This window comes from Hetaerina americana, unplaced genomic scaffold (genome assembly GCF_022747635.1).
Source record: "Hetaerina americana unplaced genomic scaffold, ioHetAmer1.1.p SCAF_1, whole genome shotgun sequence".
Classification (NCBI taxonomy): Eukaryota; Metazoa; Arthropoda; class Insecta; order Odonata; family Calopterygidae; genus Hetaerina; species Hetaerina americana.
Genome location: NW_027286069.1, coordinates 13,131,679 through 13,262,161, shown reverse-complemented (window position 1 = coordinate 13,262,161; position 130,483 = coordinate 13,131,679). Strand labels below are relative to the sequence as shown.

The following is a 130,483-nucleotide window of genomic DNA, read 5'->3' as shown; positions in this document are numbered from 1 at the left end:
AAGGCTGGGTCATAGATAAGAGTTCTAGGATACTCTGCATGAATTGAATTTGGCAAATGCACAGTTTTTAAGGTTATCCCAATGGACAAGGTTCATAATCATTTCATTCCCTAAGTAATGAAATACCAAATAAATGAATTCCAAAGAAACTGCGGGAGATGCCGCAACAGTAACTTTCAACGGAGTCATCCGCTAATGTGCATTTCAATGCAACAATTTCAGAGCGTAAAAATCATTCGCCTTGACTGGGACTCGAACCCAGTCCGTAGTTCGAGTCCCAGTCAAGGCGAATGATTTTTACGCTCTGAAATTGTTGCAACCAAATAAATGCTTTGGAAATGTGTAAAGAAGAAGTAAAAGTTTTTTTTACCCAAGTACCAGCGACAAATGATCCTGAAAACTCAGGATCATAAAAATACTTCATTACAAAAAATGCAATATATTTCTATGAACTGCTCATTTACCGACCGCTGATTAACTCCTTAAACTACATTCATCTGTGGAAGCTTCACTAAATCTAAAGGAATTCAAGATTGACTGACCAAATTTAGTTGCAATATCAAACAACATCAGCTGTAATATTCTTAAATATTTGAGCAACATCAACAAATTATACTTGTGAATATATTTCATCGGTGGAATGTAACATTTGTGTTCCTACGTTAGAGAACATGGAGTCTTTATCGCTCAAATTTTATAGAAGAAAACCAGGGTCATTTTCCAGAGGTCTTTTATGTAAATATTAACTTGATCAATTAATCATCATAATAATGTCATAATAAATAATAAATTGATCAAATAAATGGAATAATACCACTGACTATACATTGCCATTGTTTTGTTTGAGGGTACTTATGAATTACTATATACTTCATTTTTGCAGAAACTCAGTGATATATATTGTATTTAAATAATTGTATTTCATATTTAAATAGGTTCTTCATGACTTTTATGCTCTAATACTAATTATAAGTCATCAAAAGTTGTTGGTCAATAGTGCACAAGGATGTAGGAGAAAAATTCCAATGGGATTATGTGTTTCAAAACCCTGGATAATTATGATTTCCCATAATTTAGACAACCCCCAGCCTGTGTTAGTTAGGGTTAGTAATTGGGAGAGATATGGGTTGTGAGTTAAGGGAAGGGTTTAACCCCTTAACAGGTGATTGGGTTGTTTGGGATGAAGGAGAGGGGAAGGGGAAAGGAAGTGGCATTTTGTAGGGGTCAGGTTCTTCAAAACTGACACCCATGTGTTTTTTCACCCTGAGGAGAGGGGAGTGTGAGGTAAACACAATGTCATTTACAAACAGATTATTTCTACCACACTTTTTAAGAATCCCTCACTGCTGAAGAATGTCCAGCCTTGCGCATTTTCTTTTGAAGTGTAGAATATGAGGGGTGAAATCGCTGATGTGCTGGTCAGTGAGCTGTGAAACCAAGGTTGCATTAAAGTTTATTTTATAAGTGAAATACCAAAGTTTTACTCTGACGTTTTATATACCATATCTGAGTTTACTAATGAGCTTGCTATTTTGTTACTGATTCTGGATTTCATAGATGGTCATTTAATAGGTAATATTAAAGTAATATAAAAAGAGTAATATTTAAAGGCAATGAAATAATTTATTGGAACTGTAAGCATTTCATCCATTATTTTTTAGGGAATGCATAAGAATTTAATTACATTAAAGGATAAGAGCCGAAGCTTTAAGCGCTTCTATAACTGTGTTGCTGCAATTATGACGTTTTTACTGCAGACTCTCTGTTTATCATCACTTGCTGATTATATGGAATTCATAAGAAATTTGGAGGTAAATATGCTTCTGATGTATGTTTGTTATTAAAATGTTATTTGATTCAAATAATTTCATTATTAAAAACATTATCCAGACAATTTTGGAAGAAAGACACTTTGAAATTATTGGTGCTTTGAACTTCATAATCATTGTGTACCACTAGCCAGTGGAGATGATATAACATCCATTTTTGGTTGATAAGTTGAAAATTTAATGTAAATTAAGGAAAAATTTTAAATGTTGAGTAATCTGTGTAATTATATAAGGGTGATCACAAAAATTGGAGTACACGAAACTAGTCATTTTACTGAGCAGAGTGATATATATGTGGAGTAATTTTGGGGAGAAATTTTGCCAGGAAATTTCATTTTATCAATTTTTCTCCTAATCCTGAAAAAGGATAAAGTGACAGCATGTGATAATTATTGAATGTTATGTTGAATTTCACATGCAGCAAAGGTAGTCATGAGAATCATCAATGTGAACTTGCAAAATAGTTCCAACAACTATCTAGGTGAACATCATTTTGGGTTAAGAAATGAGAGCAAACGCATGATGCCATAGCAGTGAAAAGAATACAAATTCCATGCATTCTTCAGAATTTGTCCTATTTTTTATCTTAAATTGTTTACTTTGTAATCATGTTCTAATAACATTGTTATTACGGCTCTCATGAAACATTATGTATGGTTTTAAAGAACTAGATTAAGGATATATTGATGTATTTATGAAATGCCTTACCTATCATAATTTTATTTTTTTCTAGAATATGAGAGCTGGATTCCTTGTAAACCTTGTATATAAAAACAAAATTATAGCTTTTGAACCAACATTCAGTCGATTTCAAGATGCTCTACAAATAGTTGTTGATGGTATTGTTAAGGGAGTTACTTCAATACCTCGTCTTGAATACAAGCTTCAATATGAAATTGATGATGATGATGATGACATTCCTCTCTTAAAGGTAAACTGATTTATGTTCTGCTATCAGCACGCGCTTATGCTTAGTATTGTTGTAAAAAATAATTATATGTTATAGTGGGTGTTTTTTCTATTGTGCTTTCTGAAATTATTGATTGAATTCAAATGTAATGTGCAATAAATCTAATGAATAAAATCTTCATGATGAAATCGAATGAAGAAATTGTGACAGAAAAAACTAATAATATCCAGCCATAAGATGATTCTTCCCTCCTATTCTTTTTCTTCTTCTGCCACTTTGAATCAACATTTTCTCTTTTATTGTGACCTTCAACATCCCAATACTACTAGGTACCTCCACCATTTACAAAAAATGTTTGTACTTTATCAGAATTTTGTCAAGCAATTTGTTATTATGTCCCATTTTATGTATAATTTCATTTTTTCTTCCTCACTTTCCAAACATATACTCCATTATTATTGGTCGGAAGTGAAAGAAAAGAAGGATCTGTATCAGAAATGGTTAATCTCGAGGAATTTTGAAGATTTAAACAGGTATAAGGCATGCAATAAGAAGGTCAAAAAATTGTTAAAATGAGAGGACACTTGGGAATGAATACAAAATTCACTGGGAAATAGATGATATGTAGCATCCTGGAGAATGATAAGAAAAATTACAATTATGGAGAATCCTGCTCTACAACCTGTGTCTATGGTATAATGGAAACAGCATTTTGAAAAACTGTCAGTTGAGAAAAGACAACAAATTAAAAGAAAATTGTAGGAATAGTGCTGGAACTCAGCTAATGGAGCCGATTTTAGAGAGAGAAGTTAAACAGGAACTAAGGAAAGCAAGGAATGGAAATGTGAGTGGGCCAGGGGAATCGAGATAGAATTACGGAAATACCTCTACAGTTGATAATGTATCTCTATAAAATATTCAACCAGATTCTTGAAGGAGATGACATGCTGGAAGAATGGTACTACTTTTATACAGTACCTGTTTACCTGTATATCTACATTTTTGAAAAAAAGAAATAAGAAAGACCCAAATTTTTAGCAGTATTCTAAACAATAGGTTAGAATTTGAGATCAAAGTGAAAATCAGGCAGGATTTACTGTGGGATGATCCTGTATGGATCATATTTTTAGCCCCAGGCAGATAAGGGAGAAGATACACGCTTAGGGTCAGGAAGTTCATATTATATATGTGGATCTTGAAAATGCCTAGCACTCTGTACCTATTATTCAACTTTGGACAGCAATGGAATGCATTGTTATTGGATCTCAACTAACATCATTTATTATACTTGTACACCAACACTCTCAAACTACTCTTAAGATGGGAAATATGCTCTCTACTTTGTTCTAAAAATCTAAAAGGCTTGAGCAAGTCTGTTACATGTCTCCAACCCTTTTAAAAGCATTTGCAGAATGTTTGAACGATGGAATTGGTCCCTTGGAGGTTTGGGTGTCCCTTTTTGGCATGGGATAATAAACTCTCCATTGTTTGTAGATAACTAAATATTGATTGCTCAAAGCCAGTAGGATGCTAAGTTTATGATAAGAAAGTCATTGGAAGAATTTGAGGGAGGAGCACTTTGAGCAAACATGGAGAAAATTGAATGTCTGGTAGGGGGTGGAGATGGAAAAGATATTAATCTGCGCCAAGAAACCATCAATGCTAAAAAACTGTGTAATTATTTAGGTTCGGTGTTCATGAGCCCTCAAGGTGTGAATAAGATGTAGAAGACAGAGTACTTTAGACTTGAGGTGCAATTAAGATCTAAAATGGAGTTATATGGAACAGATTTATATTTAAGGAAATAAGTAAAGAAGGGAATCCTGCAAACATTAGTAGAGAGTATTCTGACTTATAGACCTGAGAGGTGGATGAGTGAACGCTTAAAAAGTAAAATAAAAGCTGGGAAATGCAGGGAATAAGAAGAGGAACTAGGATGCAACAATTGCAGAGTGTAAAAATCATTCACCTTGACTGGGATTCGAACCCAGATCCCTTGATAGCTTAATTGGCTATAGCACTCGACCGGATATTGAGGGATCTGGGTTCGAATCCCAGTCAAGGCGAATGATTTTTACACTCTGAAATTGTTGCATTGAAGTACACATTAGCGGATGACTCCGTTAAAAGTTACTGTTGTGGCATCTACCGCAGTTTCTTTGGAAAGGAACTAGGATATATATTTTAGAAAGGAAAAAAATATTACATTAAACAGGTAATGAACATGAAAGAATCTGTGGTGCAAAGAATCAAGAGATGAGCTCCTCAATGGTACGACCATGTTCAAAGAATGGAAAAGGAAAGATGGCTAAGAATTCTGTTAGAATGGTCACAACCAGGAAGAAGGAACTTTGGCAGCCTAGGAAAACTTGGAGAGCAGAAATAGCCTCAATGATGGCTTCTAAGTGGAAGAAGGCAACAACCAAAAAGACCTGAGAATGGGAAAATAGGGTAACCACTGAAAGATTGATAGGCCCTATAAAGTAAAAGTAAATATTATTGGTATCTGTGTATTTTGTTTTGCTTATAGTTTGCAAAAAATATTTGCACAACTTAAGCACATTTTCATGGATTATCATTTAAATGAAGTGCTGGCACATTAATCTAAATTGTGGAAAATGTATTCTTAACAATGAAGTTCTTTTTATGAAGTCCCATGAGTTTATGCAACTGAGAAAGTCTGGTGTTTGCTAAATATTTTTTTGGTATTTTTTTGGTATTTTTTGTTTTAATATTGTGATATCAAGATTTTGAGAAATAGGAATATGTTGACAACCTCAGAAAAAGTTGGAAATTCTGTGTGAAGTAGACTTATAATGTAAGGAGTAGAATTTGCTTGTGGATTATGTGTATTAAATTGAAGTTCAGGATTGAGTACAATAGAAAATAACTCACAATATAGTATTATTTTATTGAAACAAGGAAATGATCTATAATTCAAAAATATATAGTTGAATCTTATCACTTACGTACAACTCATCACCTGCCAATTTATCAAATGAATGATTTAAAGTTCTACATTTCCTTGAAAATTTTCATAAGGGGACTTGTACATTTACTAGTAGCTTTGAGGAACATGCCCCAGATTAGGAATGGAAAATTCCCAACCTCAAAAAATTCCATATATGTAACTGTGAAATATACATATTTCAATTAAGCACCAACAAATGTTGCTGATAAATGGTCAGTGGATAGGTTTCACAAGCCTGCATGTTGGAGCTAATATTAATTATTACTATTGTTAGGTAATTTAGATCTAATAAGTCAAATCATAAAGATTTTTTTGCAAACGTTTCTTTGTGTTTTAGCCTGTCATTTTGCAAGAAACCATCAATGATGCCCACAATGAAGTAACTCAAGTTGCAGAAGAAATAAGAATTGGTCCTGAACTTCGTGTCCAAGATTTCGATCCTTACATTGGCTTAATTAATGGTCAGGTAGAGTAAAGATTTTTGTGCATATGTTTTTACTAATAAAATAAACAGCCAATTTAAATCAATTTGATATGGATGAGTTATAAATTTGTAGAAACTGAAGCTGGATATGTGGTGAAATCCCTCATTAGGATCCCAAGTTTGGTAAAGCTTACTAAAAACTAATAGCATGTGAGTTCACGCGAGCATATGATATGTGTCAAATACTTTAATATGAAATCTTCATGTCTTAACTTTAAGGTTCACTCTGAGGTGGATGAATTTTTGGATACAGTGCCTGGATTTGAAGAATGTGCAAATTATGTTCTTCACTTTGATGAGCTCAGAAAACAAATCCCATGTGATGTAGCTCATGTGGTAAGAATTGGAGCTTATGACATGAACCGAGAAAATATAATTCAAGCACTAATATCTCATGCAGAATCCTTTCGGAATACTATTTTAAATTACATGACCAAGGATTACCAAAAAAAATGTAAAATGTGAGTTATTAAGAATGTAAAAGTGTGTTTTTATAAAAGAGTTTGCCAATCTTAATGCATTATTAGCAACACAAAGTAACTTTTTGTTATTATTGGCATTTTCCTAAAAATATTTTCATGAAACTGCCCTTGTTGTCACCCACATTTCCATCTCCCATTCTCTTGATCTTGAACTTTATCTGCAGTAAAACATCTACTCTTCCAGAACTCTTTCTTTTGAAATTTAAACTGCATAAATCTAATGACAGACTACCCTACATACATTGGACATAGTCTTAATTTTTATTGACTGGCACATTTATGAGCCCAAGGCATTATTTTAGATAAGTAAAAATATGCCTTCAAATTATAGACAATCCAATATGTGGTGTGTAAAAATGTATCCTTGGTTTGATTTTAATTCAAAGGGTAGTGTTAGTATGGAAAACTTTGGCTCCCACAGATTACTGGTATGTTGTAGTGTGATTACATTCTATCAAAATGAAACCTGATTTTCATCTCAGGTGATGATGATGCCCAGCATCAAAACCATGGTCATGAAATATTAAATCTTTATGGTGGAAATGTTAAGTTTCTTTTTACCTTCAGGTGATGATGATGCACAGCATTAAAACCATGGTTGTGAAATATTAAGTCTTTATGTTGGAAATGTTAAGTTTCTTTTTACCCTCATAATGAAGGAATTCCACAAAGTTTAACCTGAAACTGCTTGCAATGTTTGCAATTCTTCAATTCATTTTGAGTGCAAACTTTGAATATTTTAGGTATATTCCCATTAAAAGAAAGGTTTCTAAATGTTTGTAACTTATTGTCTTTTACATTGTATTTGAAACTTCCTTCCCTTTTTGCCTAACAGGTCTTGATTGATTTTGCATAGAATTTACCAGAAACATTTTTTATTTTCTTTTGCATCTTTATCTTTCTTTTTTTTCATTCAAGGCAGCAATAATATCATTGTCAGGAAACAAATTTCTTCAAATGTGATACCCTTCCCACTTTTCTGACTGAAAATCCCATTCTTAGCAGAAAATCTGTGGTATATTTGTAATTATTATTAGGTATATAAGAAATGGATTGAATGATTGACATTGAAGAAAAATTTACAAAATATCCTCACCAGAGACTTTGGACTTATCTATCTTAAAGATCAAATTGGAGACATTTTTAGAGATGCATTTTCTGTTGTGTATCAGGCCATGGAGTACCTTTAATTGAGGTCCTTATCTTTGGTAGTTTCTTCCTCATCATCAGAAGAATTCTCCATAACTCAGGGAAGCAGTGCCCTTATTATATTCCAAATGTCAACGCTTACAACTTAGAAAATGATGACCTTGCATTGGTGAGAATTGGAGCCTGTTGCTTCAAAATATGTATGGCCAAATTAGAAACCCATTGTTCATTCTCACTACTATTCCTTGCCAATATCTCCAGTTTTGCTTTTTGAAATAAGAGTTTTATTTGGCATTTTTGCTAGTTATCGAAACATGTGAGGTATAGTATCACAAATGAAGGAACATCATGAACTAGACTAATCGAAAATGCATAATGCAGATTGTTGTACTGGAATGCATGGACGACAGGGAAAATTTGGCAACAATGGATGAAAAGAGCAGTTCTCGGGTATGTAGTACTTAGCTGCTGTATAAGAAGGTTTTCCAGAGTTCCTTCTCTAAAGTCACCATATTGCCACATTCTTCACATGAAGTCACCACTTTGCGATAAAATAATAAACATGTTTTATGATATCATGTAATATATAACTAGGTCATGATTTTTGTTTTATCAATTTAAATTTTTTTGTATTTACCTATTACAATTGCTGCTCATCCTATGATAAAAGGGCCATTTAAAAAGGAATTACTCTGATTTTTTCCTCAGGCTTGGAGATGAATACCAGGAAATTTCTGATAAGCTTCTTACCATTCCTGAAAACACTGCCGAATTAATGGAACACATTGATTATGCATTATCTGTTGAGACTAATGTTTTATTTGAAATGGAAAGTAGGTTAAAAGAGGTAAAATCATATAAATTGGAAAATATATATTTAATGACAAAATATGTTTTTCACTGGATCATAAAAAAGTTACTATATATTCTGATGTGAAACAAACATTTTTCTAACAGGTTTGCCAAAATTTGTTGTTTTTAGCTGACCATACAACATTTCCTCCTACTCATCTCCGGCAAAATTCAACCACATTTCAGTGGCATGGTCGTATGCCAAGTATACTGGATGAGCAGCATAAAATGGTGGAGGAGAAAATGATCGAGTTTCAAGATTTGCTTAAGGTTGTCCAAGATTTAGGAATATTCTCTTGCAATTGTCTTCTAACTATGATGTGCGTTATTCAGTGAAATGATGAATTTTATATCTAGCAATCTTTTCAATCCACAGGTTAGGATACAAAAATTTTCAGAAGAATTGTTATTATATGACAAGCAAGTGGAAGAATTTAAGGAATTTGGCGATCTGGAAGAACTTCCCCAATATCTAAAGAAAGCTCAAGCATTAGATAACAAGCTTCAGTTAGGTTTGGAGAGAATTGACGAATTTAATGCTGATGAAAGGGCATTTCAGTGGGAGCAGTCTGATTATCCACTGCGAAAACAGGTAGGATTTATGATTTTTTTAAAATTTTCTATTTCAAATGGATGAATGTAGAATTTGTTTGTCAAAAATTTAAAAAATATATTATCTGTAAACTTTGATGTCACTAAAACTCCATTGATATAAGATGAACTTGGAATCAGATTATTGCTAAGTGTTATATTATTTATGACTTTTACGAAGAGCCGTTTCATATTTTTGACTGCTAAAACTATTTTGGTTTAATCTATATTTGGAGGATAAAAAAATGATTTGAAGTCTCCTGCTGATATTTTGTAAGTATAAAATATCAGCTGAAAATATTAAGTATGTTTTTATCACCTTGGGATGATTCCATATGAGTAGTATTTTCAAGTTATATGAGAGTTCTTGTAATATTGTGTTACAACTATGCATAAAATTGTAATTAACCCCTTGTACAGCATTTCTGTTACAGTACATATTCTTCGAATCTTGACTGGAATGATCTTGATTTTGATTAATTAATAAATGTTTTATGAATGTGTACTTTTAGGTTGCTGATAAATTGAGTCCATTCCTCAAATTGTATGAAAATTCATGGACTTTCATTACCAAACATGAAAAATGGATGAGTAGTGAAGTTGGATCCCATGAACCAGAAGACATTGAAGCAGATGTTGGTTATTATTACAGAACCGTTCATAAGTTAGAAAAAAGTTTTGCTGATCTCCCTCTGGTGAAGAATCTTTCTGAAAAGGTATTTTTATGATCACTTTCTTATATTTTCATTCTTGTATACAGTGAACCATCTATTAATCATGTACAAGAAAAATAAAATGAAAAAGGAAATAATGAAATTGGGGACGGAGATAAACATTAAAAAAAGCAATTAGATGCAATAATAAGTGTAACCTGAAATCTATTGATTGGTTCTTATCCAAGATATCAAATTTAGAAGGCATTATCTAAGCTGTGCCAGAAGGTAATTTTTTCTGAAACTCATTTAGTATAGGGTGAATAGAAAAATACCTGAAAAAATTGACTGTAGCAGAGAAATATGCAAAATGCTTCATTCCGGGTACTGTTTCTGTATTTGAATAGAAGTTTTGTTATCAATGGATTAGAAAGAAAGATTATAATGACCATGTTTTGCAATAGTTTCCTAAATTAAAAAAAAAATGATTTTAAGTTTGGATAATGGATGGTTTGGATAATTAAGGTTCCATTGATGGGACAAGCCTTCCCTTCATACATAAATTCAAGACTTGTGAACAGTCAAAAATACCATATGATCATTAACAATAAAAAAAACATGTTTCATGCATTGAACTCGAGAGTCAGACAGGTTCTATAATCCATTAATCCATTTGTTGTTTTTGGTACCATTCCAAGAATCATACGTTAGAATTTCTTCATGCCGTTGTTTGTACGATTGAAGATTTAAATAAAACAGAAAATTTTATGGGTTAATTTTATTGTTGATTATCATTGGGAACTAGGTATCATTTAAAGGCGTATTTTTGCAGCCTGCTCAGTAAGCACTTTAATCTCTTTGTTACTTTCTACATTGGAATCTCTCATCATCTTTATATGCACAGTAGAGCCTTGGTTATGTTGTAATGTTAGGTACGGCAGGATAGGATAAATGAAAATAATAGATTATCATTATATGTACGTATGTATATAAGGTGTGGGCTATTGTGACCACATTTTCATGTATCTTTTGGACAAGTGTTGATCTATTTTTTCTTTATTTCTTTGTTCCAATTGTTCATTTTATTCACTATTTCAAGGAATTTAAGATGGTGATATATACTGGTTGTTGAGTAACTGCTTTTCCCCCACCTAATGGCTACGCAGCAAAATTGCAGCGCATATGTACTAAATATCATTAGTCATAAAATTCGTTCATTACTGTTTTCTTTTAACTTAAGTGAGGTAGTAAATATTTTAAATTATTTATGATAAATTATTGCACTCATTGCCCAGGATTATAAATTAATCAATCAGGAAAAGCAACCCCACTGATTTGCCACCCCACTGATTTTGAATTATGACTTGCATCCAAGACTAATTACTGCTTTCTGTTCAACATACTGTAGTCTTGATACTATGTGCCAGGGCCCACAACCATTAACTGATCATATTAAAAAAATGGTTAGCATTGACAGGATTCATGATTCTATTGTAAAATCACTACGCTAAACACTCGGCTTAATTCATGTACCTGTGGTAATTAACATTTTGATATGAGTATAGAATGAGATGCAATTAATTTGTTTTTATTTCATCTAGGTTGTAGATCAAATTAAAGGCTTTAAGGAGCACATGCCTATAGTTCAAACTTTAGGGAATCCTGGTATGAAAGCAAGGCATTGGGAGCAAGTTTCAGAAATAGTTGGCTTCCCCATCAAACCTGGCCCAGAACTCACTTTGGCTAAAATTATTGACTATAGTCTCAATGACTACTTACCACGTTTTGAAGTCATAAGTGAATCAGCATCTAGAGAGAACCAACTGGAGAAAGCTTTCATAAAGATGACTAATGAGTGGGAATTACTTGAGTTTGTTGTTATACCATACAGGTAAGTCAATTGAAACAAGAAATTAATATTTATACAATTCTACAAAAATCCATGGCCTTATTTATCTACGCTAATTAGTTAAGACACTTTTCCATTGCTCAGCATGTCATTATAAATATGTTAAAACAAAAAATCAAAACTATCCATAAAGTCATACCTCATTTATTGGAAGGGATGTTTTCCAAAGAGTCTTTGATTTTGACACATGCAAATTTGTGTAGAATGAGAGAATTTTAAACTTACAGAAGAAAGGAATTAGCTCTATGGACCAAAAATATTCATCACTTATAGTATTAGAAACTAAACATATTCTATTTAAAAGTTTTGGGAATGCTTTTTTGTAACAATATTTTCAATTATTTTATCTAAAGATAATATGCATGTATAAGTAACTGTGTTTTGTGATAAATATTTTTTATGTCAAGTTTTGTCTTGAAAGGAAAGCACATAACAGAATACGAAGCAGTTTTTTTGTGTGTAAGCAATGAGCAACTAAAACTCTGTATGATGCAAAAATCCCATTGCAGTACTTACACACGATATCCATGTCCTAAAATCTGAAAGTGAATTTTGCTGGCATATATCCAATGGCTCAAAATTGGGCCTACTTGGATAAAAATTTCCTGTTACAGCTAGTTAACTTTGTACTTTTTATTTTAGGGACAGTGGCACTCATATCATTACTCAGGTGGATGATATTCAAACTCTTCTAGATGAGCACTTGATGAAAACCCAGACAATGAGAGGATCACCATTCATCAAACCATTTCAAAAAAGCATTGCGTAGGTATAACCTATTTAAAATAGTGTATATTTTCACAGTTTAGTAAAGGGTTACTACGAAGGTTAAAATGTTACTACTAAGTGGAAATACCTGATGGTATGGTTAGTTGATTGGATAACAAACGAGTCATTAGATTTGAACCCCCTGGCTGGTTTTAATTTTGTGCTATTTACTTATGATTTTAATTGATGAAATCAATATGTTTTATATATTAAAAAAGATATACTAAAAATTACCTTATGTTTTGTAAGTCTTATTTAGCTGTTTTTCTTCATTTGCTGAAACACCTACAAATCTTTTGATTGCGGGATACCCTTTGTTAATAACTTCTTTATTTGGAATAGAATAACGAAATAAAGAAATTTTAATTCCTCCCTATGTCTATGCACTGAAGTACACTAAGTCAAGGTGTTGCGATGAATACACACACCAATGTGACAATTCCACTGGAAACTATTTTCAATAAGAAACTCTTTAACAGAGTAATTTTCTGGAATATGTAATTGTAATTTCTTTCTAAATTAAGAAATATCACTGTTTACTTACAAGTTCAGAGGCAGTTAATCAAACAATCTTTTTCTCATATTTTTCGTTCATCAGCTGCACATTGATTGTATGTAATTATAAATCAAATCAGAATGCATTTAATGAAATATAAATTAAGAATTAGAAAAACTGTTATAATTTGCATTGTTCTTAGGCTGTTATAAGGAGCAAGCCTTCAACTTTTTGAAAAAAATTGCAGTGCTGGCTATAAATGAATGTTCTTGCATTTTATATTAGTCAATATTTATATTTGATTGTGTACCTATACATATTCTTCTCAGTTAATAAATTGTTTGATTTTTATAATCTTAGAGACTGGGAAGACAAACTTATGATGTTGCAAGAAATTCTGGATTCTTGGACTAAAGTTCAGTCTACATGGCTGTATTTAGAACCAATATTTTCATCCCCAGATATTCAGTCACAGATGCCAGAGGAAGGAAGGCGCTTTAGTGCAATAGACAAGGTAAATAAGAATTGCATGCAAAAGACACAAATGTAGGTTGTTAAATGAAGACATTCCTTTAAAAAATATTGATTCCTCTTTTCAGACATGGCGAGAAGTGATGAGGACTGTCGTGAGTGACCCCAAAGTTTTGTCAGTGGTATCTATTGATAAGATGTTGGAAAGACTTAAAAAATGTGATGATCTGCTGGAAGCTATACAAAGGGGTTTAAATGAATATCTTGAAAAGAAAAGATTGTTCTTTCCTCGATTCTTCTTCCTTTCCAATGATGAGCTACTGGAGATTCTCTCTGAAACAAAAGATCCTACTAGGTATTGGTGGTCATTTATAATTGGTTAAAATAATTCTCAGTAATAAATTCTATGCTATGAATGAAACAAACTTTGATTTGAAAAAAATAACACCAATGATAATCATGGCTGATGAATGAGGTTTTATGGACAAAATGGAAATTTTGTCCCTGTCAATGGACTTTTTGTCATAATTAATATGTTAAAGGTAATATGTAAATAAAAAGGGAAAGATAGGCTAGTGGGTGGAGTATTTGGCTAATGACTAGGGGGCCCAGGTGACTTTGGAGGTCTCCAGTTTTACTCAATCTGCATGATATTTTGGGCATCATGTTTTCCTGAGAAACCACTGGCAACACTGGGAAAGGAACTTTTGCCCCTACCCTGTTGTGTGAATTTCGCATGTCTTGAAATAAGGAGCTTTACCCTCATCCATCTAACCAACCTTCAGGTTAATTAATACCATTGGTTTATGAATAAAATAAAATTTCCTCCATAGAGATAAAAACTTGGTATTTACATGATGTGTAATGTCTACTTCTCATCCTTTGTATGGGTCCAGAAATTGATCTCAAATTACAGTGCCTTTTATGAATTTATAAATTTTACAAGAGTATTTTCTGAATTACTTGTTTTAAAAATTGAAAAATGTGAATTGCACTCCATTAAGGTAAATTATCGGTGAAGTTAAGCATTTAGTGAAGTCTTAACATAAATGGCTCTTCCAGAGTTCAGCCACATCTCAAGAAATGTTTTGAGGGAATAGCAAAACTTACCTTCACTGAAGAGTTGGAGGTCACTCATATGCTGTCAAGTGAGGGAGAAGTGATTGAACTAGTGGACATCATTGCAACTGTTGCTGCTCGTGGTCAGGTTGAGAAGTGGCTCCTTGATTTGGAAGCTGATATGAAGAAAAGTGTTCATAAGGTGTCTATTTATACTTGATTGTGATAATTTTATTTGTTGTATTAATCTGAATATCTGGATGTTCAGAGTTTATGAAAATCGCAAGTATACTACACAGATAGCTATACTTCTTATGAGATTATAGGTCATTCAAAAACATTCTAAATCAATTTTTTATGATTCACTATTAAAGCTGAACCAATCTAAATTAACACCATATCTTTTTCATGAAGGAAGTGTGATTTTATCTTTCTAGATGGTTCATAGTGCTCTTGAGGCATACCCCATCAAAGATCGTGATGCTTGGGTTCTTGATTGGCCTGGGCAAACAGTATTGTGTGTCTCACAAACTTATTGGACATCTGAAATGCATGAGGCTATCAATGAGGGTGCTGAAAAAGGTTTTCCAAGATATCTTGACCAATGTAATACTCAAATTGAAGCTGTTATTGAATTAGTCCGTGGAAAACTGAGCTTACAAAATCGTATCACTCTTGGTAAGTTATAATTGAAAAAAAAATGTTAGCTTCAGTTGATGATAGATACACTACAACTACTGGCAAATAATGAAATATTATTAATTACTGGCCAATAGTTATGGAAAGTACTTTTTCCAAAACTTTCAAGGCCATGTATCTCATCATATCTTGAATGAGATGGTCGACTTTCCAATGCTAAGTATGGATTCAGATGTGGTAAATCAGCCAAAACTGCCATGTATCAAGTAATTCATTATATATTAAGATTCATGTATTACAAGTATGAAGCACTAAGGTTATTTTTGATTTGTTACATCTTTTGACAGTGTTAATCATGACCAACTCCTTATGCAATTGGAAAATATAGGAATTAATCCTATTCAATGACTGAAGTTTCATCTTAGCATTTACTCTCAGTAGTAAAATTAGCAGTAGATGGGCTTTAACTTGTTGAGACTGTCACTGTAGCATCATATTACAGTGTAGTGTAACTATTTTACAGTAAAAATTCTATTATGTGGGAATACAAAGTTGTTGATCCTTCCTTGTGCTCTTCATTTCACATAATATATTCATGGCAATATGGCCATAGATAATTTTCTCCCTTATTTTGCAAAAAAAAATTAAACTTTATCAGGCGACAATTTTGATTTAGATGCAAAATTATATCATTCACGATATTTCTGGAACAAATAAACAAGGAAAACTGCTCCTGTAAGCCACTTACTATATGTCACTATAGAGAGACAACAGTCTCACCAGAATCTACAGACAAAATAAGAAATTCGATATAACAATTATCTATGGTATTAGTGAAATTAGAAAGTGCTCAAGTCCATATTACATGAATTCATATTGGTAACTGCTATTTTTTGTTGTAAAAATTGTGTTCTAATAATAACCAAAGTAGCTCTAAGATTGCTATGGACTGCTTTCATAGAAATCAACAAAGACTGCATGAAAGAAAGTCATTTGTAAGGGTTGATTGCTGTTCAAGTTTTCAGTTTTTTGTCATAAGAGAAAAATTTAATTTGACTCAGTTTACCCTATTAATGATGAACCTATATGAATTATATCACTTGTTCTGATACAACTTCAGGATTAAAAAAATATGTATGTATCATGGTTTTCTCAGATTGATGATTGGTCTGAAACCAATATTTAAACTAAATTCTTTTACATTTTTAGAAGCTACATACAGTACCTTTTTCATGCCTTTTTCTTTCATAACAAAAATTATCCATGCATGTTCAATAACAATTTGAATGTATTCACCATTTCAGGTTTAGGTGCCTAGATCTTTTTCGTGCACACTCATTAAATGTTTGTGGCAAGACCATCAGTTGACCTCCTTCATTAGGATTTAAAGAAGGGTCAACATTAGCAAATATTGTGAAAAATTCATCTTGCATGTTTATGGGACCTTTTGTGTAACTTTATGCCATTAATTCTAAGTACTCTCAATGTTACTTCTTTGTCTATCTTTCATTACACTCTTAATTTTAATTGACAGACTTTTGATACCAAAATGAAAAGTTTTGACATTCTGTAGAACAAAATAATATCATTTCTCTTGATTAAATTCTCTTAATTAAATATGCATCTATTTATAGTACTATGTACCTGTTCTCTGGGCGCAGGAATTTTTGTGATGCATCATTTCCAATTATGAAATCAGCCAATCAATAGCCTCCATGGTTGTTATAGAGTGTTAAATATATGGAATACTTTTATCTTCTCTTCAGGTGCCTTAGTTGTCCTTGATGTTCATGCAAGGGATGTATTATCATTGCTCATAGAAAAAAATGTGAAGAGGGAAGATGATTTTCAGTGGCTGTGCCAATTGCGCTATTATTGGGGTGTAAGTAACAAGAAAAATATAATATTTTGGTTTCTGTAATATTTAATTAAAATAAGTTTTGCATTTCAAATTTTAATGAAGTTGTAGAGATTTTAAGGCATAATTAATAATGAGGCAGCTTTTTCTTCCACTCTATTTGGACACATATTAATCCTTGAAAGCTGAAAACAAAATGATGTACATATTGAAATTCATGAATATGAAATCAGGTGACTAATTTTTAGTTTCATATGAGAAATTTCATTATAACGAATGCTTAATATATTTCAGGATGATAAACTGGATACTAGGATGATTACTGCTTCCCTTTTATATGGGTTTGAGTATCTTGGAAATTCTCCACGTCTTGTCATAACTCCACTAACTGATCGATGTTACAGAACACTTTTTGGAGCTCTGCAATTACATTTGGGTATTCCAATTATATACTATTTCATCATGTAATTTTGGATTTAGATTTAGATCTGTTTACAGCTAATTTATCACAATTCTTTCTTGTCAGTAATAAATTCATTTGACAGTCTTGTTTTTCATTCTGCTTAGGTGGGGCTCCAGAAGGGCCAGCTGGAACTGGAAAGACAGAAACCACCAAGGATCTGGCCAAAGCTGTTGCCAAGCAATGTGTAGTGTTTAATTGCTCAGATGGGCTGGATTATATTGCCTTAGGGAAATTTTTCAAGGTAATCTATTGATGAGTTTCCCATGAAATCAATATGTAAGAACATCTCTCTTAAATGAATGAATTTGTTTTTATGGAAATTGGTTTTGAAGAGTTTGAATATTAGTTTTGGCCTTGAGAAGTTTGTTTAAGGATAAATGATTTTTTTTAGCAAGAGTTGACCTTACTGAAGTGGATATTACCTGCATTTTAAAATTACCCATAATTAGCCAACTTGCTGGTATCTCTATCCTCTCCATCCACTTCCATTTAATGTTTTCCTCACCTATTATCCCTAAGGTGAATAAGTGCGAGGACTTGGAGAAAAATCCATTGACACTCTAAGAGATGCAACAGGTAAAATATAAACTGAAAAAGAGAGATGTTGACTATTATTTAGAGGAACTATGAATAAATAGGGAGAATATATTGTGAAGATTGTAGGTCCATAAGTTTGGATTTACGAGGTTGGCCCCATAAGTACCCGGCCTGACCTAGATATGGCGGTAATTGTTTGAAAAATATCACTGTATTTGAAAGTATGCAATCTATAAAGCATATGTTTCAAGTTTGAAGACACTGCGTTGTTTATTAACTCTTTGGCAGCCATCGACAATGAACGCTTTCAGTGACTTTGTGAAAATGGAGAAAATTGGTCATTGTTATGCGATACAATACTTTTATTTTAAAGGCCTCAGCCCAACAAATATCAAAGCTGAACTGGATTCTACTCTGGGTGAGTCTGCTCCTTCATTTACAACAGTAAAATATAGGATAGCAGAGTTCAAGCAATAGCAGAGCATGAGCTGTCAAGACAAGCAACGCATTGGTTGACCATATGAGGTGACGACTCCAGAAACGGTGAAGAAAATGCACAAAGTGATACTGGATGATTGTCAAGTGAAAGTGCGCAAGCTAACAGACATAGTAGGCATTTCAAAAAGTGTGGTACATCGCATATTAACTAAAAAATTTGGACAGCTTGGAGAAAGCTGTGTGCAAGATGGGTACTCAGCTCTGCTAGGTTTGCTCACACTCGAGCAAAACCAGTGTCGTGAAGATACTTCAATTGAGTGTTTAGGAAAGTTGCACAGCAACAAAGCAGAATTTTTGCACCGTTTCATAACCACGAATTAAATATGGGTCCATTACTTCACACCCGAGACAAAAGAACAATCAAAACAATGAATTCAAAAGGGAGAACCAGCTCTAACAAAGGCAAAGACTGTTTCATCTGCAGGCAAGGTCATGGTGTGGGTTTTTTGGGATGTGCATGAGATAATTTTCATTGACTCTCTTGAAAAAGGAAAAACTATCAACAGTGAGTATGATGTGAGTAGTACTTATTACAATGTTTGAGCAAAATAATCAAGCAAATGTGGCCACATTTGCCTAAGAAGAAAGTGTTGTTTCATCAAGACAATGCACCCGCTCACAAATCCATTATTGCAATGGCCAAAATTCATGAATTAAAGTTTGAATTACTACCTCATGCACCCTATTCGCCAGATGTAGCTCCCCTCAGATTATTTTCTGTTCGCAAACTTGAAAAAATGGCTTGGTGGTCAAAGATTTTACAATAATGAAGAAGTGATGTCGGCAGTTAATGGCTATTTTGAGGAGCAAGAAAGTTCTTGTTATTAAAAGGGTATTGAACTTATTGAACATCACTGGGAAGAGTGTATAGAGCTGAAAGGAGATTATGTTGAAATATAAATGCATTTTTTTCCAAAATTTTTGTGTTTTCTTTGTTGGGTCGGGTACTTCTAGAATTTCCCTTGTAGTAAGGGAATATGATAGTGATAAGAATAGCATAGGACTAGGAATGTGAGACTGCAAGGTAAAAGAGGAATTAAATGAAATTGAATCAAAAAAGGCTGTGAGAATAATATCCCTGTAGAAATAATCAAGATTTCAGGAAAACAGGAAAGGGAAAGTTTGTATGAGCTCTTTCATTGCATTTATGAGGGGGAATTTGGCTGGAAAACTTTGTTGGATCAGTATCGATACCTATTCCAAAAAAGTTAAAATTGGTAGTGTGTGACGACTAGTAAGTTTGATTTCACATGTGGCAAAAGTGGTATTCACTTAGGATCATCAACGAGAGAGCAAATGTGCACTTATGTGTAACTGTGGAGGAGTTAAGTTTGGGTTTAGAATGGGGAGAGTAGAAAGGAGTGTAGAGGAACATTGAGTATAACCAGGGTGTGTATGGATGCATAATGGATTTTAGGATGTTTGAAAGAGCAAACTGGGCACAATTAATGGGAATTTTGTGGAAGATAGGAGTCCCTTGAAGAGAGAGACCAATTATCTGGAACCTGTGCATGTCTCAGACAGTGTGTTGCTCCAGGGCCCCTCAAAACCTTATGATATCCTGTTAGACTACTGGTAATAATAATTAAACTTAGAGATTTGGTAGTAACTGTGATAGTTTTATGAAATTGCTATTGAAAAAAATTCCCCTAAACTAGTAATTGAGTTACAGAGCTCTCATTTTCTTGTTAAATATACGGCACAGTGCTAGCCATTGTGAAGTTCTAAATAAAAATCAAGGTTAATGTATTTTTGTTTGGATGTTTGAGATTTTATTTAAAATTGATTTATAATTTTGACATCTTTTATAATCTGTTAGGTTTCTACCTGCTATGTGAAAAATTACTTGATTAACTTTATTATAGGGACTAGCTTCTTGTGGAGCATGGTCATGCTTTGATGAGTTTAATCGCATTGACCTGGAAGTGTTGTCTGTGGTAGCGCAGCAGATTCTTACAATTCAGCAAGGGATTAATAGTGGGCTGCCCGCTATTGTATTTGAAGGAACAGAAATAAGACTTGATCCTACATGTGCAGTGTTCATTACAATGAATCCAGGATATGCTGGTCGTTCAGAACTTCCTGATAATTTAAAGGTATAGTACTTCACCCTTTCAGTAAGATTTGAAATTGTGGTGAACCCTCAATGGGATTATGTGGTGAGAAAGTGTCTGCCAGTTGGCAAAATGGCCACATATCCTTTATACATAATCTAAGTGCTTAAGTTCCATTTCACATTCCTTTGACTACTTTCACTTTGTGCCATGCGCCTCAACACAAAATATGTATTATTGGTTGATTTTATCAAGAATGCCTGAGAGGAGTGCTTGAATGCCAAATAACCTATTATGGGTAGTGAATGTGCGTTGATTTTTAAAAAGTCTGTGATAAATATTTCTCACCCTCCACCAATTAGTATAGATCAAACTAAACTCTGTATTTACTGATCTAGGTATGAAAACATTGTCCTCGAGTTTATGCTGTCTTTTTAAATAATGTTGCATTATTGAGAATTCAGACACTTGACAGACTGAGGACTTGTGGCAAAACTTATAAAATCATTTTCAATTGAAAAAGTCTCTTTGAGTTTTATTTGAATTTATTTTAAAAGTTAGTTCAGTCTTCTATTTATTGGCTTTGAATATTGATTTTGGTGAGCATTTTTGGTATGATTTGTAATTCTATTAAATGAGTTATTCTTGACCACATGTCAACTGAAATTGTTGTAGGGGAAATATGATTGCATGGAGTTGCTAATTAAAAAGAAATTAATGAACTGATAGATAACAAATGTTTTAAAACATTCAGATGCTAGTATTAATTTCTGTAATAAGTTTTCTCTTATAAAACAGTTTCAAATGTTCGAAATTGGTATTCATCTGTGATTTGAATTGCTATGATATGATGGTTCAAAAAAAAGTTAATGCTCTGTGGTTTAGAGTATGATAAATGATAAAATTATGAGTTCAGAGAGTTATGCAGTTAAATAACTAAAGCATCATAATATGTATGCTTACATATAAACATTTTTGACTGGTTTCTAAAATTTCAGGCCCTCTTTCGTTCAGTAGCCATGATGGTACCAGACTATGCATTGATTTCAGAGATAGTTCTTTACTCATATGGATTCATTAATGCAAGACCATTAGCTGTGAAGATTGTTGCCACCTATCGACTGTGTTCTGAACAATTGTCCTCTCAGCCGCATTATGACTATGGTAATTTTATGTCAAGTAATACCATTATTTCTTAATAAATAGAGGGTAAGTGAAAGGAGGAGGATAATATGATGATAAATATGAAATTTTAGATTTTGGCATATGTTTCATAGAAATGAAATGATAGTATCACAAAAAGCTTTAGTTCTGTAAAAAATGAGTGTATGTTTGTAGTTAATCAAAAGGCCATTTGATCAGGAATCTGTGCATTAATTGAAGTAATGATTGAGGCTGGTGATGTATTGACTGCTCTAGTGTGCCATTGCTACCAAAATGGGGCTGTAATTCTAGAGTTGTTGTCATAGTTACTTTTCTTGTTGTATCAGGAAGTCCATTATTAGGAGAACACTTTCTTCATCAGGTTTCTCATCTGATCTTAAATAGGTCAAGGTTTGTCCAAGAATGCTCATACACAAATTATCTGGTATTGTCCAATTATTTTCAAGGGGAATTTTAGGGGACCACCTCATTTTGAAACCTGGACGGAAATAAGGGGCAAAAATGATTTTAAAATATTTGCTCGTGAGAGCACATAAAATTTAGATGGTTATTTAGATGGATGCTTCTCCATAAATATTGCTCACCTCTTGTTGAAAAATTTGAAAATGTTACTTGATAGTTTTTAAGGGTATACAAATATGCTCATACATTACTAGATGTATCCTTCATCTTCTTAGGAATGATATGTCGTCATTGACCTTATAAAGATAGAAAGTGTTTTGCATTTTTGTTCTACCATTATGAAGTTTTTGCTCATCTGTTTAGGTATGAGAGCTGTGAAATCCGTGCTAACTGCCGCTGGTAACTTAAAACTTAAATATCCTGAAGAATCTGAGGATATACTCATGCTACGCTCCATTATAGATGTCAATCTCCCAAAGTTTTTAACGCATGATCTCCCCCTTTTTGAGGTAAACCCTAGATGTTATGATATTATGTCATGAGTAGTGAATTAATATTTTAATTTTACATGAAATTTAAGGAAAATAGAAAAATTGGAGGTCTAGTCTTCTAAAATAATAATTTCCATGCATGTACTGCTTGCAGGGAATAGCATCAGATCTTTTTCCAGGAGTTGTTCTTCCTACACCAGACTACACTTACTTAAATGCAGCAGTAGAGCGAGTGTGTGAAAAGGAAAATTTGAGCTGCACACCTTCCTTTCTTGTTAAAATTCAGCAGATATATGAAATGATGATAGTGCGACATGGATTTATGATAGTTGGTCCACCATTTGGAGGAAAAACTACTGCTTATCGTACTTTGGCTGGAGCTCTTGCTGATGTGGAGGAGAGAGTGAGTAATTAGTTATAAAAGACTTGGTCATTTTGATTTCTCCAAATTGTGGGTGAAGGACATGGAAAAATGGTTTCAATCTAGGTGCTTTAATAAACTGGATTTTTACACTTTTCTAACATGTTAACTCTCAATGTTGTTCATGTAATCGCAGACTCCACAAGTTTTAAAATCCATCCTATGTAGTATGCAGCACATACTACTGCTTTGTAATGTAAATTTTATGCAATGTAGGATCTGGTTATTACTCTTCTTTCTCTGGGGTGATCAGGAGGGGAGGAAGACTGGAAAATTTCTTTATTATTACTTCTGAAAATTATAATTTAATGAGTGAGAATTCAGAAAAATGCTACTTAATTTTTTTGTTTAGGGTGAAATGGATGAGCATCGAGTTCAAATTATTGTTATAAATCCTAAAGCCATTACAATGGGGCAGTTGTATGGCCAGTTTGATCCTGTTTCTCATGAATGGTCGGATGGAGTTCTCGCTGTCAGCTATCGTCAATTTGCCACTTCACAAACACCTGACAGGTAACATTTAATTTATTATGTATATTTTAAAAGAAGATTTTTTATTGACTGAAATTTAGGGTGAAAAATTCAGAATTTTCTCATGAAGTCTTAATTTGTTATGTCCTATCCACACACCTTAAAACCTTATCAAGCGATTGAAGCTAAATTTTATTTCTGAAAGCAGTTTCAATTTATGTTGAAGATGTATGCTGAAAAATGCTGTTTATAGAAACAAATATTTATTGAAACGAATTTTTGCAACAACTCTAAATCCATGTGGATACTAATGAGCTAAATCCTAAATAGATGAATATTATTCAAAATAATGTTTCATTAAACAATGGAAATGCTATTCTTATGTAAATGAATATTGATGAAGATTAAGCTTAGATAACCTACCCAGTAGAGGTGTGATTTGTTCTGCCCTGTATGTACTCTCTCCCATTAATTATGGCCTTAATATCCTGCTACCTCTCGATATTTACCCACTCACTTTCTCTGCCTATTTTGAACTTCACCTAATTATATATTATATGCCTAATAATTTGCAGAAAATCCTTGGTTTATCATAATGCAATTGGTATGTCTAATGACCAACGTATTCTGAAAGTGTCAGCTTTGATGACTTTTTTAAGAAATTCCCTAAGATTGAGTGAATGGCTACACTTTTTCAAATGCTTGCAAAAGTAGACAGGTGAATTAAATTGTGCGAATTTCTTAATTGTAAGATGCTCTATTACCTATATAGATTTTATAATTGAGAAATTTGAGGGTGGTTTTCTATTGGGACCCATGAGGCATATAAATAAATTAAATTTGTCTTAAAAAGTTTCATAAATTGAAATGGAATTGCAAATTTTTTTAATATTTGTAATTTATATATATTTCCAGGAAGTGGTTAGTGTTTGATGGACCAGTAGATGCCATTTGGATTGAGAATATGAATACTGTTCTGGATGATAATAAGAAATTATGCTTAATGTCTGGTGAGATAATTCAATTGTCACCAACCACCAACCTTATATTTGAGCCAATGGACTTGGAAGTTGCATCTCCAGCCACAGTAAGTTGGTGCCCATTGGGTCTGTAATTTGTACGTTTTTTTTACCCTTTAATGGGCTCCCCTTGAAAATTTTCATAAATAAATGATAAATTAGAATATTGCCAATATTTACTTGGACCTCAGGAGAAAGACACATATGTAGGGTGCACAGTAAGGTGGCGAAAACGTAACATTCAAGTTTTAATGTATTGACCTCTCATTTGGTGCATTTTGGAAAGAAATAATGTGTTTAAGATGAAAATGAAATAAATAATATTTGTAGATCACTAATTAGCCTTAAATTTTATAAATTTCATATTTCATGCATCATTTTCTGGTATTTACAACCTCATAGATAATGTGAGCTCCAAAAATTTTAAAGGATAAATTTTGTTTGACATCAAGAGGCTAGTAGTTGATTTATAACCCATTAATTGTATCAAAACATTATTTAGTCTTTTTTAAAACCTTATCACACATTACTACAAAGATTTCTGCAGGATTGAATTGCTTGTCTCTGTACTTCTGAGTTCTCCATCTGCATAATTTGTCTTTGGGTGATGGTAGTTTCCTATCCTGAAGATGCAGGCAGGATGGCCAGCTAAACTGTCATCACCTGAGGACAATTAACGCAGATGTAGATCCCAGAAGTGCAGAGACAAGCCTTACAACTAAAGTCTGTATTGAACAATAATATGTAAAATATAATGTGTTTGCTCATCACTTCAAATATAGTTGTTCAACTTTGAATGAGATAGCTTGCTCATCCTGCACTGTCATTCTCTACTTCAATATTTGCCTTTTCCAAATACATCCTGATTGTACTTAATTTATGTTCTACTACTGCGATGGTGCTATGTTTTCTCCTACTCTTTTTAAACCCAAATTGATTGTTACCTTGTTAGTTTTTCAGATATTATGTAACCTGGAGTTGATAAATCTCAGTAGTATCTTTGTTGCATGTGTAATTAAACTTATGGTTCAGTAGCTTTGTCATGGCATCTCTTTACTCATTTGGGATGAGAGTCTGTATTGTCTAATAAAGTGTTCTGGCCAAATTTCTGCCTCGTCAATGTACTAGTCCAAATATCTCTTACTTAAGTTTTTCTCAAAACTATTTATCAAATCAACAATGATACTTGTATTATCATTTATGTTTAAGCAAAATTAAATGTTGCTACTTGTATCAAATTTTTTTCCAAGAGTTATTTATTTTCAAGCCAAATTACTCTACTCAGCCTATTAAAGTTATGAACAATGATATTAATTATGCATTTAATTTTTACAGTTGACCAATATATGTATAAAAGTAAAGACATTTTAGTAAAGTATGGCTAAATATGTATGTAGTAAATACAACTGCTAAGTGAGTAATATAATTTTAGCAAAGTTTACCCTTTTATTGAATATGGCCAATGAGAACATGAGTGAAACACATATGTATGAAAATTTGTTGTCCTGAATTCTTAAAAACTGAAGTAAAAGTAATTAGTTTTTCATTTTTTGTAGTTTTTTCGAGTGAATAATATATAAAGGAGATCCTTAGTCATGTCCCACTTGTCCCTTGCAATTATTTTTTAATACATTGTCTAATTTTGTCTATTTCCTGTTACGCTAAGGTCAAACATCATCTAAAAGAGATGAGATTGGGCCTAAGCATAAAATCTCTTTCTAATAAAAAGTGCTAAATGACTAAATCATGCAATGTCATATTTTTTACTTTAAATATAATTGCGTTTTAGTTTTACCATGAATATTCCTGCTGATCCTTCTTCCTCTCCATCAGTGCTAGGATAAGATTTTATTTGATATTGACCCTATTAATTTAATTAATCTAGCTTTTCAAGTTTATTCGGCTGAAAAATCTTATAAATACACTTTTCACGCAGGTCTCTCGTTGTGGCATGATTTATATGGAGCCATCTGCATTGGGTTGGGAGCCTTTGCTAACGTCATGGCTCAACACACTGCCTTCATCACTCCATGACCTCCATAAGTCTGTTATCAATAATTTGTTTCTTAGATTCTGTCCACTTCTCCTGATGTTCATTCGTTTCAAAGGTGGTAAGGTAAGGCATGTTACAAAATCCATCCGTGCAAAGTTATTGAGCTTAAATCTTTCACGAAATTGTATATTTTTTGTAGGAGCTCTTAACTACAACTGATACCAACCTGGTAGTATCATTAATGCATATCTTTGAAAGCATGATTGATGATTATAAAGATGAAAAGTACTTTGAATCAGTTTCAGATTTGGATATAAGGGCACAATTAGAAGTAAGTAAAATGCAATTTTGTTAATTTTATGTGCTTTATTGAATATGCATCTGTTATTTATAAATGGTATTATCAATAATTTATTCAGCTCATATGCTTTGCTCTTTAGTGATGGACCTACAATTTTTTTGCCATTTTTCAGTAAATTTTTGAAACAACATAATAAAAAAATTATGTTGGAAATATTATATTGCATTGTATCATATTAAATTATAGTATATCATTACTATATTATATTTTATTATTTTGCCTTCAGGGTTAGTAAGTTTGGAATATTCATGGGTGCATGGGTGTAAAAATTTATGACGCATTACCACACTCATTGAGAACTAGTGATAAATAATGTAATTTTAAATTGAAACTTAGAAAACTTTTTCTAATGAAGTGTTATTATTCATTGAATGAGAAGCAGTTGTAATGAATTGATTTTTATTCTATATTTTAATGCATGGGCCCTTTTTTAAGCATATTCATGGTGTTGTATTTTGTATTATTAACCTGTATTTTGTACTTTTCTTTGTGTTTGATGGCTCTTATGACTTCATGAATGGTCAGCAGATAATAAAAATATTGTTATAAATTAGTGGTTACTTGAAATTAAATTGCATGAGAATAGAGAAAAATAAATTTATAAATAGAGTTTTTAACAAACATATAACCTTATTTACTGAAAATGAGAGCATTATCTTCTTAATCATGCCAATAGATGTATACTCAAAAATATATACTCATTCATTCAGGTAGTTGTTTGCTGTTTGATGATGAAAAAGCATATTTTATTTTTGTTGAAATTAATTTTGGTTAAGAAATTATCTTGATTATGTTTGAAAGATGAAATTTTATTTTGAGGCATGAGCGGATGTTTCAAAAAAGCATCTGCAAGTTTTAATATGCTGCTTTGTTGTTATTTGATAGAAAATTTTGTTTGAAGGAAATTTTAACAAAAAAAATTGATATTCCTACCTATACTTTTTCAATTACTAATACTTTGAAGTTGTTTGATAATACTTTTTATGACACATTTCAGGGAGTGTTTTTCTTCTCATGTGTGTGGTCACTTGGAGCTCCCCTTGATTCTGATAGTCGTACCAAATTTGATACCCTATTCCGTGGCTTATTGTTGAAGGATTTCCCAGAAGATTTGAAAATACAGTTTGATATAAACAAAGAAATACCACCTCCACTAAAACCATATATATTTTTAATGCCAACACAAGGCTCTGTCTTTGACTACAAGTTTATAAAAGAGGTATTTTAATGTACTAATCTTATTCTATTGTGTGTTTTCTACGCATTAAAATTGATCTTTTCACAAAGCACCACTACTATAAGAAATAGAAAATGTGTAAGATTTTTTTTTAACATGTTTCTGTGGCATCCTTCTGGTCCAACATACTTTGCATAGGAGATAAAAATCTCTGAGAGTATATTAAAATGGTAGTGTGTCATGTAAATATGGCCTTAGGAGCGATTGATTCAACTAGTTTATGAAGGACACAGCATATACGAATCTCACTTTTTCTTCTATTTTTAAAGTCACATAAATCCTTTCTTGAATTAGATTTAATGCGTGAGAGTTGTTACATATCAGTTAATTAGTCATATAGTTTAATATATAATAGTTGATATTCCGAGGAAACATGAGAATTTTAGCAAAAGATCAGAAATATATGGTATGTCATCCCATCATGCATTCTCTTTTTTGTTAAAAATGGTTTGAACAAATTTTTTTTAATGTTTCAGAGGGGATATTAAAGAAAATATCATTTGTGTGTGTTCAAAATTATACATAAATTTACATTTTGATAAAATAAATGAAGTTTTGGTTAAAACATTAAGTTTCGTACAAACCAACTTAAGTACAATACTTTGCTTATTAGCTTAGATTATCTCTAATCTTATTTACTAAGGAAATTGGAGGCAAAAATTAATCTAATTAAGCTCATAAATGTGATAGTTTGATCCTTTCCATTAAAGTACATATGTATAATTATTTCATCATAAAATTACATGTGCCTATTTTATTTTTTTTATTGGTCTTGATCTTTCAAAAAGTTAACCTGATATTGTGCTTTAATTTTTGTATATTTAGGGAAAAGGCAAGTGGCGTTTGTGGGAGGAAGATTTACAGCCTGCAGCTCCTATCCCAAGAGATATATCTGTGAATCAAATCATTGTACCAACAATTGAAACTGTTCGAAATATGGCTCTCATGTCAATTATTCTTACTCATAAGATTCCTTTGCTATTTGTGGGTCCAACAGGGACTGGAAAGTCTGCATATATTAAGGTATTTTCATTTAAACTGACAAATTGTATTTTTATTCTATGCTATCATAAATAGCACAAATTCTACCATATTTTCCATGCATTAAGATTCCATATGGATATGATGCATATACAAAATCGACACAGTCAGAATTGTCAGTACAGAATTGAAAGGATGTGCAAACTTTTTGCATAGTATTTATAGGTGCTAATTGTCTGCTATGGGAGAGCTGCCATAGATTCAAGTAGTAAGCGTATACCAAACGTTTGCACAAGCGGCACAAAATCCTTCATGATAGCCAAGCAACACTGCTGCCACTTTTTGGAAAAAATCAAATTCCTGGTTTTTAAGCATGAAAACTCAATTGGACCCCGTCAGTTCAGCTGCTTTTATTGTGAAGCTAAAAAAATTGAATGGACTGTCTTACCACAACCATGTGCAATTAACTCCTGGGAAGAAATAATTAGTATGTACAAAGCCAGCTACTGAATGATAACATGTTCAAGCTTCAGAGTAAACTAATCAAATAAGAGTAAATAATTCTCTTTGTAATGATAATTGCATAATAGCAGATCACTCTGATTCAACTCAAAATTACTACACGGGTTCATTTTAACTTACAACCACTGAGAGAATAAAACTGACTTAGAACCATGGCCTGTGGTATGATCTGAGGCTTTTACTCATATTGATTGATTGAAGTAAAATTGAAATATTAATTAGATTGATGTTTTTTCTAATATTAGATTATATAATTAATTAGTATTTTCCTATTACTCCATCTTGAAATTTGTCAGTGTTTTTGAGAAATGTCTTTCAGTAGACTGACAATTTTACCATACCAATTAGTGTATAGAATATGAAAAAATATTGTACATATTATGTCTTGTTCAGAATTTTAGGCTCTGCCCAGCCTGTCAGGCATACTAAACACACAATGGGCTGTTTAATGTGGAACTTAACAAATATGTGTGTAATTTCTGCCCCTACCTTGTTGTGGAAACCATATTCAGGTACATAGGTATATGTAATATCATGCAATGTCAGAATACTCTGCATTTGATTGTGGGAACATTAATTGCATATAAATAACCCAATCACGCCATTTTGTTTGTTTTGCTGGTGTTTTTGTGACTTTTAATTGTGCATTTATTTTAAGCATTATATGTAGATATTTATTCATATTCTGAGCCCACAGTCTTCCCCATGGCCTTAAGTAAATGTCCACTATTTTCTACCAGCAGTGTATGAAATGGATTCTTAGAATAAGTTGATAATAAATATATTTTGTGATTCTGATATATGCCATTTTTAGCAAATTAACAGTATTCTTAAATAGAAATAGGTTTAAATCTATAAGTGTATTTTTTATACTCTTTTCTATAATTACACAATATGCCCTAAAATGCCATTAAATTAAGTTTTGGCTATGCTTCCGAGTAAATACCATACCATCTAATCCTATGGATAAAAATCCTTTCTCTCCAAAATAAACATCCTTGAGAATAAAAACTTTGGTTGACCTAAATTTTGTTTACCTTTTTCCTAACAGGACTTCCTTTTGAATAAAGTAGACAGCAAATTATATCAACCACTTTTCATCAACTTCTCAGCTCAAACATCAGCGAATCAAGTGCAAGAAATTATAATGAGTAAACTGGACAAAAGAAGGAGAGGTTGGTTAATTATAGTTAGTAGTTATACAATTAATAAAATTAATCACAATTCAAATTCAGTGCTTGTAGTGGGCTAAATCAAAGGAATATATTTAAGCCAATACATTTCTCAGTGCATATCATAGATTTTCCAATAGATGTTACACTGTTTTGTATGTAACATGTAACTGCTCATGGGATGTATTCAGTTTTGTTACCATGTGGTTTTGGTGTACACCTACATGGTGTGCCAAGAAGCTGCAACAAAAATTCCTACTTCAAATAAATATAGTTGTAATGGGATACCTGAAAATGGATAATAGTCAAAGGATGAGAGTTTTAAGCTTTCTGCTCAAATCATTCTTATGACAATATTTTACACGTCCTGGCAGAGTGACCTTCTCTATTCCTAGATTGGTCAGTTTTCATTCTCATTATTAGCTCATAAAACTAACAAGATAACCAAGATAAACTGTGGTAGGAATGAAATGGCATCTTAAAATTTAACATGCTCACAGTTATTCTGGCCTCTTTGCCTTAAGTAGGCGTTGCCAGTCTCTGGTAGGTCACCTGCATGATTGGCCAGAGGGAAAGAATAGCTGCAACCCAGTTATGTTGAGTGTTTGTGACAGGCAATTTTTGGCAAGCATGAATACCTATTAAGGGCAAAAGTGGGCCAATCTGGTAAGATGGAGCTGTCCCCAAGTTATCCGTGCATCTTAACTAGAATACATACTGAATGCAGCTGAATGTTCTCCCATAGCAGCCCTGTATGTACCCCAATTGGCCAAGTCAGGCCCTTCAGTCACCAGTCAACCCATGTGTTAATTCATTCTAGCTACATATTTCCAACAACCAAAACTAATGATAAGTTGCTTTGCCAACAATGGCAAAGCAATTAGCTTGGGAATGAGGAGCTGCCTAAAAAGGTTTTCTTTGGCACAAACCAAAGAAAAATATCTTATCCACTAGAGTGGTTCTGTGGCCATTATTTAATCAGAGCTGTAGTTCTGAGAGCCTGTGGATTATAAAATCATGAATTCATATCATTCAGTGGTAGTTTTCAAGGAAAATGTGATTGTATCATCAAAATACATATAAAATGATCACTCAATTAAGTAGCTATTCACTTAATAATATGCTTTCCAGGAACCAAATGTGTTGTAGAGTGAGGTAAAGTGTCTGTATTTTCCATATTCCTGGAGGTAATTCAATTTCAATTTCCATGAAAAAATGTATATAATATATGGTCAATTGTTATTTTAGGACCAAGCTTATCAATGTTTGCTATTTAAAATACATTCATACAGGAGTATAAAGTTGTGACTGAAATTCATACATTTGATGATGTTTCATTCTTTAATGAGTCTTCCTTTCCCCGTAGGTATTTTTGGGCCTCCCCTTGGTAAACAATGTGTAGTTTTTGTGGATGATTTGAATATGCCCAAAACTGAGGAATATGGAGCTCAACCTCCAATTGAGCTTATTCGTCAATGGCTGGATCATCAGACTTGGTATCACCTAAAGGATGTTGTGCCAATGAAATTAGTTGATATTCAGGTAACTTAATGGAATGATAATTTAATTAAGGGGAGAAAAGAAATAAAAAAGAATTCATTTAAATGCCATCTCTGACATTATGCTATAAATCATAATGAAGAGGAGATACAGATATCTTTGGAAAAGTCTTCATTGCACTACCAAGATTTTGACTTACAGATTCATCTCTAGGAGAAGAGTACAGAAGATTCCATCTTATATAGTATTTACAGGGTGGGAATTAGAGCAGTGTAAGCAGAAATTGTGTGTTGTTGCTGCTGGCATTTGTGCAACATTGCAGGGAGCGACAAGATTCTGTCTCTTTTGGCCTTAGTGAATAGAAATTTATTTGTGTCCATCTTTGTCCTGGGAGAAACAATTGAGGTGGTTTTTTTGTTCTAAGCAAACCAAACCAAATTGTGCTTAATTGTTTTAAGGGAAAAAATAATTGAAAAAGGTTTTTATTTGGCAAAATTTGCACTCTGGCATTATCAAAAGATATATCCAGATTCTCTTGAACTTCTCATGAGGTATGATTAAAAGCTGTTCTTCTTTTTCAAAATAATTCGAAATATGCACATACATTGAAATGTGTATGTAGGTATTTCAGATGTTGAATATTATTTGTAGGTGGTGCTATAGAGAAGATTTTGAGCTTAAGCTGCTATCTTAATTTTTTTACATTCAAAATTCTACTTCATGGAGGCAAACACTTATTCTGTTCTCATAAAGTAATAATATTTTCCATTATCTAGATGGTGGGAGCAATGGGTCCTTCTGTTGGTGGCAGAAATAAAGTCACTCCTCGCTTCTTGCGTCATTTCAACATTGTTGCTATCAATGAATTTGTGGACTCAGTTATGGTTGCCATCTTTACTAAAATTATGTTTTGGCATCTAGACACAAGGTATTTTTCTTTTCAGAATTTCACTTTTATGTATAAAATTTTAAATTTCAATTAAATTCCATATATTGTGTATTATTATAATACTGTAGCATTATGTTGGATGACATTGCGGTGGCATTGTATTGGCAATTCAGGCTTAACTTACCTTTGTTTACAATGGAGCCATACAGTTATTAGATTTGTAGTAAAAATTCAACTAATTTTCATTCAAAATTTTGGGCAGATCTTCTTTATGACTACAAGTGGTCCTTTTACCAAGTAGCGCATAGTAAAAAAAGCATCGTAAACTGTTGTATCTTATATATAAAATGTTTAAAATCTATTTTTATTTCTGTGATCCTTTTTCGTATACTGTTCAAATTGTTCTGTAGGTAAAGCAATTTTAGCCATAGCATAAATTAGCTTCCTGAACATTATCTAGACCTTCCAAAACAGAGCTATTCCAAATTGTGTCTGTTGCAGTACTGTTCTCTCAGGAAACCATGTTTAATTTTTGAAACCTCCAAAGGCTTGTTCCTAGAGGCTCCTCTGTTGAATGCCAGCCTTCTAATTTCCATTATTAAGTTCATAAGGGAGTGTAAGCAACACTAGAAGGTACATTTGCTTCAAAGGTAGTTAAGTTTTGTGTTTTAAAAGTACATATATAAATTAAGACATGTTAAAATAAATTTCATTAGCTTTAGATAGACAATATTTAAAAATTTTGATGTAGATGATTGAAATGTGATTACAATTAGGCTTTTGATTTTCCTTTCCATGAATGACAATGGAATAATGAAGAGGATTTGGCAAGGAGTTTGATTCTTGCATATCTGAAATAGTTCAAGCTACGTTACACATTTACAAAGCTTCCAAAGAAAATCTTTTGCCTACCCCAGATAAATCTCATTATCTTTTCAATTTAAGGGATTTTTCGAGAGTTATTCAGGTATGAATATGCTTTTAGTTTTCTACTGTTAATGCTGAATTCTATAGTCATAAGAAATGCCTTGGTGTGTGGTTTTAAATAATAAGTATCCAACTGCTGCAGCTGCTCTTCTAGCCAAATAGCTGTAGCCAGAAATGTATCAATACTGTCACTCTTTTCTTTAGTATTTTGGTTTTTCAGAGTCTCAGCTGCAGTAGTGTGGATTGTCTTTGATTTCTCAATATTCATATCTTCCATCTGTATCATCTTCTCCAAGTTTCTGGAAGTTGCCTCTCCAGACTTTTTTTCCAATTGCCCTGCTTACTGAACCAGTCTTGTCCTATTCTCCCATTCTATGTTAAAAAATATTTGGATGCCTTCTGATCAACCTTTCCTCTCCTCATAGATGCAATCTTTTTATTCACCTCAAATGTGTAGCTTATCTTCCTACCTGTTCAGCTGTTTATGAAGGATGAATCTTTTTGAATACAAGAGTACCTGCTCGAATTTTCTGAGACTGGATCACACAGTTTCACTATAAATGGTTTATGGACCCTGTATGTTTCCATCACTCCCTCACAAGTTTGATGGATTGTATTTTACTGCTCTATTGTAGGACTTTTTCACCTCTGGCTCTATTCTTGGTGATGCTATGTTTATAGTGTATTTTATCTCTGGATTACATAAGCTAAGATGCATATATACTTGGAAATTCCTTGCCATTGAACTCTCTTTGTAATATCTTCCATGCTTAGATCAGAAGACTCTTGGTAAATGCTAGTAGCTTTGCCTTAAGTTTAGCTCATATGTCTATAATTAGCTGTGGGCTTGTCTATAGTTCCGCTTATCAATGAGTCTTATATAAACGTTTCTGTTGAAAACTCAGGTTTTTATTTTCATTTTTTTCACACTCATTCTCGTGATTTCTCAGAAAAATGTGCATGAGTTCAATGTTTGATTATGTAATTACTGATTAAAAGGTAAGTTTTCACTTTTCCCTCCAAGCTAAGGATTTAGCATTCAATGCCTCCTAAAAATTCAAACATGCACATAAAAAGTTAGGTAATTATGTAATCTGCTAAATTATTATGTATAATTTGTCAAAAAAATGGACAAGAAACATGGACCTTGGCACCTTTCGTAAAGAGTAGGCTAATGCCAACGCCAGATTTCTCTCCATCCTTCATCCTTTCCTGTCCATCCCTAATGGTGCAAATGACCTCAACTGTCGGTCACCTCCCCTAAAATACTACTACCACAACATGGAAAAAATTTGAGTATCCCATATTTCAAGAGATTTTTTGAAGGACATTTTCATTCTATATTTGAAAAATTCCAACCCAGTAAATTCTATTTAATGAGAGCGTTAATGGATAGGCACAGGAACATATGTAAAAAAATCAGTGTTATTGATTTTGCTGTAAAAAAACTAGTACTAAGTATATTATCACCTGTGGATTCATTTGCTTATTGCTTTCATGTATACACTACAACAATTTATTTATGATCTTTTTCTTTGCCAAGAGTTTTACAATTTTGCAAATTAAATGCCTACTGATTTTTAATTCTTGAATAGTTTATTATTTTATAGTTTTTCTAGCATTATATGATTGCTCTGTAGAGTATTTTGGAGAATTGTAATAGTATTTAAGATTTCCATTTTTTCCAATTAGGCTCCTAATAGTAATATAATTTTTATTCCTAGGGTGTGCTACTTTCTGTTCCTGAAGCCATTGAAGATGTAACATCAATGAAAAAACTTTGGGTCCATGAAAGCTTTAGAGTATATTATGACCGCTTAGTTGATGATGGCGACCGCAGCTGGCTTATCAAAACTCTGCGTGAAGTTGTGAGTCAGTGTCTTGCCACTGATTTTGAGTCCTTGTTCCAATCGCTGCTGCCAGAAGATGCCCCACCAGATACTAAGGTTTGCTAATTTTGAATTTACCTACTGCTTGAGAGAACCAACAAATATCCAAGCAAATATCACAAGTTTTTAATAAACAGAATCATATATCACAAAATAACTATTATAAAGTATTGAATAATGTATGAGGAAAAATTCTATTTGGTATCTAGTATTAATACATGTACCTCATTATCATTCTTACACACTCTTGTTAAGTGAAACTCTCTATAGCACGTAGTCAAACCTTATTCTCATTCAAATTGCATATAATATGTCTGAGAGGGCTTGTCAAGCAATCTTATTGCAAAACTTCCTAAGAGTGAATATTTGGCCAAGTCCCTGCTAAGTCCAATCTCAAAGAGCAAACCATTTTAAATTTATTTGACTCCAAACATTTCAGATTATTGTTACAACAGTACCATTCTCTAATGCACCATCCAAATACCCCTTTACACCCTACTTTGAATCAACCTTTCCACTTATCTGTGTAATTAAGCTTCATGCTCTGAGGATAATCTACAACCTATGGCCAAAGGATATGTGTTTTAAATGTTCTTGCTCTTTAAGATTCAACGTGCATTATATCAATTGAAAACATCATCTTAATCATTGTTTATCATATGGATAATCAATTTTTTTATGGAAAAACACAAGTGAAGTACATGTAGAAGGTATTGTATCAAAATTTATAGTTAGGTGACTAATAAGCTACTGGTAGGTCAGAACTAATGGTTAAACATTTGTAGCTAGTTTTTAAATTTATGATTTTAATGCCATAATTAATATGTCCATATTTATCTCATAAAGAGCATCCAAGGCCTGCATTTAATAGGTAGATTAAATGCATATGCATGCATTTTTCACACAATATGTATATCACTCAAAACAAATCAGAGGGAATGTGTCAAAGTGCATAATATTATATTCCAACAGAATGCAATGATTCCTGAAGAGCACTAAAGGGCTTATAGACAGGCTTGTGCCAAACAGACTACATGCTATTGGGGCCAAGCATTTTATTTTCTCTTTGCCATATTCATTTGGTCAGTAGTTTAGGGAGACTAAAAAGAAATCAGGATCCATCCATATTTCATCAAAGCTTGGGCTTTATGAGGGAGGCTGTATGGCAGGGGGCAGAATTGATAGCCTTCTGAGGTAAGGACTTGTGAGATGTTGAAGCTTTAATCTCCCATGGGACAGTAATAGCTGAAAATTTTTCATTAATTCCATTGCTCACACTCATCTCAGAGCCTTATTTCACCACTATTGGAATATTTCAAAGTGCATTTGGAAGCTGTAAAAATCAGCAACCTTGCTATTAGGGTTCCACCTGTGCTCTCTCTTGAAAGTCCAAAGCACTGCAATAATTACTACCTGAGTTTTGAATCTTATTTTTCATATGTCTGCAGGAGAATGATAAAATGCTTTCCCACTTGCCAGAGCAAGAGAGTAGGATAACATATTGTGCATACTCCATAAAGCACATTAAATGCTATGACATATGGTTGATGGGTATCTATGAGGGTTGCTATTTATATTTTCAGCCCGATAATGAAAAGGCAGTATTTTATTGTTGAAAATGGCTTCATTGTTTTTTTTAAGTATTTTCCATGATAATCAAAGCACTTTCGCATGCGCTCGAACCAATTTTTGTAACACTTTATCCACTCTGATTGAGGTATCTCCAAAACAAGGTTTTTCAACCAACTTTTGGGACTGATTACTGTGGCATGTTAGAATATGTTCTCTGTTGATAATTATTGTATGTAAATTCTATTACATGAATGTGACCTTAACTTTTTTATACTGATTTAGAATAAATTGAATTAATGGGGCTATTAAGGCTTTGAAATATGTAGAACTCTCTTGGATGGGGACAGTGGAACATGTGAATATAGATCCATCATTGAACTCTGAAATCTCATGTCAGCCTAGTGTTTTAAGTTCTACTTTTCTTAATATTATTGTTTCTAGAACATTGATAGTTTCATTCAACTACTTGTAATACCCATATTACAGTTTTAAAACAATGCCTGTTAGTACATACCCACATCTTCTTTGGATTTCCAAGGAAGGTCTGCCAGCTAATTGAGAAAGGTATTAGGGACTAGGCCTGTCCGGTTATCCTCTATTTTATTGAATGAGAAAACTAGAAGTTTTGGCTTTGGGAGGTGTTAGTGTTTCATTTAGGATAGGTGTAACTCCTAACCATTTTCAGAAGGATGTTTGTTTGGAGATTTCCATTGCCAAAGAATTTTAATGCTATGTGCATAATTAAAAATATTTAATTATTTTCAACTCTTGATAAGCTTGTATTAAAACTTTTTCTCCTTTCAGATTGGTGAAGGAGAGCTTCGAAGTCTCATCTATTGTGATTTTCTTATTCCTAATGCTGACCCTAGAAACTACTGTGAAGTAATTGATTTGAAAGAGTTGAATGCTGTGGTAGAGAGATATTTAAATGAATTCAATAACATGACCAAAAAACCAATGAATTTGGTGCTCTTTAGGTGGGTGCTACTATTTTTGCTCCTGTTTACATTACCTCTGTGATGGCATACTAATATTCTTCAATGTTCTCTAAATAATTTTTGTGCCTATAAAATTTTGGTACATCAGACACTAATGATTTATTTTAGCTAATGCCACTATAAAGTATGTTTTCATGTATGTAATATTTTATTAATTTCAGATTTGCAATCGAGCATTTATCTAGAATTTGTCGCATTCTTAAGCAACCTCAAGCTAATGCCTTACTGGTTGGAGTGGGTGGCTCAGGAAGGCAGTCTCTTACCCGTCTTGCAGCTCATATAAATGAATATGATCTTTTCCAGGTACAAGTTGTTTTTATGCTGAAATGCTAGTCCTAATTGTCATTATAATCAAAATTTTCTGATGCTAATTTTTACTAGAAATAATATTTCACATTTTCTTAGCTGAAAGTTAACTTTCCTTAAAATTACTGAAGTGGAAAACATTTCATTTAGGTAAACATTTCAATTAATTAATTGTAAAAACGTTTTCCTTGGTTAGGACAAATTCATTTATTCCCTGGAAGTTGATTTTTTGTCAAACTGATATTTATTTAATATTTACGGGGATCAAGATGGTGCGGGGGCTAACGTACTGGCTTCCCACCCTGAGGGCGCGGGTTCAAATCCCGGCGGTGTTGAATATTTTTCAGAGGTATCTCGATCCCTACTTGAGGTGCTTTGTGGAGGGCACTTTGAGTGAGTACGCCGTCCGTCGGATGGGACGTTAAACTGCGGACCCCTTGGCGCCTTTCGTAAAGAACAGGCTAATGCCGACGCCGGGTTTCTCTCCACCCTTCATCCTTTCCTGTCCATCCCCTATGGCGCAAATGACCTTAGCTGTCGGTCGCCTCCCCTTAAAAACTACTGCTACTTTAATATAAACGTAATTGTGATAAATGTTAGAAGTTAATATGTGATATTATCATCCATAAATAATAAATATAGCAGTTATCAAAACATACCTACCACATTCCCATTCCCAACTACTGGTTTGCTTCAAATATAGCAGGAGAGGAAATAATCATTAATCCCAGGAGATTAATGCTGATGGATATGGCTAATATTTTGAATAACTTTAACTAGCATTTTGCCATCATGGAAAATGTAGCAATCTCCAACTTTACCACCTCCAACATCAATTAATGTAGCTACACTTTAGATTAGTCACCAAATGGTGATTTTTATAGTATGAGTAGGGCCTCTGCATTTAAATGCATGAACTGGCAAGAAGGCTTTTTGCATGCTTGCTGTATTAATGACACTCAAGATTTTTGCAAATTGTTTTTTATAGGTTGAAATCAGCAAACAGTATGGGGTGCATGATTGGAGGGAAGATATGAAGAACCTTTTAAGGAAAACTAGTTCATTAGATCAGCACACAGTTTTTCTTTTTACTGATTCTCAAATCAGAGATGAATCTTTTGTGGAGGACATTAATAATTTGCTTAATTCAGGGGAAGTTCCAAACTTATTCAACACAGAAGAGAAGCAAGAAATTATTGAGAAAATGAGGCAGAAGGACAGGCAAAAGGATAAATCTCAACAGGTAAAATAGCATATATTGTCCTCTCCATATATTAAATGAACATTTATGGTAATACATCAACAATTGTTAAAGAGGAGCAAGCAAAAATGTATCATATTTTCATGAAATTTCTCTTTCTGCAGTTTAACCACCCAAAATTAAAAATTGTATACGTTTAAAAAATTCCTTATTTAACAAGATCTCTTTCATTGATTTTTTAAATTTGTTGAAATTTTAGAATTATGCTGTGTGGTAAAAATGTTGAATCTATCAAAAATGGACACAAGTTACTTTTTAGCTGCAGTTGTATGAAGGCATAGTAATATTTCTCTTGACAGCCTCATTTAGTGGCCAGTTACAGTAATATCCCTCCCCTAAGCATGGTCTGCATGAGAAAAGTAATGCAACATAATTCACTTCTAATGCTGCAATATGCATTTGCTTTTACAGACTAATTCAATATTCTTTTTCCTTTCAATTTGTGTCAAATGCTCAATTAGTTTTTAAAAACAACTCCTGGAGATGTCTGTAGAAAGAGTGAAGGTAATTTTCATTTAAGAATATTCATAACTCATTGAGAAAGGTGTAATTTATATATTTTTTCTTTTTTTGCAGACTGATGGATCTTCCTTGGCCCTGTTTAATATGTTTGTGACCACTGTGAAAGAGCAACTTCATGTTGTCCTTGCAATGAGTCCAATTGGAAATGAATTCAGAAACCGACTGAGAATGTTTCCTGCTCTTGTCAGTTGTTGCACAATCAACTGGTTTCAGGTTGGTATTTATTGATTATACCTGTATGTTGGGGTATAGCAATTTTGCATCTCCAGCACTGCAAGATATACCTTTGATATTTGTTATGGTCTTTTTTCCATTCCTCAGAGTATTTTTAGTCTCTTTTAGTGGCTACAGTAATTGTTGTTATGAAAATGTGTAATCTAACAGAACACAGCTCTTGAACTGGATCTTTTGGAATACTCAATGTGCTCTGCTCTGAAAGGAAACCTTATGAATTAGAATAACAATATTATTCAATGTATAAGTTTCAGGAGCTCAGGAAAAATTCAGGAAACTTAGATAAGCGAATACTTCAAACTTCAATTATTATTGCTGGTCACACACTACTCATCAAGGGTCATTATCATGACAGAGCGACCAGTCAAAGGGGAAACTAGGAAATCTGGGAGAAATCAGGAATATTTGAATGATTGGGAGTAATCAGGGAATTGCAGGGATGAATGCCAAGGATTTTTTCAACTAATATAAAACAGTTATTTTGAAATGAATTTCAAATATTTTTTTCGTTGAGAACAATAAAGAAAAATTTCAAAAAGCAAAGGGAACATTTAAAAACCTTAGTTTTGTCATATACTAACTAAAACTCACTTTTTGTTATTATACCAGGGTAGTCTGAAAAGTTTCTGACCTAACAAATAAATTAGATGTTTTTCTTCAAATTTAATTTAATTTTCAACATAGTCTTCTTATTAGTCGATACACTTTTTACTATGATGCTCTATTTTTTTATCTCAAATTGCTGAAAAGTGCACAGTGAACCTGATAAGAAATGTATTTGAGAATATTTCATGATGGTTTTTGAAGTCTAAGAATTTTTGGAGTAATCCTGGAAACTTCAGGAATATTTTTGGTTGAATTTCAATAGCTGTTTTCCTGTATTAGCAGTATTCCATCAGTTGTGGTGACCTTTGGGTGGACACCGAGACCAAGCACTACCACACGTCTAAGCCCAGCCTAATATGATGCTAAATACCCATTAAACCTCATATTCAAGTGAACCATTTTTCAACTCCACATACATTTCTACCCTTTTCCTTCATCCCGTTCAAAATGCCTGTACTCTTTTCCTGCCTATACCGTGCTTACCCAACATTCTCCCCTCTGTCACACTTTTCAGCAATACATTGCCCCTGAGTATCTCCTGCATCCACTTTCCCTGCCTTATTTAAATTTCTCCCTACAGCTGTCTCCCCTCTTCTACCATGTCTTGCTTGCACTTCTCTGTTTGCTTTCCTCCCTGCCCATTTTATTTTTTTGGTTCTCATTCATCAATGAATGCATGAAGAGTAGCCATTATTATTATTGTTTATTATTTGGTTGACTGTATTATGTTTCACATTTACAGCCTCTACATCCTCCTAAATTAACATATTGTGCATATATTTATTTTGTATTGTTATAAATTGAAGATAACTTGACTCAAGCCATGATCAATTTTTCAATGTTAGATCTCTTATGCCATGAAGGTCTTCCATCTGAGATCTCTATTCTTTCAGCTCCCTTCCTCATAGCTCATTAACTTCGGCTTTCCCTCTCTGTTAAGGCCCTTAAAAACCTTTCATGTCTCATGGTATGCACAATTTATCTGGCATTTTTTTCCATAAGTGCACTTTGTTACTTTTGATCTTCTTTTTATTGTGTCAACTTCATAATTTCTTCCTTTATTTACACATTATTTGCTGCAGCTGACATACAGCTAAGGTGGTACTTAGGGTCATTGATAAGGGAATGGATAGGAGAGCAAATGATTACATAGAGGATGATCAATTTAGGTTCAGGAGGGGGAGATACAGGTAAATGATCCAATAAGATTGATGAGCTCACCGATTAAAAGAAATACAGAATTCAACTGGGATGCATTTGTTTGCTTAATGACTTTTGAGAAGATGCTTCATCGGGTAAATTGTGTAGAATTAATGATGTATCACAGAAGTTTGGTGGGGTAGGTTACCTATCCACAACCAATCTCAAAACGCTCAGGTGCATGTGGTAGATGGAGAGTCAAGATTGGTAGTGTCAGGCAGGAGGGGTTGTAAAGTAGTGCTGTCCAGTATGACCCATGCTTTTCCTCATATACTTGGAGGAGATGGTAAAAGAGCTGTGGGAGGAATTGGAGATAGAAGTGAAAGGCAGTGAAAAATTCATAAAACCAGTCAGATTTGTGAGGGATCAAACTTTGGTTAGTGAGTCATTCAAAGGATAACAATCTTTGCTGAGTGCATTAGAAAATGAGGGTGGTATATATGGGTTGAGAATTAATGTAAATAAAACATAGATTACTGAACTAAAGGAATGGTTAAACTGCTTTAACAGTATACTCTATGGTTTACAAAGGGTGTCACGTTGTCTTGTTTGTTGTGACTTTAAATGCAGTATTAGTTAGTCTATATCCATCCGAAACCTACCTTAAAGGATAGTATACCTTAAAAAAGAGCTAAGGAAGAGTCATTATGTTACTAGTTGTTGTGGCCAAAGAAAACATGTGTTGTTTAATACATATAATCTGTCTCCATCATCATGAGTTCTATTTCTGTCAATGGGGTATAATTAATTCATGTGGTTCCTAATTCAAGGTATATGAATATTCTCTAGCACATCAACCACACATTCACAGGTTTCCAACTACATATTTCAATTTTTAAATAATTCCCTGCGGTAATATTGATAAAGAAGAGATACAGAGCTCATTGATTGTTTTTTCTACATTGTCATTTGAAAACTGTAATTTAACCTCAAACACTGTCAAAATTTTACTGATAAATTAATGATGAAGAAAGTTTTAGTTAATGGCTGCTAGAAGACCTTATCAATCATTCAGTAGAAAAACTTGTTTCCACATCTGAGCAGACCTTTTCAAAATCAATTTCTGTAGAATACACCTGCATGTTTAAGGCAAGATGTGATTGAGTGATAAGCACTGTGGCTGTTGTTTGTGTAACTGCAGTGCAATAAATTGAATATTTCAGCTTGAAGATTATTGTGACAATATAATATGACAAATCTTCCTCAAAACGACCATGCTTACATCTCCTTCAAACACACTGAAGCAATATGCTTGCCAGAAGCAATGCTATCACAAATTTCAAAACAAAAGGTATTTAAATTGTTTAAGTGGAATCCTTTACAAAAACTATTATTGGTAAACAAGTGGAAATATAATGCTTATCAATAGAAATCAGTCCCTGACACATTATAAGAATGGCTGCTGGATGCATATGAAGAATATGTAGTTTTTAAAATTACTTGAAAATATACAGTCAGTTTTTCCATAATGGAAACTTTCTCCATCTTCATGATCTTCATCATATGTATTCATTTAGATATGTTGTGCAACTTATTCCAATAATTGTATTCGATGTTCTTAGCTGTACGACATTAGCATATTGGGAACTTAGCTTACCTAGTCCTATGATAATCGTACGGTTGATTCAGAATAATGATCTCGCTCAGAATCTGAGATTTTCAAAAACCATAAGTAATAGAAATGTCTAACCATGATTACCAGAAAAACTCTGTTTTTGCTACAAGACTGGCAATGGCTGAAAAGTGATTCTCCAAATTTCTCAACAAATTCTATGGTGTTATGGTGGACTTCTAGTGCATGATGGAGCTGGATATATGTTCACATGATAAACTGTACATTTTCTGGAATCCTAACTTTACAATATATGCCAATCTGGAAAATTTAAGTACCTAGTTGAAAAATAAATAGCTCTTGGTTATATGGTTATAAAATTCTAGATGGCTTGTGCAATAAGATTAATATGAGTTGTTTAGTGGGTAGAGCGCTGGGCTACTGACTGGAGGGTCTGGGTGATGACTTGAGTCCCCTCAGCTTCACTTAAGCTCTGTGATTTCTTGTGTGCCAGATCTTACTGGGAAACCATAAGGAGCATAGGTGGCAGTGCCAATAATGATTTCCTAAAAAGCAATGTATTTCAGCTAACCTTTATTTACCTGCCTACCTTTAGCTTATCTATAGCAATTCTCACCACGGTGAACTGGACCTCATTTTCTGATGTTTGAATTTCACATGTCACTGGGCTTAGTACTACGTGAGTTCTACTCTCACCCATGAAACCAACCTTCAGGTTGATAACTATAGTTTTTTTTGGATACCGTATTCTTTTCTTTGATCTGGTATTTCAGAATAATGGGTTGTTTTGCTAATGTTTTTTATGTTAACCTTATTCTAGTCTTGGCCAGAAGATGCATTAGTTGCAGTTGCTACAAGATTTCTTTCTGATGTTGAATTGAGTGATGAAGAACGGAGTGGTTGTATAATTATGTGCCAGGCTTTCCATACATCAACTCAGGAGTTGGCAGTCGAGTTCTTCAATAAGTTGCGCCGCAAATCGTATGTTACTCCGACGTCATACTTGGAACTTATTTCCACATTTAAAGAACTTCTTTCCAAAAAGAGAGGGTAAGTTTTTTATCAGTCACACTGCTCATTTGTCCTGCATTCCTTTTTTATTTTTGAGGAAAAGATAATCTAGTCTTTGGCTCTATTTTAGAGGATCCCAATCCTCATTAATAATTCCTGGTGTTTGAACTGTAATGCACATTTTCACTATATGACAAATACGCTAATCATTTAAAATAATGCCTTCATTGGTTTAATTTTCTTGATGGTGCTTACTATATCTGTGCACACTGCATTTCACTTGGGAAAATAATACATTTGGGTTTAATAGTAATAATGCTTTTATTTGACCGGAGATTTGTTGCATATATGGGCAAATACTATCTGTGGATACTAGAAAGTATTCAACATTTGAGGACTGAAATAATAATATAAGAAATTTTGGTACCTTGAATAACATGCCACTGTGCCAACTGTGCTGTACCTTGGGCAACATCGGTTGTGCATCAATTGGATATTCTCTTCTGTTTGGCCTCATTGAATAGATACATTTATTCAAGTAGGCACTGTTTCAAACTTCTTGCTTAGAGATAGTAATTTAAAGAGGTTTGGGCTACTTAGAAACCTACTGATACTTCTGTGGATAATGTAATTTTGCTGTTTGTTTAGTACCATTTTACTTTCCTATGATCTTGATTGTTATTGTTAATGAGCCTTTAGGTTCTTAATTCCGTGATACTTCCTCAGTAGGATAAGCTAATAATTGTGCAGTAATAGTTCACAATGTTCTTTTCACCATATTGTTAAGAAAGTTTGTTATTTTCCCAATGATTGCTATCACAAGGATGCAGCAAATGCAATAAACATTGAAAAAAGGAAAATATTAGGATAAAGAAAGATCATTTATTTGCATTAACTTGACTCTAGTATTGCATTAGTAGTGGCCAATGTGAGTTGAAATATCTTCAGTTCACTTAGATCAACAATGGAATTAATATGCAACACTGCCCTAACATTTTTCTTCTGAAAAAAATCATCAGTCAAAGCATGTATGATGCTGAAAGAAGTCTCCTGAAGGGTCTGTTCTTCCTTAGAGTGCAGCCAGAAGATGATATAAAATGCTTAAAGAGGGTAGACAATCAGTTTCAAAGGAAGGTGGATCTTGTCTCATAGAAAGATTAATGGGTTGCATAAGTGCTACTGAGGGGTATTTAAACAGGAGTTTGGTGGTGGTTTTGTGGTTATAAGGGAGGGGTAAATGTTTCTATTCGAGGGACTGCCCACAAGGGAAGTATGTTTTGTAAATGGAAAGAATGCTGTTTGAGGTTTGGGTCTGAATAAGTGTTTTAGGATTTTTTGTGTGTATTTTGGTGATTGGTAACCAAATCAAAGTGGTGAGTCATGAAGTTTGGAAAGAAATTTGTTTAGAGAATCATATTATAAACATTGTAACCATGCATTGCAGAGAACGGCAATTATTGAAGATAGAATATTGTTATTTTTGGGTTGAATATGGACTGAGGTGTGGAACTTTTATGAAGTAGGAAAACTTAGGTATCTACTGAAGTAATTGGGGAAGAGAAGATGGTAGAGGTAAGGGAAGCAGGATGTGATATTGAGGGAAGAAGTAGAAGTTTTAATATAGGCCATACCTTGTTGCCAAAGGAGGAATTTTAATTCAAAATACTATATCTTAGCTAAAGTAAGCGATGGTTGGTGCGAAATATTTGTCTGAGGAGACTAAGGTATGAATCAGGCTAAACGTGTTTCTTATGGCACAGCATTATATCTGGTGACAGTGGCTGTTAATGATTGTTGATGAAAAGCATTCGAGAATTAAATTGGTGAGTTATAAAAGGAAATCCATGCCAGGGACTTCTGGTGGGGGAGGGGTAATTTGAAAAGGAAACATAAGAGGGAGGAGAAGCCTACTTCATTGGGAATTGATTTCTTAAGTGAGTTCATATCAAAGTGGCCATGATATCTTCATTCTGAGTGAGGGGGATTGGATTTAATTTCTTGAGAAAACGATGACTTTGGTGTATGACTCTAGGGACTAGTCAGAGTTGAAGGTAGTTGTTGACAAAAGTTTAAATGCATGCAGTTGAGGAGTTGTGAAAAGACACAGTGGGTCAGCTGGGTTTGTCAGCTTTATAAAATTTTGGAAAAATGTAGAATTGAGAGGTGCAAGGGTTGAAAGTGGAGATATGGGGAGAAATTGGAGGTATGGAGTTGGGTAGACATTCAGAGGGGCCACTGTCTTTAAAACATGATTTGTATGAGAAATTTTGGTGTGGATCAGCAGGGATGTCTCTTTAGAGGTGTTAAAAATCTGTCTTATGACATTATTTATATATAATCTGTAGTATTAAGGTTCATAACAGAGAAACCTGTGTGTGCTGAAGTGATTGATGCATTGGAATTGTGGATGAGTTTTTTAGAATGAAAGATTCTGCTATGGAAATATTGCTTATAAAGAACCAAAAAAGTAAGGATTGATTGTTATAAACAGAAGTGGGATGATAAAGATCTCATCTGAAGGATTCGGAGGAAAAGTTTTGTTTCGTGTGGAGATGGGACTTTGAATTGAACCCATTATGTATAGCATGATCATTGACTGATCACAACAAACAACTCAGTGAATAAATTGTACTATTTTCCTAACTACATAATTGTTTTTAGTAATCATTATCCAGTATATTTTCTCTTCCATAGCTAAATTCATATACTTTATAGTTTTAATACCCATTTTTGAAACAAAATTAGAAAAAAAACTTCAGCATTTAAATAGTTTAAGAGTGTGTGATGTGGGTGACAATTTGGCTGTTGTTGGCATGAAGGTTGTGTATTCCAAAATGATATTCATCTGAAGTTAGATTACAAGTTGAGGGTATCAGATTATTGATTTGGGGGTGGGTGCAATACAAAAACCTTTGTTAGGAAGAAATTTTTCATGTAGGATCAATGGATTTGGAAAATAAGGTTATAGCATCTTCACCAGATGTTTCTTTGGAGGGGATGTTGTTTTATTAGGTGCGTGAAAATGATCTTTGGGCTTAGGAGTTGGGAATTGTTGGTGGAGGAGGATGAGGTTTGTAAAAGCAGTTGTAAGGGCACACCATGGTCTAAATAGCAGTTTCCAAAGGAAGAAGGTTGTATCAAAAAGTTTTTATGAGACTTTTAAGGAAACATATTGCCCATTTTAGAGTGTTTTGAACATTTGAGAGGAAATTGGGGAACAATGAGCCAATTGCAAAATTCTGACTCAGGGTTTTAATGATGAACAAACATATTCGTTTCATATTTTCATATACTTAATGACACTTGAAATTTTTTTAGTGAAATAATGACTTCGAAAAGGCGATACGAGGTCGGAATTGAAAAGTTAGAAAGTGCTTCAAGTCAGGTGTCTGAAATGGAAAAGGAGTTGAAAGATCTGCAGCCTCAGCTGATTGTTGCCTCAAATCAAGTAGAAGAGATGATGAATAAGGTTGAATTGGAATCAAAGCAAGTGGCTGATGTAAGTATTATTCCAATACACGTTCATGGTCATTTGAATTTGTTTCATAAAAGTAAATGAAAAACTTTCCATATTGTTTCATAAAAATAGGTGTAATAATCCAGTAGATAATGTATTGTATGATTGTAGGATAGTGCATAATGTGAGAGTAACTTTAATATTCGGCTGCTTGTTTTGCATTTTATTGATGGAGGGATGTCCACATTAAAAAGGTATTTTCCAACTAGATATCCCCATAGTTTTTCTTGGGTCATTATAATCTTTGAAATCATTTACATTCTCTGTGTTCATATATCTTCATTATTGAATATTTTGAATATAATCACGCAAGTCTGTTTTTAAAACTGAAAACTAGCTGAAAGATACAAAGACTGAAAAATACTTGTCAGAAACCCTGCCAGGGAGCATTAGTGAGAAATACTGTATTTGTGTCCTGATATTTTTCTAAAATGGACTAATACTACAGATATTGCTCTAGAATATCAGGGAGCCACACTTCTCTTAGTTATTGATGAGCTAGGGCTCCTTTTGGCGAAGGTAAGGGAATAATTTATCAGAAAAGGAGTTCTGTTAAAGGAATTGTATGCTTTCCCAAAATTCATGATTTTCATTTCTCTACATCTGGTAATAAGGCTGAAGCTTCTGTAATCACCATCATTTGAGTGTTTTTGAATTTTTCTTTGGTGCACTTTTGGCTTCAGAGATTATTGAAGAGACCAATGAATTTTACAAATACTGCATTGAGCATTCTTTTAAGCTTTTAGTATCCTAAACTAAAATTAGGTACGGTACAAGAATACCCTCGTATAAAAGAATAGTAATTCCTTTTTCCTTTAAAAGGTGTGTACATGTATGTATGTACCCTGCATATATGCATGTACATACCCTTTATTATGTTCTTATTTTTAGATTAGCACAATCAAAAAAGCCTGTTATTAATTGTAGGAAAGGAATTTTATGTTTTCTATTCTCATTCATAATGCCCTATTCTGCATACTTAATTTGCATTTGACATGCTCATTCATTGCTTGCTCATGCTCTTTTGTTACTGAAACCTTGAATAACCCTAGTCTTGAGAAGCTTTTCAACCACATTGCACACCCCTGATTGTTCAAAAGACTTACTGAACAGAGAAAAAATTAGGTGTTTAATAAAAAATAGAAACTAAATGAAACTCCCTCATTTTAATTGTACCTGGGAGTACGGCATTTTATAGCAGTCTATTTAGATGTCATGTGTGGAGCGTCAGTGCCTGGTAGGTGATTTTACGCAATGCCAACGGTAGCAAAAGGCAAGGGTCCCTTTGCAGGTGTTATGCATTATCTCAAGGATATGTCAAGATTTGCACAAAGAGTTCCAATAGGCGTTTACACTCAGTTGGAGCTGGTAGATGGAGAGAAGAAATGATGGAGGACATGAACACCCAGGAGGCAGACCTGGGTATCAGGATGAAAACCTATTCATCCAGGTTTAAAGAAATTGGGCAATGACAGTATAAATAGGCACCCATAAATTGCAATTTTAAATTGATGGGTCTTGCCTAACAGATTGGACCAATTTTCAAAAATATGCATTCACTTTTATCCAAATTTGAGGTTAGAACTGTCACCAGCTGAATAGCTAGCAAGAGGATTTATTGAAATGAGAAAAAGCCGAAAGCTGGTGAAAACGGACTTAATTTTGTATTTATTACAAAAAGTAACTTAAAATTTCAGGAAAAGAAGTTCACCAATATGTTTGGAATATGAAGTTTTTCATTTGAACATCATGAAGTGGGAACTTAAGGAAAATTCTTTGTTCCTTATATACTTCCTACTCCCTGAGTATTTGAAATTGATTGCCTACTTGTTTTATGGTTATCAATAACACCTTATTCACTCACTATCACTTCTCCTTAAGCCATCTGTTCTTTGTAAATATGGTAACTGAACAAATAAACCTAACCTGTCTACATCAAATGCATGAATTGTTTTGAAATATATTTAAGAAAGCTTTTTACTGGTATGTCAGCCCATTCATTTTTTCTCATTCTTTTTCACATGTTTAAGTGTCATGAGACTGCCACCCAGTTTCTGTTTGTGGAAGCAGTCCCTGACTTTGCATTTGTTTTTCCAATATTCCAAAGTTGTGCTACTAAAATTTGGGTATTTTTTTTGTAAATTTTGGGCTAATTTCAAATTAAAATTTTGGGTTAATAGTATCTAGTTGCGTAATGCATTCATAGTTTGTTTCCCTGCTGCATTAGTTTAGCTGATATTTCATCAATTCCTGAAGTTCTTTCATCTTTCAGTTCAGTTCCCTCTCAAATTCCTCTCCCAATTTGGTCTTCAATTTCTTCCTCATTCATTTAATTTAATGTTTCAATAATGTCTTGTATTACATCTATTGTTTAATCCAGTTTTTCCAGGTATTCCAGGCTTCCATTGTATCATCATTGTTCCTTATGCATATATGATCCTGTCATATTTTGCCTCTATCTTATCTCATGCCATTCTTTGATTACCAAAGAAGACCTTCACTATGATTTATGACACGGCAACCTTCCAAACAAGAATTTTATTAAAATCATCATTAATAATAGGCTATAAGAGTTTAAAATTATTTATCTGTGATCTCATCACTAAATTATCTCTGCTATAGTTTTTTCCAAATATGTCTGCATAGATTTTCTAAAGGGTGTACTTTTTGGCCAATGGAAATACTTAGGTGGAGAAAAATGTTATGGCCGATGAGGTGGTGGCAAAAGAGCAGGCCAAAGTGGCCCAAGGTATAAAAGCTGAATGTGACGCTGATCTATCTGAGGCCATGCCAATAATGGAGTCAGCTTTAGCAGCACTGAACACGCTCACCCCAGCAGATATTACCATTATTAAGACGATGAAGAATCCACCGAAGGGGATTAAACTAGTGATGGAGGCAGTTTGCATTCTAAAGGTTCTCTAAGCAGAATATTTGAAAACATACTTTTAATCCCAAAAATATGCAACTTGCTCATACAAAATTGTTTTATTTCAGGAAACAAAACCTGATCGCATACCTGATCCTTCTGGCAGTGGGAGAATGATAGAAGATTATTGGGGCCCCTCCAAAAGAATTCTTGGTGACATAAAATTTCTGGATGGGCTTATTAATTTTGACAAAGATAATATTCCCACCAAAGTGATGAAACAGTTGGGTGAAAGAATACTTATTGATCCAGAGTTTGATCCCCAAAAAATTAAATCTGCTTCAACTGCTGCTGAAGGTGATTTGAAAATTCTATTCCAAGTATTGCATTTTCAAATTGTATGAATTTAGAGTTAGATATTGGTCAGAGAATCAGAAAACTTGAAATTGAACACCTTTGATATCCTATTTCGAGCTTTATTTAATTAAGAAAGGTAATATCTGTGTAGTGAATACCTACATAATCCTCATTGTTGATGAAGATATGACTGGGCCATAAAGTAGCTATCTAAATGTTCTATGTGATGTTGTGTTTGGTTTTCAATAAAGTCAAAGATCTTTCTCTAGAAACCATCTGATGGAATGCAAGAATCAAGTCTTTAGTAATGCAGTTTAGATTTATTTTTACCTTCATAACTGAATTAAGTTGCTAATTTGTTGAAATTTGAATAGAATTAATTCTCTGTACCTAAGCTGTTAATTACTGTATCTTGGTGACAGTTTCAACATTTTCAGCATTTATTTTATTTGATATCTCAATTATAATATGGCTGTCAGTAATGGATCCTATTAGCAATGTTGCAAAAAGTACCGACTTATTTATCCAGACCCTTGTGAACTTTCATCTCATTTGTTTTAGTGGAAGGCAAAAAGGAAAGGTGAAGTGATATTTATAGCCAATATACACCTTCAGTCTATTCAATTGTAAATTCAGTTTTACATAATAGCAATGTGACTAATGAATTTTGTGTTATTTTTATGAATTTTGCTGGCAAACAGGATCTTATGGTATGTATTTTATACTTGTAAATTTAGTCAATGTAATTTGCATGATCATATTTTTCCCCAAGTCATTCTAGGTGCACTGTCATTCCTGTAATAATTATCTATGTACATGCTTATTTTTTATGATAAAAGTTTATTTGAGCAAATGAACACCATTATCATTTATGAATCGTAGCAGGAGTGACAAAATGTGGATTGCATGTGTTTCAGTCGCTATAGTTATTAATTATCACAGTTGCAGAAAATGTCATGTCTTCTTTCAATTGAAATTCTTGTTGATTTTCTCCAATCTCATTTTGATGTTATACTAACATTAGATAATAAGATTTTCTTGTACTCATACAATGAGTATTTAATGCTTTTGTGAATTCTCAATAATGTGGCACCATTTACACTAATACCACGTTAGCTATTACCAATTGTTATAAGTAATCAGTAGTACATACAGTAAGTGTCAGACTTTTCAGTTATATTGACCCAAAAATTTAAGTTGGACACTGTAATTTGAAGCATGTTTACACCACTAAAACCCCAAATTCTTTGAGCCAATGCAGTCAGCTGTGCCATGTACACTCCTGACAATGCAAAGAGAACTGAGGCAGAAGTGACAGAAATGTGTTAATTTTTTTGAGTGGTTATTCAGATACACTAATTATACATGGATATTTTCTTTCTATATATTTTTTTACAATCCCTGTTGCCTATTGAGCATTTGTTAAGTCTCAAGGTTTGATTGAGAGCTGTACAAATTTAATGTAACTATAATAGATAATTAATGCTGGATAAAGAGAAACTCATACAGAAAAATGCATAGGAAAAATATAATTATGAACCTTAATAATTATCAAATATTGAAAAATCTGCAGAAAAAATAGAGTAACCAAATTAACTATTAGTTTTAGTTAATGATCAATCTGCTCATGACTGTCTTGAAATTCAGTTGTCCAGGTAAAGGGTTAATTGTACTCTCCTCTCTTTCCAAATCACTCTTCTTGGTGATACAAAATTAAAATATTGGAAAAATTATTTTGAATCGAGAGCAATGAAGCTGTGATTAACAATGAGGAAAGTTTACAATATACTTCCCAATTAATTAGGTTTAAGAATGTTGTGGTGCGTATTAGCATTCATGCATCGAATGATACCCATAGTCTTACTTTTTTGCGTGTTTGATGCAATATACATTCCTGACTAGAAGACAGTATTTGCTGGGTTGTTTACGTTTATTGAAAACTCTAAGACATCACAAGCCATCGAAGCTCGAACTTCACAAAACCCACTATAATATGGAGCTAGAGTTTATTGAAATCTAGAAAAGATATATGATGGAATATTGCAATATTATTAGCAATTAAAAATTCTTAGATGAATTGAATAGAAATGGATCATTATAATTTAATCACTTTTTAATCTAAATATTGTTTGTATTTAATACATTATGTATCCACAGGAAATACATAATTTTTTGCATTTCCTTATTCCTCATTAAAAATTGTCACAATGGCATTTCTTAAAAGATTATTTCATCAATTCAATGTCTTTTTGCCATGCTATTGTTAAATGATGCCAAATGAGAATTCATCTAAACAGAATCACATGCTACTAAATTCTTAAAATTGTGGTGGTTAAAGCATTAAAAGATTGAGAAATAAGATGATCAGTGTTAGCAGTAATGTTTTCACCTCTTCAAACACCTATCTACTCATGGTAACTTATAACTTATAGATGTATAAAAAGGGACAAAAAAGTTAATTTATAAGGAAAGCAGCTACTAAAACTGGTTGTAGTGTTAGCCTTCTGACCTTTAGCCTTCTGAGTAGAACTTTAATTCCTACCAAAAGATCATTCTTAATCTAGAAAAATTTAGTCTTGCTGAAAATAACGGTTAATTAAGAGTAAATAAAGATAATAATAAAATAATTAATACCTTCTTCTCATTTAATAGTTTAAATCATTGGTTTTGAGCCCATCATAAATGAGGTCATGCCGTTTAACATTAATCATACCCTAATGATTTACATTTAAAACAATTCTGTATTCTTTAACCAGTGTGATCTTTTTTTAATTGTGAATTACCAATGCAGAAAGCAGCAACCACATGATGAAAACTCAGCAAGATCAGATGTGGCTATGCTGTTTATAGTGTACTTATGAATTTCCTGAGTACAATCAGTGATTAATAAATAATTTGGTTAAAACTATGCTCTTAATGGAAGGAACATTTGAATGCTAATAAGGATATCCCAGTGAAATGATTTCTTTCCAATTTAGGTTTATGCAAATGGGTAATAGCCATTTCAAAATATGATAAAGTTATCAAAGTGGTGGCGCCCAAAAGGGAAGCACTTGCCGTGGCTGAGGCACAATGCAAAGAAGCAGAGGCTGCACTTGAAATAAAGAGGAAAGAACTTAGAGATATTCAGGCAAAACTTGCTGACTTGGAAGAGGTTTTGGAAAGAAATAAGCAAAGACGATTAGAGTTGGAAGCAGATGTTGACCTCTGCAGCAAGAAACTAGAGAGGGCTGACCAGTTGATTGGGGGTTTGGGTGGTGAACGCTCAAGGTGGGCCACTATGGCATTGAGTTTGGGAGAGGTCTATAGAAATCTTACTGGTAAGTAGCATGTATCTTAAGCGATTCACATTTTCATGAAGTCCTTATAATTCAAATACTATGATTTATTTCTACAATTCATTGACAAAAATATTGCTATCAATATATTCTATTTATTTATTTAGGTGATGTTCTTATTGGAGCTGGTGTGCTGGCTTATCTAGGTCCATTCACAAATCAGTTTCGTGTTGAAACAGTGGAGAAATGGGTTACCCTTTGTCAGTCATTAAATATTGTGTGTTCGACGGATTTTGTATTAATGTCTGTTCTTGGGGACCCTGTTATTATTCGTCAGTGGAATATTTTTGGCTTGCCAACTGATACCTTTTCTGTTGACAATGCAATAATAGCAAAGTAAGTAAGGTTGTATAAAAATTATCATATAATTTCATGGATGGTTAACTTGACCAAATTTTAATTTGCAAAAATCATTCAAGATAAAGAATTCTCTGCCAAGGAAAAATTCCTGCATCCTACTATTAATGAACATTTTCTTAAGAATTGGTAAATATTATCTTATTTATTAGCTAGAAGTGTACTTTTTTCTTAAAACTTTGCTCCTAATACAAATCGTTATTAATATGCTAGAGTTAACAGCTTTCAGAGTATTTATAAACCCTGTTTGCCTTGATTTTGGATGATTCTAAAGGTATAAATATTTGAGCTGATATCATTATTTTTTCTTACCCATCGATTTGCATGTTACAAAATATTCATTACCTAGGCTACATGTTATCTTCATTCAGTATATGTATTTTATGATCAAATTTTACTGCTGCTACCAACATTAGAAAAATCTCTTGTCCATTTTATCTTATCAAAGTATTATTTTACTGCATTATGATGGTAATTTTTACTTTTCAGGAGTGGGATTAAGTTTTTGCTAATTAGATCTCCATAGTTTTCTCAAATATTTTGTATAAATAGTATTTCACCTCTGCTTAGTAAATTTCTTGGCCATTTTGAATGCACTACATTGTATTCATTTTAAGGACAGCTAGAAGATGGCCCTTGATGATTGATCCCCAGATACAAGCCAATAAATGGATTAAAAATATGGAAAAAGCTAATAACCTCTCCATTATCCGTTTAAATGATTCTGATTATGTTCGAGTTCTTGAGGCTGGAATACAATTTGGTCGTCCGGTAAGTGGTTTTTCAAATCTGTTGTTTAAAGCAAGAGATTTAAGTTATGGAAGTTAATTTTGCATTTAACTCTATATTTAGTTTAGCTGATTAGCATTCTGTGATTTTTGTTACAAACCTGCTTGAGTTTCTTTATGAATCTTGTTTAATTGGCTTAGTTTTTTATGTTCCATCAAGGTAATTCAGAAATTAAGTTATTAAGATAGATGGTTGCTCTTGAATTTTCTTCAGCAAAATACTTGTGAATATTTTTAGCAGTCTCTCAGCTTAGGGTAGGTTTTTGGTGGGACCCTTGAGCAACACACTACTTATCTTCCTAAGCCCTAATGAACATGACACAAAATATTCTTAAACCTAATAAAACAATAACTCATTCTTTAGTGCTGCATGCTTTCCACCTCCCATAATTTAATCCAAAGTGCCTATTCCTCCCTCCACTTCACTTTCCTAGAATTTTCCTATCTATATCATCTTCATCATCCCATTTTTTCTCAGTATCTCTTGCATCTACTTGTCTTGTCTGTTTTGAAAGACTCCCTACAGTTATCTCCCATCATTAGGCATAAACTTCATAATTTATTTTCCTTTCCGTCCCTTTTTTTATTCTTCTTCACACCCACATCTCAAAGACTCCCAATCTATCCTTATTCTCCTGCCTCAACAACCAAGCTTCTGAACTATACAAACTATGGCCCATGCTAAATTTTTACCTTGTCTTTTCTTTTCATCTTTACGTATGATGCCTTTCATCAACTCCCACCTCTGAGTGAACAATTTTTTACCTAGTACAAATCTTCTTTTATTGACCCAAATACTCTGGCCACCCTCATCTGAAACACTTCCCAAATAAGTAAACTGTTTTAACTGTTCATATTTGCCCCCCCCCCCCTAAGTTTAATGATTATCTTAGTCTTCATGTTTCTTTAGAATCTCTTGACCTATGTTTTTCATGATTAATTCTCATCCCATACCTATAAAATTGAGTTTAACATGTGCTAAGTAATAATTGTAACCTTTTGGTTGACTGACTAATGCTTGATCTTATGCAAATCTGTTTGAAGAGTCCCCATCTACTTACACTCCAGCCTCCAGCCATTCCCATACCTTCTTTAACTAAATCCTCTGCATATAAATTGAAAAGAACTGATAATAACAGATATCCCTGTCTTACTCCCCTGCCTAGCATGTCCCATCCAGATTCTCCAGGAACTATCCACACCTGTACATTCTGAGACATGTACAGGTGCTGGATAAGTTGTCTATTTCTCAAATGTACTCCTATTATGTTAGACTTACATATTTATATCATCCCTGTCAATATTGAAGGGTTTTATCAAAATGTTTTAAGATTGATGTTTTGCCTAAGACAGATAAATGCTGAAAATAAATGTAAATTATTCAGTATGGCCAGATTTTTTGAGTAATTCTTTGCATTTGATCCCAGGGATTGGGATGTGCACATTATTTCCATTGCTACTTCCTTAGTCGATTAGCTCATTTTGATAGACTCCTAGGCCTCAGGAGCTGATACAGGTGGGGCTGCAGGGAGCACTCATCCCCTGAAGAATGGAAGAGGGGGAACATTTGGCTTGAAAGTCTACATCTTTTTGCCATTGTTGTTTTGAATTTCTTTCATGTGTAAAAATCCAATTATTTCCAGTTAATATTTTTTTAATCTACTGTGCTACAATGGTTATTTAACCATAATTTATCTTTCCCTCACTTCTTGATATTGAATAATTTTTAGATTAATTACATTCATATTTATTTCAGGACAATTACTGAGGGAATCAACAGAAAACATGTGCATAAAATATATGATCAAAAATTTTATAAACTACATTTATTGGGGGTTAAACCATAATTTCACATCACCATATCACCAAAATCCTGTTTCTGTCCCTCTATATCCTCTGATATATCTTTATAGATATTTTAAATTGAAGTGAAGCAGATATGTTGAGGATTGATTATTATCATTTTGGTCATGATACAATTTTGCAAATACTTTCAAAGTGTATTTTGGAAATTGGCTGACGTAATTCTTTGATGAATAAATTTAACAGCTTTTGGACCAGAAGTATTTCAATTTTTAATTATTCTATGAATAGGGAAACTATATTTATTTCGCAAGATTTTATAGTCTTTTAATTATAACTTGTATTGTTTTTATTGTGATTTATGGATTCATTTCACATAATAAATTGCGCTCTGATATTTCAACTTAAATAATAAATATGCTGATAGTGTAACTACTTGCCTTGCTACAGAGAGCCAGTGTAATTGCTGCATGGCCATTGTAAGTAGGTATGGTTTACATATTCAACTGTTTATTAATCTTATATCAGGTACTATTGGAGAATATTGGAGAAGAATTAGATGCTGTGCTGGAGCCTTTACTTCAGAAGCAGACATTTAGGCAGGGTGGCACTCTTTGTATCAAGCTTGGTGATTCAGTGGTGGAGTATTCACATGAATTCAGGTAAATGCCTCAACAGTCAACCAATGAAATGTAAATTTCCCCAATTTAGATAACACTGCCTTCTTTTTATCCATTTCATGCAATATTCGAGTAGCTAATATTGTATCTGTTTGATTGAATTTCCACATAATGTATATCCAAGCTTCACAAGAGATATATTCAGTGAATAATTTGGCATGACACATTAAGGCCTTTACTTACTTTGCACTACAGTTACCTCTGTGAAGATTTCCTTTGACCATAGCATGCAAATAAATTTTCTCTATCTTTAATTATGTATCTATCTACTTATTCAAGAATTATTTTCATCACTGCACCACTCATGGGGTGCAAGAACCTAGCCATTGATACACTGGTTCCCATTAGATCACTGAAGTTATGCCTAGTTGAGCCCCAATGGAGGTTGTATGGGTAATCTGCATACCTTTATCATGGTGCTCTTGTTCCCTGTCTACATGTGGCAGACATTTTAAACATGGGTTGTACAATGGACCAAGAGGTTAACCACCTGGGGTTCCTCTCAAAGGCCAAAAACACCAACAATTAATCAATCACTCATGTTGCCATGATGGTGAGGTGAAAGTCTACTGCCTAATTTTTAATGCTGGAACTGACAGCGTTGATGTTAGGGTCATGACTGAGGATATGGTTTATATCAATTCCTCAACATTCATTCCATGTTTCAGCCAGTCCAACCACACAGCTAGCGTCCTGGGCCAGCTGTGGGTAAACCTAAGGTAGTCACAGATGAATGAGGAAAACTTGATCCGACTAAATGCTGTCAATCAAAGAGTGTTTTTTTCAGAATTCACCTATTTATCCTGCTGTTTCTGATGTTGATGTATCACATAGTATTTTGATAGCTATGCTTTTAATATTCAATGCCTTGTACTGAGCTCTTGAAATTTGAACTTGTTCATGATTCTCATAATCTTGCCATATTGTGCTAATGTGAACAATGGCTTTCTTACAAAGAATTTTCTGCTTTTAGCATATCTGGGTGTTCTGTTGGTATCTTGTTATATCCCAGCTTTCATGAGAGCAATAATTTTTATTTTATCTAAACATATCTCGTAATGCTGTTTCCATAAATTCCAATGAAACATTCATTTTAATGCCAAAGAGATTTTGAGTATATAATATGTACTGTTTCCTTGTAAAGCTTGTCTATGGAATTACATCATATTGGTTTCCTCAAAGTGACTCACAGTTATTTTTAAGCAAATTTTTCTGTAGATTTGAGTTACTATTCAGCTCTTGTGGATCTTTACAAGTTATCCATCACAAGTGATTTCAGGTTATCCCTCACAAGTGATTTCAGTTGTGGTATGCTTACCAGCATTGCATACAGGGATGATTTTACCAATCTATTGGAGTATTTTAGCCTCACCAGTAATGTTCATTTGCCCACAAACTGCTGAAATACTTCCAGATGATATAATCTTTAATTTCAATCCCATTTTAATGATCACCTCAGTTATTGACCCCAACTTATTAGAGTTGTTCCAATTGTTGTCTAAATTCACCATTATCCAATTATCATGTGTGAAATTTCAATCCATGCTTTTTTTTCTGTATTCATTATAAAAATTTTAAATTATTTAATATTGAAGACTGATTAAATGTTTTTTAGTATCTTATTCTATTGCCAGCTTGAGTATTTTTCATTAAAAGTATACTAAGCTGAGAACTGCAATGAAATAATAGAGAGGTGTGATCCATTGATTAGAATTGGAGGTTACATTAGGATTCACTGTAATGAGATAAAATTTATGAATATTTCTGAAGAGTGAGCATTAATGCTGACTTTAGTGTTCAACTTTTCATATTTTAGTTTCACTTTTTTACCACTTGCCAGTTTATGTTGGGAAAGTTTTGATCGGTTGAAATAATTATGGTATATTTTCAGTAAATATCCCTTCTCAGACATTAGTTTAACTGTCCGGTCCATAACCAAACTTTCACCATTTGTTCTATAATTGAGTACCCGGGTACCCACATACTGCTGTCAGGAATGACAGCAAAAGGTAGTACTCAGTGGGCTGAAGCAGCAACAAGGGAACATCAAGTTGCCAGGCATAATGTTGTGCGACAGAGATATGGACCTAATGGGAACACCAACATGCTGTCATTTCGTGACACAATCACATTATTTTTCACTTAATGGCTATTATCATAATGCGTCATATGAATAAAAAAGCAAGCTCAACATATGCACAGCATACAATGAAAAAATCCAGGGGAAAAACCACTTGTATGGAAGTTTTGAGTTTTAGGAATTTTATGCATTCCTGACTTTTCTGATAAACTCTGGTGCCAGTAACTCAAATACTAACAATGCAAGGGAAATGTGGAAGTCTTACTCATATCCATTGTACCGTGCAGTATTGGGGATTAATCGCTTCTGGAACATTGTGCATTTTATTCATTTTGATGATGTCAATACTCGAGCTCACTGCATGGCAAGAGGCAAGACCTTTGAACAATGCTCAATAATAATGTGGGAAAGTATTATAAGCCAACAGAGCATCAGAGCACCAGGATCGAACTAAATTTACTCAATATATTCCATCAAAGCCAGCCAAGTATGGAATCAAAGTATCTACATCTACATGATACCCCACAAGCTGTCACAAGGGCATGTGGTGGGGGGTGTTAGGTCACCACCCATGAATAGGAAAAATACCACATGCAAAATGAACAACATGAAAAACTACACCCACAGCGGCGTATAGACTCATTCAAAAATCCCTTCATCTAGCACTCATGCAAGCACATATAGCATAAACAAACAAACAGCTGCACCCCAGGATGCAGCACAAAAGCCATCCAACAATCTGCAAGCCAGAACAGAAGTAAGAAGGCAAAACTCCACCACCACATGAACATGCAACACAAAACGCTCTCCCTCCCAGTGAGACTGAAAGGCAGGGAATGTGACCCAACGTTGCAGGTAGTGGGCGGGTCCTCCCACGGAGAGGGATGAGTGGTTGAAGGGGAGACTTAAAAACAGATGAACAGAACACTAATGAGGTCATTCGGAAAGAATGGGTTACGACAATAAAATACAGGAGGTTAGTGAAAGAGCATGCAATTGAGTTGAAATAATTATTCCCTAGATGCGGAGGGTGGTAAGTGGAATTTTGGCTATCTATAATGCTGCAGTTGCTATCCCATATTGTCCGTGGTAAGGAGTCCTTGAGTCTGCTAGTTCTGGCATCTATTTCCCAAATTTTATAAACATGATCCAAGCGACCAATGTATGTTGGAGTGCGAATAATATGCGAGACCTTGGTATGGTGAAAGTATGGTGAATATGTGATGCTGAAACTTCGTATACACTTGCTGGACATCTTTACACTGGAAAATCGAGTGCCGGGCACGATAAAAATGTTGTTGAGAGAGTTGTCAAAGACTTGGTGGCACCATACAAAGGATCCGGTAGAAATATTACAATGGATTATTAGTTCACTACTCTGCCATTGGCAAAATGTTTACTATCCTGGGATTCAACCATTGTTGGCACTTTGAAGAAAAATAAGCTGTACATTCCACCAGCAATGGTTGCATTGAAAACAAGAGAAGAATTATCCACTGTGTTTGGCTTTCATAAAAAAGTAACCATGTGCGGTTATGTGCCAAAAATATCAAGACAGTAATTATACTATCATCAATGCATCAGGGCGAAAAGATTGGTGATGGTGCAAAGAAAAAACACAAAATTATTGAATTTTGTAATTGGTCAAAAGCTGGAGTGGACATGATGAATAAAATGCTTGGTAGATATATGACAAAAAGGTCAACTCGCAGGTGGCCTCTGGCTTTTTTCTACAATATTCTCGATATTGCCTGCCTTGCAGCATATATTCTTTATTTTGGGAATAATAAATTGCTCTCGAAAAAACTTCTGAACGACCATTTTTTTATTTCAACTGGGAAGAGAGGTGCATACCTACTCCTTAAATCATTCAAATAATGCGCAAATCATTAGACATTTCGTAACCAAAGTGGCGAATGAAAGTTTTTTGGGTCAACCATGAATTCACATGCACAGCAGCTAACAGCCAGGAAACCTCAGGCACAGTTAGATTCAACCAGAAGGAAAAAATTACTGGTGCATGCCGTATTTGTCTCCAGAGTGAATTCAAAAAACGTTGCAAAACTCGAAAGCCATGTTCCGTATTTGAGTTCGCTGTTTGTGATGAATGTTGTAATACAACCACGACATGTGAAGAGTGTGCAAAATAATTAAATGTTTGTTATTTACAATAATTAAATGCTAGTTTTTTTTAATGGAGCTGTGTTATTATAAATAAAAGAAAGAATAACTAAAATAAAAAAAATGGAATGAAGTTTTTTTACCTTCTATATTTACCATTGTTTATAATAAAAATTGCTTAAATGAAGGAAATTACAAATGATACTTTTGATTATGTATTCGGAAGTCTAGTTACATGAACACTTTGATAAACGGTCTCTTTAGTGTGTATAAACCTGGCTTTCAAACCTTAGTGGGTACCCGGGTATTTGGTCATGACAGAGGGGGTATTTAGTTTGATAGTTAATAAATGTTATTAAATCATTGATCGCAAAAAATTTTTATGAAAAATTGGTGTGAAACTACTTCAATTTTGGGGACCTGGGCTGTCATAAAATTTTTTTTTAGGGAAAGTCAATTAATTCTATCTGCAAATATGAAATGAATACCCGGGTACCCAGTTATGGACCGAACAGTTAAATATGTTCCTCAGAATTTATTTATTATTCCTTCTTGTAGGCATGAATACCAAATTGTTTTAAATAATGAACTATTTAGATGACTATAACTGTGTATGCAAGTGTAAGGTTTATTGCTAATTACAATTATATATTATTACAGGTTTTACATCACCACCAAACTCCCAAATCCTCATTATTTGCCTGAAGTGGCAGTGAAAGTCACATTAGTTAATTTTATGATTACACCAATTGGATTACATGATCAGTTGCTGGGAATAATTGTAGCCAAGGAACAGCCAGATCTTGAGGAGGAGAAAAATGTTTTAATACTTCAAGGGGCTGAAAATAAAAGGTTGGCATTTTTTTTGAGTTTCTTGAATGTGGAATCATGATTTCTCCATTAATTTTTCTATGATTCTTCTATCTAATTAGAAATTTTAGAGGAACAAGTATGTATAATACATTAAAAGTTCCTGATTTAATATACTCGTACATATTTCTGGTCTGAGGAGAGGATAGAATAGAATGCTGTTAACTTTTATTTTCAGAAAAAATTATTTAAAATATGCCTAGTGGGAGTCATACAGGTAACATAATTATTTATAAAGTATGCTGTGTATAAAATTTGCTTGCCCTCCTTGGAACACCCTTATTCCTTGGTATTGCTTGTTATACTTGGAAATTGTCTTAAGTCTTGAGGGAATAGCACTGGCACAAAATCTTTTCCAGCACTTCTGGTAAAAAAGATTTGCCATAGATGTTGATGTTCCTAGGAGTATCCTAATCTTTTGGCTCTTGACTGGCTGATATTTAGACTGGTTGTCATTGAAGAGCAGATTCTGAATAGGTTTTTCAGTTCATAAACATTTATTGTGCCAGAGACATCTGTAGTTCAGGTAGGGTATTGTTGAAATATTATTTACTTCTATGCAAGTACATATTTAGTATGTAAACCTAAAATATTAGTTAGTGTAAGCCAGATATGATCCAGAATATGAAGCAATTAAAATTTTTTACTTGAAAACAAAAACATGGGAAAACCTTTGCTGTAATGTACTTTCTGCCCTCAGCAGTACAAAAATATTTTTGTACTACTCAGGGTATTGTACTGTAAATAAATAATGATATGAATTGCCAGTATTCTCAAGTTCTAGTAAAGCTTCATGAAAACTTAGAAATTATAAACATTTTATAATGCAGTGAATTAATGCTTACATATATGAAAGGCATGTCTCGTCTTTTTGAAATTCTAAGGCATGATTTTTACCCAGTGCATTTAAATGATTACATGGAATGCATATTTCACCATAAAATATAATGTAGGAGTAAAGAATCCTTAATTGAAGACATAAATACAAAAATACCTCCCAGGATGTCAGTTAAGTATTCAACTGATGAGTCAGGTATTAGATTTATAGTATAAATACTCATCTAGGATGCATTGTTTCATTTGCATATGCATAAACAAGCTTTCAAGTTGTTGTCTTTTCCCACCTTCCAAGATTTACTTGCATAATACCACTTTAAAATCTTTCATTTAGACAGCTTAAGTCCTTGGAAGATACAATTTTACAAGTCCTCTCCACATCAACGGGCAATATTTTGGAGGATGAGACAGCAGTGGCTGCTCTAAGCAGTTCAAAATCACTAGCTGATGATATTAAAGAGAAGCAAGCAACATCAGAAGAAACTGAGCGTTCAATTGATGCAGCACGACTGGCATATGCTCCACTTGCATTACGTGTCGCTGCTCTATTCTTTTGTGTGACTAGTTTGTCTTCTGTTGATCCTATGTATCAGTATTCCTTAGTATGGTGAGTATGGCATTAATTTTGGTGGGTTTCCAATTTTGTACTGCATGAGGAGATTTTCCTAATTTATTAAGATGCATATTTGAACTTATTGTTAAACATGAGTAAATTAGCCATATGGCCCCTTGATCTCTCTCAATTGTACGTCTAAATTTCAGTGTAGGTAAAACAGTTAAAATTTGTTATTTTAATCTTGCTTTTTTCTAAATAACGTATAATTCACAGCTAAAAGCAGTGCTTGACCTAGACAAAACTCGACCCAGTTTAGTATGCTTTTTGGTATAGATAGATCAAAATGTATTTATAATGAAATCTAAAGCAATGATCTCATCCCATGACTCACACACAATGTTTATTCCTAAATATCCTCTTGATTAATTATTCCGCATTAGTGATATATGAATGTCAAAGTTTGGTTTATTCATTATAGAGTTGTTACCATGATACTATTGTCTTGGAAATAAGCTCCACTTTCCCCAAGACACATCTACTTTTGGCTATTAATAGGCTCTATGAATATGTGAAAATAGGATATAACACCAATGGATGAAGCATCTTAATGTTGAATCACTGGACCTATTTTGAACTTTAGTTTATGCTTTCTCTGCTTGATGCAGTCAATCAACCTAATCTCAGGTTCCTTTCTCATGATGAGGAAAAGAGAGTTTATAGCCCATAACAATCATATAGCATAGGTTACTCTCTCCCTAACTTATTTACTTTGTCAGTGGTAGATTGGTAGAGAAAAGAAAGATCAAGACTTTTATGCTATTAAAGCTCCACTCTGTGAGGGAAAGTGAATGGTGGAAGCAGAACTGGTCACTTTTTGAGATGGGGGAGGCAGGAGGTGGAGTTGATAATCATACAGAGAAGAAGAGTTGTATTGATATTTTACCATATTTGGTAGGTTTTGGATGGACAAATACTTAAAAACAAAACATTTCTTTGTGTCTCCTCAGAAAATCCACCTTGATATCCAACATTACAGTGAATTATTCCTCAAAGCTATGCTTATTCTACCTCCCTTTATTCCATTCAACATTCCTATTCTTTACATACCCGTTTCTTGCTTACCTAATGTTCTCCCATCTATCACAGGCTTCAACATCCAATTGCCAATCAAAAACCCCTGCATCTACATTTCCTGCCTCCATTGAATTCCTCCCAACAATCGCCTCTTCTCTCCTATCAAATCCATCACCTTCTCGTTTCTTTTACTTTTCATCAATTTTACCTCTTCTATCCTTTTCCATACTGATATTTCAAAAGCCTCCAATCTTCATTTATCATCTTGCTTCCATAACCATGCTTTTGTGCCAAACATAGCCCCACTCCATAGCTAAATTTCAATTAATCTTTTCTTAACATCCTTACTCAACTTCTGTGCCATCAATTCCTTTCCTTCTTGTGAAAGCCTATCACCTACTGCAATTTCTTCTGATATCCCTACTACTTTGACCATCTTGGTCTATAATACTTCAAATCTGGGTAAACTGCTCCACCTGCTCTAGTTTTTACCCTCCTATTTTAAATTTAACTTAGCCTCTTTCTTTCTCGAATACTTCATATTCTTTGTTTTATTTACATTGACTCTCATCCTATGCTGATCACACCAATTTTACAATGTGCCCAGCAATGCATGTACTCCCTTGGCTGAATAGCTAATTAAATCTTGATCATCTGCAAACCTAACTTATTTTATGGGTTCCTGACCAACATGTATTCATAGCTACAGTTCTTCTCATGCCTCTTTAACCATTTTTTCCACATATGTGTTGAAAATCAGGGGTGATAACGGGCACCTTTGTGTTACTCTTCTTCTTAACACTGTCCATCCTGACTCTCCATCTGTTACTTGCACCAGAGTAGTAGTAGGTACATGTTGCAAATAGGTCGCCTATTCCCAATTTACTCTATCGTATGCCTAATTGAAAGATAAACAAGCAAATATATCCTTTCAATTCAAAAATTTCAGAGTGTAAAAATCATTCGCCTTAATTGGGATCTGGTCAAGGCGAATGATTTTTACCGCCTTGACCAGGATGCCGGTCAAGGCAGATGACTCGGTTAAAAGTTACTATTGCGGTATCTCCTGCAGTTTCTTGGAAATATATCCTCATTGTATTCTATGTTCCTTTATATTAGTTACCTACCTCATTACTATGGAATTTCCAGAACCCAATCATCTCCTAAGTAATCATTTGTCCTCTCTTAATCCTCATATTAATGATCATAAATACCACCTCAGATACATGCAAAATCAAACTATTTTGCCATAGTCCTTACATATGGCTGCCTTTCTTTTTTTGCAATGGGATCTGGCACTATCTAATGAAATCTTCCAGCCACGTTCCTCCCTCATAAATAATATGAATTAATCCACAAAAACTTTTTCTTCCTAATTTCCCTAAACCCAAAATCAGTTCTTTAAGAATGCTATCCATCCCCATGGACTTATTTGATTTCAATTCCCTCAATGCCCTTTCTATCTTGCCATCAAATAAGCCTAGTCCTAAGCTTTCCTCAAATACATTAATTTTGACAAATTGCTTTACCATATATTCCCTATGTATTCTATCCATCTCTATTGAATCTTTCCTCATTTCATCAATAATATTCCTGATATAACAGTTAAATTGTACATGGGTTTTCTCTCCTTACTTCCTGGTATTGCTTTGACCTTCCTGTACCATGCACCAATTTCATCCTTTGTAAATTTTCCAAATCCTCACCTTGCATCTTCTGTAGCATTTCTCATTCTATCCAATTAATTTCCTGCCTCATTTTATTATTTATCTCTTCATACTTTCTCTCACCTATATATTTCATCTTTCATTTCCTTTTCTCTTCAATTTCCTAACCATTGCATCTTTAATCCATATTATTTTCTATTTACTATTACTATTGTTTTGTGCGTGGTTTTTGATATCCCTATTTTATTATAATGTATTCCCATTTTTATTTTATTGTACTTGTCTCCCTGTCCTCCCTCACAATTTTCACTACTGCCTCCTGGCACTCCTTCATTTTTGTTGTGATTGACCCTGTCTACTTCTTTCTTTGTATGAGTTCTTGTTGGCATGTAGATCTGAATAAAGACCAAGTTCATTGGTTCAATTTTTACTTCTACTAATAATTTTATATCATTCACTTGCTCTATGCTTACTATGCTTCTTCCTAAGATTTTGTTTAATATTATGGCCACCCCTAGCTGACTCTCTTCCCCCTGCTGTATATTACTCTGTAAATATCACTCAAGTAATCCCCACTATCCCTTCATCAGACCTTGAACTGCTCTGAAATATTTATGCGTATATTCCCTCTCAACATCCTGATTTATATTTTCTAATTTCCCTGTCTTCAACATTGTCCTAACATTCCAAGTCCTTATGCTAACTAGTTTGTCCACTTGTTTGTCTTTTATGCTGCTGCTGTTGAACTAGGTTTGCAAGGATTTTGTGAGATGATGGCAGCAGAAGCCTTTTCACACTGCCGAGCTTGACGTACAGTACTGCCCATGGGCCCAAAGCAATGGGCTTAAGGTTATTCAATAAACTTCCCCATGAAATAAAATATGAAACAAAAGTACCTGTTTTCAAGAAAAAGCTGTATAACCTTTTAAACAATAATATGTTCTATTCTGTAAATGAATACCTTGAATTGTCGCTATGCCTCTATTCTGGCTTAAACAATTAATATGTAATTATACTAGTGTATTGGTATGTATATGTATGACCCAGTGAGCTTAGTCCCAGTTGCCTAAACTCTTAGAGTGGAACCTTGCCTAGTAAGCACCTCACATAATGAGTAATTTGCATAATGAGCAAAAAATATTTTTTAAAATGACTCTCTTAATGAGTGAAAATTCTCATCATGAGTGACGAGGAGAGGGGAACTCCCAGATTGATTGCGTGCCTGCTGCTTCAATTTATGTTTAGCATCTTAGTGTTGCTAGTGATAACTCATTTTTCCAAACTTGTGTTCAGACATCTTATTTTTTTGCAAAAATTTTAATAATAATTTATGCATAGTGTTAAAATATCCCAAAAGAAAAAGCTGCAGGAATACAGCCATAAGGGAATAAAAATAGCTATTGAAATGAAAAGTAAAATTGTTGAAAAACAAGAATGAGGTGTGAGCATGACTGATTTAGCATGTGATTACAATTGCTAACATTAACAATTCACTTAATCCTCAAGAACATGGACAAAATTAAGGAGATAGATACTTCAAAGGGTGTTACAATAATAGCTACACAATGATTAATTATTCTCAATGATGTTGAAAGGTTGCTTTTCATAGGGGCAAAAAGCAATTTCGATGTGACATTGTTAATTAATGAGAATATCATTTGTGAGAAGTTTAAAATATCAATGTGTAACAATAAGTGTCAGTGATTTTTTTAGGGGTACTTTTGAAGTTCTCTCTTCATAGTTTGAAGTGGAGAGTAGCAGGAGTACTAAAATGCCTTTTGTTTGAAGCTTTATATATGTATATACACACTCATATGTAAATATCTAATTATCAAATTTCCCTTGTTGTTTGACAAGGAAATGATTATAATTTACTTTGGTTTGCCTTGTGTAAAAAATTTATTTAAATAACTTTAACAATTTATTAAAATGTTTAATGCACAATGGGATAATCTTTCATTATTTATGCAGGTATGTGGGTCTCTTCAAGGCTACAATAGACAACACAGAAAGAGTGGATGATCTTCAGAAAAGGCTCTCTGACTTGGATGGAAATTTTATGTATTTCTTGTATGCCAACATTTGTCGAAGTCTATTTGAAAAGGTGTGAATTGTTTATATTTTATTGTACATTGATTTGATCTTGTATAATATTTTAAGGAATGAATATTATGAACTTTTTAAACACAAAAAGTTAATGATAGTATTTTTCTTTATATATTAAATAAAGAGAAGCAGGGAATGTGCCAAAGAGATTGGCTTTCCTCAGTAAAAAATTTTAGAAGTTTAAAAAAGAGAATTTATACTGCAGAATATCTGATGTTGAGGCCAAGTTCATTATTCAATAGTTAGCATATTGAAACCACTAGTTCAGTTTCTTCACAAATTCGAATTTTATAAGTTAAGAAGATTAAAATAAATGCATGTGAAATTATTATTCCTGAAAGCAGTAAGTTATACCATTTTTTAGAGGGTAATAAATTTCAGGATTTATCTCAGAGGAGTGTTTTTATGTACATATTTCAAAAGTGACAATACTGTATATTTGCAATGCTTTAAATGTTTTTGGTGCCTACTGTTGATATTAGATTTACTTTTATTTGACTTCCTAGGATAAATTACTATTCTCTCTATTGCTGTCCTTGACCCTTATGAGAGAGAAGGGTGAAGTAAATAATGATGAATGGATGTTCTTGTTAACTGGTGGTGTCGGTTTGGAGAATCCACATGCTAATCCAGCTGATTGGCTTCCCACCAAGTCGTGGGATGAATTCTGCCGTATGACAAAATTGCCAGCCTTCAAAGTATGTACTTATTTTGTTTTATATTATGATATAAAAATACAGTTCTGTTCTCCTTAATTAAAAATGTTAAATTAAATTGATTAAAAATGTCAATTAAACAGCTGGATTGAGGATTTAAGGGAAAAAATTACTCGTGATAATTTTATAATACATTCTTCATGAAAAGGTAGGTATGTTTTTCATATTATTATCAGATATTGCGGGGGAGTGTTAATAGCAGTGAGGAAAATATTTCCGTCATCTCGAGTTTCGTCTTATGTTAAAAATGTGGAACATGTTTTTGTAAAAATCAGCTTTGGTAAATCCTTTGTTTTGGTTGGTGTAGCATACTTTCCCCCAAAATCATCTTGTGATATGTACTTAGCCTTCAGTGAGTCAGTGGAAGAGATCGCGAGTGTACATTCTAATTCATCTTTAATGGTCATATTTGGTGATTTTAACCTGCCGGGCGCGAATTGGGATGATAATTCTTTCTCCTCTAATAGTGTGGTGCAACCTGCTGCTCAGGTTTTAAGTGACCTTTGTATGTTCCTACAGCTGAAGCAGATAAACAAAATATTCAACTCCAATAATGACCTTCTCGATCTCATTTTCTCATCGACCGAAGAACACGAAGTTTGCGAGCCTGTAGATGTTTTATTCCCAATCGAGTGTTATCATCCAGCTTTATGTTATACTTTGAATGTTTCTAGTGATTATGAATGTCTGGCACCTTCGCCTGAAATGTTAGACCTTAGGAACTGTGATATTGAGAGTTTATACAATGATTTATGTGGGGTAAGCTGGGATTTATTGTGGATGGGTTGTGATGTGGATGAGAGTTTTCGCCGGTTTATTGAACAATTAAACGAGCTCATTTTACGATGGACTCCAATGAAGAAGTTGAACCATAGTAATTATCCAGCTTGGTTTACCATAGAGATCATTAGAATGGTGGATACTAAAAGGAAATTACATAAACAATATAAGATATCTAAATCTCGCAGTGCTTACTTGGAATTTAGCAATGTCAGAAGCGTTTGCAAGAGAGAGATCAAAAAGTGTCATTATAATTATATAATGAAGGTGCAAGAATCTATTCCACGCAATATTAAGTTTTTTTGGAACTATGTAAACTCTGTAAGAAAGTCTAACAGCCTTCCAGCTAATATGCATTTTTTGACAACTGAGGGAAACAGCACCAAGGAAATTGTTAATTTATTTGCCAACTATTTTGCTGGAGTTTATAAACCCTTGTCTCACACTACACCTACATACTCTTTTGACTGCCCTACCTCAATCTTACCCTCAATTACTCTGACGTCACAAGAGGTGTTTGATATACTTAACGCACTCGATGTGAACAAGGGCCCTGGACCAGATGGTATTCCACCGTCTGTTTTACGTTATTGTTGTGATATCCTTGTCGAACCCCTCACCTTTTTATTCAATTTTTCCTTGTGTCAGGGTATCTTTCCTGGTATACTAAAATTCAGTCATGTAGTTCCTATTTTTAAATCAGGTGTCAAAGAAGATGTAATGAATTATAGACCTATTTCTATACAATCATGCATTGCTAAAGTATTTGAGTGTCTTGTTCTGAACCATGTTAATCCTATCTTTAAATCTGTTATTCTGAATGAGCAACATGGTTTTTATGCTGGTCGATCCACCACCACTAATTTGATTTCCTTTCAGAATTATGTTATAAAGGCATTTAATGTTGGTTTGCAAGTCGATGCCATATACATGGATTTTAGCAAGGCCTTTGATACAGTTAGTATTAATCATCTTATTAGTAAACTCTATGCTTATGGTATCTCTGGTAGATTGTTAAAATGGTTTGATTGCTACCTTCATGAGAGGAAGCAGGTTGTAAAAATAAAATCACACCTTTCAAACACATTTAATGTCACTTCTGGAGTTCCTCAGGGAACACATTTGGGTCCATTTCTGTTTAATGTATTCATAAATGACATTGCAAGTGCAATCTATCATGTACAGTTTCTCCTATTTGCGGATGATTTAAAACTATACTTAAAAATTAAATCCTTAACTGATTGCCATGTATTGCAAAATAGCATAAATCAATTAACAAACTGGTGTTCTTACAATGTCTTGGAACTCAATATCAAAAAGTGTAGCTGTATGTCATTCCATAGAAATAATACTCCTGTTTTATTCAAGTATTGCATCATGAATACACCTCTCGACCGAACTATCGAGATCAAGGATCTGGGCATAATATTTACTCACTCAATGACTTTTGACAAACATATTGATACTAGTGTTAAAAGAGCTAATAAAATGTTGGGGTTCATCACCCGATTCACCAGAGATATTTTTGATGTAACTTGCATCAAATCACTATTCACCATGCTTGTGTTACCAATTTTGGAATATGGCTGCATTGTGTGGTCACCATTTTATGAGTGTCATATTAATAGGCTTGAAAAGGTTCAAAGACGCTTTATTAGGCTATGCATGCGCAAACTTGGTGTTGACATGTACAATATTTCGTACCCGGATGCATACAAGGACCTGGGGATCTCAGTTTTATCTTCCCGGCGCATCATGGCAGATATGATGTTCCTACACAAATTGTTGAATAATAGCGTGTCCAGTCCTGAACTTTTGGAATTAGTCTCTTTACAAACGCCTTCTTATGCTACCAGAAGCAAGTTATTATTTCACAGAGAATTTTATAGACGCAACTATATGTACCACAGCCCAATAGCTAGAATTCTGAGGGAAGGAAATGAACTTCCTCCTGAAATTGATTTCTTTGCTATGAATGCTATGCAGTTTAAGCGATGTTTGAGATACAATTTGTAATTGTGAAGAAATTTCTTTTTCTTTTTATATATATATTCTTAAATTTCAATGGGTAATTGCCCGTGTATGTGCAATACATGTATTTATGTATGTTGTGTTGTGCAATAAAATAAAATAAAATAAGATAGTGTTCTTTGATTTTTTCTTGGGATTTTCTCATGGTTTGTCCTCTATACAACTCCATTCTATCCCAAATTCCATGCTGTTCCTTAGTGTTAGTTTTTACTGTGTCCCCTCCATGCCACAGCTCTCCCTTTCCAATCTTCTCCTAACTGACCCCTTATGCCTTACCATAAAAGCATATCCTCTCCTGATAACGTTGCAGCCCAATAAAATGCAGATCATGAGAGTAAATATGCAAGTATTAGAATTACAAAGTGTTGTTTCTAGAAAATATGATCAAGTTTTGTTTCTCACCACAATTATTTCTTATGTGAAGTGACATTAAGTTGGTTTTCTTATGATGCATTATTACTACAGGCCCAAAATAAAATATCCATTGTCTTTTTTTGAACTTGCCCCATTGGGAGAATCTTGTTTTTGAGGAAGCTGAAGGTTTACGGTATATGAATCTTTGTTCATTTATATTAATATAGAATAAAGAATACCTGTTATTTTTAATGTTTAAAACGTGTATTTCTACTTTCCAATTGATTTTTGTTTCATTTATATTGAACTAATATTTTTTATAGGATATGCAACAAGATTTTGAAAGAGATATTTCTAACTGGAAGGCATACTTTGAAAAAGTGAACCCACAGAGAGAGCAGTTACCTGGTATTTGGCAAGAAAAGCTGAATTCCCTTCAGAAGTTAGTTATCCTTCGTTGCCTTAGACCCGATAAAATTGTTCCCTCTGTCCAAGATTTTGTTGAAGGTAAAGCTATATCCATGTTATATTTTGATTTGTGTATATCAGATGCCATTTCTAATTAATGATGAAGAAAGCCTGCACTAATTAATTTTACTTTGAACATCCTAATGTAATAATTGGTTTCTTTTTCAATATGTATAATTTGCCTATCGTATAAGGTAAATTATTTGGAAAACCCAGACTTAACAAAATACAAGATTTGTATAAAAAGTGTCAGGAAAAGTTTCAGAAAAATAGATTTATTTCAGAAGTTATTACAATGCTTCAAGATTCTTCAAAGTACATCACTTGAGCATCGACCCATATTTGTCCCACTTTTCCACGACTTGAAGGCTCCCTGGTTGGTGGATTCTGGAAGTTCCTTAAGAGTACACTTACAAGTTTCTTTGACGGCACTCAAGGTCCCATGGTGGTGTCCATTGAGGGAGGATTTCACTTTTGGGATTAGGAAATAGTTGCTGGTGTCAAGTCGGGACTGCAAGGGGACTGTTGGGGAATGGTTGTGTTGCATTGCAGAATGTCTTGCGAGCAGACACTCGACTGCTTTTGGTCATCTATCAAGACCTTAGGGACGAGCTTAGTACAGATCTTTCACATGGTCAAATTTTAAGTAATAATGGTGTGTGCACTGTCAATGCCAATATGATCTGCTATCATGTGCACACTTAACTGATGGTCTGAATACAGCACATCACACACACGTTGCATGTTGTCATCAGTTCTTGACATTGATGGCTGTCGAGCTCGTCCTGCATACTCTCATGGCCATCCATATTTGATGAGTTAATGCCGCTTAAAAACTGCAGTTTATCCCATGCTTTCATCCTTGAATACTTGGTGAATCATGCCCGATGTCTCCATACCTGATTTCCCCAGTCCAGTACAAAATTTAATGTTTACTGCTGTTCCATTGTTTGCTGCATTTGTGCTTGCACCGAGCTACTTGACAGGGGTCCAGTAAAAACACCATCTTGCCTGAACAAACACTTGCAGGTAACTGGCGCTTGGTGCATTTTGAAGGTCAAACCCCCCAACACCATGCCTTCATGGTGCGAGCGCACTGCAATGTACAGTCAAGAAAAAATTGTTCCTGATGCTTTTTATCCATATCATGTAGGTCTGTGTGTTTCATTATCAGTGGGCAAGGTGTTTGACATAATTGCAAATTATGGAATCTCCTAAATCCTTATTGGACGCTCCTCAAGCCCCATTGTAGGGATGTTACATAGGAAGAAGAAGTTTTCTTTAGGTGAATATGCATACATTTGTCTTTTTTTACAGAGAAACTTGGAAAAGAGTATGTTGAACCCCCACCATTTGATCTTTCATCAGCATTTGGTGATTCTAATTGCTGCATTCCATTGATATTTGTACTTACTCCAGGAGCAGATCCGACTGCTATTCTTCTGAAATTTGCTGCAACTCAGGTAGGTATTAAAATTGCTGCATGTTTATAAATATCAGTTTGATATTTTGTCATACTTATCATGCTCACATTTATATAAACAAAGTTGAGAATATCATTATGTACTCTATTTGCCAATGAACTCAAAGGTAATGGATTAAGTTATAAGCTTGAGCATGGGTATGAGGTTTCGTGCAATGATATTTCTGGAGTTAAATCTACAATGTGAAATAAAATTGAGCACAAAACATTAAAAGTACCTAATTTTCAAGGTAATTGTGTAGTACCACAGAAAAGTAATGGATAAATAAATATCCCTTTTTTATGTTAGGGATTTTTGGAAAGTCGTCTCTACTCTCTGTCATTGGGACAGGGACAAGGCCCTATAGCTCTTCGGATGATTAAAGAAGGAATTCAACATGGCACTTGGGTTGTTCTACAAAACTGCCATTTGGCACAAAGTTGGATGCCTACTCTTGAGAAGGTATTTACAGATAGTGTATTTTAAATTAATTTTACTTTAAATGAATTCTTATATTCATAATGTATTAGTCCTAATTTTACATTAGTGTTGTATGCATCTTTTTTTTGAAATAGTATTTTCAGCATTGACAGGAAATTCTCATAAGTACTTGCATACTTGCTTAACTGCACTTGCATAGTTGGTTACAAGTAGTAAGTACCTAGTATATGTAAGTATCAGCCTAGTACTTGAATAATTGCTTTAAGCAACTTTATCAATTGCACAAATCCAAATTATGCCTGTCATGAGTATATTCTGTTTTATGGAGTTACAATCATTTCATGTGAATTTCATTGTGTGAACTTCAAGCAAATTCCTTGATCCATTGGTTCAATTTTAGGTTGCCTGATGCAAACTTTGCCTACAGGCTTTCAAGAAGTGTAGATTGACTTTGACAACATCATCATTTGAAATTCAGGAGAGCAGTGAAACTATTTCATTACAAAGGAGTTGCATGAATTTCCCTCTTCCTCCATATCCCATTTGCTATTTTGGACCTTATTTTCATCTCTCCTTTTACCGTCCTTGTGATCACAGTTTCTCCATCTTCTCTGTTTTATTAACTTCTCAATGATTCTTCCACTGGAAAGTAATCCTGTTATAGAGGGGCCAACTCATTAATGTATGGGAACCTAATAAGGATTCGCTCCTTGTTTTATCTAGTGATTGTTCTTGGAAGTAGCTGTATATTAGCCGGGAGAAACAGATAATTTGAGTTGGAGAAGTGAACTTGGGAATACGCCCATGAAAATTCCTATGCATAACTTTTGTCAGATTATGGCTGTTGTTGAGAGTGAGGAAACAGATGTATAATGCCCCATAATTATATTGAATAAAATCCCAAGCCCTGCAGTAGGGTTTCATGTAGGTGTATATAAGTTTTTTAAGGATGAGCCACATAGGAGTTTATTTAAGTTGGTTTCCAGAATGAGTGGTTGAAAGCAAGTAAACATATAGTATTTACACAAACAAATAAATACTGTATGTAATACTGCATAATGTATACATGCAATGCCAATTCATGTACTTATACTATAACATGCATAGGCGTTTGAGTATGGGAGTTGATTACAAAGAGACCAAAATTGGTTCTTTTTATCTCAAGCCACCAACACATTTTACATCTTAATTTGAGGTGCTAAGCACCAATGAGTTCATTGATTGGATTCCGTTCTGCACATTGCATGAAAAGGGATTTCTTATCATTACGGTATTAATTAATATTTTTTTCAATAAAAGCCAATATATATATATATATATATATATATATATATATATATATATATATATATATATATATGTATATATATTATATATACATATATTATATACACACACACACACACACATATATATATACAAATATATAAATATATATATATATATATATATATATATATATATATATATATATATATATATATATATATATATATATATATATATATATATTATATATACATATATACACACACACACACATATATATATATATATATATATATATATATATATATATATATATATATATATATATATATATATATATATATGTATATATGTATATATGTATATATATGTCCATATTTTCAGGTTGTTGAAGAGTTGACACCAGAAAAAACTCATCCTGATTTTCGCCTTTGGCTGACATCATACCCTGCTGATCATTTTCCTGTCCTGGTTCTTCAAAATGGCATCAAAATGACTAATGAGCCTCCAAAGGGTCTTCGTGCCAATATTGTGAGGTAGTTGAGCGAAAATAAGTTTATTAATGCCACCTGTAGTGAATATGTCGTGACAATTCATAAAATGTGCAGGAATTAAGGTTGTTGATTCTTCACTTTCTCTGCCTTATGATCCTATAAGATCTGAACAACATTTGGACTCACTTTGTCAATCTTATTTTATCTGGGTTCAATCAACAGTCAAGGTGAATAATTTTTACACCTTGAAATTGTTGCATTTTAGTGCATATTTGCAGATGACTCCATTAAAAGTTACTGCCATGCATATCCCACAATTCTTTGAATTTTTCTAAGGTTAGTACCTCTGCGTTTAAATAGTTGGCTTCACCTTTGTGGATTGTGGTGTTGTGTGCACAACTATGAATACCTTTTACATCTTATGTATGTTGTATTGTCATAACATCTTGTCCCTTCAAAGCCCCCAAAAAATTTAGGGGTGCAAAAGGATGCCTCAGTAGCTTAACTGGCTAAAGCACTCAACCAGACATCGAGGGACCCAGGTTTGCATTCTGTTCAAGGCAAATGATTTTTACACTTTGAAATTGTCGCATTTTAATTATATAATGGTTTTCATTAAAGGTATTTGGAGTAGTAATTTCAATAGGATACCCTGAAGATTCAGTGTCACCTGTGCTCATATGGCCACTTGGAAAATTTTGAAACCATGCTTAAACAATTCCAACTAAAGGCACAGATTCAACATAACATTTATGAGGTATCATGAAAAATTTGTTTCATAATTTAATGTTTGATCAGCGTACAAAATTCTCTTTCATCCATTTTTAATATAGCTGATATATTTTATTATGGACTATACAGGCAGCTGAAACCTTGATATCTCAGTAGAGAAGCAAAGATAGTAATACTTAAAACCCTCAATTAACTGGTCCTGAAATTTGACTTGGAGGCATACTTAATGAACAAGAATGGTGAAATAATAGTCAGCGCAGGAAAATTTATGGACCAATAATGTTATTTACTGCAGGAAATCTAATGTTAACCATTAAAGATTATTCTTTAAACCAGTTATTGTTCAACATAAAAATTTCTAAAATGCTATAGGCTGGGTGTAAACAAAGGATGATGAATCATGGAATACCAGAAAGACTAATGATGGGGAAACAAGATAGATGCAGAAATTGGGGACCTCAAAAAAGAAGATGATTGGATAGTTTGGATATGAATGCCATTGGAGGAAAGAACTGGAGAAACACTGCAGACAAAAGAGTGGAATAGTATAGAACTGCATAGAAGACCAAGACCTACACTTGAATTGTAGCTTCAAGTTGGTGATGATACATCTGCTTTTGAGAGGTTTTACTGCTCAATGATGGTGTAGCCATCAAGAAAATCTACAGCATCATGAAGAAAAATCTTTAAATATTCACTTATTAGTCAAAGATATAGGTTACATGCAAAAAGCAAAGAAAATTCATTGAAATTAAATGTTAATATTGCCTCTCATTTTAATATTGTTTTTGAGTTTCTCCTAGAAAACCACCAGCCCCACAGCTAAGCTAAATCCACCTTGTAAAAGCTAGATTTAGCTTAGTAGAATTCTGACCTTATTTGATGAATTTTGATATTTTTAGAGAAATGACCAAAAAACAATTCATCTTCTTAAGTGGGAAATGTAATAAGTATTCTTAAAAAAATATCAAATAATACATATTTTTCATGCATATTTATCTTTTTCTTTTAAGGTCCTTCATGAGTGATCCAATTTCAAGCCCAGAATTTTTTGAAGGATGTTCACAGCCCATTGCATTTAAAGTTCTCCTGTACGGGTTATGCTTTTTTCATGCTTTAATTCAAGAACGGCGGAAATTTGGGCCGCTGGGCTGGAATATCCCATATGAATTCAATGAAACTGACTTACGGATAAGCGTTAGACAGCTGCGCATGTTTCTGGACCAATATGAAGTAAGATTTTTGTTGGGCTGAACAATAACTCTCTTGAGAATTTTTTTGTAGCAGGTTGATTTTGTTTCAATATACTTAAACTTAAAAGGAATATATGCTAAAAGAAAATAGCATCCCTGGAAAATCAGATGGGGGGGGGGGAATAGAAAATAAAGATAAAAGGAACAGTTGTATAACTAATTAGACTGGCACCTGAGGTAATATGTACCATTAGGGATTGGTGAGTAATTTATTGGAGGTGGAAATGAGGGAATAGTGGAAAGAAACCCAGCATCTGTATTAACCAATGCTGCGTAAAAGTGCTTTGTGGCCCACAATTTAATATTCCTGTTGTAAAAATATGTTGAACGAGAACTTTTCTTCACGTGCTCTCTACATAGCACCCCAGTAGAGATTGGGATACCACTGAAAAATCCTTCCATATCCAGGATTCGTAATTGGGACCTCAGGATGGAAAGCCAGCACACCAAACCTATCCCTGAAAGAGAGTTTTTATGGTCTTTTGCATCCAACTATGTAATGAACACTTGATTGAAATATATCAGGTAACCATGCAAAATAAATAAATGCTAGAAACGATCATGGTATGCATTCCACATACTCTTCTTGAACATATAGAATAGCTGTCTGTTTCATTCACATTACCATTATCATTGATTCACATAAAACATTGATTCATTCACTTTCATACTTTAGAAGATTATTTAAATACCTTACCTAAGCAACTAGTACCATTTTAATGTCATATAGACAGGTGTGCATTCTAGTATGAGAGAGATCAGCTAAACATCAACTGTAATCAGGTAAGCAAGCATGAGATAGTCTAACATTCCATGCCAGACTTCATACTCCTCAGAGTCCCTACAATAGGAAAATCACATAAATGTCTTTTACTTGGTACCATGTATGACTCTCCATTGATAGTACTCTAGGAAACATCACATTTGTTCCTATTATCTTTGAAATTACATTGTACATATGTCACACACTCCTGGTTGATAAATGAGGTTCAGCAAAGTGCATTTTTGAAACAACTGGTATAACTGCTCCAAAGTTTTATTGAAAAAATTTCTTTGATACATTTCCAGCCATCTTTCCTGATAAAGCAAATAAAAATTGCATATCTGCCTGTCATTTAGAAAATATTGAATTGAATTGAATTTTTTTTGGTAAACATTGTCAAGTAACAAAACTGATGTATTAAAATTTAATGGTTGTTCATTTCCTACAGGATGTCCAGTTTGAAGCCTTGCAATATTTAACAGGAGAATGCAATTATGGTGGTCGAGTCACTGATGACTGGGATCGCAGAACTTTGGTGACCATCTTATCACGATTCTACTGTAATAAAATCATTGAAGACGGCCCTAATTATTACTTTGACTCTTCTGGTTTGTTCTGCTTTGTTTGATTATCTCTAGGTTTAATATAAAATTAAGGTGATTGGGGCCAAAGAATAGGGTAGCATGTTTACATATGCTATGGGATTTTGCATCATTCGTTGTAGACCAACCCCCAAAATGAGAGCGTGGCATCCTAGCAATTCTGAATTAACCAACACCAGCGACATCTAAAGATATAGGTACAATAATGGCTTTAAAGCCCTTCATTCAAACATATAACCTATAGCAAATTTGTAATTTGAATTAATGTGATCATTCCAATTCCCCTCTAAATGTGGAGCCATGGGCTCCACATTTAGAGGGGAATTGGAATGATGCATGTGATTGCTTTTAAAATTCAGGATATGATGAAAAAATTTGTGTACATAAAAAATAATTTGAAGTTTTGATTAAACATATATTATAATGCATCGCATCTTGAATCCAATTTAGAAAGTATTAAGGAAAGGGAAAGCCACGATTCAGCAAAATTCACTCTTCCCTGCTTCAGGAATACCTTGATTGGTATCTCAGCAAAATTATATTAGCAAAAGAAACTCTCAGCAAAGAAAAGGTGGATATTCAAATGATTCCCTCATGAATTAACCCCTATGGTGTGTTGAACTTATAAAGAGTCGAACTCTAACAATTCTTTCTCCTTGTTTTTGTCTGGCATATGAAAAACTGTTCACTCATTCCAGTATATTGATTCACCACTGGTTCAATATCAGAAAACTATTTTTTAACTGTTAAATGAATTATGCGGAGCTGAATGATTATTATTTATATTAAGGTATAAAATGTTTAGTAAATTAAGAAGGCATGGATATATCTTTATTTATTGAATATTCTTATTGAATTGGGATGAAGAATTAATAAGTATCAACCACAGTTTTCTGCTCAAAGGTCGGTTTGATAGGTGGTGGTAGAGCTAACCTAATACTAAGCTCAATGTCATGTGAAATTCACTCATCAGGGTAGGGGGGGCAGTTTCTTTTTCTATGCCACCTGTGGTTTCCCAGGAATATCTGGTACTCAAACTATCACACAGCTCGGGTAATGCTGAGGGTGCCCAGAGGCATTCCAGGGAATTGAACCTGGGCCCTCAGGTCTGTATTCTAATGCTTTATCTGCTGGACTTGCACATCCCTTAAATTTGCTATAAGTACATGTAATAGATTGGTAAACATTCAAGGTTGTCAGTGGCAATTTTATCATCATTGACTTATATACATATTATTAGTATTTTAAGGTAATCTCATTTTAAGGTGGGTTGTGGGTGCCTACTTAACATCACTGCATTTCTTAGCTTTTTCCAACAAGAGCGACCTGGCACCCTATACTGCATAAAACTCATCTTCAATTCCACATGCATTTTACCTCCCTACATTCCATCCAAATACAACATGCCTATTTCCCTCCCCCTCTTTTCTTTACTTGCCTAAAGTTCTACCCTCCATCACAGTCTTCAACATTCCATTGCCAATCAAAATTCTAGGCATCCACCTTTCTTGCCTCCCTTGGATTTCTCTCTACAATCCCAGCAATCAACAAACTTAACTGATTTTATGAATTCTCCATCAACATTCATTCCTATGTTCAGTTCTCACTATGCCTTTTATACCATTTCCTCCACAAATACTTTGCTAAGCGCAGGAGTTAATAAACACCCCTGTTTTAACCCACTTTGTAACACTGCCCATCTTAACTCTCCTTCTGCCATTCACACTGGAGCAGTCACATCTGTATATGTTACAGATAAGTCACCCATCCCTTCAAGGTACTCCTGCCATCTGACATTCATTCTTTAATTCTACCAATTTGCTCATTTGAATGCTTTCTTAAAATCCACAAAGAAATGATCAAATAAATCTGAATTGCATTTAATTTTCTCCTCTATTGGTAACTTCATTACTGCTATGGTATCACATGTGATAAAAATAATTTTGTTTTCCATTAATTTAGGAATTTATTCCGTGCCAGTGGCTACAACTCATAGTCAATATCTCGATCATGCAAGAGGCTTGCCTCTTGTGACTCCACCAGATGTTTTTGGTTTCAATCCCAATGCAGATATAGCAAAAGACCAACAAGAGACTGAACTCCTTTTTACTGGATTACTGCTAACACAGGTAAACATTCTTCTTACCTAATTTTGACCTCTTTTTGTAATCAGCCAAAATATTTTGTGATTTAAGAAAATTATAAAAGTTACTCTGTGAAATTAAATGAAAATGTGTAACTTTTACATCTGTATTCAAACAAAAACTCATGTCATTCAAATCAAATTCACTTCATAAAAATGTCTGACTTATGAATTAATGAGTAACTTATTAGCCTCTCTCTATCAAAGTTATTCTTTTGGTATACATTTATTGTGATATAATATAACTAAGTGAACAGTTCAAGTTTAAGTGACTTAAATTCATAGTTTGTTACAGGCAACTATTAATTGATTTTTTTATTTTTCTTATGCCCATCAGGGATGTTTTGTAAGTATCAAGGTACTCAGATTTAGCATTTTTCCATTTGATACTCAATATCTGCTATTTTAATAAAATGGTTAAGGTAAATGGGAAAATCTTAATTGAATGGTTTACAAAAAGCAAATAATTAGTCTATTAATTTTGTTATTACCCAGATGGTTTGGACTAAAAATGTTTGTGGATCATGTTAATTGATTATCTGGAATTAATTATTTTAGAACGTGTTGGACATGTTTTTTTTTAATATTATGAAAAGCTGAACAGCTGGGGCAAAGGTAATAACGACATTTCCTATGGCAAACTGTGTGATTGAGGAATTATAACTACATATATGTTTGCAATTGTAAGTTTGGGCTCCCTATGAACATTCAGTAAACATATCATGAGGTTACCATTAATTTGCACTTGATTAATATTTAAATAATAAGGATATCTCATTTCACCCTTGGCATGGTATATTACATTTCAAAATATCTTTATTAATTATTATTTTATGATCTGCCTAAAGTTGATATGCATTTAATCACTTTCATGCATTCAGCATACAAAGTCTAACACCCACCTTTTTATGTTTTTGTAATGCTGCTTTTATGGCAACAACATTGAGAGCATTTAATTCATATAACCTTTGAAATAAGGATATCCTATTTGTGTTCTGACAAAATATTTGATAGGATTTTTATGTATAAAAATTGAACTTTTACTTGGTTTAAAGGAAATGTCAATCCAATCCATCCATAAGCCTTTTCCTTAAACTGTCTGGCAAACTCAATACAATTCTCACTAGTTGATACAGTTTAAACATATTTTGAAGTAAATAATCATATTGCAAATTTAATGTCACATATTATCTATTAAAAGCTGAAACTTTTCTTGTCAGTCTTTTTCTGTTTTTCACATTTTATATGTTTAGAAAAATAATTTTTCACTATGAAATTGATGTAAAACTAAACCATTCTAAGGGCATTTTTCTTGAGATTAGCTTTCACCAATATCCTGACCTCTCTAGGGCCAACTTGCCCACCATTTCATGTAAGGAGATTCCTAACCCCACCCTATGTGAAGCCATCACTCTCTCTTTGTGAAAGTTTTGAATCTTGGTTATCAAGAATATTATTTATTATATTATCCTTGAATTTCCTAGGGGTGAAGATTCAATTCTTCTCAACTCTGCGATAAGGTGGCCTACAAAGCATAAAAAGTTGGAAATGGAGAAAAAGCTATTCACACAGAATTCTATGCAAAAGCATTTTGAATGTGTATGAGATATGCCATTGAGACCAAAGAGAAAGTGTCTCAGAGGTATATATTTCAGATACATCTCAGAGGCATTCACAATGCTAGAGGTCAAGGTGAATTTCCTCAGGGAATTTCTGCATTTCAAAACTAAATACCAAAGATCAAAGAATGCATCAGATAATTGGCATATAGATTTACTACTTGTTACAAAGGAGATGTGATATATTCATTGCATGCATAAACATTTTGATAATAGTTGCCCTTATGCAAAAAAACTACCTTTGAATTTATATGTACATTGTCTATATTTATGTATGCTTTAGTGTTTGTTGTGTAAAATGACCCTTGGTAATAACCAAAAATATTAGAGTATGGTACTAAAGATTCACTTCTTAATTAACAATAGTTTTTTAAAATGTTTTTGTTAAGTAGATTAAGGTTTAACAGAGATTTTCCCGAATTTCTATTATGGGTCTCTAATGGGACAATTCCCTCTTTTTTAAGTTAATTCTCTTTCCAATAAAGTATCTCTTGTAATACTCTGTGAAATATATCTACCTCAAATATTTTCTTGCTTCAAAGGATATTGTGGTAAGTTTTTATGCCAAATAAATTATCACATTTTTGTTCATGAACGACAGTTCTTACATATTTATGTTAATATCAACTCATTTTTTAAAATCACTTTTTATTCCTTGATATATTTACTTAAATATATGTGCTGATAAATGAAACAGTTTCTGGCGTCACTTGGTGGAAATTCTTCATATTGAAATTAAATTTAAAATACTTCGCCTTTCCACATAAACCACTTTTATTACTACCTAACTAGGTAGTAATAAAAGTGGTTTATGTGGAAAGGCGAAGTATTTTAAATTTAATTTCAATATGTGCTGGTGGTAAAATTTGTAATTAAATAGCTATTGGTTAATTTGAATTCCCATTTTCAGTTGCACTTTTTATGACACTATCAAGAATATCTGAAATTTACAATGCATTAGGCATTTTTGTCTTTTGGAGAGGCAATTTTTTTACATTTTTCCAGGGTCCACCCAAAACAAAAAGACCATGCAAAGACTTGAACTTATTGAGACTTAATATTTTTATCAGCAAAATTGTGGATAATAAGAGAAAACTATATTTTATGATTTGTTTGGTATACTCTCATGGAGCATCTACCCTCAAATGCCTATAGATTAATAGTGAGAAAAAAACAAGGATTACTATGGGTGAACATTAAGGATAAATGTACGGTTAACTGTAATGTCTACACCTAATTGGCTCTTGGTTGCTTCATCTTAGCTTTTAGACCATTTTACCATTGTATTCCACCTCAAATTTTAGTTTCCTGATTGATGGTTTTAACAAATGATAATTGAAGCCAGGTTTCCTGGAATTGGTTCAACAGGAGTAGAATGAGTGCATTTAAAAGGGTGCATTTTAGTGGCATTATTTTTTTATGCCTATAAAGGGGTCATTATTTCCTTAATACCTGAGCTGTATTAGCTAAGATAATCTTGAATAGCATTCCTTCATTTGAATATCATATTTTGTTTGCTAACTGCTCTTTCCTTCACGCAGTAATATTTCAAAGAAGGATGCCTTGAGTAATATTAATAATTTGTAAATTTGTTTTGTGTTGCTATTTTGTTTAAATCCCTTATTTAGACATATGTGCTCAACCTTATTGACTTGCAAAATTTCTCATGTCCGTTGATTTCAATCTCTTTATAAATACCATGGAGATAATGGGAATTTGAGGGTGTGCTCTTAGCAATAAAACATAATGTTGATATGTTTACCTCGATCTACTATCAAAGAGCTTTAATCTTATAGTAAAATATTTATGAAATATAATCCAGAAGATTCAACCTCACAGAAAAATACTACCCCTTTCCCATAATTCATTTTGGATCTAGAAACTTAATTTCCATGTTCCCATGAATGAGCGGACAAACTGACAACCCAAAAGCAGGAGGCATCTTTATGCGCTACAAATATATCTTTAAGGAACAAATTAGTTTTTATGTTGCTATAGTCTCTTGATATTATTATTCTTTAGTAAAAATGATTTGGACACAATATTTTAACATACCAGAAGACATAAAATGATGCATAAAAATGTATTAATATTTTGAAGAGAAATGATAATTAACAATTGCGATTTCTTCCATATTATTTTTATTCACAGGTCCCAGGTTGAAACACTTTGGGTCATCTTCAGGTGAAAATAACAAGCATGTTAGAAAATATGCACTCATTTTGATGAGATGAAGGAGGGGTGGTTTGAGGGCTAGGGGGTTTTTATTTAGTGGGTGGGATGTGAAGACTGATGCCACCCACCAAAAACCCTTCTAACCCTCAAATCCCCCTTCATTCATCTCATCAACAAGAGTATATATTTGCTAACATGCTTGTAATTTTCACCTGAAGATGACCCAAAGTGTTTTAACCAGGGTCATGTGAATAAAAATACTATAGTGGAAATTACAATTGATAATTATCATGTGTCTCCATTATGGAAAGTTCCCACAAAGTTAAGTTTGAAACTATGCAGTTTGTAATTTATCTTTGTTTGATTGGAAATTGGCAGTAAACATCTCAGTGAATAAATAAATGTGAATTGTATTTAGGCTGTAATTTCACGTATGCAAAGCAGGCCAACTATATTTTATGAAATATGTATGTGAACCTGTGTTGTAGAATTTTATATTTCAAAGCACGATTCCTGAAAAATAACACCATAAAATCATGTTTATAAATAGTTCAAGTATTTTATAGTAGAATAGTAGAAGCAACATAATGCATGCAGTTCAGATTACCACACCTGCAGATAACTAGTCTGAAAATCATTTGAAAAACTAGTTTTACGAGCAAAAGCTAATTAAATGATATAATATCACAATTAAATATGGGAATTCCAACTTTATTATGAATGAAAACTGGGAAATTGTGCAATAAAAATCAGCTCATCAATCCTATGGGGGAGTGAAATTTTAAATAAATTATGGATTCACAAAAATCAAATTCAAACTTAAATTACATTGAGTGTTTTGACTGAGGGCTGTCTGGACCATTAAAAAAATGTGAATTAGAAGTTAAGTAAACTTGAGATATTACTATAAGCCATTCACTCCCCTTGTACTTGGTTTAATTTTATTTTCCTGCACGAGCTTCCTCTTTGTGCTTCCTTGTTTGCTATACATGCATGTTTTTTTCATTATTTTATTATATTTAGAAATTAAAAATTATTCTAACATAACTAGGATTCACTGGCTGGAGAAGAAGGCTCTCGTGGAGGACCGGCTGAAGTTGTGCCAGGTGTAGCTAAAGACATTTTAAGTCGTCTTCCTGGGAACTTCAATTTAGTAGATGCTCTTGAACAGTATCCCACGAAATATGAACAGTCAATGAACACTGTTTTGGTGCAAGAGATGGGCAGATTCAATATTTTGGTGACATGCATTAGGAATTCCCTCCAAGATGTCTGCAGAGCTATCAAAGGTAAATATATTATATATTTGCTTTTCTTAATAAGTTGATGCCTTCCAATTTTACAGGGTAATTTCCTTTGCTAGTGATACCCAGAGGTGTACTAAGGTATGTACGTATGCATCTCCACTGAATTCCAATTTTTCATTTATGAGTGCACTGGTGCCTAATGAATACCAGTACGTCTAGAGATTGGAAGGAATATTGGTACTAAGGACACATTACATGTAGTACGCTGCAGTGATGCATTCCAAAATGGTGTTTCAGCACTATAAGATGGCATGTAATTCATTCAAATATTCACTGTGCATATCAGAAAGATCTCTTGGCTTGTGACATGCATATTGGAAGCATTCAGTATTTTCTGTCTGGATGTGTGCATTCCGAACAGAGCTCTGCTGTGCTATCAGTTTTCTGCACTGCTTCCTGTGAGCACGAGTAGCATTGATGAGTAAGACATGTGACCAAACATAGATGATCACTCATTATTATTTTTGTCTCTACAATGGAATCTTAGTATTCAGTAGACTGAAAAGCTATGAAGTCAGAGAGTTGTACTCAACTTGCTGTAACCTTTAAATCGTTCTAATGTGGAATACAACTGTTGGTAGTGTTTGTGCAGTATCTTAAATGAAACGAATAGGGTGGTATGTCAAAAAATATATAAACTAAATTCACTTCCAAGATTAATTTCTTGTTATAGGGTCCACTGTACTTAATGAAACTATATATGCTGCTTGATATGAGCTACATCTTTGTGAAGACCTAGAGATATGAAGTTCTTGATCAATGTTGAAGTTATTTGACTAAGTATTTCCTATCTTCTACTATGTATAGATTCAAGTTGAATTAAGAGAGGAGATGGTATAGTCCATCTCCTCTCTTGCGCAGTACCTTAGTCCATGTAGCCATGTATGTATTCCAGACAGTGAAAAGGATTAAGAGAAGCTTGTGAGAAATAACAGTTTAATCAATGTAGTCACAGATTGATCGTCAATGTGCTCACAAGTGAGATTCACAGGCAGAATGATCATTTCCCTTGGCTGGGATCGTAATTTATTTGCTTTGAATAAACAGCATGTGGGTGGAAAGTTTAAGTATGGGTGTCACTTTTACTGTCACTTCTGATTTCCCAGGTAAGTTTTGTGTCTATAAGATTGCTTTTGATTTGTTGATTGCCGAAGCAGAGACAACTTTTGGAGTGGAGCCTTTGACTCCTGTCACGAGCAGCTGAGGACTCAACCCTCTAGGCTGATATAATGATTGATTCTCTAGTTTAAAAAATTGTTTTTGAAATAATATGTTTAACAGAATCCTAGATGAAAGAACTTTGGATTTTGTGTAAATCTTGATTTTATGGTTGCTACTTTAATGTCTGACAGTTTTGTGTCATATTACAGTTGATTGTGTGGGTCTAATGATTGTTAAATTCTTAATCCTTTTTGGATTCCACATTATATTTTTACTGTTTAAATTAAAGGTGAAATTGTTATGAGCCCAGACCTTGAAGATGTTACTGCAAGTGTTTTCCAAGGTCGGATACCCAAAATGTGGAAAGGCCGCTCTTATCCGTCTCTAAAGCCTCTTGGGTCTTATGTAATAGACCTGATAGAAAGGATAATCTTTTTGAAGGTATTTACATAAGATTTATTGATTTCTTGACTAAGATTTATTAATCGTTTTTTGCTTCAACTTAATTGTGGAGGCAATAGTGTCTGCCTCAGAAGTGACAACCTATAATAAGCTGATCATTTGGTGAAAAAATGATAAAGGTAATCTTAAAGCAAATTATTTAGGTTGGTGCATTTTACTTAGTTACCCAAAAAGTATTGATGCTATTCCATTTGCTACAAACTGAATATGTTCATAATTACGCTACTGCTAATTTCAGCTTTTTTGTCTAGAAACTTACTTTTATTTCACCAAGTAGTCAAATTTAAAAAAGTAATGACTCAAATGATTAAGGAAGCTCATATTCTATCATTTAAATAGGTTGTCTTTTCTGAAAACTGCTTATAGTTCTTGCTCAGTTCTCAACCAATTAGCCAGTGGGGTTGAAGTCAATAAGCTTTCACTCAATTAAAGTGCCTGAATTTCTTAAATTTTAACTACCTATATGACCAAGAATGAAATCTCATTCAGTATAGTGTCAATCAATATCATTCACTCTTCACGATTACATTATATAATGTGTTCTAAAAATGTTTTTGTTTATTCTTTTTCCCCAAATGAAATTGCAAGCTGCTGGTTTGTATTTTAAGAGACATTGGTTGTAAAATTTTTGTAAAAAAATCTGTTTTTTCAAGGTTTTTGCCAGTTAAATTCTATAGAAAAACTGATGGAGTTTTTAAAAATGGCATGTGTCAAAAGAAAATCAAGAAATTTATAATATTTTTATTTTGAACGTCAATAGAACCTAAAAATGAGATATCTTGTCTCTGATGTGGCTACGCACTTTTAGCACCAGGAAATATTCCTTCTACACTGGTAGTGAAGTCATTCCGACCATCACGAATAAAAAAGTGTGATACTTTTACACTCATTGTATTGACATGAATGCTTTTGTTTTGATAAGACACCATTTTTTATGCTGTAAACAAATGTTGTGGCCACTCTTATTCTGTCAGATTTTGCAGCATAGCATTAGAATTAATGAATAGATGCTTGGAAGAAAAGGGTAGGGATGAAGTAGTGAGAGAGGAGGAGGACATGGAAGGGGGATGGAACTAAGAAGAATGTTATGAGATGGATTCAGAGAATTGCAGAGGAAGGCAGGTTATATTTATTTTAAAGGACAAGCACACTAGGGTTTAAAGATCAATTCCAAAAGCCAAAAAAGTTCAATAAAAAATTTCAAAGCTGTAAATGTAAGGATGTAATAACTTGTTAGAGTATACTTTTTTTTTTTTTTTTGAGGGGAGGCGACTGACAGCCGAGGTCATTTGCGCCATAGGGGATAGATAGGAAAGGATGAAGGGTGGAGAGAAACCCGGCGTTGGCATTAGCCTACTCTTTACGAAAGGCGCCAAAGGGTCCGCAGCTTAACGTCCCATCTGTCGGACGGCGTACTCACTCAAGGTGCCCTCCACAAAGCACCTCAAGTAGGGATCGAGATACCTCTGAAAAATATTCAACACCGCCGGGATTTGAACCCGGGCCCTCTGGGTGGGAAGCCAGTACGATAGCCCCCGCACCATCTCGATCCCCTTAGAGTATACTATAATAATCTCTTATTCATTAATTGTCTCTTATGGCATAGAAAAGAGAGTTCAAAACAATGAAACCTATAGCATGCTGCTTAGTATGGTCACCATCATTTATTAAAGTCAACATAGTCATAAAGTCATATAAAGGTGACAGCAGGATGAACTATTTATTTATGCACAAACGAAGTATTTTTATGAAAATAGGAAAAATTCTTGAGTGAGATAATAGAAAGGTGTGAATTTCATCTTTAAATAAAAAAAATAGCTTGAAAATAATGAATTTCTAGAATCCATTTACAAATTCTCAAAGCTGAAAAAGATAACACCTGAAATTCATTCTTAAATATACAGAGTGTGGTATCAAAATCTGGGCAAATTGAACAAGTTTTTCCTAACACATTTTTTAATAAAAATATGAAAATCGTACAAAATTTTTTGTACCAAATTGTTTATATGATCATAAACAACAATTGTATTCAATGGTTCTCTCCCTTGCTTGAATGATGGCCTCCATTCTCAGTCTGAATCGTTCACAGGCCTGTTTTAACATGCCACAGTTCATATCTGTGTTGACATTTCATGTGGTGGAATTTATAAGTACATTCTACGTAATCTCTAAGGTATGATAGGTTAATGTGTTGTTAAAAGTTATGGAAGCTATTTAATTTAACATCATCATATGAATGTCCTTAGTAATTTTAGCCCTATCACTTATGTAAGTAAAATAATAAGGATACAGTTTAAGTGATGTGTAAGAGTATATAAGACTAGGCATGGACATTATAGTAGTGTATATGCCAAAAAAGATACTATTGTCAGATTGCACACTCTGATTTCTGGAGTGATTGATGGATTTAATCATATTTATGGTGGGCTAGAATACAGATATTATTGAAAAATTAAGTTAACTGTCAGTCTAAGTCTAACAAAGTCCAGTTTTCCTTGGAAAAATGCAGATTATTATCATTTTATTTTTTAATTAGATTTTAATGGTAGTATTTTAAGCAGTGGACTTGATATGGCTGTGGAATAACATATTTTATGGTCATTTTCCTTCTATTCCTCCAGTAATATTTTTAAATATCCTTCATGACTATTTGTATATTTTTACAATTCCATTGCATATTTAAGTATTTTGTCTGAGTGTTTGAAATGTATGCATTTTTTTATTAACTTCCTAGTTCTATCAATCCTAATATTTATTGTGTTATAAAATAGTTTTTTTATAAATCTTTTATTTTGCTACAGTTACACATTTCAGGCATTGGGATTTCCTAGAATGATGATAACCTGTGAAAATCTTTGACTCTTAACACTGATGGGAATATTTTTAACTTCTGATTGTGCAAATACCTGAGCTATGTAGCTTCTGTATGATAATAGTTGATAGGCAAAATGAAAGTAATAATAATTTTTCTTTGTGCTTTTATTTATTTTCATTATCTGTTTAGTCTGTCAGTCCTTCTTCTCCATGAAACAATTGACTATTAGATTAATTGCATAATTCAGTTGAACAGAATGGTTGTCAGTCATTGATAGGTGACTTCATCTATATTCATTTTGAGTACTTCATGGCGAAACATAACTTGTCCCAATTTACTGATTGCAGTTGATCAGAACATCAATGTTATTAGACCAACAAGTGTTTGCTTTATCTCCGTTACCATCTTACACTATTTTCCAATCAGCTTTGCTATAAAGTTATAAAAATCAAAAACAGATTAAATCACACATTTCTGGTGGCTTCACACACCACATTTATTTCAAATTAATTAAGATTTTTAATTTTTGCTCTGATGAGAATATGATTAAATTTGATAAGTTTCTGAAGTAACAGGATTTGGCTTACATTTACTGATTGTACTTTTTTGTTGATAGCTGTAAATCCTTCTGATGAAACAAAAATTTTCTCTCTTTTTATTTAAGGACTGGCTTGACCATGGCCCTCCTGCATGCTACTGGTTATCTGGCTTTTATTTTACTCAAGCCTTCCTTACTGGTGCACAGCAGAATTATGCTCGTAAATATAAAATACCAATTGATCACCTTGCTTATGATTTTAAGGTGAGGGTTATTTTTTATAATTGGTGTCACTGTCTTGCTTTTAGTTTGAATTTCTTTAATAATTATTTTGGTGAAAGGTTCTCTGAATTTAAACCACCTGAGCTGAGCACATAGATGAAGTATTGTGGTGAACAATGCTTATCAGATAACTTTGGGAATAATATAGCTTATCAGTATATTTAATTTGAAGTATATTTGTAAAAATTTGTGTAGTTATGGTGGGCTTTGTTTATTGTGGTAAAAAACTTCAATAGATAATGGAAGATGATCATCCAAAAGAAGGCCCAGAGGATGGAGTCTTTGTGTATGGGCTTTTCTTAGATGGAGCTCGCTGGGATAGAAATTCCAAATTCCTTGCAGAGTCACATCCCAGAGTTTTATACGACACATTTCCTGTGGTGAGTGACTATGATATATGCTTTAATACTTCCTCAAAATTATATATTTCCTTCTTAAATTTGCATGAAATTACTAATACTACCAATAATAAATTCTGTCAAATGTAGAAAACCATGCCATGCATTGAAGAAATTGTACAAACTATGAAATTCAGCAGAAATTTTGTGTGAAAGATTTAAAATAGTCTTTTGATTAACATCAGAGTATTAGCACTCAATTACTCCTTAGAGTATTAGTACTGACTAACCACTAACATTTCCCCAGATATGGCTGAAGCCAGCAAAGCGAGCAGAACTTATATTTGAGACTGAATATTGCTGTCCTGTTTACAAGACTGCTGAGCGAAGGGGTGTTCTGTCAACCACTGGCCACTCTACTAACTTTGTTTTACCCGTGATGTTACCATCAGTAAAATCTTCTGAGCATTGGATTATACGTGGAGTAGCTCTCCTGTGCCAACTATCTAACTAAATGGACCAATTAATTTATAAGGACTTTTTTTCTCAATGACACCTTATGTCAATATTTATTTGCATATAAATACTTTGTAAATGTTTGTATCATCTAAATTTTAAAAAAGTAACTATCTCTAAGCTATATGAATTTTAATTTTTCTAACCTAATCAAATAGAAATAAATTTATTTTGAGTTTTATCCTAATTTTCACTCATAATACAATTCATATTTTAATGATTGTTTGAATTGTGTAAGAAATGGCTGAAGTATGTCATTTGAATCACTCTTCTAGTTGGGTGAGTCAGTGATAAGTTCTAATTTTTACTGGTGCTAGGTTCTTTATTAGCATTGGTTTACCATAACCCAAATCAGTAATCAACCGAAAGGGGTTCACGTCTATCATATTTGACTTGAAATCTATAATATTCATAACCGATTGAATAATTATTCATTTAAAATAATGTGCATCAGCTTTTGCTTCTGCATGTACATTTTAAATGAATGTGTTTAAGAAAGTAATTATAAAAATATACTCAATGGATTAAAAACAAATGCTCGACTATAGTTTTATTATTTGTTCTCAATTTTATTTTGACAGCTGTAACAGTTATAATCAAGTTCATATGCATAATTAACTTTTAAAATACACGATGCAATGTTTTTTTAATGGATTTATGGTGAAAAGTGGTTCCTTAAATTTCTACCTCACATGGAATGGCTATTAAGCCAGATGTTTGAAGATCTTGTGGAAATACGCTTTCCAAACCAATGCACTTGTTTATAAGTTATTTTAGATTATCTTAAAAATACTATTTAACCAGGCAAATCATCAGGACATTAAAATAATCATTCTCCCAGTAATCTCTATTGGGATTTGCTAGGTACCGAAGGATATATAATACATAAATTTCGAATAGGTTCATAATGTCGGTGTCATGTGCCTCGAGAACCCGCACTTCCGTTAAGCAAGGACTTCGATTCGGATTTCTTCCCCTCTTGTCCCCGGGGATACTTCCTCTCTCTCTCTCGACTATCCCACTCCGCCCCCTCCCACGCTCACCCTCCCCACCCTCCGTGCACCACCTCGGCCAACCGGCAGAGCACCGTGGCAGCAGCAGCTACGTCAAACGCCCCTAGCCTCTATTATTCAAAGCTCGACCAACTAAAACGCACGCACGGACACACATCCACAATCCACAGACTCGCGCTCACATTGCGAATGTGCCAACTCCCCCCTCTTCCAGATGGACCCTCCCCCGACTTCTCCCTCCCCTCGATTCCCGCGCCCTGTTTCCCCTGCCGTAGCCCAGTCCCTCACATCCTTCCAGCGGGGCAGAGAGGTTCGGAGGGGGAGGAGGAAGCCCTTCTGCGGCCACGTTACGGTCCTCAAATATTACTCTCGTACCTCCTCCGCGATCATTCCCCCTCCCTCCTCTTCCCACCCTACAAATGCGTCCCTCCCACCCTTCTCTCCGTGGTGTACTCCTCCGCTCCCCTCTCGCTCACTCTTCCTCGCCCTTGCTCCCCCAATTCTCCTCCCGCAGGAGCTCTCCCCCCCCCGTCCCCCTGCCTCCCTCGCTCAGTCCAGGGCCTCCTTCCAAAATGTAGAGGGAAGAAAGCCCTGGAGAGGTCTGCAGAGCAATCAGGGTTGCCACATCAATATCATTCGTACCTGGCGTGTGGAAAGGGGTGGTGGGTCTGCAAAAATTGATGGAGCAACCGGGTGGCTCAGGCAACGCCATTTCGACTCTCCGATTTTCGCCCTTTTACCTCACCCTCGATCTTTTGTTGGCGGTTATTATTCTGCGTCCAAATTTCACATCGCAACAGAAAACTTCTGAGGACTTTCGTGGAGAAAGGAGGGCACCCTCCACTTTGAAATCTTGAGAACGAGGAAAAAAATTGAATTGGAAAAGAAAAGCGTAGAATTGCGGAGACATATTATTTAAGAAGAAATAATGGGCATCAGAAATGAAAACGATTCGACCGCTTCTTTTCTGAAATGTTCCAAATAGTAATTTCGCGTCGAGTTATGCTACCCATTCATCTTACTTAGTTTAGTCTTGTGTGATAGAATTCAGCGTTAAAAACCTTTGAATATTTTTTTTAACATGCAAACGCGATTGGGTTCTTTGGAAAACATTTTTATGTCCTTGGCAACTTGAAGGGATTTTAAGATAACTTATTTTTTCGGATTCAACGTATTCGATATCTATTTTTCTGGATAAATGGAAAATGTTGTTGCTTTTTAAAGATAATAAATAGCAATAATACTAATTCTTTTTAGCCGAAAGAACTGGACCGTTCTGTGTGAGAAACTAAAAAAGCACAATGGTTGAGGGCAATTAATTATTACAACACTAATTCTTTTGTAGACATATAACAGGGGATTCAGTTGGGAAAATATGAAAATGGTGGGAATCGCATATTCGTGAAAAACGGAGAGAAGGCAGATTTTTTTTTCAAAAAAGTCTGGAATTTGATTTGCAAATCGGGAATATAATATGGAATTCGGGAATTCCCGATGAGAATGTTGTCCCATTTTGTTGACAGGTGAGTTTGTGTTTGGTGTAGGTCATCGCGCGTACAGGCCGCGGAGAACACGAACTATAGTTCCGGATCGACCTCATTAAAGCGTGTCAGGCGTAGGCAGAAAGGATGATTCACATTAAAATATTTTATCGGGTCCCAAGCCCCATGGAGAAAATCGGGAAAATGTCGGGAATGGAAATCCATAAAAAGAATGCCCATCCTAGAGATATGCTTCGCTTCTGAAAGAGATTTACTGTTAAAATGTTCTTATAACACCATATTATGGTGGCGAAAATCCGAACAGTGGGCTAATTCAACCCATTGAGTCTAACAGCTGAAACAAAGACAAATTTTTAAAATGAAGATGCTGGTAAATTGAATTTAAATATTCTAATGAGTACTACATATTTATTTTTCCGCAAGGCTCTTAAAAAAAAAGAGAGACGGGCGTAGGATTCATATTAAATTAATTTTCACTACTTTCGGACCATGTATGTGTGTTTATGTAGTATTTGCATTTGAAATTAAAATATTTATCTTGTCACACCGGGGCCGCTTCATAAAAATCAAACCTTGCAAAAATTATTGTTAAGAGGTAATCATCGTGCCCGATAGATATTAAATAATTTACTGTATATTTATTCCGTGCGTGCTTATTTTTCTGCAGTCACGTTCAAGTCTCTCAAACGGGTCGTCGGTGAAATGTAGATTGAATGCACGAAAGGGACTATCGGTTGTCACGATCTTTCATCCTACCCTTTCGCAGCTATCTGCCCGAAACCCCTCTCACTCTGTAATGGAGCCTGCAGCCCTTCGTCCTCACCTCAATTCCTCGTCCCCATCTCACCCCCATTACATTTCCTACCTCAGAGTCTCGCAGGCTTTACCCGGACGGTCGTCATGACAACCGTAGCTTGACCAATTTCCAGGGTCTGCCTGAGCCCGCTGCCTTCGTAGAAATTTGCTGCGAATCCTGGCGGGCAGGGGTGGGGATATCTTCACGACGCGTCCGATATTATGCGCGGTGATGAAGTTAGAAGGTACAGATTCTACGGTATAAAAAATGATGTAGATAATTTCACTTCTGTTTATATTTTTCTCTTGACCACACCTATTTTTCAGCAATCAACTTATTAAAAAAATGAAAGGATTATTATAGTCTTCATGCACATTGAGATAGAAACGTTTGGATTATAATTCAGTATCTATGTATTCGTCATGTTACCATTAAAGATGTTCTCATTCGTATCCAATGTATTAAATATAACCCAAAGGCAAACTCGCCGACCGTAGGACCATAGTGAAATACGGTGAGCCACGGCCGTTTGCAATTAATCGCGTGTATACTTTTAATAAATAGTCACTTTTTGAAATTAATATTTAACGTGTATACCTTCATGAGCAGTCACTGTCTCAAGTTAAACTTTTAGTCAAGTTAATCTGGCGAGGTGACTAAACATATTTAGTTTACGGCCCGCTCACTCCAACACATTCCATTGTGCGAGGCTGAAGCGACTATTTACCACGACGACCAGTCAATGCCCAGTCGGCTCTTTTTAAGTCCCTTCATCCACGCACGCGATTTTCAATAACTATTATGTGCTATGGAAGAATATAATTACGTATAAAGCTGCAGTCGTGTGCAGCTATTACCTTAACTAAGTCTATACTAGTTAATTACCGTGGTAATCTCAGAAGCAGAATGAACTTTCTATCCTGCTGTGGTTTTTCCTTCTTTCACTTTCACGGTATTGTCATCACTATTTTTTTATAACATGCATTGATTTTAATTCATTAATCACAAGTTCCTACGATGTTGTGAATTACGTTTTATTCGCTAAAGTATATGTTTTGTTTTAGAAGAGTAAACCACTTTATGTTTAGGCGATGAATATTTACCAATAGCAGCATGGCCACCATCCTCATTACAGACTTACTAAGAGTTTGATTTTCGGGGGATAAAAATTATTTGGGATTTAAAGAATTGGTTTTATTATTGAATTGGTCGAGGAAATTAGTGCTTGTCGAGTTTATGTCACACAAAAACCGCTGAAATGGTAATTAACCAGAGGGTTGGTTCGATAGATGAAGTCAAATGCTAAACCCGGCGGTGTATAAAACATATACGAACAGGCTCGGGGGCTACTTCCTTTCCTTGTACCATCTGCGGTTTGCCATTAAGATCTGGTTCCCGAAAAATCACACAGATTCGGGTAAGCTAAAACTCCAAATCAATCGAACAAAAAATGCTTAGTATTTTTTTCATTGCTCTTTCTTTGGTCTTCTACTGAAGGCTCCACTGGAGGAATGAAGCTTTTCTGCTCGCGCTGATTGGTGGGCTGCCGTATGACGGACTATTGTTACAGGTTATGTTATCTGTGCTAGACGAACTATGCGTGTGCTGTTTTTTTGTTTCGCGTATGTACTGAGAAATTTAAAGCTTGAAAGAAAATACTAGAGGTAAGAATAATGATAGCATTAATTGTGTATGCAAGTTGTTTTTGCTAAGCATTTCTGGGCAGTATCACAATTAAGTTTATTGGGTAAGAATAAACTCATACCAGTCAATCCAATCAATTTGGGTTGTTAAATGTTCTTTTTGAAACACCTTCCACTTTAAAGGGGTTGGCAAGAGCATTTAACTTATTTCCAATTCATTTTATTTAATCATTGAAAATGAAGTAGCCTTGCCGAGAAAACAGATTGCATCAACTTGAATCAAAGCGGGGAAAACTGACGTCCATGCGTTGTACTCGTGGTGATGATTTCTATCAGAAAACTTATAATTTCTATCGGTTTCCCAATGAAATTGATACCCCTATTGTTGAAATCTTCTTACTCATACTATACAGGCTCCGGATTAACCATTCCGTCTCCTCTTATATTACGCAATACTTGCATCAGCTTTTTAAGTTACTCGGTCGAATGTCCTCTAGAAATCCATGTACTATACGAAGACATTGCAATGTTATATACCTTTCTACTCTGAAAATGTTCTCTTCTTATGTTTTTCACCCCTTTTTTCCATACTGACTTTCACCTAGGTATTTGTTCGCACTGTTATGTAACTTTCTATTAATGATTTTCACTATTACCTTTGCTGAATGCTAAGTTAAATTTATCGTCCTATATTTATGATATACGTCCCAAAACACCTTAGTTATTTTTCGGGAATGTTATCTATTATTTTTTTCTTTTTCGACCTCATTCTTATGCCATTTTTTGTCCCACTATCCAGTATTCCTGGACTCACGCTGTCCTTTTATGTGTCACATTCCTCTGTACGTATTTATAAACTGTCTGCTCTAATGCTTGTGTCTAATGAATTACCATAAAGCTCAGGAGTTGGTATTTCCTGGCGATACGAGAATCTTTACTCGTATTCAGAGCATTAATAGTTTTAATTGAATTGCTAACATTACAATTCCGATTTGTAAATGAAATTTTCGTTAACGAATTTGAAAGTTAAAATCCTGTCTTATCTCACTTAGTCGATCTATATTGAAGTTAGTGGATGTCACAATTTAATCATATTATACATTAGATACCAGCGTATGAAAACGAGTTCAATTATTTCCAAAATAATTACTAAGTAATTTGTATTTAATTTAAGCATGTTATTGAGATTTTTATTCTTTAGTTCAATTACAAATCATATTTTTATGGAAATACTTTATAGTACAATTTTTTTGCACTACCATAACTTATTGAACAATATCATATATTCAGAAATTGAAAATCCTTGGTATTATAAAAGAACACTGGTTTTAATTATGAAGAAGCATCACGGAATTTGATATTAGCATGTTTTTATTTATTACCAAAGCATTTGAAGTCCACATATTTCACGGTCATGGGGTTGAATTATAGAGTTGAGATACTATGAATAATCTTTTAGTAAACCATATTCAATTTGGAGTTTGAAAAAAACCCGGTAAAATGGTTTCCGCAGGGAATCTTTCAATCACGAGTTATTGTTGGTTGTCATGGTATCAGGTTCAGTTTTGGAGAGCTTTACCTTTGTCTTATGCGATATCCAATTCCGCGGTCACCCGAACGCACTGGAAAGGTTCCATTGGCAGTTGTCTTCCCTTTCCTCATGGGGAAAAGGCAATTAGTCGGCTGACAACGTGATCTCACCGGAAAAATAGCGAAACTTTTAATGATCCTCAAATCGACACCATTTTTCCGTTGATTGAGATGGGATCCGCATTCCTGACGCGTTCTGGTGTTCCTCGCCGGAAACTTTTTCTTTATTTTTCCAGGTTCACTACCGCCTGTTCCTCATTCTTCCGCATTAGAACTCCCATCATTCCTTTTCCCTCTCACATAATCTCCCCTCGCCTGACCAATCCCGACTCTTTTTCTTTTCTTTCTACCTTTGTACCTCTTCGGTCAGCTGCGATATTAGTCCTGCATTGTTTTCACCGCGAGGAGTTTTTGCGTATGCTCTTTTAAGCTTGTGGTTTGTTCTTCGAAGACTGGAGAGGTAAATTAGAATATCATCGACTCCTAAAGTGAAATGTAAGCGAACAGGATATTGTTATCCAAGGTGAAAGATTGAAGTCTTTTAAGTAAAAATGACTTTCGAAATTAAAGGTACGAATAGAAGGCGTGGCTTCGCTATTTAACCTTAAATGGCTTTAATATTACGTAAAGAGTTTAAACGCGTATTCTTAATGAAATTATTGACTCTAGGATTATGTTTTTTTAAATTTCGCAATTCTCTACATTTGTATTAAACTTATTTTCCTTGCATTGAATCGCAGATTGCATTTGTGGCTTATCTCATATGGCACTCGTTTGCGGCACTCGTCGTCGAATACATGGACCGTATTCATTAATAACGTTTCCGAATGAGCGACGTGGATTTCCTACGAACATATAGTCCTGCAGGGCTCCTCGTCGGTGGGAAGAAGTTCGAGGAAGAGAGCCAATGGCTAAGGATGTGAGCGCGAGATTTAGAACAAGAGCTCCGAATAGAATGGCTTACCAGTGAATGAAAACGACCAGCGTTTCCTGGGAATCATCTGGCGTAGCGGAGCGGAATCCACTCGAGCGCCGATGGAATAATTGGCTCCGGTATTCGTTTTCGTCTCTTTTTTGGAATTATTAAAACTAATAGTTAAAAGTTAAGTCAGCATTCCGAGCGATCCTTTTGTTAATTTTTTTCAAGGATCCACTAGCACAAAAAATAAACAGCTTACTCGAGCCATGGTGGAAATAACGAGGGAACTCTGAATAGAAATCAAGCTTGAAATGGCAGTCAACCTCTGGGCTCTCTTGGTTCCGGGGCTCCACTTTTCCTGCCGCGCGGAGGGAGCTATGGCCATTCTGGGTAAATGTGGAGGGTAAGAATGCTAGGTGATAAGGCCTCACAATTGGGTCACATTCCTCTTATTGGGAGGGATGAGGACTAGAGGGATCGGAGCAGCAGAGACTTATTAGGAGCTGAAAGGCATTTGAAATGTGCATATGAACGTGGGAAAATAAATTTTGGGAGTTTGAAAAACTTATTCGTCGGTCAGTTCATTCATTTAACCAATGTAGCGCATATAAAACCAAAATACTCAATTATGATTGAAAATAAAATGAAGTGAAACTAAAATAATCTTCTATTATTGTTCAATCAACAGAATTATTCAAATCGAGACGAATTCAAAGCATAGTTTTCGGTGAGATGGGGAACGTATTGAAAGTTGAACGTGTGCGTACGCATATTGCCTTTTTTTGTTTATTTGCTAAATATGATTGAATATCTTCTCTTAAGCAAATTGATAATTTATCTCTGGTGATCTAACATTCGAATACTGAGCTGGAAAGAAGTAAAGGGACGTACTCAAACAGAAAAGTCGATTGATTGCATAAAAACACGAAACATTTTATTCAAAACAAAACTATAGTTTTATTAACCATTTATTTATTCATACATCATTAATTTTATTTTGTTTTTTTTTAACCTCTTCGGGAGAAACTTCCCCGTCCGGGATCAGTGCATCCATCGCTGATTCAATAAAAAAAGAGCGTATCAAAAAAATTTCTTTCATTGATTTAAATGAAATTTTCATGTTATGGAGGCAAACCGTCCCGATCGACCGAAATTACGGCCGCGATCGACGTGCTGCCCATTCCAGCTTTAGAGTAAATGGCAACTGTTATTGTGGTCCGCGCGAGGTGAGAGGGCTCGGAAGTGGGAGAGGGGGCGAAAGGGGGGAATGGGAAGCTGGAATTCAGCGAGGGAGGGAGGAAGGCGTCTGGGGGTGGTGGAGCCGCTCTCCCCAACCGCGCCCTTGCCCTTCATCCATTCATCTTTCTTCCTCGCGCTTCATCTTCCCTTCATCCCGGCAACACGCATCCCGGCAAACATCCCCCCGGCCGTCATTTTCGTCTTTCGTCGCTTCTTCTCATCCATTCTCCTCTCGCCCCCCCACCCTCTTTGCCCTCTACCATTCCCATTCCTCACCCCTGTCACTCCTCACTCACAGACGCGAACCGACTCTCGTTCTCTTCATGTTCACATGACTTCCCACGGTTCCATCCTAATCCCTCCCACCCATCCGTGAGCATTGAGATCTCCGCATTACATGCCTTTCCGGTCCTTTTGTTCTCCCTGGTTTTTATTTCTCAAAAGCTTCCGAATGTTGTCGCGAACCGCAAGCCCGGCCATTCTGAATCTTCTCCGTACCCCTCCCCTTTCGAGGAATCACAATGCTCGCTTTCCGCTTCCGTAAAAAGAGATTCACTATGTAACACAATGTTGGTTCGAAGTCTTCAATTTAGGCGAGCCGCGAAAAAACTCTTCGACCGAATTTGATGACGTGCTTTTCAAAAATTTTGGGTTTTAATAGGGATAGGGATGGTGCGGTGGCTGACGTACTGGATTCCCACCCAGAGGTCCAGGGTTCGAATCCCAGAGGCGGAAGATATTTTTCAGTGGTATCCCGATCCCTACATGTGGTTTTTTGTGAAGAGCACTTTAAGTGACTGCGCCGTCCGTCGGATGGGACGTTAAACTGCGGACCCCTTGGCGCTTTTCATTAAGAGTAGGCTAATGCCGACGTCGGATATCTCTCCACTCATTTTCCTGGCCATCCCTAATGGCGCACATGACCGCAGCTGTTGGTCGCCTCCCGTAAAAACTACTACTAACTTGGGTTTTCGCACCTTATCATTAACATAAAGTATGCGGTTCCATTGGAGCAATGGCATATCAGGAGAGTAGAATAATTGGAATTTATTTTAGTGTGATGTTCATTTCTCACGATGTCCATTACTGCTCATTCCTCAGGGGAAATGTAAAGGTGCTTGTATTGGGACCCTTGTCCCCTTGTTATTGCCTTACCCTTTTGAAAAATCTGGCCGAAGTTTTTGGGAAAACTAATTTTTACATGATGTCCATAGCTGACCAGTTGAGGGTCGTAACCGTTTGTAGTGGAAGCTGCATATGGCTTGGGTACTGAGAAGTCTGGTCAACAATGCATAATTTCCCTTTAATTACTTTCAAGTGCGTTAATTCAATGGCGATAGAAGCAGGGGTGGCCCTCTGGCGGTGCGAGATGGGATTTTTCTGAGATGGGACACAAAATCAGCAGAAATTGAAACATCCCACTCGAAGAAATTGAAACATCCTTGTTGCATGTATTAGATCGTTTGATCTTACGATCGTACGATCCTTTTCTATACAGAATCAGTACTAATTTGCACTTTTTTGAGCATGTAAATTTACAGTTCATATGGAGCTATCATCAAATCTCAAATGTGGTTAAAGTTAGGCTGAGCTGAGTGAAATTAGGCTGTGACGTTAATGCCTGTTCGTAAAGCAGATCAAAGAAAGATTGAAATACATATAAGAGTACGAGGCAAGAGATGGGGCAGCTATAGATCTCAAAAAACTTCTAAAATAGCGTCCTTTATCGTATAATTAATATATTTGAAAATAAAACAGTCACTTGATATGAACAACTATCAAAATTCATTGACTGATGGTCATTTTTACGCAACATGAAAAAATCCTGAATAATTCAGATTCCAGGAGAAACCGAGGAAAAATATTCTGTGCTAACTAAAGGCTAAGTTTGATGGATCATGAAACATGTAAAATATCTGATTCCAAGTCAATTAAAAAACTTTGAGCTTCCGATTAGTTAAGACTTAGAGGCTTTTAGAGCCATGGCTTTTCTAGAGGTATCAGTAAACTTTCGAAGCGCTGAAATACTTCTATTGTACACCAAGATGATTACCTATGAAAATTGTATGAGTGAGAGCCATTAATACTCAAGAAATAATGTGATAAAAATATTTCTGTTTTAAGGTTTTTATTTGACTCAATATCTGTATCAAGAAAGGCTATGGGATCTATCAGTTACGTCCATCCAAAATTATATTGTCTCTGCATTGATTTATTCGGATTACATTTATTAATTTCCAGTGTTAAGGCAAGTAAGTTGTCGATTAAATGATGTAAATAACCTTTATCTTCATAAAACACCTACAAAATGATTTCTAAAACGTTTCTTAGCCGACATTGATGGAGTGCAATCCGAAGACCTAGCACCTATTAGAAGTACAGGGTCGCACCCAAAAGTGGTAGGACTGATTTTTTTTACAAGAATTTTATTGACGATATACTTACATCGACTTAATAATCTTCAAAGTATGCTCCTTGAGCTGCTACACACTTAGTATAACGTTGCTCCCATTCCCCGTACGCCCGCTGGAAATTTTCTTTGGGGATGCCGTTGATGACCCTCGTCGAAGCCTCTTGAACGGCCTTTATCGAGTCAAAACGTCGTCCCTTGAGCTGTCTTTTCATCAGGGGGAAGAAGAAGAAGTCCGATGGTGCCAGATCGGGAGAATAGGGCGGGTGCGGCAACGTGGCAACGCCGTATTTGGCCAGGAGCTGTCTGACGACGAGCGCGCCATGGCACGGCGCGTTGTCATGATGAAGCACCCAGCAGTTTGCGATGGCCGGTCGGACTCTTTTCACGCGTTCTCGGAGGCGGGTGAGCACGTGCACGTAAAAGTTCGCATTCACAGTCTCCCCTGGTGGGACAAACGCCTTTTGAACCACTCCATGACGGTCGAAAAACACAATCAACATGACATTCGAGCCAGAGAAAATCAGTCCTACCACTTTTGGGTGCGACCCTGTATTTCTGGGGTCGGCCATGGATGATAGGTATCCTCATAGATTGTATGAGATCGTATAAGATAAGAAGAAGAGGGTCGTCCCATTAGTCAATCAAGAAATGAACATGATAATTTTGATCAATATTAAACCTTGAACAGAGCTTCAACTCTGGTGTAGTGTAATAGATTAATCCTCAGAAATATGACTTTTTAGTAATTCTGATTGATCAAACGTCGGAGGTATAGAATATATTTTAATTAAAAAAATAAAATAACTATAGCAACTTTGACATTTCTGACCTGGATAGAAGCTTGTGACCTGCTGTATTCGGATCTATAGCCATAGTGAGAATGAAAAAGATGTAAGGGAATTCTTAATGATTCAGGTGTTAAAATTCTTCTCTAATCTGGCCAGCCTACTTCCGAATGAATTTTCATGTAACTATGGATACGACGAAATAAGATTAAGAGACCTCTCTTCATATTTTTGAATGGTAGTTGAATCTTTTATTATGATAATAAAATATTGTAGTTCACGTAAACATTATCCACAAGTGTATGAGAGCTGTGGTTATTTGGATTTACAGGTAATAGAAATCGTTAATATCATCTTACTAAAAGCTTGGATACGGTGTTACATAATTGATTTTGTATACGCTCTTTCTTCCCGGGCGTTCGGCGAATGCACTGAAGATGCGTACTTCCAAGTGATCAACGTTTTTCACTGGGGTATTATGAGTGAAATATTTTAATATCTCTTGTATTCGTGGCAGTTATGGGCGACAAATATTGTGTAAAAAATGGGCTGGTGCTTCATAATGCAGAAAGCAAAGTCTCTATTTGAAGAGGAACATTTTCAAGGAGCTCTCGCAGTTCACCAACTATAATGTCACTAAGGTCAACCTCTGACTCTGTATTACAGAAATTTAGGACCATACGAGCCGGTTTCTAAAGATATCAGTTCACTAATTGAGTGAGGAATTGACGCTGATACCTGGCCAGAGCCGTGGCGTTTTGGTTTTTATAGACTGCAGCATGGTTGTGTTTTGCGGTAAATAACGCCCTCCGTGGTGAGTCCTGCATCATCAGTGATACAGATGGCATCAGAAAAACGTGGATTTGGGACACACCCTCGGCGGAGAAATGTACGGAATGCAACTCGTTTTAGTCCATTCAGATACGTATTGGATTAAGTCACGGATAGTTGTTGTCGTAGAAGGGGCAAACCGACATTCCTGGTAACGCTGATCGCGGCTTAACTCTTCATGTACCTCCGTGATTCTCTTCCCCTGCGCGTAATGCCTTGTTCTCTTCGTCACGGGTACTCTCTAACCTTAGGTTTGGTAGGAAACCGGGTCCTGACTAATCTTGGTGATGATTCGATGGTGTAGAATCCAGCGTTCAAGGATTTGTTTACCATAAATATGATTTACACTCCACACTATCACGATACGTTACACTGTCACGATCTACCAGCCCATAGACGCATTATTTGTGCATCTATGAATTATTCCAATCTTCCTCGCTGTATAAAACGATATTGCGGCTGAACCTCAATATTTGTAATGCTTATTTAATTAATTATACAATTTTATAACTCTATTTTTTTACTTTCATTCATTTGGAACTGTTATGATCCCTTACATTGTTATGATCGTGGATATTTTTGTCAATCTCGTTGATCTAAATGATTTCAGGATGGGATAGCAATTCGTCGGGGATATCAGCAATATATAGTATGTGAGCCAAATTATTCGTGGTGACTTCATTTGCATATGATATGCATAAATGAAGCGGCATTTTCTACGGAAAATTAATGTGGCATGAAAACACTGATTCATTTTCATAATCAGAGCATAAAATTCAAGAACGCTACATTTCAATCCGGATTAAATTTAAATAAGTTTATACGGCCTGTATGCTCAGTGATCTAAACGATGTCAGGATTCGATGGTAATTCTTCGGCAATTCACCAGAATATGTCCGCCCAATTACCAATCCGTGGAGATTGTATTTGAAAATGATATGTATACGTACTTAAATCGAAAATTTCCACGGAAACTCAATGTGTTTGGGAAACACTGATTTATTTCCATTATCATAGCTTAACAAAATTCGAAACCACTTAATTTGTGTTAGGATTAAACTTCAGTTATATATGGTTTAATCGGAGTCACACATTTTTAGGAGACTACTCTCAATTCAATGAACTAATTGACAGAAAGGAAAATAAATGGGTAACCAATGAATTCTTTATTAGAATTTGCATTTTTCAGTGCATCATCTCGAAAGAATTATGATCATGATTAATTTTTTTTTGAAAAATATGGTGTACACTCAGCAAATTGAAAATGTAAACGGTATTGCAATATATTCCAGTTTTGTAATTACACTCAACTATGCGAGTATGAGTGATTGTGAATTGTGTTCGTTCCACTACTCTCCTGACTGCATCGCTGTTCACCCATCCATCTTTAATATTTTGCCACTTCGGGTAATGCTGTTCTGTTAACCCAGTTTCTTCGTCCTACGTATATATTTTTATGATTTTTTAAAACACTGTTATTAGTTAAGTAATATTTTACGTATTGTTTCCGTATGTACGCACCCAGAAAGATAATTTTATCGGAAAGCTATGAAACATTCATTGTACTCCATTGAAGCAAGGCTGATTGATTTCAATCAAAATTCAAGTCGCGATTTAAATCTCCTGATCGAATAAACATTTAAATTTAAATCGTCTAGAGTTGGATTTGAGATCTATATCTCACAGCTAGAGATTTCAATACACACTGGTACATCTCTTCGCAGCTTACGGAATACACTCCCACCTGCCGTTTTATTTTTATTATAAAGATCTCGTTGCAATTAGGCGACCTGGTGGCGACGGTCAAGTCTGGTCAACGATCACTCTTACAATGCACATACATACATACACAAGAAGAACAGTTATGAGACAAAATTCTCCTTCATACAATGACACTTTAAGATTACCAATCGCAACTTTATCATCACACAAGGGCTAGGTTCACACCATACCTACAACGCTCCGTCCATCGCCGCACTCCGTCCATAACCACGCTCTCTTCAATTTCATGTACCGAAAGTGATTCCTTCCGCAAAAACTACATTTTGCTTGTTTGATCAGTCTAATGTCACGGTGGCCGAATGGTTGTGGTAAAACACGTTCAGCCCTTGATGCTTTGATTTAACCGTTTTCGTGCCTTTTGGCTCTTCTCTTTAGCTATTTAATTGCTTATAATATATATCAACCGGGCGCTCTTACACCTTCATTTTTTGGCCTCTCCCGTCTTAATACGCTTAACGTAATTCAATTTTGTATTGTACTCTGTTATCAAAACATGGATTGTTCCATGCAGTGTATCCAATTTTTTCTCTTTTTACCCACTCTCACTTTTCTTATTTCGGCATACCCCACAAAGCACACGATTCACTCAATTTACATCGCCGACTTATTGAGGGAAAGTGAAAAAATAATACCAATTATTCATCGGTAACCCACACACACAATTACTTATTTTCACATTTTCTCCGCTGTGCATGTATGAAGACAAGTCAAAAAATAAGTCGCAGGCGTCAGCAAGACGAGCACATAAGTCATTACGAACGATATTTCATTGGGAACGCCTGGAGCATCCACCGTATAGTTCTGACCTAGTCCATAGTGGTTTTCATTTGTTAAGGCCCCTAAAGAACTATTTTGGTAGCCGACGTTTTAAAAATGAAGATGCCATAGAACGTAGAGGTTACTCATTGGCTGCGACAGCAAACAAAATACCCCATTTACTGCCGGGTATCAAGTACTTGTGAAGAGATGGGATAAGTGTCCAAATATGAAGGGTGAATATGTAGAAAAGTGAAATAAATTTCAGTAAGTTACTTTGATTATTATTGCTTCAATTCTGTTTTGCGAGTTACTTGTTGACTCTTATTCCAACTCAATTTTCCGAACTGCTAGTGTATACGGAATTCTTTCATACGTCCTGAAATGTTTTCTTTTATAATAACGCTATATCAAAGGCTCATAGACGGGTTGCATCCTTACGTTCATACCAAACGTGACTTTTCGGACAATAAATTAGCATTATGAGGACAGAATTTCATGCTTCCAGTAAACTATTATAGAAATGAAACTTGAAGTCACTGGAAAATTAATATTTGCAAAATGTTAGTAGACTAAGATGAATACACTGAAGAACCAGAGATATCTGTTCAAATAAGTGATTAAATGAATAAAATGTTCTGGAGAGGTATCTATTATTGACATAATAAATATATACGTATTTATATGATCATGTTTATGGAACAATTTAAAAACTTTGTCATAATTAAAAAATCAAACTCTAAAGACCACTTGTAAGAGGAATATAGTTATGAGTGATAAATGAAAGTGGAACTAGCCCTAAAAGCAGGGCTTAAGTTACAGAAATCCAATTTGAACAAAACGAACAGACTTGATGTTAAATATAAAAAATATGATTTTTGTCCACCTTGCGCAGAAGTATTCATATACTATGTATGCATGCTACCACTAATGTTATAATATACCAAAGAATCCCTCCCCGAATTTCCATTTTAATCACTTTTTATAGTCTGAGTTTCAATCTCTTAACCAAAAACACTAAAGTAATGAGATGTGTAAACTCGCTAATTTCAAATATTATTCGTTTGGAATCACAGACTGAATCTATCGCGAAACAATTTCAATGGGTGGAGACCGATACAAAAACCAGTCAAGTTGAATAATTTTAGGTTTCACGATGGATAAAAAGCAAAGTATTTATTTCGTAAAAATTCAAGATCAAATCCCAATCGATTAAGACAGCACTAAAATGAGTCCATCGCATTTGATCAGAGGCAGTTTTTCATTACGTCGGACTAATTATCATAGAATCGTTCCATATTTTTCCAATTGTGGTGCAGATGTAACAAAGGTAATATCGCACAGTTTTGGTATTATTTTATGAATAAGGTTAAGTTTTTAAAATTTTTGCATTTTCAATAAATTAATATCCGCAAAGTTGATGGAAACGTAATAAAAGCGATTGGATATACTCATTTTGCATTCTATCAGCGAAAAACGATTAAGAATTCAAAATTGAATATTGCCACTCTACTGAAAAATGTACTAACGTCTCTAGTTCAAAAAACACTTTTCAACCCCTATTTAACCATAATTTCGATTCATACTAATTACAGGGTCGCACCCAAAAGTGGTAGGGCTGATTTTTTTACAAGAATTTTATTGACGATATACTTACATCGACTTAATAATCTTCAAAGTATGCTCCTTGAGCTGCTACACACTTAGTATAACGTTGCTCCCATTCCCCGTACGCCCGCTGGAAATTTTCTTTGGGGATGCCGTTGATGACCCTCGTCGAAGCCTCTTGAACGGCCTTTATCGAGTCAAAACGTCGTCCCTTGAGCTGTCTTTTCATCAGGGGGAAGAAGAAGAAGTCCGATGGTGCCAGATCGGGAGAATAGGGCGGGTGCGGCAACGTGGCAGCGCCGTATTTGGCCAGGAGCTGTCTGACGACGAGCGCGCCATGGCACGGCGCGTTGTCATGATGAAGCACCCACACCTTGCGCATGGCCAAATCCTGTGAAATACTGCGTTGGACGTTGGATGCAGACAGACCCAACTGGTCTGCAATTTCTTCACTGGTTAAGCGTCGGTCTGTGTTCAGCAGTGTCCTCACTCTGTCCACATTCGTGTCGGTTCTTGCCGTCGACGGCCGTCCGGAGCGATGGTCGTCTTCAACGAGCTCCCTACCCTCTTTAAACAGCTTGTGCCACTCAAATACTGTGGAACGGCTCAAGGCAGTGTCCTCATAAGCCTGCTTGATCATATCGAGGGTCTCAGTTGTCGTCTTCCCGAGTTTCGCACAAAACTTCACGGAATAACGTTTCTCTAAATTCAGATTCATTTTGTTTTTCGACGCGGACAAAAAACTTGCTTCACTAAAAACGGTGTCCTCACTCAACGACAGCCCGCAGGCGACTGAGGTTGGTGTCGGTCTGTTGCTAAGAGCCCCTTCCACCTTACCCTGCCAGGCAGACCCCCCTTCAGTGCTCCGTTCGCGCCAGAGAAAATCAGTCCTACCACTTTTGGGTGCGACCCTGTATTCACTTTTTAGTTTGTACACAGAGGAAGCTGGCCTAAAGCAATGAAAGATCATAGAATGAATTAGTGCTAGTAGTAATGGTATAGTGCATCTTTAGTGTAATGTTAGAGAAAAAATAATTTGCGAGTGATGCGCCTGTGGGAACATGATTGCTGTCGAATAATTGTGTCGTTATGCTTTAAAAGTATGAAGGTGGTTGGTGACGAGTTACAAAATCTTTCGCATATCGTTAAAAGTTAAGAATTAAAGGTATTATTTACGTATATATTTTGTACTTTCTTCCATTTTCGTACCTATATCAATTCATTAAAATGTAAATAGTGTGCATATAAAATACCATTTCCAGGTGTATTTCCAGGTACATTGGGTAACGCGTTTCAACCCTTGAGTCATGGGTTCCAACCTGCCTCGAGTGTGAATATAGTTTCATGGAGTTTGATATTTTTGAGTTTACGGTGAAATATGCAGTTGGAAAACACTCAAAATCTACCATAATTCTTCTGTAATCGCAGACAGAATATTATGATTGACTTTGCTCGATAATGAAAGTTAAGGACCTCGCCTTTTTTCTCATGGATCCAATTGAATGCAAGACTTTAGAAACTTCTTTGTGTACATAACATTTCAAATAGTTATCTTTCTTTGAGGTTAAACGGATTTGTTCTTTTTACTGTTTTACTTAAAATGTTTTATATTTTTATCGCAAATTTAAGTGGTTCTGCTAAAGACAAGAAGATTTTGCGGTCAAGCTCAATGTGACAAAAGGTCTTTGTTATTCCATTAGGTCCGCAATATGAATTGCAATACGAGGGATATGTCTTCGAGCATCTATTGTCCATCTGTATCTCTTAGTAATCAGAGATGGTTTTGGCTCTCATCTCATTGCGAGAGATAAAATCTGTGGCTTATCGCTGTCCACTATTTCGTTCAAGAAAAATTCCAATTTTGAGGTGCAAACAGAGTTTGCATTAACTTTTATAAGTATGTAGTAATTGTTATGTATTATTATTGAATATATTGGCCAGTATATTTTTTTGTGCTTTCTTTTGAAATACTGGTTTGAATTTCGGTTAATTATGCCTCTTGTTTGGTGTTTTATTTTAAACTTAGCTTAATTCATCCACTTATTCAACAGTATTTTTCAAATAAAGTTCTAATTTCGAGGAAAAGGATGCCGTTTAGAAAAATAAAGGAAATTACGAGGTAGTTTAAGATTTGCGGACCAAACCAATGGTGATCTAGTAGTGAACGTTTCTTGTGTAAGGAATCTCGTATTTCACAATTCTTGAAATTCACGTACTTTGCGCGTGTTTTTCGTTCTCGTTTTGCTCCGAATGATCTTCGTTGTCCTCAAATGCCTGTATAAGTTTTATATGGAGTGCGGAAAAAGGAAAATATAGAAATGGACAGGAAAAAATTGAACGGAGGGCCAGGAAAAGAAATAATGGCTCCCGATGCTCAGATGGCCTGGGGGAGCATTTGGCGGGGCGACATGGCAGTAAAAAGAGTAATGGATGGGAAAGAAATATCTGGAGGCCGAAGGAAGAATATTGGTCTTGATTTTTTTTCTTTCCAAGCTTCCCTTATTGCTTTGCCTCTTCACTCCCACGCCACCTCTTCCTCCTTTGAGCAATATTCTGCCCCTTTTACTGATTGGATGGCTTAGTTTGCCATCTTCAGCCTTCAATTTGTAATATTTGATGTTAATTAAAATTCTATTTCCATTGATTCCTTTCATGGTAAATGGATGTTTAAATGCGCCCCAGGCACAATCCATGTTTCAATTTAAAAATTTTGTTTTACAACATGCCATGTTTATGTCGCCTTACATCATTTTAAATGTGCCATTTGATCGAGGCACATTTATGGACAATGGCTTGGGATAGAAAATAGTATTTCTTCCGAGTTATTTGTTGTTAAGTATGGAGTATACCTGAATAACTATTTTTTTTCTCTCGGGATACATTTAATTAGGATTTAATTATTTTTTGGCGGCATGAAGAAGCGAGTTTTTCTCAGGAATCATCTTTTTTCCAGCCCGAAGCTCATGAACGAGCTACTCGCACAATATTCTACAGCAATTAATTAACGGTTGGTTTTTCTGGAACCATAATACTTCCTCCTTCATCCAGGTTTCCAAGATAAATCCCTTGTTCAAGAGAACCACATGGTCTGGGATTAGTAGGATGTATCGAGTGAATTCTTCCGGATTTGAACCCGCGACCCGTTTGCCGGAAGTCGGAGGCTGTTAACATCAGGCTGCCGTGTCACTAGTTATGAAATAGGGACGTTGAAAACAGAACCTGTGTTCTAATGATAGCAGCAGATGCAGAGCATGTAACCTCGGCCTGTAAAACGCGGCTTAATTTATTCACAAAACAGTGGGTTGTAACGAGTAATTAAGCGGACGGCGGCGAGCTGTGGAATCTTGCTTCCTGCCTCGCGATCCATGACAATCAAGACAGTACTTGTAATCTCCATTTCGAGCCAACTTGGGAGGCCATTTGTGAAGTTTGCTGGTAGTTTACATATCCCCTCGAGACAGGACACCCTTAGGACGCGTCCGCCGCGAGAGGAATACCAAAGGGGGGGGGTCAGGGGCCGGTTTCCCAAGCAATTCAAGCATGCGCCCCTCCAGGTCCAGGACGCACGGGACACATACGAGGACCCTCGCCTCCCCCCCCCCTTGCCTTGCGACTGCCTCCCCTCTCCGACCCCCCGCCACGTTCCCTATAAACAATTTATTCGACGAACGACAGGGAGAGAACGAAAAAGGGGCCGCGATGGGATAAACCGTAATATTCGTTTTGAACTTCCCTTTCTCCCGCTTCTCACCCGTGTCCCTCACTCCTCCTCAGTGGTCTCCCTCCCTCTTTCTCTCTCTCTCTCTCCCTTGACATCTCTCCCCGCTCTCTTCCGTTCCTCCCCCGTTTCCATCCCTGCCTCCCACTTCCCCGACGAGAGGGGATCGATGAGACGGTCCCCGCCGCCGAGTAACCATGGAAACGGAGCAGGGGCCAGTCTCCACGCCTCTGAACCACACCCACCGTCTCTCCCCTACCTCCCCTTTCTCCCCCTTTCCCCCCATCCCACCCTCGCTCTGCGCTGAGCGAATTCCCCTCCTCTCCCCTCCCCCACACCAATCGTATCGAGCTCCGTCCTCCTCCCCTCACGCCCTCCCACGTCTTTACCCCCCCCCCCCCCCGCATACACTGTTCTCTCTCATCCTCGCTACCTTCATCCGTAGTTTCATCGCTCTCTCTCTCTTTCTCCATTCTCTTTCCTTTCGTTTCCACGCTGGTTCATTCTCCGCCCCTTTCTTTCCGTTTTCGTCTCCCTTTTCCTGTGTTCGTAGAGGGCTATCCGTCCTCTCAGCACCCAGCTCCTCCATTACAACATTCCTTCCTTTCCTCCGTTGCCATTCTCTCGACCCTCTCTCGACTTTCCTTTTTTATATAGTTAAGCATATAAGAAATATATTTTTTCCACACACACTTACGCAAACGCTTGGTTCACATTGCCAACCTTTGGAAGTTGAAAATGTTTAAAGCGAAGGGCGGATTTAATCTGGCTATCGTCTCACGTTGTTTCTTGTTCCTCTTTCGCCGGAATAAAACTGTCTAACGCGACGTGAACTGCGTTATTAACTGGGTAACCATCTGGTTATTGGTATATATTGTGAACTTTTTAGTGATTTACATCTCACTGAAGTTTTTTTTATTCCTTTAGGCATGGTTAAGTGAACCCAGATCACAGTTCTTGAGGTCGATTTGAAGGTGCCCATCCAGTGGTGAGCTCACGACGCGAAAATTTCAAGCATTGGGAGAGAGAGAGAGTTCCTTTTACCCTGTCTCCTGCGGTCACCCGGAAAGTTGTTTATCGTTCCTTGGAAAATCTTACCGCTTGGCTGGGGAGCCATCAGGCATCCCCTGGATGTGAACCCGGGACCTTACGGATACCAGACAAACGCTGTAACCCACTTGGCTACCTTATCACCGCGTGTGAATAATGCAAATAAATCCCTTCACGAGACAGCAGAAACGCCACGTAAAATCACCGACCTATGGCACGCGCCATTTCATTTTCAGGCCTTTATTTTTCTGATGTTTCCCCTCTACCTTTCTCTCTACCCCCCCCCCCCAATCCCCCTTCTTTTGTAAAAAAGAGTCCCATTTGACTCTCGCCGCCTCCAACCCCCCTTAAGCCATCGCCCTTTCTCTCTCTTCATATTCCCACACCACTCTACTCATTCAAGTGCACGCCCCTGAGTCTGACGACCCCCCGGGGTTGCAGGAGGAGCTGGGAGAGAGCGAGGGAGAGTGAGTGAGGCCGGGGGAAAGGGGGGGGGAGGTGCGCCGCCTACGTCGAAGATGCACCGTAATAAAACGGAGTAGCGTGGAGAGGATGGGGAGGGAAGGCGAAGGGGGCGAGAGTCGGAGGCGAAAGAACGAGTGAACGATGAGCTAGCGGCGTGCAAGTCATTCGGGATGGGTCGCATTGTTGCGAATCCCTCTCCCGAACTCCTGGTGTTCCTGGCTGAAAGGGCCTCGTTGACGTGACTGTAGGCCGACCTGCGAAAGTTGATCGATGCCACCACCCACGTAACTCCAGCCCTCAGCGAGAGGCCAACCCCATCCCCGACATCTCTCCCTCTACTCCCCACATATCTCTCTCCCCCCTTTCCCCCCTTCCTTCCATCCCCCCTCTGCCACAGCGCTCTCCCCGCCGCCAACTTCCCATCTCCTCTCCGGAGACGTGTTCGCTCCAGCCAATGAGCGCGAAGTTGTCGACGGGACGCCTGTTCCAATAGTGACGTGACGGAACTCTGTTGGCGGAATGATAATTTTTCTAGCATGTGCACTTGTGGACATATTTGTTCCGGGAGTTTTCTTTGGAAATACGTCTTCGAGCGATAGGTCTAAACCAGTCGTGGGGGGTTGAAGCTGATGTCTGTTGGATATTAACAATGATTCCTCACATCGTAAATTATTTCAGCCTGATTATAAATTCTTATGCCTAATGCATAAGACTTCGTAAATTATGTTACTCCTTAGAATTAGATTGGTTACATCCGCCAGATTCAGCTCGTGCTTCGGAAATAATTTCTTTGTGAGTGGTTTCTGCGGACCCTGGATGCCGTCGTAAAATGCCCCTCAGGGGAATCCCTGCTGGGAAAATATGTACTAAAATATCAGCTGTAGCTCTACTTTCTATATTTTTATGATGATACGGGGAATACAGATAGTCGCCCTGACCCTGGACCCCTTGAGCATGAAATCGCCTGAGGAGCCATTCCCCGTTGTTTGGATGGCAAATGCTCTTTCTTCATGGATGATTATTCTACGACTGCATTATCGCGTCGGTTATTGTCCTTCAAAAATGGCTACGTAAATATGGGAAGCATTTTACCGCTATTTGTCTCCCCCTGTTCTAATAACTAATAACAAAGCTACCCCAGAACTGGTTTTCTTAAGTTAGTCATGGCTATTAAAGAAATGTAAGTACGAAGGAATTATAAGAACGGCATCATAATGTTAAGTTCTGCTATTCAATAAGAGGCTAATCTGCCCGGAATAATGTTATGCTCTTCATTTTCGTCACTTTGGTGCACTACGAAGTTTAAGGCTCACTAATAGAGGAGGTCAAGTGTACTCCTGACTGCTTAGTGCTAAAGTGGGCGCAGATGTAGCACGCGTACAGAGGGTCTTGCATCGCCTGCTACGCGCTCACTACCCTAACTCAGACCCAGTCACCCATCCGATGGTGTCCTATGTGTCCCCTTCTTGCGAGCCTTGCAATGGAATAATTGCGTCGAAACCCAATTCACACCTAAAACCCAAGATCAGGGAAGGAATATGAACTCAAAGTAAATAATAATATTAAAATCGTTTGAAAAATAATGCCAAAACAGAATTCATACCTATAAAGTAGGATAAAGTTGGCTTATTAAGTACACATTAATGATCCTGTTTAAAATTTTTGTATTCCGTTCTCTTGGGAGTTTACCTCGATCAAAATAGTTAAAATATTCCTCGCATTCGTATGAGCTACCGTGTAATGAAAACATTTCCACTGGAATGGATAGGAGGCGGATTTCCTGGATAGAGATAATTATGCGCTAGTTCAAGTCTTTTGTGAGTTAAGCATGGACAAACAATCGACTTTTGAATTCAGACTCACTTGCACCCACTGAAAAGCTTACTCGGGAAGGGAGCGGAGAATGCTCTTTTTGGGTTGAGATGGCCTTTTAAAATGCTGGATCGATGGTGCTAACAGATGCACTGCTAGTGGATCCGAGGCGCCTCTTCAGCTGGAGTGCAGGATGAGCGTTTACACCTCGTGATGCATTCGGGAAATGTTTGAGAGAAGATACCATCACTGCGGAACGGCCTCGTCATGTTCTTCTTGGAAAAATATTGATTGGGGAAGGGAAACTTTAGGACATTGGTGTCGTGTGCATTTATCATTGTAATTCATGTTTGAATCAGTTCACGAATAGTAGTAATTCTTGTTCAGACTCGCTTGGCCGATTCTTAGTTTCAGAAGTATTGTTCCGAAGACTTTATTTCATAGTAATCGGTCATGTAGTACCTCGTATGATTTTTAATGAATTATTTTTTCTCTCCAGTTTCGATATTAATATCCTGCTGTTACGCAATCCTACTTCACTAAATATCCCTTTAAAAATATCGCTCTTGGCTGAAATCTCGCATGTTTTTTTAGCAATAAAATAACCATTTCATACATTTGATGCGACCCCGCACTTGCGTACAACTTAATGTCGAATACTTTTGCCCTCGGGCGACGCTTCCTACTCTCCTGTATTTACTGCTTATTCATAGTGGTTATTAGTGTTGCTCTCTCATTTACAATATCATGTATGCAGAACTGTTCGAAAAGCATTTTGAACGGAAATCGACCGCCCAGGTCGATTTCCGTTCAATCGCCATTGAACCGCCATTCCGCCAGCATATTGGCCATTGATAAATTAATTTAGCTTCGAAATTATGCAATAATAACCATTTCTCACAATTATTCAATATTGCGTCCACTGGGTTCATTTAATGTCAGTCAAAATTATCCTTTTTTTATCAAGTCCACCCAACATTGCGTTTTAACTGGCATGAGCTTTGTTTCCATGTGGAATTAATGCAGTACATAAAAAAAGTCGCCTGCCAATTTTAGGACGTGAGGGCGTGGAGAAGACCCTTGGTTTCATGGGGAGCTGTATAAAGGTAGGCGGAGAGATGACAAAAGTGTGTGTGTGTGTGTGTGGGAGAGAGGGATAGAGAATTCCTCGTTCTCTCACGTAATGGTTCCGTAAGAGGACTCTGATGGTGGCTATATGGGACACGAAAGCCTCCGTTTAAGGACACAGCCATAACTCGGATGGATCACACGAGCTCAGGCGAGGTAGAATGAGCGATAGGTCGCCTCTTAAGAGCCCTTAGAAGCGAATGCTTATCTAAGTTTTGGAGAGATCCGTCTCCAAACACGACTTCCACCCTTTCCGGCGCCACGCTGACTGCTTATTCCCCTGCTCTACATTTTCTATTCACCCATCTCCCTTTCCCGAGAATTCACCCCCCTTGTGTTGGTCTCGCAACCTCTTAGATTAACTACCCTAATATATTATAAGCTTTCTTCCATAGCTATTTTCACTCGGTGTTAATTCAGATGTTTGGTGAACTTAGATTAAAAATACTCCGGTGCAAATCTTGCCTTAGTGCTTCTAAGTATGCCTTTTTGGTTTTGATAGCTGTTGGAAGATTCAATTTTTCTGATGATTTTTCTGACATTATTTGTCTCTATTCGAAATCCAATTTACGTATTGCTATATCGGTATTATTTCGCGTTTATGGTACGAACAATGAAATTCCGCGGGTTAAGAGACATGCCTATCGGTGCTTGTAGGTAGGTATTCTTTTATTTGGGCAAAGGAGTTATTATGCGGCGGCGTTCGTTTTAAATTTGTGTCGGAAATAGAGGTTTAAATTGTTTTTCCATGGATGGATGGATCGTTTATGGATTTTGGATCGCGATGAATACATTTTTGTGTCGTTTCCTTTTTCCTAAGGGTGGGTCGCGGTTAATTTCGCCGCGCAATAAACGCATTTGCGGTTCCATTTAATGGGTCCGCTGGAAATGGCATCCAATGCTGTGAACAGGGCATTCATCAGCAATCGTGCTTGACTCATATGGTTCCCCTTGATGCTAATTGCAAGCACGAGAGGCTTTAAGGTTAAACTAGCGATTCTTGCAATAATCCTTCACATCGATTACTAGTATAATTAACACAATTCCTCATGATTTTAGCTTTTAAGGCTAGCAGTCACCAAATGGGTTCATTTACTCCCGTTATCGGGTCAGTCCTAAAATGCTAGTGGATTGCAATACATATTGAGTGATTTATTAGCCATACATTCTTTCTCGAGTATTTCTCTGGATATATTCTCCATTTATGATTTTATTTCCCACGGTTGGATTTCAGTATGTATGAATTTTTGTCTGATACAACTTGGGAAAAAGTGGAAGGTATTGTGTAAGGATAAGTTGCCGGTATAATGATAATGAGTGTGGGTTGAAATATAAGGATGTGCTTTGACTCCTGCGTATTTACCGCCGTAATATTCCTCCATTGTTCGAAAATGCAACAGCATTGAAATTAAAAGTTCCGGATTCTTGAAAGTACGTAGTTCAACCTTAATTTGGTCCTCTCCCGGTAGGAGAGTACCTCGAGGCTGCTCTTTCCTATTCAGTAATTCCGCATGTTGCGACTCTTACACGTACTATTGCATCACGAATCGAGAATGCGATGTATCCATAGCTCTCTTTCTCTCTCTCTCAATATTTTCATTACGCACACACACACACATCCATATAGGTTTCGCCAGGAGGAAATTGGTACCATTACCTCAAATAATGAATTTATACAGCGTGGCCAGTCAGTCGCGGAAAATTCATGAAAAAATCTTAAACTACTAATTTTTTCAAAACATCATCGTAAATAAATGGGGAAATTACCATGTAGAAAAAAGAGTCTGGAATTTTTTTTGTTGAAATTGGAGGTATGACGTGAGAATTTTCCAATGAGAGCGATATTCCTTTGGGTTGTGAAATCAATTCGTTTTCGCCGTAGGCCATCGCGTGTGCAAGCCCCGTCGGAAACCGAAACCATGAAGCGGGACCGATGTCGGTGGTGCCAATGACACGCTCAGCGATGAGGGATGATCCACATAAAAAAATGTCTTATCAGGTTCCAAACATTCGGGAGAGAAATGGGGAAAGGGACGGCTTGTGTGGAGGAAAAATCATCTGGGGGAAAAATTCGAGAATGGGAATCTAGACATCTGGAATATTTGTGCACACCCCGAGTTGTATTTGGTAATTATGGATTATTGTCGTGAAGTTTACGCAAAAGGAGGAAGTAAAGCGGGGCGAGGTCGTCGTATCATCCGCCGTGGGGGTGTTCAACCCAGGTTTCCTCCTGAACGGAAATCTCGCCAGGAGAAAATCGTTCAATTAAGCCCATCAGTTTCGGGAGCCTACCTCCTCTCGTGTTTTATACCTGCTGACTAACCTACCGGCACATTCCACACGACCGATACCCAAACGATCCTGTAAACACTTAATTTTCTTCTTGCGACAATTTTTGGCAAATCTAGCGGATGTCTCCACTTTCGTCTGTGTGTCCGTCTATAGGGCGAGAAAAAAGATTAAGAGGGATAAGTCCTCCCCCCCAGCATCCTCATCCCCGTCTCCCCGTCCTCCCTCATCTGCCCCCACCCCCCAAGCAGGTGAATCGAGCGACGGTGTGTGTTGTGGTCGCGGTGGGTGGGTGGGCGGGCGCTCGTGTGTTGCTAGGGAATGGGGAGGGGATGGGGGTCGGTTGCCGGGGACTCCCGCTGCTGGGGATCCGGGGGAGTGGAAAGAGGCTGTGGGTGTGTGCACGTATGTGTGCGCGTTCCGCGATCGATGGGCCCCTCCCCCTTTGCTCCACCTCCCAGCCTCCTCCGGACCCCTTCCAACGAACCTCCCACTCCTCTTCTCTCTCACGCACACACCCAGCCCCCATTCACCAGTCCTCAGGCCCCCAACCCTTCTCCTCCCACCGCATCAGTCTCCTCCCCTCCCTCGACCCTTCGCATTCCTCACCTTAATCCCCTTTCCTATTTTTTTTAACTTCCGCCCTTCCACCGCCATTCCCCTCAAAGCCTCCACACACAAAAAAAAACCTTTATTCCTATCCCTCCTCCTTCTCGCCCTATTCTTTCCCTTCCCGAAATAAAAAGATTTCTCCCCTCCCCATCCTCGTCTTCCTCCTCCACCACCTCTCCCCGCCCTCCCTAATTTTGACTCTCTCCCCCCTCTCCACTCTCACCCCCTCTTTCCCTTCCCTCCATCCATTTCTGCTATTTTTCTCGGAAGATTCGTTATTTGCGTCCGTTTTGCGTTATTTCATCGCGATTGCTTTGTAATTAATCCCTTGTTTTGTTTGCCTCGTTCTTTTCCATGGACCGCCCAAGGTTTCCCTGGTGTTTTCGATTGTTCTTCTCCAATCTCGGTGACTTGTCTTTCCCTAAAGGTTTTCTTGTGATCCTGTTCACAGATAGATTTTTTTATACTGTGGTCCAGAATCCAAATCCGACCAGAGAAAATTCATTCATGGGAAATGGGTTCATATAATCAATTTTCTTTCCACGTATTTTTTAAATTTAAGATAAAACTATTTCATATATTTTGCGAAAATTTGTGACAAATCAATAAATCAGTTAAAGTGAGTAGAAGTACACAGCGAAGTAATGAAAACGTTATTCTACAATTGCAATAAGTGGCTATATTGTAATTCAAGCATATTCTGCATAATGCGTCATATCTACAAAATATTTGAGTATGAAAAATGTTAAAAGAATACATGCGAAGGAAAAGTTAAATAAATCTCGTTTCAGAGATGCTGCATTTCTTAATTAGTCTCATATTTTATCTGAACCGAAATAATTTCCTTTTATAATAATATGTTTTCCCATGGCACTCCATTTCAATTGGTTAGTTTAGTTAATAATATAATTTTTTTGTAACTTTTCACTAATTCTGAGAAAATTTCTGGCATTTAATATCACATTGTGATTTAATGGGCAGCATATAGAAATTCTTCTATGGAATTTTTTCGAGAAATGTTTCTTGTTCATGACCTTCCCTTAATCGCCTATAGTACTTACCATTTGTTGCGCGCTTCTTGGCTCACAATTGATTGAATTGTAATTCAGTCATTTGGATTTTATCATCAATGGACTCAAATTTTGTCTAGATACCATTTATAAACACTAAATTCTTCTTATTAATGTTCATATTGTTGTTTCCAAAAAGGCAAAAAATCTGATCAGGCTACGATTGTTTTTAAAATGTAGCTTTATTACCCTTAGGTGGATCTCAATAGATTTAAAAGCCATCGAAAGTTTAAGAAAGCATCGAAAAACTGTATTTGCGTCATTTATGGTGCCACTATCTGGCATTGAACGGCTTACTAATAACCGGTACCTTAGCGGAATCGTCTATGAAAAAAGCTCTATATTTGCTTGTTAACTATTGGATATTTTGTTTTATGACTTTGTTTCATGTTCACAGGAAATATGAAAAAAGACATTCATAACATGTGATAAGTGGGTGTTAACGTAATTATTCATAAGGGAAATGTAGGTGGAACCCGTTCGAACCCCTTTTTCCAATGATGGTGTACGTTATCCATCGTTGTCGGTGACGAAAAAAAGGTATGCTGATTGTAGCTGTGTGGCTTGTAGGCCATATTTCCCAAATATATTATTAGGTTATTCACTTTTGAACATAATGAACATTTATTAATTTAGGGTATTTACGTTGTTAACTAAATAATGCAATAGTTGAACATGTTGAAATCTTCAACAGATTCAGGCGAGATGCAGTGGAAGTTCGTCATTATGAGAAACAAATTTACACTTTTCCACAGATTTAAATTTAAATATGTGGAAAAGTGCAAATTTGCTTCTCATGATGTCGAAATCTACTCATAAAATTTAAGTTCATGTGCTAAAAGTATGGAAATAAGTTGAATTGCAACACATTTTTATTCAAAGTTTATTGCTTTAAGAACTTGTTTACATTATGGTCAGTTTTTATTTTATTTATAAGAAATGAACAAGCATATTCGTATTTAGAAACCTTAGAAACTGCCATCTACAAGTTTTCTTCGAAAAAAATTAATATTTTGTTCAATTCTTTAATTCCAGATCCGCTATTTTGTTTAAAAAATTCGTTTGATTTCAATAATGTCAATAACCCTTACCTGCAAATTTATATCGAAAAATATTGGTATCTTATAGTTTTAGCTACTTGAGGGTGGGTTTCAGAACGCTTGGTGTCGCTCTGAAATTTGTCAAATCTACATCTATCTATGGCTTGCTCGTAATGGACTATTTCGTAAGCTCCACATTACGTCATTCACCATCATCATGGCCATAGTTTCCTTTACAAAAACCTTCCTTAAAACCATTTGAAACGTAATTGTCGCTCACGTTGAACTGTGACTATATTTACTTCTTCCCAGTTCATTTCCGCTGATGATTGGAAAACATTGTTTGTTATGTCTGCTCCATCTGTCAGTTTCCTTGGATTCTGCCATAAAAAGTTTGATGTATTTACTTTTATTTGCTAACGGGACCTTGATGAAACAGAAACTGCTGCGTTTAAATTGGCGTTCAGTGTTGAAAGATAAAGGAAATTTTTAAATCATTAATTGGCTTATTTCTGGTCATGTATCTATTTTTAGCAAACGTGTGCTGTCTCTTACAGGGCATTTTCATTTCATGATGGAGTTCTCTGAGAACTGTAACTGTTTAGGAACTACGGAAAGGGAAGAAGATGGAACTCAAGCGTAGTTGAAATTTGGATGCGGTATTGGTCGGAAAATACTCTCATAAAGCAATTATTTGGAAACATCAGTTAAAATTTCATCCATACATTCATGAACACACATCATCGGTTGAATCTTTACCTCATCGCGGAAGTTAACTTAATGATTAATCAGTATCAACCCCGTAATCTTTTAAAATACGATTTTCCTTTTAATATTGCGGTGGTAATTTTTTTGAAATATTTCGAAATTACCCATAGGCTATAAGCCAATCTTGTTGGGACGTGTAGTGGCAAGGGATAGAGCGATCTCAATTTCGTCAATCCAAAGTTATAAATTTCCTTTTTTTCCTCCTATTACGTCAGTCTTGTTTCTCCCTTTGAGTCTTTCTCTCCATTTTCCGTTCTAAATGTTGCCCTTTCCCGTTCGCGTTAGAGCCCTCACCCCCCCCCCCCCCACATCTCTGTCCCCTCCCCTCCCTAACACCGCGACCCCACTCCCCCTCCACGGACCGACGCAGCTTCCGTACTCACGCGCTGACCTCTGCCCCTTTTACTCACTCTTTCCCTCCTCTCCCCCTTTCACCTTCCTATCGCATGCCACGCCTTCCCTCCTGGGCTCCCTCGTCCCTCCTTCCTCTCCCTACATTCTCCCGCATTCTCCTCAATTCTGCCATCTTAACTGCTCTCTCTGCTCTTTCGGGTTTGTTACGAGAACGGCCATGCTTGGCCCAAAAACTTCCCGGTGTCGCTTTCCGTAAACATGATCCAAGAATAATGCATTTTTTAAGTTTTCATATTTATTTGGTTTATTTTTAAAGCGATATGTTCGAAAGTTTTAAAAAAAAAATGATCTGGGTACATCGTGAATTTGCCTTAATTTTCGAGCAACTTACTCCCTCATCTATTGGTTCGAATTTACTTGGGAAGCAATGTCTTGGTTATCATACTGTTAGTGAATTCTTATTTTATCCGTTCATTGGGACGATCTATTGCGGAGGCTTGATCGAAAACGGAGCGGAAACTTCGAGCAACTCGTGACGACATCGGAAAGGGTATTCGTCTCTTACATCAATTATGTAAAATCCGCTTTGCTACCCGGATCAACTTCCTATTCAAGTTAATTAAATATTTGTTAATATTATATTTTTTCACACATGTCGCCGTATATATTCAATTATATCTGCCAAAAACGTTAGAAATAGAAAGTGATGCATTGGTAAATAATAGGTTGGTAACTGAGGTCGTGATGTAAAATACGGGAAAAAATGTCGGAGAGGGAATGGAGGGGTTGGAAGGGAAGAGGATGCAATAGTTTGGAGAGTAGCTACAAACCAATCCTCGGATTGATTACCTGTTATGACGGTGAAAGTTAAAACCATTTTTTTAAATTTCTAATGTCACACTTAAGCAGATTAGGGTTGTACTCCCATAAATGCAGAATAGTAATAATTCCCTTTTTAGCATCAATTTTTATGCGGGCATAATTTTTATCTATTCAACCTCGACTTTTCTGTAATTCTGCTAAAATAGAGCCATGCAGATGTCTTTTCTGTCTCCGAATGTTTCAAAGGTCGAAAGGAATTAACGGACCTGGATTACGCTGTGGATGAAATATTATTAGTTTCCTTACGAATAAGAAGGGCAACTACGTCATGTATTGTATCTCCTCATCAGGGTAATACTCATTAGGATTGATTGTTTGGGATTAATTTGTTGGATTTCATCTGCTCAACTATTCTTTGCTGATCTTTGACGAAGGGTCTAAGCGGCCGAAGAGATCCACAGGAGGGAATTTCACCCACAAAGTTAACTCTCTTATTGATCTTTGCGTTTCTCTCCTATACCTCTTCCCGTCTACTCCCTTTGCCCGGCCCTTCATCCCTTCTTCTTCCTTCACTCCTTGCTACATCACCTCTCCTCTATACCAGCCTCTTTCCTTTTCCTTGCGAGAGTGGTTGTGTGTGTGTGTGTGGTGGGTGTGCGTTAACTTCAGACCGTCCTCCGCCCGTGTGTGTTTGTGTGTGTGCGTGTGAGCGAGTGCGTTCAAGGAAAATAAAAGCGAGTGGGAGGAGGGGTCAGATGTCCACTCCTGCTCCCCGCTCTTTTTTCACGTTCCAGTCTCCGCCCCAGCCTTTCTTCCCGCTGCTTAATTCACGGGACGGCGGCCCCACGTTGTTAATTCTCCCGAGGCCTCGTGCATGCCTCGCTCACGCTCCCCTTCGCCTGCGTCTGAGAGTCCACCGTCGTGATTATTTTTCTTTTTACTGACTCGGCTAGAGAATGGAGTTTGTATTTCCGTTGCGCTCCCAATTTCATGCTCTATCGGCCGCAGGGTTCCCAAGTGATCTCTCTGGTATAGCTCGTCTTGAGTGTTAGTGGTTGTCGTAGTAATGGTCTGAGGGTTTCTTCGCTCCGACGGCTTTGACCGTCTACATCATACCCAGCTAACCACATCAAGGGCGTTTGACAGATGTTATAAAGACGCAAGCCCTTATTATGTAATTGCAGGAAATTCCGCATTTTCAACACAAGTGAGAGGTAAAAATTAGACTTTTCTATTAAGATTATTGAGTGACTTAGCCTCAATTTTGTAGTGATCTCGCACAGTGCAAGGAAAGAAAGAATTATCAAGTTTGCCAAAACTGGAAAAAATTCCTCTCATATTATTCGTGTGGTCCAATTTGCGATAAGAATAATTAATTCGGATGTATCTTGTGGCAGAGCTTGAATTCGATTTTGTTAATTTTCAATTCACGTGAAGTTTGGCATTTACCTCGATTTTATTGGGTTTTCCTCTTTCCTTATGAAAGTAAAATTGTTACTAATTCTCCAACAAATGCACCATTGTAGCGGAAAATTAAACTTCTGATGTGTGTTTAGGCTATGAAGCAGTATTATTTAAGGCACTAAAATTGGTAAATTGGGTAATGTGTAAGATTAGTATTGATTGTAGAAAAGTTTAATGTAGATATGAACTTTATAAGAATTTTCCTGAGCTTAAGTCCCTTCAAATATACCTTCTAGAAAATTGTATTGCAAGTTAGGTATTTACTGTTTCTTTAACCTATCAAAATTAAATTTGCTTATCGGCGGAAATACGTATTTATCGATAATTCTCTTTGCCATAAACTGTATTTAATTTCTTTTGAATTAAAAGTATAATCTTTGCACTAATTAGTTCACATGTTCATTTCAAATATTATATTTTTTTTGAAATTTCAAATGTTAACCTGGCATAATTCCACTTTTAGAATCTCTCAATAGATCCCGATGATCGCCGTGTGGGTAGTGTAATGCAAAACGTACCTTAAAACAAATGATTTTCATTAGTAGGGAATAATCTTTATTGAGAAATGCTTCTTTGGCTGCTCACAAGGGATTATGCAGTGAGATGTCGTCATAAATTTTTTATCAAGCAGAATTTTTGATACAACGGAGCCGATTAATTGGAGAAGAGAGTGGAATCATTTTCTGTCGAAATTGTATGAGACAAAAGGCCGGCAGCCTTCCTCCGATGGACACGAAGCAAAGAGGCAGGAAATAATTCGCTCACTCCAGCCTCTCTTCCTCATCCCGACCCTCCTTGGACCGCCTCACCTTTTTTTATGCGTTCGCTAACACTTCCGTGGCGTATTTCTCCCCGCCTACACTTCCTCATACGCCTGCCGCCTCACCCCCCCTCCCTCTCCCTTCGGCGGGTGCCTCGCGACGTGTCTCGCCCTCCTCCTCCCCCGCCATTGGCTCGCGGGAGGTTCGGCAGATAGGGTTGGTTATTCTTTTCCTCATCCACCGCCTCCCGTCTCCTCCTCGGGGAAGCAGAAGGGCGGTCCCTCATCGGTTGACCTCACCTCCCTCTTGCGTCATGAAAATGGAACAACCTCAGTTCGCATCTCCGCCGCAGGAGAGATCGATGGCGGTTCGCACGCTCCCGCTGCTGCTCCTGCCTCCGCTTCCGTTGCTCCCCTTCATCCTCCGCACTCACCTCCCCCCACCACTCTCCCCCATCCCCCCCTCTCTCCCAACGACCCCTCTACCCGGCTCCCGAGACGGGAGAACGCCTCCTGGGCGCGCAGATGAAAGAGGGAATTTGTTTTTTCGGCGTGGGATTGATGTTTTGGAATGCGAATGAGGGATTGGCGTGCGGGGGGGGGGAGGGGATTGGTTGGAGAGGTACAAAGGAGGGGGGGTTGACGGAGAATACGGGGGCGCCTGAGGAGGGAAGTTGGCAGGGGAGGAGAGCCGGGCTGGGTGAAGGTTCAAGGTGACGCTTCGCACGTGAAGTGACTCTCGCGGATGGCGTACCCTCGCACGCACACATACACACGCACCCACGCACGTACACGTTAACCCGTCATCCGTTTGCTTCCTTCCTGTGGAGTCGGGAGCCATGTTTGAGCTCTTAATTGATCATCAGCTATCAATCCAGGGGTTTGTTTGCCGCAGCACTCCATTCCACTCTCCGCTAATTTCTTCGCTCTCCCCCTCACGATCCGCCCCCATACTCCGTTTGGCTATATTTATTTATGCCGTACTCACTCTTCGCGATTTTTCACATTCATTATAATCTTAACAGCTCCCATTGCCCTGGAGAGAGCACCACGAGTTTATTCATTCATCTTCTCAGCTGAGCACATACTCCGAAGCCCACGGGCTTAATTACAGCGA

At 35.6% G+C, this 130,483-nt stretch overlaps 1 protein-coding gene across 1 annotated transcript; it reads left to right on the top strand.

The window, feature by feature from the left end:
* The first annotated feature begins 8,912 nt into the window (after nucleotides 1-8,912).
* Dhc36C (Dynein heavy chain at 36C) lies at nucleotides 8,913-95,144 on the top strand. The gene is made up of 55 exons (XM_071585851.1): nucleotides 8,913-8,947; nucleotides 9,054-9,269; nucleotides 9,781-9,984; nucleotides 11,523-11,812; nucleotides 12,473-12,595; nucleotides 13,455-13,608; nucleotides 13,694-13,920; nucleotides 14,628-14,826; nucleotides 15,062-15,302; nucleotides 17,030-17,145; nucleotides 17,416-17,557; nucleotides 17,689-17,825; nucleotides 20,485-20,715; nucleotides 21,672-21,837; nucleotides 22,603-22,748; nucleotides 22,885-23,133; nucleotides 23,504-23,664; nucleotides 24,538-24,709; nucleotides 26,578-26,766; nucleotides 26,837-26,965; nucleotides 27,993-28,214; nucleotides 29,058-29,255; nucleotides 30,787-30,910; nucleotides 32,274-32,449; nucleotides 33,184-33,335; nucleotides 34,116-34,263; nucleotides 35,948-36,169; nucleotides 38,489-38,661; nucleotides 38,844-38,985; nucleotides 39,977-40,231; nucleotides 40,826-40,984; nucleotides 45,205-45,434; nucleotides 48,714-48,894; nucleotides 51,601-51,828; nucleotides 51,910-52,138; nucleotides 55,117-55,458; nucleotides 55,584-55,812; nucleotides 56,451-56,604; nucleotides 58,953-59,086; nucleotides 63,966-64,157; nucleotides 65,347-65,619; nucleotides 70,281-70,413; nucleotides 70,922-71,113; nucleotides 74,620-74,803; nucleotides 76,082-76,227; nucleotides 76,537-76,689; nucleotides 78,322-78,473; nucleotides 80,177-80,396; nucleotides 81,628-81,787; nucleotides 83,744-83,910; nucleotides 88,770-89,007; nucleotides 90,476-90,627; nucleotides 94,128-94,265; nucleotides 94,520-94,663; nucleotides 94,929-95,144. Exons 1-55 carry the CDS (start codon nucleotides 8,921-8,923, stop codon nucleotides 95,133-95,135), a joined length of 10,068 nt encoding a protein of 3,355 aa, XP_071441952.1. The 5' UTR covers nucleotides 8,913-8,920; the 3' UTR covers nucleotides 95,136-95,144.
* The last annotated feature ends 35,339 nt before the right edge of the window (nucleotides 95,145-130,483 follow it).

Coding starts and splice junctions, on each gene's coding strand:
- Dhc36C (XM_071585851.1), top strand. CDS start 8,921: ATGATCGAGTTTCAAGATTTGCTTAAG. Junction 64,158..65,346: donor CAAGGGGCTGAAAATAAAAG/GTTGGCATTTTT, acceptor TCTTTCATTTAG/ACAGCTTAAGTCCTTGGAAG. Junction 78,474..80,176: donor CTTCGTGCCAATATTGTGAG/GTAGTTGAGCGA, acceptor TTTTCTTTTAAG/GTCCTTCATGAGTGATCCAA.